This window comes from Eublepharis macularius, chromosome 17, assembly GCF_028583425.1.
Source record: "Eublepharis macularius isolate TG4126 chromosome 17, MPM_Emac_v1.0, whole genome shotgun sequence".
Classification (NCBI taxonomy): Eukaryota; Metazoa; Chordata; class Lepidosauria; order Squamata; family Eublepharidae; genus Eublepharis; species Eublepharis macularius.
Genome location: NC_072806.1, coordinates 16,756,050 through 16,895,910, shown reverse-complemented (window position 1 = coordinate 16,895,910; position 139,861 = coordinate 16,756,050). Strand labels below are relative to the sequence as shown.

General features: G+C 47.3%; 6 protein-coding genes across 8 annotated transcripts in view; 3 read left to right on the top strand and 3 right to left on the bottom strand.

Moving 5' to 3' along the window:
- Nucleotides 1-60,375, top strand: part of DNAJC11 (DnaJ heat shock protein family (Hsp40) member C11) — a 63,375-nt gene extending 3,000 nt beyond the window's left edge. The window contains exons 2-16 of the mRNA XM_055001541.1: nt 10,585-10,714; nt 13,296-13,369; nt 21,948-22,049; nt 45,152-45,280; nt 45,967-46,089; nt 47,963-48,036; nt 49,519-49,708; nt 50,930-51,015; nt 51,685-51,801; nt 52,442-52,597; nt 53,715-53,784; nt 54,796-54,853; nt 55,535-55,677; nt 56,426-56,555; nt 58,593-60,375. Coding sequence (XP_054857516.1) covers nt 10,585-10,714; nt 13,296-13,369; nt 21,948-22,049; nt 45,152-45,280; nt 45,967-46,089; nt 47,963-48,036; nt 49,519-49,708; nt 50,930-51,015; nt 51,685-51,801; nt 52,442-52,597; nt 53,715-53,784; nt 54,796-54,853; nt 55,535-55,677; nt 56,426-56,555; nt 58,593-58,618 — 1,608 coding nt within the window. The 3' untranslated portion in view covers nt 58,619-60,375. The remainder of the gene's footprint in view (nt 1-10,584; nt 10,715-13,295; nt 13,370-21,947; nt 22,050-45,151; nt 45,281-45,966; nt 46,090-47,962; nt 48,037-49,518; nt 49,709-50,929; nt 51,016-51,684; nt 51,802-52,441; nt 52,598-53,714; nt 53,785-54,795; nt 54,854-55,534; nt 55,678-56,425; nt 56,556-58,592) is intronic.
- Nucleotides 60,376-63,668: 3,293 nt separating this feature from the next.
- Nucleotides 63,669-69,843, bottom strand: PHF13 (PHD finger protein 13). Of its 2 annotated transcripts, XM_055000956.1 has the most exons (4): nt 69,753-69,843; nt 69,310-69,411; nt 68,033-68,603; nt 63,669-65,640 (listed from the first exon to the last, which is right to left on the bottom strand). In XM_055000956.1, the coding sequence occupies exons 1-4, from the start codon at nt 69,789-69,791 to the stop codon at nt 65,414-65,416; spliced, it is 939 nt and encodes a 312-aa protein (XP_054856931.1). In that variant the 5' UTR covers nt 69,792-69,843; the 3' UTR covers nt 63,669-65,413. The 2 variants fall into 2 exon arrangements, with proteins under 2 accessions (XP_054856931.1, XP_054856932.1); XM_055000957.1 differs by lacking the exon at nt 69,310-69,411.
- Nucleotides 69,844-76,704: 6,861 nt separating this feature from the next.
- Nucleotides 76,705-87,616, top strand: KLHL21 (kelch like family member 21). The gene is made up of 4 exons (XM_055002052.1): nt 76,705-77,716; nt 79,178-79,583; nt 83,645-83,717; nt 84,703-87,616. The coding sequence occupies exons 1-4, from the start codon at nt 76,705-76,707 to the stop codon at nt 84,994-84,996; spliced, it is 1,785 nt and encodes a 594-aa protein (XP_054858027.1). The 3' UTR covers nt 84,997-87,616.
- Nucleotides 87,617-88,984: 1,368 nt separating this feature from the next.
- ZBTB48 (zinc finger and BTB domain containing 48) lies at nt 88,985-104,172 on the bottom strand. Of its 2 annotated transcripts, none has more exons than XM_055001455.1 (11): nt 104,088-104,172; nt 101,787-102,488; nt 97,303-97,595; nt 96,763-96,874; nt 95,060-95,152; nt 93,920-94,006; nt 93,479-93,633; nt 93,224-93,360; nt 90,955-91,119; nt 89,946-90,034; nt 88,985-89,327 (listed from the first exon to the last, which is right to left on the bottom strand). In XM_055001455.1, exons 2-11 carry the CDS (start codon nt 102,480-102,482, stop codon nt 89,037-89,039), a joined length of 2,118 nt encoding a protein of 705 aa, XP_054857430.1. In that variant the 5' UTR covers nt 102,483-102,488; nt 104,088-104,172; the 3' UTR covers nt 88,985-89,036. The 2 variants fall into 2 exon arrangements, with proteins under 2 accessions (XP_054857430.1, XP_054857431.1); XM_055001456.1 differs by having other exon boundaries at nt 101,799-102,488.
- Nucleotides 104,173-106,280: 2,108 nt separating this feature from the next.
- TAS1R1 (taste 1 receptor member 1) lies at nt 106,281-116,019 on the bottom strand. The gene is made up of 5 exons (XM_055001806.1): nt 115,729-116,019; nt 112,959-113,711; nt 110,364-110,576; nt 109,062-109,182; nt 106,281-107,215 (listed from the first exon to the last, which is right to left on the bottom strand). Exons 1-5 carry the CDS (start codon nt 116,005-116,007, stop codon nt 106,281-106,283), a joined length of 2,301 nt encoding a protein of 766 aa, XP_054857781.1. The 5' UTR covers nt 116,008-116,019.
- Nucleotides 116,020-119,583: 3,564 nt separating this feature from the next.
- On the top strand, nt 119,584-134,991 carry NOL9 (nucleolar protein 9). The gene is made up of 12 exons (XM_055000974.1): nt 119,584-119,942; nt 121,611-121,833; nt 122,692-122,819; nt 123,600-123,738; nt 124,763-124,859; nt 126,425-126,522; nt 126,819-126,980; nt 127,972-128,263; nt 129,205-129,316; nt 130,536-130,713; nt 131,685-131,818; nt 134,720-134,991. The coding sequence occupies exons 1-12, from the start codon at nt 119,655-119,657 to the stop codon at nt 134,834-134,836; spliced, it is 1,968 nt and encodes a 655-aa protein (XP_054856949.1). The 5' UTR covers nt 119,584-119,654; the 3' UTR covers nt 134,837-134,991.
- The last annotated feature ends 4,870 nt before the right edge of the window (nt 134,992-139,861 follow it).

The following is a 139,861-nucleotide window of genomic DNA, read 5'->3' as shown; positions in this document are numbered from 1 at the left end:
AACACTCCCTATGAAACAACATATGGAGATGTTCCTGGATGCCTCACCTTCACTGGAGAGATGGATGGACTGGTATACCACTGCAGCTGCTTCTGCAGAAAGTTGACCCAGCCACCAATACATATGCCTTAATAATATCCTGGTTAGACTTCTGTAATGTACTCCATGTGGCACTATTCCTGAAGACCATATGGAAACTTTAGAGAATGTGGTACACATATTGGTATAATTTTATATTGTGATGATAGTCTAGGGCCTTTTAAAAAAAAATGCAAACACCCTGATGGGCGAAAGGTGGGGGTGGCTGCTTCTGGGAGACTTAAGGGGGGAACAGTGGGAAACTTGTGATATAGAAGCCCCATTGCTGCTGTGCTTTATCAACAGGTGCACCAAGATTGGGAAACCATGCAAAGTTGTCACTGTGTGGAAAGCACCCAGTTTCCCAAGTAGCAGCAGTGGCTCAGTGCATCTTTTATCGACTTCTGTTGCTTCACCAGCTGCACCTTCATGACCTAGCACCTGTTAGTGATGACTGGGTGGCTTCTCAATTAAAGCCAGTTTGGTGTAGTGGTTAAGAGCACGGGACTCTAATCTGGAGAGCCGGGTTTGATTCCCCACTCCTCTGCTTGAAGCCAGCTGGGTGACCTTGGGTCAGTCACAGCTTCTAGGAGCTCTCTCACCCCCACCCACCTCACAGGACATTTTGTTGTGGGGATAATAATGACATACTTTGTAAACCACTCTGAGTGGGCATTAAATTGTCCTGAAGGATGGTATATAAATCAAATGTTGTTATTAGTATTATTATTACCATCTACATAGGGCTCACCTTAAATATAAGTCAGAAACTTCATCTAGTGCATAATGCACCTGTGTGTTACAAGCAGACATGGATGTTTTACACCAACACTGAAACAACTTTGGCCAGGTTTAAGGTGTGGCTGTTGGTGTTTGAAGCCTTAAATGGCCTGTGCCCATGGGACACTCACCCTGGTTACTGAGAGCATCTGAGGAGTCCTTACTGAGGTTTGCATCTTATGGAGTGGCCTCCAAATGTTGCATTCCTTGTAATTGGCTAAGAGCTTTATTCCAGAGGTTGGTCAAGTCTCATCTCTACATGCCTTCCTTCCTTCTGTTTTACCAGGGCTTGTAACTGATACGACTATTCTAACCTGAGTGACTGACCAAGCTTTTGCACCATTTTTATTTTATGCTGTCATTTTATGCTGAACTCATCTTTTAGTTTAAATCCACAGTTCGTTATGCTTTATGAATTTTATCTGCTGTATGCTGCTTTGAAATTTTGAAAATATAGCTAATTTTTTTTTAAGTGGAATGGCCATACTTTAGCTGGCAAATAGAGTGGTGGGCAGAAGTGAGATGTTTTTATCCAGACTTTGTCTAGTTCTCCCCCAGAAGGACAGTAGAGCTGTTTGTTGGGTTGTATGAACAAGTAAGAATCTCCTCCAAGCCAAGAAACTTGAAAATTTGAACAGTTGGTGGTTTTTTGTTGTTGATGTAGTTTTTGATTTTGTTTTACAAATGGCTAATATGCCACTGTATGCTTAGACAGAATGGTAACCAATTTTGCGGGTTAGGACTTTTGGTGGGCATATTGGCTAGACTCATTTTTTATTTCATATTTGTTCTGCACATAATTGTTTCACAACTCAAGTCATTCTGATTACACTTTAATCCATTTATCTAATGTTGGTTGTTGGATCTGGTTTTCTACCGATGCATACTTGTATGGAATTCTCTTGAAGCAAAATGAAATTATTGGCGTTTTTAAAAAGTAATCTATTGCCACCCATAACCAAGCAGCACTGAGAAAACATGTCTGTTGATTTTATAACAGTAGCTATATTAATCTGCTCCTTCACTCCTCCCAAGTCACCTACCTTAAAGGCTGACAAGTTGCTCATGATTTACATGTAATCAGTTGCGCAATGCACCAGAAGTTGTTTTCAGAAAAAGTTGTGGCATGCTTTGAGTTCATAGTTTTGTCTTGATGCCATTCTTGTGCCACGTTGCCTATTTTGCTCTGGCTCCCTTTCTTGGTTGGGTGTTGCCAATTTACGATGGCAGCTGGGAAAAGAAACTCCTTTTTGTTGATAAAGCTATGCTTGGCAGAATATATACTGATGTTTTTTGAAAGCAAGCTTTTTATTTCAATTGTAAACCCACTGAACTTTGAAATTATATATAAAAAACACCTAGAGACCAGCTGTGAGAAACACTTCCTGGAGTTTAGGCCATTCTACTGACTTTCTCATTTCTCTGTTTTTCTTTGCAAAACAGCCTTGTGAGTTGGTCATGGTTATTTCTGTTTTACTGATGAGAAATTGAGAGCAACAGACTTTGCTGGAGACATGTTGAATCTGTGACTAAGATGGGGTTTGGACAGAGGCTCCAACTTTACACAGGAGTTCAGTAGCACATGAAAAACTTATTTCAGCATGAGCTTTTGTGAGTCAGAGCTCACTTCCTCAGATGCCTGGGAGTGGGAGTCTCTCTACACAAGATGCCTCGGCACATGTTGGTCATATGTAGAGAGACTCCATGTTAGCTGGGAAGTGTAGTTTTAAAAGACAGAGCCAGCAGAGATTGCTCCTCAAAGAGTTTGTCAATTTCATCTTTGCCTCCCTAAAGGCTTTGTCAGTTTCACCTCCCCAGTCTGAAAAACTGTGTGGAATCGCAACCAGAGGGCAGCAGAAGAATGAAAATGGGCTGGAGCTACCTTCCAGAGCTGGGCTTGAACTTGGAGAGGTTATAGTGGGCTGAAATTTCCCTTCTGCCATTTCACAGCCTCTTCACACAACTCCAGGGTATAGCAAAGCATTTGCCCTGCTTCCAGCTCTGTCTTTTTAAACTTTGCTTCCCGTCTACCATTGCACCTCTTGACACATGTTCTTCACGTGTTAGATGTTTGTCTAGAGAGATTCTGTATGTTCACTAGGCCTGGTTAAATATCCAGCATCATGATATATATTTATAATGCTTTGTTTTGAATGTTAGCTGCCTTGGTGCCCTGATTGGGCAGTACGGTGATGTACAAATTTTATAAACAGAATAAATAAGTAATGAGGGCATGTGGGATGTGTAACATAAGATCTAATCAAAAGAGAAATCGGTTCACCCTGAGTGGGTGTGAGACGCTTCCAACCAGCAATAGCAGAATAAAATAAACATTGTCTGATGCAGGATGAAATGAGATAGTGGAACAAATTAACATTTGTAAAGGATGGGATATACAAGAGTTAGGAATCCAAGGTCCCTGGAGGCTTCATTCTCTTGAATTTATGAGTGAATTCTAGTCCAGCACTTTTTGTGTTAGATCCTATCTATGAAGTTCTTTTGGAGGAGAATAATAAACTTTAAAGTAGTAACAGTATGTCCTGAAATGTTCCTCTACTGGTTTATGATCATTGTGGTTTTTAATGTCAGATTTGTGTCCATGTATTCTTTTTCATAGGGATTGTTCTGTTTGTCTAACACAGAGTAAAAGGACACAAACACATGGTGGCATATAGTCAGTAATTAATTTGAGCTTTCTGTAATAACATGACTGGACATTGCTGTTTCATTTGGGGCAAATGATGAAAATGATTCCTGTTAAGGAAAAGGACGTGCTTTGTCTTGAGACGTTCTGCTATAGTTTTATGAGAAAAGATGTCAGCTCCCAGAGAGCTATAGTTTCAGTGAGGATACGTAGACAAAATGCTTTGTCAAGGTGATGCTCTTTGTAGATATTAATTTTGGTTCCATTCCGAACACAGGGACCATGTTTATTAAATGGAAAAAGCAATATCGTTGGGGGAGACGTGAGAAAGGGTAGTTTCCATGATTCCCAGAAGACTTGCCAACTGTGATGAAAACTTAAAATATATGTGAATTGAGAAATGGGACTTGTCAGTGTCCTTTCAGAATATAAGAGTGTTATGACAGATCCTTTAATTGGGTAGCTCATAAATCAAGATCAAGCCAATGTGTGGCTTCTGAGCAATTCTAGTCAGGAATGCTGACTTTAAGAACAAGATTTCAGGTGATAATTGCTTCTCCCTTCTCTGAAATACTTTAAAACAATCTCTGCAACCCCAAGTGATTATTTTTTTCGTTAATGCTGAAGCAGTTTTGTAGCCTGATTCAGAAATGGTATACTTCATCAGCCTTCCAGCGCTTTAGTGGCTTGACTGCCTACACGTTGCTGTGTGATTCATTGGTACTCGCTGTCTGGGCCCCGATCCTGGCACTGCACTGTAAGCTGACAAACTGCTGCTGGTGTTGATTGGTATTGCTGAGCTGCTCAGTGTGAAGCTGCTGCAATGCTGTTTGACCACCTCAACTACACAACCGAAGGGAGTTGGCGCCGGCACTGGCAAGGAATCTCCTTTGGCAAGGCCATAGGGGTATGGCTCTTGGTCTGTCAGTCTCCAGGTCTCCCTTGAGAGTGGGATCAGGACTAGAAATGTGTGAGGTCTGCAGCCGGGGAATATTCTCTTGTTGTTTCACTGGCTTATAGGGAAGAAAGGAAAGGCAGACGGCTCCAGGTTCAGTATCTGACAGCATCTCCTGTTAGAAGGAACTCAAGAAGCAGATGTTGAACAAGGCTCTGCCTGAGACTCCGAAGTTGAAACATGGTGGCTTGGGGGAAAACCCCACCAGAACAATTAGGAATTTTTTCCCTGCTGAGGATTTTGTATTAAAACTGAAAAAAAACCCTTACAGCATTGGATAATTTTTGTGTGTACTGTGGACATGTACAGCATAGTTTCAGGGCGTGTGTTTGTTTAAATGTGAATAATTTTGGCAGTAAGCAATATGTTGTAACATGCATCATAATTATTCATGGTTTTCAGTGTTATAAAATTTAACCTGATATCCACATATGCTGGTAGTCCTGTTGTGACTATTTCTGCCCAAATAACACTACGAGTATTCTATATCTTTCTGTTTCGCCTCCAGTTTCTCTTTTTCCTGACATACCACCCCCTGTATTGTCGAAGGCTTTCACGGCCGGAGAACGATGGTTGTTGGGGGTTTTCCGGGCTGTATTGCCGTGGTCTTGGCATAGTAGTTCCTGACGTTTCGCCAGCAGCTGTGGCTGGCATCTTCAGAGGTGTAGCACCAAAAGACAGAGATCTCTCAGACTGAGAGATCTCTGTCTTTTGGTGCTACACCTCTGAAGATGCCAGCCACAGCTGCTGGCGAAACGTCAGGAACTACTATGCCAAGACCACGGCAATACAGCCCGGAAAACCCCCAACAACCATACCACCCCCTGTTTCTCAGGGGGGGAACTCTGTCTCTGTCTCCCCCCCACCCCACTAGAGCTTTTACATCACTCTTCTGGAAAGTCATTGTTGGCCATAGAAGTATTAGACTAGATAGAGCAGTGGACTGAGGGCGCAATTATGAGCGGCGTTACACCCTTCTAAATACATTGAAGTCGAGGGGCTTAGAAAGTTAAAATTTAGTTGAGGATTGCATTGTGATTCAGTATAAGATAGCTTTATTGTCTCAAATTTGAGAGGAGGCATCTTTTATTAGTAGCTTATTGGCACAATGCTGAAGTTCAAGTGCTGGTTCTTTAAGGGTCTGCCCATCTGAACTGAGTAGAAATAGAAACTAGCAAAATGCTTGTTATGATGAAGAGTAAAGCTGAGTAGAGGGAGAACTCGGGTAGTGTGGGCACATTGCGCCTCTGTTTTGGGGGAGCATGTAGGTAAGATACTAGGCTACTCAGGAACTGACCAAATTTTGCTCTATTGCATTGCTGTCACTTTTTGCATCAGCAGAGAAAAAGAGAAGGTACCATCAGAAACACCATGCAGTAGGAAATAAATTTGCTGTGCCCCATCTTGATTATGTCTCAAATGGCAACTGTTTTATTTTCTTACATAATTCAGTGGAAGCTATAGAAATGAGACAGTTCCTGTCTGCACAGCTCCGCCCCTGTCTATATAATCCTGCCCTCGTTTTGTTTTTTGGGTATGCTAAGGTGTTGGCGTGAGGGGATTGGCTTGTGGACATATTATCACTCTTTGCTCCTTCTTCTGGAAGTGATCCATGGGGTCAGCTTGGAGACCCTTTCAGCAGCTGGGGAATTCTAGAGCAAGGTGCACAAATGAATTCTGACCCATAATTAAGTTTGCTTCTGGGCTCAAAACTTGAGGAATTCTGCATCATCCCCAAGTCAGGTTTCCTTGGTCTTTGCTTCCACGTTTTGAGCTTTTGTAGGGCAAACCCAATTATGAAGTACACTGGCTAATTTGAAAATAATAGGTCACTAAACTTTATGGGCCTGGGGAAGAGGAAAAAGACAGTTAACACCAGTCGCTGACAATTTGCTAGTATGTGGCCATTTAATCTGTAATAGATTTACATCCTGTGAAGATGTAACTGGATGATTGAGATATGTAATGAATGTGCTTAATCCCCCAAATAGCATGATGACGCGCCTCTTAATTTTGCCTTGAGTTTGAGTAATAAGAATATAACTTAAAATATCATTATTAGTGACTTATGTATCTCATTACAATTTGAAATGTTGTCAGTATTTTCTGCGGTGGCTGGAGAGAGGTTATCACTCATGAAATATTGAACCAATGACCTTAGTGATTCACTTATGATGAAAGGCCCAATCTAACGTTTTATTGAACATGATATTTGTGAAAAATGGAACTGCTCATTTCTATTACTTAATCAATAGCACATTAAGCCATTTATCATTAATTTGATTAAAGAAGGTCATTGCCAGCTAGTAATTCCACTCCCTTCTCATCTACTTTAATTCTAATAACCAAGCAAGTGGAAAGAGATAGCAAAAAGTTTTTTTAAAAAAAGATTACTCCTTTGCTGGGCTGTGTGTCTTCAGGAAGCAGGGTAGGCAGGTATGCCTGAAGTAGGAACTAAATAAGCTGAAGGAAGCTCGGGATTCCATCGACTCCAGAAATGGCTCAAGTCCTACTTGTGTATTAGTTTTCGCCTTTTATTTTTACTTTTTTGCCAATAAGCTCTGTTTTTGAGGCAGGATTAGCATTATCTTTCTGAGGTAAAGAGCCGAACAAACATCTGCATTGATGAAAAGGAATTAAGGCCCTACCATCCCTCCAGGTTATAGACCTATAAAGTAAATTCTTAGAATGCCTTTGTATAAAAATTGTTCGTGCTTCTGTCTATGTGAGATAATCTCCGTACTTCTTTGTTGCTTTTTTATTGCAGCCTCTGTTTTTCTGATGGTAATGAATCTCAAGGAACCTGGCTAGGGTTCTTGGGCCTGTTTTAATCAAAGGACATTTATTGCAGCTTGAAATGTAGCACGCTTAACCTGTGCCCAGAAGACTGGTTAACTTGGCTTGTGTCTTTCTGGCTAGTAGTAACTTTTCCAGATCTCTGGCTGAGGTCTTTCCCAGCCTTGATTGCATCCCAGCCTTTATCACATCAGTGCTCCCATTGCTGCTATCCATAATTCTTTTAAATGCCTTTGGCATGCGAAGCCAATGCTGTAATGTTGCCTTACGGTTCCTTCCCATGGGGCCACCTTTGTCGTTCTTCAAATCCTTCCCCTATAGTCACCTTTTCTGTGAAGTCTTTGGCTTGACCCCTCAGTCAAGCACAACCAAAATACATGTCACAGCACTTGCTCACCACTCATTCCTTGTCATCTGTGTTCCTCCACCAGTCTAAATTTAGATTGGGCTGACTTATTTTGCTTGCATTTCTCAGTATAACAAAGAGCGCTGCTGCTTCTGTAGAATGGATATCAAATAAGCAAATAACTGCTGCTTTTACACAATTTACAAAATCTTGCTTTCTTGATGCAGAGTTTGGACATCTTTGGCTCGAAATTTGAACCTGTATTCCACAGCCCTGAGTTTGTTCTAATGTTTTACTTGAGTGGTAAGGTCGTTGAGTCCTAGAGTTGGAAGGGGGCTTTATAGGCCATTTAGGCCAACCTTCTGCTCGATGCCAGTGTGGTGAAGGGGACAGAGTGATAGACTAGGATCTGGGAGACCCAGGTTCGAATCCCTGCTCTGCCATGGAAGCTCACTGGGTGATCTTGGGCCACTCACACATTCTCAGCCTATCCCACCTCACAGGGTTTGTGGTATGGGGAAAAAATGAGAGGAGAATGATGTCAGCTGCTTTGGGTTCCCTTTGGAGAGAAAGACCGGGTATAAATGAAGCAATATAAATAAAAAATAAAAATGCAAACAAAAAAAAACCCAAGCCAGAGCCAGACTACTATCTAGCCTGTGCCTGGGTACCTCCAGTAAGGGGTAGCCCCCCCTAATTGTTTTTGTTGACAAACTGTTGTCACTTTCAAATGTACAGAAACTTTGAAGCTATGGGGGGAAATGACTTTTGGGTGGAAAAAATTGGGGGGGATTGACATATGTATGATGCTTATTTTCCCATCTAACTTAAGCTTATTTTACTGTGTCAGCCACCCCAAACAAATTTTGCACTAAACAAATGGAAGTACAGTATCAGGTGGCAGTCTCACATATCCAGAATGGGACTACCACCCAATTTGGATATCAAAATAAAACTTTATGACTTCAAAAACAATGAACCCATCAGACATATTGTAGTGGATTAGTTGTTACCAAAATTATGCATTTAAACAACAGATCCTTGAAAATGCTGTAGATTACATTTAAAAAATCATGCCACATTTTTTCAGGGAGTGAAACCTTGTCTTAGAGACATCTTACTCCTTCCAAAAGAAGAAATATTTCATGGAAAATTTAGGGGAACACTGGGAAAAACTCATTTTTTTTGTTTTTTACTAGAGTTTTTTTTTTTAATCCTGGGGAAGCAGGGAGATGAAAAGGTGTTTTTGCCCAAAATTTCCAGGCCTTCTTATCTTTATTCTCATCATTAGAAGATTTTACCTAATATACAACTGAAACCTACCTTCATAGGTTTCCATTAGAGCTTGTTAGAGCTAGACTTGCCCTCTGGAGTATCAGGAAAATTAGTCTTTGCCTTCTTCATGTAACACCCTTTCAGGTATTTGAAGAATGTGATATTGTGTCCTCCCCCTACCCCAGTCTTTTCCATGCTAGACACACCTAGTTTAATTCACTTTTTTCATATAGCTTGTTTTCTAGACTCCCAGCCATAACCTGGTTTGTTTACATCTCTCTTAAAATGCAGCACCCAATACAGTTCACTGTACTCCAGATGAAGTCTGACTATAGCCCCGAGTGGAGCTGTTCTGTTTAGTAAACAGTGAATGAGGTTAGCCTTGTGGTTCACCTCTGCCCCTCTTGCCCTGTTGTAAGAGATCAGCCTTCATCCCATCACAAAAAAGTCAGAGTATGGAGCAAGATGTTCTCAGTGGATGCCTATTGAGACTTGAGCTTTGAGCGTGCCTCAAACTCTTGTCCAGCGTGGTGTTGGACAGCAAGTCAGCCAGAACAGGAAACGTGGACCAGGCAGTAGGTCCCAGCAGACCCAATGGTACTCCCTAACAGCCATAAAAGCTCTTGAATCAGGCTTGTTACCTGGTCTTAACAGTTGGGGAACTTGTTCTTGCTAGTAATGGGTTGCCTTTGCCTTCCTCCCCCTCTGCTTTTGTCTCAAAGGACCCGAAGAGCTAATTTAGGAGCACCCCAACAACTTGGGTATGTTTAGTCTTAATGCCAGACTCCCCCACCCCCCCCCCCCCACACACACACACACACAGCGCTTCCTCTATTACAGAATATTTTTGAAAGGACTTGGTTTTTTATAAAGCCGTTTTTATGGGATGCTATTTGAGAAATGCAAGACCAAAGCCCCTGTGGGTGCTAGGAGTTTCCGGTGAAATTCTTTGGATCCCACCCTGTGCATTCTTAATCCCTGGTTCTTCCAGATGTTGCAGGACAGAGAGCATTAAAGAAAATTGGTGTGGCAACATTGGTGAGCAAAATAACTAGCACAACAAGGGGTTGCTGCCCATCTTTCTGGACAGGTTGAGCGGACAAATTCTGTTATGCTGAAATGGCAGAATGTGATCTGCGGGCTGTTCCTAGTTCAAATCTTACTGTACTGAATCAGCCTTACAAAGAAGTCTGTGAATGTTGCTGGGCTAGCTTGACCACAGATTCAAAAGCTAATTGTTTTATGCCACCCCCCCACCTGCAAAAAAAAGAAACAGTTGCTCCGGTGAATCTTCCCTAGCTAATCTTAATCGCCTCTGGTGACAGATCATCTGCATGAGGTGGCTTTATGCAAGCTGCTGTTCTCTCCAGTGCCCCCCCCCCTGCAATCTGAGGGTCACTGTTCTGGTTCTTCCTGTGGGGCTCTTGAAAGCACTACGGAGACAATGAACGTGAATTGGTTTGAATGCTAAAATGCTCCATGCAGAAGCTTAATAATAATACTGATGTGCATAACTGATGGTTTTATTACACCATGCTTGGGCAGGGGGCGGGGGGAGCCCAACTAAAACACCGTTTCATTATGCTCCCTGTTTAGTAGCATGAAATGCACTGGAGTGTGTCTGATGGGTTCCTATTTCAGGGCAGATTCTGAAGATGATAGCGACTTAACTGCATTGATCGTGCTATAATTGGATTTCTTTTCTTCTAGGCCTCTCAGGAAGAGCTGAAAGCCGCCTATCGCAGGCTGTGCATGTTGTACCATCCAGACAAGCACAGAGACCCAGAGCTTAAAAGGCAGGCCGAGCAGCTTTTTAACCTTCTTCATCAGGCTTATGAAGGTCAGTGCATGCCATGGATTCGCCAGCGCTGTTTGTCCAGCCACCGATATTAGATTTTCTAGCTGGCACGTCTTTAGAGTCCAGAGCGATGCCCCCCCCCCTTTAGAGTTGACATTTGGGGTTTGGGGGGGGGGTTGCGCTTCTCATTCCAGAGAATCAATACTTGAACTATCAGTATTTGCCAAACGAGTTGAGAACGTGTGTGTTTGGAGACGCTAAGCACATGAAATAATATTCTGATCGGACCATCTCTGATTTTGAATACAGTACAGAGGAGCCTGGGACTTGCCCATCTTGTAAGCTTGCAGAGGCATCCTTCCTGTTGTTAGATTGCCTGTACTGAGAGACCAGAAGTATGGGAAGAGATGTGCTTCTTAGGCAGTACCCACACTAGCCTCCCTTTTGAGGCAGTTCAGCTCAATATTTAGACTTCACTGACCATGCTTGGTTCAGATGGAACTGCTGCTAACTTGTATGCAAGTGAGGCAGAGACAGTCCCTCCATTCGGCAGCACCAAGGCTTCAAAAAACAGTATCAGCAAACCTCCCCATTACCCAAATCTAACATGGGTGTTTGCTGTTTAGTTGGGGAAGGCAAGAATATATGAAAGGAATAAATTCTTTCTCTTGTAGGCCAGCATGAAACATCTCCAAGGAAGGTGAAGTTATGGGCTGAATCGCAGGAACATGTGGAAATAGAATGAGGCAGCCCCTTGGTTCCAGAGTCAGTCTTACAGGACCCCAGAGCTTTTATCTGTTCCAACTGTTCATACATGCTGCCATAAAGGCAGGCTTCTGTTCCCACGCCTGTTTTTGGAGTGCTGGAGCAGTTCCTACAGCTGGAAGATTAGGTCCATGCCTTGGACTCCAGTCAGCAGTTTAGTAATGATGCTAACATTACCTTTACAAGGTTGTTGTAAAGTCAAAGTCAGACACTGTCCACTAGCCATATGGGTTGTTATTGTCACAGTCCTCCATTCTTGGCACTGATTAGATAACGGTAACGTGGATATTGGCAGAATTGCACAGTCAGGTCACTTTTGTAAGTCATTTGCCAAGCACACTCTTCAAAGACCTCCAGACCATTTGCACATACTTAACCACAGAGCCCTTCACTGGCGACATGCTGATGCTGATTCGGCTTGACCATCAACAAAAATAAAATGTAGAAAGGTCTGCTCAGATGGATACGGGGGATCTGCCATGGGCCTTGGCTGAAAATCAAGAGCTCCTGTCTCCTAGTTGTGTGCTGTAAACACAGTAGCATCCTTCCTCCCTAATCCGGAGCCTTATTGTGAATGCCAGGCTCCCTGATGAGGCTTTTTGGCATGGGATGAAGAGATGATGTGTAATCGGAGAACAGGGATGCAGTTTTTGTTCAGTAGCAAGTAGACAGAAGTTCATGATCTATAAAGAAATTTTTTTAAAAATCCAACTGCGTCAGCACTGAAATTGTCATCTGAAGCAGTCGTAACTGTAAGTGTTTCCCATCAAGCCAGTTTTGCTTTCTGTGAAGGATTATAGTTGAGATGAGAATTTCTTCCACCAGAGAAAGCGTGTGCTATAATTCATTCAAGATGCTGTTTGCTAAGCTTTGCATGCAATTCTCCTATAATTAGACTAACTAAGTATCAAGGAAGATGCTCTTCTCCGAAATAAAGACTTTTCCAATCTCCTATAAAAGCTTATCTTGTATCTCAGTTCCCGGTTTTTTTGCCGAAAATTTAGACGTTAATGGCCACTGGAAAACGCGGAGTGTGCCGGGTGATGAATCTGCGTAGCTGAAATAATGTGATCTCGCCAGATTTTAGTTCTGCAGTCGTAGGCAGATGGACTTGAGTACATTTCCACTAAGGATTTGATGGAAACGGTTGCTGTCCTGATTATATTCCGTTATCTGGGTTTGGTTGAATGAATCTTGCATGCATGTGAATTATTGATAGTTTGTTTGCAGCGTTTTTGGAGATTTTGGGAGAAGCAAATGAAACTTAAGCGAATTAGGACTTGGCCAGATTTTTTTTTCTGTAGCAAAAACTGCAGCAGCAGCAGACTTGTCGCCCAGCGGTTTGGCCCAGAGGGGAAGCTTAAAGTGAAATGGTGAATAAATGATTTCTTATTAAATCCCAGAGATTAGCTAAAGAAATTTGGCTGTGGTGTTTTCTGAACGGTCAGCATTTCTTTCCTCCCATTAGGCTTGAACGTGGGTGGAATCGTTTACAGCGTTCTTAATTAGGCCTTGGGATGCACAGGCTTTAAATGGGGGTGAGACAGCTGAGAGAGACCTTGAAATGGGTAAGGGTTGGGGAAGGAGAACTCTTTGCCCTTTCACAAAGCTGCCTTTTGAGAAATGGGCTCTAGAAGTGCACTTGGACCTCACCACACGGTGCTTTCATGCACTGAAGCGTATGCACTCCAAAAGGTAAATTGGTGAATGTGACAGGTGTACAGGTGTACACTTGGCACCAAGCCAGGACTGGCTAGGGATCTTGTTGATCTGGTTTAATGTGAAGTGTGTGTGATTTTTCTTGAACTCTGCCTTGAATACTGCAGGCTCTGAAAGTGTCTTTGTTTTTAATTTTCAGTGCTTAGTGACCCACAAACCAGAGCCATCTATGACATATATGGGAAGAGAGGCCTCGAAATGGAAGGATGGGAGGTAAGGAACATGCTCCTGGAAGGAACCTTCAAGTCATGTTGTGAGGAGCACTCCCCCCACCCTCTTGTGCTGTTCATTTTCTAATATGTCACCGTGCTCAAGAATCCCTGTGCTAGTGAAAGTAATGGGAGAAGGAAGAACCTGTGTTCCCGGACAAGGCAGTGTTTGATAGTCTACTTTACAGACTGCAAAACTCCATCCTGCCCTGTGCCCTCTAACCTGGGCATCAGACAGCTTCAGCTTTAATGAAGAAAATGTCTGCCAAGCAGTGTCTGTTCAGTATATTATATAATAACAACCACCACTGCCACAACAACAACCATAGCAACAATAACATTCGATTTATATACCGCCTTTCAGGAGGACTTAACACCCACTCAGAGTGGTTTACAAAGTATGTCATTATGATCCCCACATCAAACACCTTGTGAGGTGGGTGGGGGTGAGAGAGCTCCTAGAAGCTGTGACGGACCCAAGGTCACCCAGCTGGCTTCAAGCGGAGGAATGGGGAATCAAACTCGGTTCTCCAGATTAGAGTCCCACACTCTTAATCACTACACCAAACTGGCTGTCATATACATATGCTGTGGTCTTATACAGACTCAGACTGTTGGTTTGTCTCAGCATCCTCCTGTGACTGTGTGGCTCTCTAGAGTTACAAACAGAGAAAGGTCTGTCCTGGAGTCTGCTGAGATCATCTTTCTGAAGATGCCAAGGACTGAGTTAACCCGGGACCACCTGCATGCAAAACATATATTCTAGAAAGCAGCCAAAGCCCCTCCCCATGTAACAATAACTTGATCTCTTTTTTAAAAAGGAAAGAAAGCAGTCTCCTGGAGAGATATCCTTTCTTGGTCGTTCTTTTCTTCTAAAGATTTTTGAAGAGATGCTTATTTTAAACTCCTTTGATCTGTGACTGCCATCCTCCTGACACTTGGGTAAATACCCCGGTGGAATACTGTATTGCCACAATGTCTCTTTAAACCATGTTGCCCCATATTTCAGCATCATTCAAGAGGCCTTCGATACTAGGTTTCCTACAGCCTCTTTGAGAGTCAGGATACACAATCTTACTATGTTTTTTGTTCCCAGCCTGTACCACTTCAGACTGCAGGGAGTCAGGAGTACAGGTTTGAAAGGGGAAAAAACAGCTCCTTGAATACAGAACAAAGTTATCTTTTTCAGAGAGGCTAATTTTTTTAATGTACTTGTAGTTTTTAAGATGGGTCAACCTTCAGGTCTTCAGTCCTCTACCTGCAGCCTGAAGTGGAAATCTACTCCCAGAATCACTCCTCCCCCTGCCCCAGCTGCTATATTTTGCTGCTATATAAAGAGATATTTTAACTGTTGCTGCAAAAAAGCATGCTGATGCTCTTACGAGGCAGAGAGGTTTTCATTTTATGCTATTTATGCAACAGGTGTTGTTGTTTTATATTAGTATAATTATGCTGTTGTTGGCATGTCTCCTACTTAAGGGAAGGCAGTGATTTCTGCCAGTTCCCCTCCCACTGCTGACCCTCTGCTGTTCCTGAGGGTCCATTGACAAAACTTTGGGAGGATGCTAAGTGGTATACAGCAGGCAAGGGACCATACGCAGCTACCTTATACAGAGTCAGACCCTTGGTCTCTCAAGGTCAGTATTGTCTAATATGGTTGGCAGAGGCTCTCCAGGGTTTCAGATGATGGGAAAGACCTCTACATGTTGCCTATCTGGGGTTGAACCCGGGGCCTTAGTAGAATATTCCCTTGATCTTTGTCGAAAGGCATTGCAGCAACATGGCTCTGTTAAAGAGTGGAACCAGACCCTGATCCATTCAGGTAAATGGATGCTACAGGACCATTTTGAATGGGTATTCACCAAAGACCTACTCTTGACTTCAGTATTGGAGCTCACCCCTAGGAATCAAAATAAAAGGTAGCTTTTGATGACATCAAGAATAACTCCCTTGCCCCAATGTTTATGTCTTTCATACTCAGTTTATATAGCACCTTTTGGGTGTTCCAGATGTTTTCTTAACTCAGTATCCCCTACAACAGCCCTGTAAGGTAAACCTGTATTATTAGATCTATATTTCTGAGACGGGGGGGGGGGGGCTTGCTGAAGGCCTCCTAATGATTAAAATTTGACTAAAGGACCGTTCTGGCACACAGCACACAATCTTTGCTGCTATCTTACACTAGCTCTGGCTTAAGACTTCCTGGCCACAGTGAGTAGTTTCCAAAGGTGCTTCAGCCCTGGCAAGTTCCACTGTCAAAGTTTAGAATTGTCCACTCTTACATACAAACTTTTTTTTTACTCCAGGCAGTGCTGCCTTCTGTGAGCACTTTTGAATGCACAGGTGGACTGTCATGAAGTTTTAGTTAACCTCTGTGGGAAAACACGCTCTAGGGTGTGAATGAACCATGGGTAGCCCTTGGTCCATCATCTCCAAGTGAAACCATGTTTGCTTTCTTTTCTGTATCCAAAATTTGGCAGTAGTATCAGAATAAGAATCCCCCCTGCGGCCAAATCATCTCCCCCCACCCTTGCTAAATCTTAAGAAGTCAGCTGTTGCTTGTCTAAGGGAAAAGCAGAATGGCAACCTTTAAAAAAAACCCACCACTGCTACAAAATGACATTCCACAGTCAAGAAAATAAAGGGTGCTTCGCAGCTGATAAACGTTCCTTCGAAAGCAAGAATTTTAATAAATTGGATTTGCGGTTTAAGAGGCAGAGCGAGCCAGTCAAGTTCTCCTGGATCAGAGCTGTATCCTGAGTTCAGATGATGATGGAGATAAAGTGCGCAACGAGGCCTTTGCTGAAAGATTAAAAAACTGCCTTTTAGTGTGCGGCATACAAAGCACCTCCCCAGGTATTAACTTGGAGATGTATCGGGATAATGCGCTGTAGATAAAATGAGCCCATTACTTATACTGTGAAGCCAAATCTAACCAGCAGAGCTCATTTTATGGAGCCGCCATCGGCAGCCTTCAAGGAGTGTTCATGCAGCTGCTGGATGAATTGTTTAATATACAATCCCGTCCCACTTCAGTAATAGCTTTCACTCTGGGGAGGCAGTGGGTATTACTTTTAAAACAGCTGCCAGTATTTTAAGTGCTATTAAACCCTCTTGCCCTTTGCTTGCTTCCTGTTAAAATGAGTGTGGTTGCTGGTAAAAGGCAAGCATTGAGGAAGAGGGGGGTGGTCTGTATGCAGCCACGTTGGGTGTGGGTGGGTGGGTTCTTCCCTTCGCGTCCACTGGAGTTGTCAGAGTCTCCTGTGCTCGAGAACCTTTGTGCTGGTCCCAACTGTTTGTGTAATTTTCAGATCAGGCCAAGGCCCGCCTCTTTTCCAACAGTGGCCAGGCAGATACTCAAGAAAGGAAGCATTCTGTTGTTTCTGTTCTCTGTGCTTGACATTCAGGGTATACTGTCCTTGTATTTGAAAGCCCTATTTGGTTGTCATGGTTTGATAGATTTGTTCTCTCTATTTGTTTTAATTTTTATTTTACCTTATTCATACTTTACCTTGTCCCCAAAGAGGCTTACATCATTTGCCTCTCCTCTGTTTTATCCTGTGAAGTAGGTTAGGCTGAGAATGTGTGATGGACCAAGGTCACCCACCAAGCTTCCATGGCAGAGTAGGGATTCGAATCTGAGTCTACCAGATCTTAGTGTAACACGCTAAGTCAGTGATGGTGAACCTTTTTGAGCCCGAGTGCCCAAACTGCAACACAAAACCAACTTATTTATTTCAAAGTGCCAGCACTGCAATTAAATCTGAATACTGAGGTTTTAGTTAAGAAAAAACACTCATACAGTTGTCCCAACTAATTAACATCTCTCTCTCTCACTCACTCAGGAGCCACAAATGAAAGTAAAGAAAGTTAAATCAAAGCAGTTTGCCCTTCTTTAGACCAGCAGCCCTGCTTGCAAGCACTCTCCCTCTCTCTCACACTCACTCAAAAGCCACGACTGAAAGTAAAGCAAGTTAAATCAAAGCAGTTTGCCCTTCTTTAGACCAGCAGCTTGCAAGCTCTCAAGCTCTCTCTCTCTCTCTCTCTCTCTCACTCAAAAGCCACGACTGAAAGTAAAGCAAGTTAAATCAAAGCAGCGTACTCTTCTTTAGAAAGCCAGCTTCAGCAGCCTGGCTGCTGCCTCTGCTTCTTGCTGCTAAAGAGACGGGCAGCAGGGAGGCAGCCTTGAGGAAAAGGAATCACATGGGCAGGGCCAAAACCCATGTGATCTCTGCTCAGAGCTACTGGAACGCCGTTCCAGGCGTTCCCCCTCCAAATGAGCCCTGGACCTAGCGATTGGCAACTTGGCTCGCGTGCCCACAGAGAGGGCTCTCCATGCCAGCTGTGGCACGCATGCCATAGGTTCACCATCGCTGCTCTAAGTACTACTCCATGGTGGCTCTGATATCTTGACCTTCAGTCTTCCCCAGGCAACTAGGGTTTGTTTACAGATGCACACAAACACGCAGACACACACAGAGAGAAATGCACAAAGAGACACACACACACACAGCGTTCTAAAAAAAGAGTGATCCCTTCAGAAATACAGGCTTGTCCACCTTGATGTGATATCAAGTGGATCTCCTTTCAACTATAGGATGAGTTTTGTGTGTCTCCCGGGAAGCATGACTCTTAAAAGCTTATACCCTGGAAATCTTGTTGGTCCTGAAGGTGCTACTGGACTAGAATCTTGCTCTTGTCTTCCTTCTTAAATATTACTTTGACTGCAGCTTTCTTTCTGGAAGATGCATGCATCCTTGATGGTGGCACTCTCCCTGCTTTTTCTTTCTAGGCTGAGATAAGAGAGAGCTTGCTAAAGAAAGTGCCCTCTTCCACAAGCCTCAGTTGATCTCTGAAAGTTATTCATGCTCACTACAATATCATTTGAGAAGCGTTGTTCAGTTTCAGTGTGTATAAAAGGTAGGGACTTAATCAGCGTGAGCTTATGACCCACACGGTTCCATGACTGTGTTTCACTCCAGGGCTAAACACACTTGAAAGGGCACAAAGATATTTGACGGTGGGACATAAGACTATTTCCAGCCTTGTATGTAGGTGGGTTCTCCCAAATTTGATGCTGGCTCCTCGGGGGGGGGGGTGCGGGACAGGAAGGAAGCTAATAAGAGAGCTTCAGAATGTAAAATACTTTCTGTTGATGTCCCTTGTTTGAGAAGCTCTTTCATCCATGGCTGTTGGGGGCGAACCCTTTTGCCTGAAATCATTTTTTAAAACAAATGAAGGCTGAAGTTATCAAGATCCTAGCCAGGTAATTTCTTAATGATCTTGGCAAATTTGTTGTTGCTGCTGCCTTGGAAGGGAAAATCCGCTCCAATTTTTATCAGGGCAACAACATTTAAGACATGGAAAAGGCAAAGCAGCTTGTCCATCTGTGTATAAATGCAGAAGGCCGGCACTTGACAAGACTTTCCCAGAGAAGTTTGGGTTTGGTAAATATCTGCACATCTGTGCCAGTGCTTTGAAGAATTTGCACCATCAGCAATTTCAAATAAATTGATAAGATTTATATTCATGTAGACATTTCATTGATATTATACCTTTCTTGCAGAGACTCAAGGTGGATTACAGATTTTTTTTAAAATACAATACATATGATAAATGTCACAAATACAAGAAAAACATTTCCACAAACATTGAGGCTAAGCTAAGCTAACCACATCTGCTGTAACATCGCAGGCTCATTCACTTGATCATCATCCCATGTTATATATGCCATCAAGTGTCAGCAGTGCCCTTCTATTGTTGGACAGACAGGTCAGTCCTTTCGCAAAAGAACGCATGGGCATAAATCTGATCTCAAAAATCACAACATTCAAAAACCAGCGAAAGAACATTTTAATCTTCCAGGACATTCCATCACTGACATTCCATTGCTGACCTCAGAGTAGCAGTTCTCAAGCACAGAAACCTCAAAGGAAAATTACAATGCGAGATAGATGAAATTGTGTTTATTTGCCAATTTGGAACAACGGACCTTCCCATGGCTTAATGAGATTCTTCTCTCACTGCAGATGCAGATTTTCTGCTTTTCACACCCCAACTCTTTCAAGCTAATTACAGTATTCTTATACTCTACACCCTTACTTTAAAAATCCTCCCACCTTCTGGCTGGTTAAAACCCTGCACACTTCCACTTCTAAATGTATCTGAAAAAGGGAGCTCTTGACTCTCGAACGCTCCTACCCTGGAAATCTCATTGGTCTTTAAGGTGCTACTGGACCTGAATCTTGCTCTTCTACTGCAAACCAGCCCAACTAACCACCTGAAACTACTCAGTTTCCTTCTTAAAGACACTGTCCTGTTACCACTTATTTGCTGCCTGGAATTCAGCATATAAAATGGAGAGAAAGAATGTGACATTGGGTTTGGGTGTGGGAAACCCAGGTCAAGTCCCTGCTTCGCCAGGGACCCTGTTGACTAGCTTTGGGCAAGTTGTAGACTTTCTGGGTGATTACGAGGCTACAATGCCACTCCTTGAAGGAAGGGCAAAGTGCAGCATTTATCACATAGGCACAAAAGGAAAGCCTCTGAGAAATCCCAAATAAAAGTACCAACTTGAACACTAACGATGGATGAAGCTCTTTCTGATCTCCTTGGGATGCAAAGGGGTGTGTGTTCTTAACCTTGCAATTAGCCCTGGTGGATGTGTTTGGAATTTGTAACTTGCTTTATAATCTGATGAGTAGAAATTGAGTGAATTGAGACACCATGGAGTCATTTTTTCTTCTTTCTGCCACAAGGAATGTCAGAGATAAAGTAATTTAAAGTCATTAATTCAGACTTGGAGAGGTTAAGCGGCTTGGATTCTCCACAACAAATCTCACCTTTCCTGGCCTGGCCAGGCCTTGCTGACTTAATCCCCTGGTTTCCATCAAGTAGCTTTAGGATTTGGTATCACATGTGTGCATTTCTTCCCTAGACTCCTGCCTCTTAAGTTTTCTCCTGCCTGCCTGTTTTTGAGTTGGGGAACTTTTGCACTGCACTTGGGGGAAAAATACTTGCATTCAAGAAAGCATTTGGGGGGCTTGTGTGTTTTGTATTTCTCCTGGTGCTCAAGTATGTTTACCTCTTGGTAAGAGAATGCAACAAAGCCATTGTGATGTGGATTTCTACTCTGAGGTGCTCTTGGGTCAGTATGGGTGGAGACTCATTCTTGTGTGTCGACTAAGAGACTGAGCCAGGAGGCCCATGGGGGGGGGGTGCGCTTGCTGAGGCAAGCTGCTAATCTAGCAGTGGCTCTGATGAGATGATAATATTGGCTGGCCTGAGGTGGTTGGAAGGATGACAGAAAGGATGTACATGAAGCACTTCTGAATGCTCTAGAAAGCACAAAGTGTTATCAGTGTTGCAAAAAAATCCAGGCACTTATCATGGTTGAGTTTGACTCCTGGATTGTTGCAAAGATCAGGATATAGATAATGCTGTTCCTAAAACATTATGCACATTTTTAGCACTCTTGAATGTTTCTAAAAACAAAATGACTGTTGTGATGAGGTTTTTGTGGGTGTAAGAAAGACACATTTCCCCCCCTTATTTTCTTAATTTATAAGCCACCTGCCTCCCTTGTGGGACCCAAAGTGGTTCATGTTATTCTCTCCTCCATTTTATCTTCACAACAACCGTGTGAAGTAGGCTGAGAGAATAACTGGCTGAAGGTCACCCAAGGAGTTTTCATGGCAGGGTGAGGATTCAAACCTGAGTCTCCTAGATTCCACTCCCAATACAACACTGGCTCTGAAAAGGACCCTGGGGTCTGCAATACTTCTCTGTGCCCTGGTCATATTTCTTCTTCGCCTCCCTTTTGTTGAGCATTAAGTCACCCAAATATCCGGAGATTTCTCTCACTGGAACACCATCTCCAAGTGCAGTGGTTTACTCTCCCCGAAGAGGGGAAGCAAAGGCAGCCACTCACTTTGACAAGATAAGCTAATTTCAGCCATTGAGGATTGATAACGGAGCCTGCTGTTGTTTGTGAAGCCCTGCCCTTTATCTGCATAACTGTTTCCAAGCCTGAAAGCTCTATGTGTGCATGTGTGTGCACATGTGCTTTTACTGTAACATGCTCCAAGCTTCTGGTGTCTGATGGCCCATAAATCTGAACGTCTCTGAATTAATAATTGTGGTGCCAAGGCTAAGCAGCCCCAGGCAATTGTCCATTTCAGGTAGGGAATAGAGTGTTTGGCCTGTTAGTATGTTAGTATTACGCTTACCTGCTTTTGGTGCTGTTCTGTGTGGGCTGCCTGCTAGGCTGGACAGCCTGGAGCATTCATTTATAATCAGACTGTAGCCTTCTGTAAAAACACACACACACGCACACCAATGGAGGGCAGGAGCCTCAGGTGTACATGTGAATAAAACAATGATAGACTTTGGGACTTGCTTTAGGAGTGAGAATCTTGCAACATGAAGAAATGGGAATGAAAAGCCCTCCTGAGCTTTCTGTGTGCAGAGGCTGAAAAGCCTTTGAGGGCTTCCAGTTGCATCCCTGATCAAATTCTCCATAATTGTCTGCTGGCTGTCCCACTGCTGTTGAATGTCTTGTTCTCAATTTTCTTCTCTCGCAGGTGGTGGAGAGGAGGAGGACGCCTGCCGAGATCCGGGAGGAATTTGAGCGTTTGCAGAGAGAGAGGGAAGAGAGAAGGCTTCAGCAGCGGACTAACCCCAAGGTAATAGCTGGAGAGGCCCCACTTGACTTCGCGGGGTGTGTGTGTGCATGTGTGTGTTTCTAACTACAGAAGGGACCTGCAAATAGATGACGTATAATCACTTCGGGGTGTCTGGCAGGCTTGAATGGGCCATTCACATGGTGGCGCTAAATGACCTTAACATTCCTCCTTCCTTTAAAGGCCCCATATGTCCCCGGAGCTGTGTGCAGCTGAATTTTTTTCCCCTCTGATGCTTTGGGGCAGCACCAGGATTCTTCTTTCAGTCTGACATTGTTATTAAGACATAATAATCATGTAGCACCGTCAGTTTGCCTAGGTGCACTACAGAGAAAATAGATCCTTTCCCAGAGGCAAAAGTTTCAGGTAAGGGAGGTAGAAATGGGATGAATAAGGGACGCATGTGCATCCATTGCAGTTATCATGGCTTCATTTTAGTGAAAGAGGGGAATCTACGGGGTTGTGCAGGTGAGTATCAAGGAAGGATGTATTTATTTATTTTATTAGATTTAGAATGTGCTCTCCCCATAAGCGGGCTCAGAGCAGATAACATCATATAGAAACACCACCATAATAAAGTCACATTTAAAACAACAGTGCAGTACAACAACGACCACTCTGTGTGGCAGCTCATAATGCTCACCCAAACCAATAACATCCCATGGGGTGGGAACTGGCAGACAATATAAGGCGAGTTGGTGGAAAACGGGGGTGAGGGGGTATAGGTCCACCCTCAACAGGAGACCAGCAAAGGAGCCCACCCACGCCCCAATCTCAGCCATATGCCTGAAGAACATCTCTGTCTTACAGGCCCTGCGGAAGGTTAACAAATCCCGCTGGGCCCTAGTTTCAACAGACAGAGAGTTCCACAGGTTGGTGCCAGGACTGAGAAGGCCCTGACCCTGGTCGATTTGAGCCAAGCGAGAAGTGGCATCATCCAGGTGTTGTGCGGGGCAGCTTCCAGCAAAGTGGCACCAAGAGAGAAGGGGGAACATTTTGAAGCAGCTGGAGACCCTCATATGGGTGATGGTGGTAGAACTGGTGGAACAAAGGTCCTAGGAATGTATTGGGATAGGATAGTGGAGAACTGCAAGGACACAAAGGGCTTTGAAAGCAACTGACTGCTGGATGATGGAGTAGCGAATCCAGAGGAGAACAGGAAGGAGGAGGCAGTGAACAGGAACAAGTTCTGGAGAGAGGAGGCAGAAACAAGAACCAAAAGGCTGAGGAAGAGGGGAGGAGAGTGAGTAAGCTGAAAGAGGGACTTTGGCAGAAGTGGATGTCTGAACGCCTTGCTATCAGGAAACGTGGGTTGGTTAAAAATGGTCACCAGCAGGTATCAACCATTGGCACTGCTTTTTAGCAGTTACCTTAGGGAGTTAACAATGTACTAATGGTGCTGCTGGCTCTACCTTTTGTATCACAGCCTTGAGGGTACAGGGAATGCAGTTAGATGCTTGGGTGGGGGTGGATGGCAAGCCATCAAAGGAAGAACCAGCAGAAGTTGCTGGGAAGTGGAGAAAGAGGGAGGATGAGAGAAACAAGGGACCCAGCAGCAGAAGCAAGGCCAGTAGGCTCATGGGAATTCCGTAGCTGGCTGCCAGTAATTGTTTTGTTTATCATTGTTAATAATTTTAGAAGAGGCCAGTCCCCAAAGAAAGCCTCAGCAAAGACTGGGAATGCTATTGCCCCCAAGGAAGCGTGGGATGTTGAAGACAGTTAAACATCAGTTTAGGATGGGAGCGGGACAGTTTTCCTGCTTGAACTGTTAACAGTTTATTGCATCCTGGAGTGAGGGACTGACAGTGAGGTTGAGGGATGTGTGTGCAACCCAATCTCCTCCCCCCCCCTTCAAATCTTCCCATGCGGGATGGGGAAGAAAAAACATCTCTCCATGCAGTGTGCTGCTTAGATGAGCCTTAGGACAATTTTCCCACAGCATTAGACTGTGCAATCTTATGGCTGCTTGAAGATGCTGTTGATTTACTCTGGAGTTTAGCAATCTGATGCTATCACAAATGCATTAATTTTTTTTTAAAAAATGATGACAAGGGCTGAATTTCCCAATCACGTCTATCTCACCTCCCTCCTCTAATGAAGTTCCTTGCAACCGTCTAACTTTGTGTTGTTGTACTCATGCCATCAATGGACACCTAAGGCAAAAAGTAGTTCTCATCCCCAAGGGGCTTACAATCCAGACTTAGAAAGTAGGGGAAACAATGGGGGATGGGAACGAGGATGGGAGAGGTGAAGCTACCAAAACAGGTAAAGGGTGCAAATGGGAATAGGCAAAGGTTGAATTTGAGAAAATGCAGTCACACGTGGTTTAGGGCTTTGGTTGAGGATAATGAGTTTTAACCCAAAGACTTTACTGAAGAGATGTGTGGAGGTGGTGCCTTGAATGTGTTTTCAGGGAGGAGGTTCAGGCCTTGGGGACAGAGAGTAGCAAGAGAGAACGTGTAGAATTGTTGAAGAATAATAGCAGAGATGGAGGGTGTGGGGGGGGGGGACAAGGCCACAGGTGAAAGTTCCCAGGACTCAGAGGACTCAGAGGCTGCAGCAGTGGTCCAGCCAGAGACATCCTTGAAGGCAGAGCAGCATTTTAAAAGAGAGAGAGATGTGCCACAGGAACATTAGAGCAGTCACTCAGAATTGCAAAACAAGTGCAAAAAAACCCCTTTGGAATCCCTCCAGGGGCGCAGCAAGAGTGCCTGTTTTTTGAGAGAACTTCATAATGCTTTCGGGACAATCAATGGTTATTGATGATGCTGTTCCTGGCTCAAGAAGCTATAAACCAGCATGTTTCATATTTGAAGCGTATGTATTTTTAAAGCAGCCGAGTTAACAAACAAAGCTGCAGTTTCGAGAGCCCCTTTCCCTGCAGGGCGAGTGCATGCAGAAAGGGTTTTGAAGCTTCTCTTCAAATCAGCGCCCATGCTCCCATGTTGCATTGCAGGGGGTTACCTATCTTTCCCCAAGAAATATGGTGGAGCACCCCAGTTGTTGTCCATAGTGCCACTACGCAGGCTTGTGTGATGGCTCTGCACATGGTGGGGCACAGATGCATGTTGTTCACCTCACACAGCAGTTGATGTTTTTGAAGCGAGTGCAGGACCAGGTTATGGCTTTGGCTGGCCCAACTCAAATCAATACATGGAGTGCCTTAAGCTCAAGATCTTCGAGATCAGTGGTTTGAGCTGGAGTCTCAAGTGCAACATGTAGTAGGTCCTATTCTGACCATGCACAAAGTTAAGCTCCTGGTACTTATACTCAGCCTGACCAATTGCAGAGCTCTGATTTTCATAACTTCCTGCATCTGAAGTGGTCTCTGAGGCCTGAGTATACACAGCTCACGTGAGGCTCAGTTCATCTTTTTGGTCCTAATGTTCTGCTCCCAACCATACTCACAAGCTAAAGATCTGGGATACAGCGTCTCTGCATAGTAACATATCTACTCTTTCGCCCTGATGTTCACAGGAGCCTTCTGGGGTTGAGGTAACAGTTGCATCAGTGATTCTTCTCCTAAGCCCTCCAAGGTCATGGGCCTAAAGCTCTCTCTCTGTCTTTGGATTAATGTTGGATGCAAATAGTTAGGTGCCTGGATTTCAGAAGATCCAGAGGAGTTAGCCGTGTTAGTCTGCAGTAGCGAAACAGCAAAGAGTCCAGTAGCACCTTTAAGACTAACCAGCTTTATTGTAGCATAAGCTTTCGAGAGCCACAGCTCTCTTCATCAGATGCATCTGACAAAGAGAGCAGTGGCTCTCGAAAGCTTATGCTACAATAAAGTTGGTTAGTCTTAAAGGTGCTACTGGGTTCCAGAAAGGTCACTGTGTGCTTCAGCCTGCTCATGTTGGCGAGGTGCAGAGATGCCCAAGCTCTCCCAGTGGCTGCTTCAGTCTAGAATCCAGCGCCCTCATCTTGGAGACACTGAAATGGGTTTATTTTAAATTTCATATTTGGACCTTGTTTCCAAGTGGGAGTATTTTACAATGACCCAAGAGATAAAGCTTGTATAAAATGCCAAATATTTGCAGAAATAAACTTGCAACAAAAATAAGGCATCACCATTGCAGATCCCTGGTGGCTAGATCATCTGCATAAAAAGTCTTCAAATGAAGCTTTGCTTCTCTCTTCATTATCTGCCCCCTTTCCTCCCAACAGCTGGCGCTTTATATTCATCATCATCATAAGTGCTTCTCTCTTCCGTTATTTCTGTTTTTTACTTTGCTTGTGGCATAGCGAATTCATTATGAACTTTGTGTGGCATTCCTTGTGCGCTGGAACAATACCTGGGACTCTTTCCTTGCTAGGGTGCTCGTAATGTGTCCCAATGTTGCTACTCCCCCCAAACAAGCCTGTGTCTGTGGTTAGAGACCATGCATCCATCTAACAGGTCATGCTGATTCTGGAGCTGCCTGAAAGTCATCTTTTGCTTTTTGATCAGATTACCTGGTAATTAGGAAGCAAATAGGAAAACCTTAGAATTATTCCAGTTCTTTATCACTTTTTCTTTCACATCAACAAATTCCTGGTCTCTACTCCCAATCCTGGTAGTAGAGCTTTTGTATGTCACATGCACGTACAGAACATCTTTTTCTGGCCTGTGTGAATGAAGCCTTCTATCCTACTTTAACATGGGGAATCAGTCAAAAAAGGTTGAGGAACAGATAAAAATCTATTAGCAAAAACCTATACAAGCCTAACAGAACAATTGTCCTGTGAGTGGGTGGGTGGGTAAGTGAGTATGAAGTTCCATCAAGTCACAACTGTCCCAGGCTTTGACCATTAAAATGTCCCATTGATTGTCAAACGATCGGATACCTCAAAGGAATGTTTCATGGGGCACTTAAGAAGAGCCCTGCTGGCTCCGACCAGTGGTTCGTCTAGTCCAGCATCCTGTGTCACACAGTGGCCAACCAGTTGCTATGGAAGGCCAACAACAAGACACAGAGGCCAAGGCCTTCCCCTGAAATTGCCTCCTGGCGATAATATTCAGAAGTTGACTGCCTCTGAATGTGGAGGTTCCCTTTATTCAGCATGGCTGTTAGCCACTGATAGACCCACCCTCCCTGACTCTGTCTAATCCCCTTTTACAGCTGTCTGTGCCTTTGGCCTTCACTACATCCTCTGGCAGTAAGTTCCACATCTTAATCACTCGTGCCCAACTTGGGCTTTCAGATCTTTGGAGGAGGCTTTGCGTGAGGTTGGCTGCCATTGAAGGTGAAGAAAAGAGAGGCCGCACCAATACATGATACATCCGGAGAAAAGAACAAGGTGCTGTAGGAGGATAGTTTTATTGACAATTATAGATCCCAATGCATTTTGCTTAAAGCTTCGTCGGGGCATCTGATACAACAGGTTAGAAATTATTAATGAAGGTTTTAAAAAATCATCTAATTACAATATAAAATATAAGTTAAAAACAGTATGCAACAGACCGGGAATCCTTTTAACGTACAAGTCTGGGCACATTGATTTTTAAACATTAATTAATCATTCTAGCTTGTTTTATCAGATCCCCTGATGAAGCTTTAAGTGAAATGTGTTGGGATCTATGATCATCAATAAAACTATCCTACAGCACCTTGTTCTTTTTTCCACTTGTGCTAGTGAAGGTGAGCAGGGCCTTCTCTGTGGTTGCACCCTACCTATGGAAAATGCCCTTCCTAGGGAAGGCTGCTTTGCTCACAAAATTCTGGTTGGTGGATAGCTTTGGATTAAACAGCTGCTGCTAACATTGAACTGTTTTGAATTGAGTATTGCTTAGCTTGCTTATTATTTTTGATGTACTTTGCATTTTGTTGTTTTAATGTGAGAGCTGTTTGAGTTAACAGACTAGATATAAATTTGAAACATTCCATGCTTGAGAGCCATTGCCAATTAAGTCCAGACACAGCCAGACCAAAAGCTTTCACACTTTCTCTTACGTATAATGGCAGCATAGCCCTCCGTACAGGATAGTAGGGGGCTCCTCACTCTCAGTTCTGATGCTTGGAACGAGAGTGTTGTGTTGCTGTCTCCCAGTCTCTGTGTTTGTGGGTAGCTGAACAATCTCCGTTGCTGTAAATTAAACATTAAGACAACACTTGAAGAGTGGAAGTGGAAATGGGCTTGTATTCAGGTAGTCTTGGGGCTGCCTGTTTGCTGGGCGTTGCAGCTTGGTCATCTGTCAGAATGTAGTTGTTGGGGCTGATCTGCGCAAGTCAACCTTTAACTGAAACAAATATTGTAACCTTCCAGCCCTTCCTCAATGCCTGAGCAAAAACTTCTTTCTCTTCCATTGACACACACATAATTGATAGGCATTGAGAAAGCCCATTTTGAGAATACAAAGGCTTTATCTGTTGCCATCCTTTCTCTGTGTCTCTCTGTCTCTCTCTCACCTGTTTGTTTCCTGCTTGGTCTCTGGAGATGCAAACTATTTTACAGTTTATAATTTTCTTTCTTTCTTTCTTTCTTTCTTTCTTTCTTTCTTTCTTTCTTTCTTTCTTTCTTTCTTTCTTTCTTTCTTTCTTTCTTTCTTTCTTTCTTTCTTTCTTTCTTTCTTTCTTTCTTTCTTTCTTTCTTTCTTTCTTTCTTTCTTTCTTTCTTTCTTTCTTGGCAGCCTTTTCCTCTTCAGCAGTGTTATAGCTGGAAAATTAAATTAAAACTGTTAAGGGAGCAATCCACCAAGCCCTGCTGAGACATGAGAGGCCATTGAAATGAATGGCAAATTGAGCAGCTGTAAAATTTGGTGGGTGGCTCCCCTCATGTTGGGGGTGGTTTGCTATTCACGTCCTGCATCCGAGTTCCTGCTGAGGTTTGGGAGCTGGCCACCGACTTGTCATCTTTGGGACAGCAGGGTGATCTCAATTCCAGCTGCAGTTCTGTTTGGACTGATAAGCAAGAATTCTACTTGTGGAGGCTGAAATTTACAGCATCCCTTCAGGGTTATGTAAATTTGGTATTTATTTATTTTTTATTTTATCGTATTTATATTTCGCCCTCCCTGCAAGCAGGCTCAGGGTGGATAACAGCATTAAAACATTTAATATAAACATTTAAAAGCATTGTACAAAAATAAAAATAGCAGCACTCTTTTTCTTGATGGCGGCAATACCGTTAATTACAAATAGTGCAACAGTGCAGTTGAACATAGCAGCAGCTTAAGAACAGTGGTGGGCAGCTCTCATAGGGAGGGGAGTAGATGTTGTATCCTCCAGCCAGCGGAGGTCCAGCCTCAGCCATAAGCCTGGCGGAACAACTCTGTCTTACAGGCCCGGCGGAAAGATAGTAGATCCTGCCGGGCCCTGGTCTCAGTTGACAGAGCGTTCCACCAGGTAGGAGCCAGGACTGAGAAAGCTCTGGCTCTAGTCAAGGCCAGGCGGGCCTCCTTGGAGCCAGGGACTGGTAATAATTTCTTTTCTCCTGATCAGAGGGTCCTCTGGGGAATATATGGGGAGAGACGGTCCCTCAGGTACGCTGGCCCTAGTCCGCACAGGGCCTTATAGGTCAATACCAAGACCTTGAACCTTATCCGATACTTCACTGGCAACCAATGCAGCTTGCGCAATATTAGTGTAATATGCGCCCTATTGTGGATATGGTCTACTGGTGGCCTTCCAAACATACACAAACACCTCCCCCCCCCCGCCATTACACTATCACAATTTAGTGCATGTGTTGCCCACACCTTATAGGGAAGGGGGAAATGCTTTCATTGTTCAAGGGAGAGTTTCCCACACTTTTAAAAGTTTAAATCTCTGCATGTCAGAATTTACATGCAGCCTGTTAACTATGTGTTTGTGTATAACATGGTGCCTGACTGCATCTACTTCAAATCCATGTAGCCCATGCTATTAGAGGACTCCAACTTTTTTTATGGTGCCCAAGTCTTTGGCTACTTCCTTGCTGTAGGTGCGGTGTGTGTAGGGGAAAGCAAAATGGGGCAGGCAGGTGGTGGTAGGGAAGCCTGGCTCGCTAGTCCTGGCCAAACCCATCTTATTCACTTGAAATGTCTGTGAGTTGCACCGTCAACCTGGCTTGTATGTTGAGATCAAGATCTTAACCTTGGGAATAGATATTATGAGCCCGTTGTTAAAATATTTTTCTGCTGCTTCTTGATGAAACACAAATAAAATCAAAAATAACAAGTAACAGAAAACAGTGAACACAAGTCTAAAGGAGCAATGAAGCAATAGAAAAAAAGTTGTAGCCCCCCTTTCACAGTGAGATTTGAGGCGAATTATAATATTAGGAAACAATGTAACAAAAAAAGTATGCCGTGAAAACTATTACAAAAGGAATCCAGAAATGCAAAAAAACCTGGGAGCAGAAGCTTCCCGGAACAGGATCGGCTTTTCTTACCGTCTGCAGGCCATTTTCAGAGCGGCTAAGCAGGTTTCTCTGGGGAGAAAATGGCTGGATGGTAAGTAACTGCAAGCCCTCTAATTTAGCAGTGACTTATTCCACCAACAGCCACTGACACCAATTAATGTTGAGACGCTCTTCCCCCAGTCATCTTATGCTGTACACTATGTTGATCTCTTTCATGGAGCTAAGAAAAAGAAGCAGCATTGCAGGCCTACATTTTTTGGTATTAAATTGGCTGTGGGGTTCAGTGGACGAAGATAAGATTCTGTCCCTGTGTACCCAGTGTTGACAAATAGGAGTTCAGTGTAATACTGGAAATGCTATCCAGGATTGCATTGGGACTGGGACCATTGTGGTCTGTTTTCCTTCCCAGTGCAGAGCTCAAGCAACTCGCTGCTGCTCTGGTTCTTGGCTCCCCACCCTGCCTACTTCCGTTCATCCCTTCAACATGTATGCAAGCAGCAGCTTACACATGTGAAGCATCAGTACACGTTAAAAGCTAAAAATTCTGCAGCATTCAAAAAAAAATCTCCCAAGTCTGGCAGCATCTTTCTTGTGCATTGGACCCGGGGGGGGGGGGGTGTGCTTTGGGCCAAGAGCTTATCTCTCTGCTCTCTTCCCCTTTGGGGCTTGACGTTTTCAGCACCTCGGCTGCATTTTAGCCGTAACGGCTGAATGTGAAGGAGGAAAAACGCATTGTGAGCTGGTGCCTCTGCATCCGGTGATAAAAATCAGCCATCTGGGTGTTTACAGCGATTGCTTATTGGCATTCTATGGAAATGTCTCTCCAGGCAGCGTTCCTGTGGAATTAGGTAGCGCAGCTGTGATCGTTTCATACAAGAACGCAAGTTATTTTAAAATTTCCAACGGTTTATTAGTTCTATAAAATGGCTCCAAATAAGTAAGCATTTCTAACCAGAAATGGGGAGCAATAACCAGATGCGTGCAGCTTGGCAGGCTTGCAAGTTGTTTGAGCCTGCAAAAAATTTTATTTAGGGCTCTCTACCCGCCCTGCCCCCCTCCATTTTGATATGCTGCACTGGGAGGCTGGAGGAAGTCAATGACCTGCTGTGAGAAGAGTGGTAAATTCCAGATTAGGAAGAAGGTGCATCTGCTTTGCATACTGTAGCACAGTGTGCATCTGAGTGCTGCCTCATGAGTGGTTTCTCCCTTTAACCAGTTCCAGAAACTGGTTCCCTCATTAGGAAAGGGAGCAGACACATCTATGGGACTCGGGCTTTCCACAGCAGTTTACTTGAACCATATGTGGGGCAGAATGTGGCTGCCTCCACAGTGAGGCAGGCAGATTTCGGGTGGTGTTGAAGGCAGTGCTAAAGCTACTTGTGGTGGCATGGCGCCTCGAGCTGGAAACCTTACTTGGCCTTCTCTCCTCCCATCAAGTAAGCAACTTCAGGCACTGCCCTCATGTTTTCTTTCCTTATTCATTTGTTCTTGGATCCTGCAAGGTGACTCATGGGGGGGGGCATTTATGACACCTCCCCATCTTTTTTTTTTTAATTTTGTGAAAAGCAGCCATCACTGAATATCTTGTGAAGTTCTGGAAGCCTGTGGTAGGGCTGCAAAATTGACTCCGTCCACTAAAACCAGCAGTTTCTGTGCAGCTTTGTGGGGTGCCAACAGCAGACCTGCGGATGCCATAATGTCTAGCTTGGCCCTGAGGTTCTCCTCTTCAGTTCTGTACAAACAAAAGGGGACTTGTGATGGTCCAAGCAGAATTATCCGAGAAGATTCTAAAATAAGGTTACAGAGTGCAAGCACAAAGGTTGGCCCAGTAATACGGAAAACACCTCTTTGAGTGTCTCTTCGAAGGAACAGAAAATTGCTCAATGACCTTGTTCGGTATCAGCATTAAAAAAATACATCTTGACTGACCTCTCTCATATCACTTTTGCCACCGCTAGTGGATTTGGTTTAGCAGAAAGATGAGCTTCTCCTGAACTGAGATTCCCAAAGGGGCCGTGCTGGCATTGTTTTGTTGGCTGTGCTCTGTCGGTCTCTGCTCTTGAAATTAATCACGCATGTATGTTTGCAAGCATGTAGTAGTCTTTAATTCTTGCATCTGTGGGTCTGGTTCTGCCGGTGCTGGGGGCTGGTTCAGGTATGTGCCCCCACAACACTTGATTTTTCCCATCAATGGCTCTTAGCCCAAGTGTGAACTGATTCTGCTGCAAAACCACTGGGTTTTTGATACGGTGGGTGGTGATGCGAAAGTCCAGTGTCCCTTAATCTGTGAGGTGCATTCACACAAGCAGACCATCCTTGTAATCTATCAAGTGTCGACCATCAAATGTGAACCAGGCTTTGGCTGGTGAGAATTCTGATACCAGTCAGGGTTGTGGGTTGCTGATGGGTATTGATTTATTGTGTATTGATTTATTGTGTGCGCATGGTGATGGGAGGGAGTGGCATAACCTTCCCTAGAGTCCTAGGGTAGGGCAAGTTAGAAGCCACTGAAGTGATGGTTGCCAACACAACCATAGCTCAATCTGCTAGGGCTCTCAATGGGATTGGGGTGGGAGGGCAAGAGAACCCTTGGCGGCCAGGTGTGGCCAACAGGCAGTCTAGTCTGTTGGCCATCCCTGCCTTCGGTCTACATTTTGCACCAAGGGTTTGATTTATTCTGTTGTCACTTCATCAGTCAACAATCATTACTTTGCTTTTAATCTGTACCAGGCAGATAAACCTGGCATGGAGTCATTCTCTGTTCGAAATGCTGCTGCTGCGTAAGCCAGGCCATTTGATTTTTTTAAAAACACTCCATTTAGAATGATCTTGCTTTTTGGTCTGTGTAGGACAATACCTTTAAATTTAGGCTGGTGCTTTGCTGCTTTGATTTCTCTTCTGCCCAGCCTATCTTTATTATGTGTCTGCGACCTTGGAACAAGGACTGTCCCTCAATTACTGCATTCCAACCCTCGGCAGTCTGATTGTTGCTCAACCTGTGTCCGTGACTAGCCTGATACAGACTGTCTCTTTATCCCTAGAAACGGAAGCTTGCCTAGTCGATCCAGGCACTTGGGGCTTCCAGCAGCATCTAGCGTTCTGCAGAAAAAGGGGCACCATGGTGGGAATCATTTCTTCAGATCTCAAAAGCAAGTTCTTTGTGCAACAGTTAATTAAGAGGAGGGTTTTAAAAAAAACAGAATAGGAATGTCATATTAAAATGGGGGGGGGGCTGTGAAAAGCAGCTTTCTTTGAGATTTCTACTGCCGAAAGAAAGATCACCGCAGACACACAGTTTTTGGATTATGATCTCAACGTTTTAAAAATAGGCTGTCTCAGGACCAGCTTGGTGGTTTTTCTGTTTGGCCAGTCTCTTGCCAAACTACCTAACAAGGTTGTTGGACAAGCCAAGTGGTGATTCCCTGCCCCCGCCCCAGACTGTTCATGTGCTTTCAAACCAGCTGAAGAACTACACAGTAGTGTAGTAGAGTTCAGCTTAAACAATGTCCTTCAACCTGGGGCACAGGAAGAGAATCTATTCCTCCTTCATCCCATCAGCATGCCTCCACACACCAGAACGTACGATGCCCGTCCGTTGCTAGGCTCTTTCCTTCCTTCTTTGGCACTGGCATGGTAAATCGCAACTCTTGGTGTACAAAGGCTGTGAATGTTAATTTTTTTTTTCTTTCAGCCTCTAGCATAGCTAAGAAATCACCAATAACCCAGTGGAATTTAGAGTTCATCTTCGTTCTTCTGTGCCTCCACACATGGGACTGCGCAGGCGCAGGCCAGCCGCCGGAGAATTTTCCATAGCTTCTATAGCTCCGAAGGGGCCGTTCGTCGCGCGCCTCAGCGACCGTTTTCCCGCCCAAACGGTCACGTGCTCCTCCAGCGACCAACGGCCCCTTCCCTCAGTTCTCTTCTTGCCGCCGCTGGGAGAGAACGTTAGCTTCGTTGCTCTGCGCTTATTACTTGTGATTGATCTTCTGGTTTATTTGGACATCGGTTTGGACTTCGGACTTCGCTTTTGGATACTGATTTGGACGGTAATTAACGGACGGTTTCTGACTCGGACTGGTTGACCTCTCTTATTTGCGCGCCCCTGAAGATGGCCTCAAAGGCGCTCTTCAAGCGTTGCCTGAAGTGCCATACTAAAATGGCACAGACCGATGGCCACGACCAGTGCCTTTTTTGTCTGGGGGAGACCCACAATGTGACCGCCTGTAAGATCTGTCAGGGGTTCACGCATAAGGCCCGTCAGGATCGGCAGGCCCGGCTGAATTCCTCCCTCTGGAAAGCGGTCATGTCAACAGCAACACCGCTGCCCTCCCCCAAGGCTGGCCCAAGCCCCTCTGTCGGAGGGCGCTCGAGGGCGGGTTCTGTGTCCTCCGCTCGGTCTGCACGCCCCGCAAGTGCCGCAGCGTCGAAGACAACCTCTCCAGCGCAGGGTTCGGCGAGGCCGCCCCGAAGCGCTTCTTCCACCGCGTCGGATCCGAGAGCTGCCGCCTCGGGACCGAAGATCGTGGTTCCGAGCCCTCGGTCGGAACCGACGACTGGGTCGATTCCGGTGGCTAAGCCGCGCTCGTCATCATCCAGGGCTGCGTCGGTACCGAGATCTTCTTCAGAGCCACCTGCAAAGAAGAAGAAGACCAAACACCGTCATCGCTCTCCACGCTCGGTTCCGACGGAGGAGGTCATCCTGATTCCACGCACTCCGTCTCCTCACCTGGGCTCTCCGGTTCCGGAGGATGTGCCGGACCCGGGCGCGTTCGAGGTTGTACCATCGGCACCTTCCCCAGTAGCTGATCCAGGCCCGCCTCCGAGTCGGCGGGATCGGTCGTCTTCTGGTCACCGCTCACCAGCAGCTGCTTCCAGTCGTGAGCGACGTCGGTCCGAGGAGGGGAGTGTCGGTTCCGGGCGATCGTTGGCCTCCCGTCATCGTCAAGCTTCGGATCTGCCTCCCGCTTTCCATTGCCAATGGGAAGGGGCTCCTGGTTTCGCATACTCGGAACCGAGGCCCTCGACCTCTAGGCAGGCATGGTTCCCTCCGCCGGCCCGGGGAGAGGAATCGCACAGTTCCGAAGGGGAGGACGTCGGCAGCGTCGGAGAGTACGGTTCCGAGTCCTGTTCCGAACCTTCGCCAGACGACAACGTGGCGCCGAGCAGTAGTTCTCCATATGAAGATTTGAGAATCTACGCAGATCAGATGGCTCGGATGGCTCAAGCTTTGGAAATGGATATCTCCTCAGCTGTTCCCCAAACCAAGGACAAGCTGCTCAGGAGGGTCTATGCTGACAATCCTGCAACCGTTGGCTTCCCTATGCTTGAAGGGATAGAGGAAATTGTCGAGAAGGTGTGGAAGGTGCCCTGTGACCAACCTGCCACCTCGAGGAGGATTGAGCAGCTTTATAAGATTAAACAGGGCACCTGGCCATCATTGTTGAAGCACCCTCCGCCTTCATCGCTCGTCACGGAGGAGTTCCAGTCTCGCCGCTCTGGAGCACCCTCAGCACCACCTGACAAGGAGGGGAGGAAGCTAGATGCCCTAGGTAGACGGCAGTATTCCATCGCGTCCCTAGGGTTGAGGATTGCCAACTACCAGACGATTATGGCTGGGTACCAACTCTACCTTTGGGAAAAGTTGGCATCCTATGTTGGCATCCTCCCCCCTGAACAGAAGGCAGTGGTGTCGCTCCTGCAGACAGAAGCTGTCCGCCTGTCGAAACAACAGCTAAATGCAGGGAGCCATGCGGCCGACACGGCAGCTCGTGGGATGACTTCCGCCATCGTCCTCCGACGCCACTCATGGCTGCGGTCTACGGCCCTTTCCCAGGAAGTGAGGTCCCGGGTGGAAGGCTTACCTTTCGAAGGGGAATCACTGTTCTCCGCGTCCACCGATGAGGCCTTAAAGAAAAAGAAAGAGGACAGGCAGACGGCACGGTCCTTGGGCCTAGCTCCCACGGACAAACCCGCCTACAAGCCACGGTACGCTCCCAGGTACGGCCCTTACCACTACCAGGGCAGGTACCAGCAGCAGCGGCCGAGTTACCAACCGTTCCCGGCTTATCAACAGCGGCACTACCCTCCTCAGCAACAGCCCAAGAGGCGTAGGCCGTTCAAACCTCGTTCCTCGCAGCCTCCGTCCCAACAGAAGGAGCAGCAGGGCCCGGGGAGGCAGTACTGACGGGTCAACCCAGCCGTACCACCGAACTTCTCGGACAGACTGAGGCCATTCCTCTCGGAGTGGGAGTCAATAACATCTGACTCATGGGTCTTAACTATTGTTGAGAAGGGGTACGGGCTGGAATTCATTGAACTGCCGAGATGCTGTTCACCGCTGACCGCTGTCAATAACACTATGGCCGAGCTGGACACTGAAATAACATCGCTCTTGGCCAAGGGAGCTATAGAGGAGGTGCCCTATGAAGGCTCTGTGAAGGGGTTCTTCTCCAGGTTCTTCCTAGTCCCCAAAAAGGACGGGGGGTTGCGTCCCATTCTGGACTTGCGAGGCCTTAATGCCTATTTGAGGGTGACTAAATTTAAAATGGTAACGTTGGCAACTGTGCTTGCCCTGCTCAGGAAGGGGGACTGGTTTGCGGTCCTGGATTTGAAGGACGCATATTTTCATGTGGGGATACGTGAGGAACATAGGAAATACCTGAGTTTTGTCTACCGGCAAAGGGTTTTTCGATACAAGGTGCTCCCCTTTGGCCTGTCCACTGCCCCACGGGTGTTCACTAAGTGTGTTGCTCCTGTGGTCTCCTTCCTTCGGGAGCAGGGTTGCTCAATTTTTCCGTACCTTGATGACTGGCTCATCGTGGCTGAGTCTGAGCCCAGATTAGCCCAGGACCTTGATCTGGTGCTTACCACATGCGACCGTTTGGGCCTCGTGGTTAATCTAGAAAAATCTAAATTGGTTCCCAGTCGTACGGTCTCCTACATTGGTGCACTCCTGGACTCTGTGAAGGGTAAGGCTCTGCTCCCCCAGGAGAGGGCTAGGTCCCTAAAGGGTCTTGTGTCCATGTTTAAGAGGAACCGTTTTCAACCGGTACGCACTATCCAGTGCTTGCTGGGCCATATGGCTGCTGCTACTTCTGTAATCCCCCTCGCCAGGCTGCATTTGCGGCCTCTCCAGAACTGGTTTGTACGAAGGTATGATGCTTTTCAGCACCCTCCGTCCCTCAAGCTCTCCGTTCCTAGGAGCATACTGTCCTCGTTGGATTGGTGGCTGTCTGAGGGCAATTTATTTGGAGGTTTCCCTTTCGGTTATCAACATCCTGACATCACGGTGACCACTGATGCCTCTCTGCTGGGATGGGGGGCTTACTGTGGGGATGTCTGTGTCCAGGACGTCTGGACTGAAGGTGAAAAGGCGCTCCATATCAATGTTTTGGAACTAAGAGCCATTCGTTTTGCGCTTGTGTCCCTTACAGCTCTGCTGCGAAATCGTCACGTGTTGGTACAGACAGACAACACCACTGCCATGTACTACGTGAACCGGCAAGGGGGCACAGCGTCCATGACTCTCTGCCGGGAAGCCACGCTCACCTGGCAGTGGGCGGTCAAGAATGGCGTCACTCTGCGAGCCATACATGTGGCTGGGTCAGACAACGCTCGGGCGGACGCCCTGAGCAGGGTTCTGTTGTTAGACCACGAATGGGAGCTCAACGACGGGTGCAGTGGGCTGATCTTCCAGATGTGGGGACACCCGGTTATAGATGTGTTCGCTACGGCGGCGAACGCCAAAGCCCAGACGTTCTGTTCCCGAGCAGGGAGCGATCCGCTCTCTATTGGGGATGCCTTCCTGTTTACGTGGAACCAGGGATTGCATTACATGTTTCCGCCCTTCCCCTTGATAGCCAAGGTCCTGTGCAAAATAGAGGAGGACAGGACAGACTGCATCTTAGTGGCTCCTTTTTGGCCAAGGCAAGTCTGGTTCCCAAGGCTCCTGCAGCTATCTCAGCGGACCTATGTGAGGCTGCCCCCTTGGCAGGATCTTTTGAGGAATGGGGACATTCTTCACCACGACCCCGGGAAGCTGCATCTGGCAGCTTGGCGGATCGTCCCTCCTCATTGAGTTTTTCTACGCAGGTGGAACGGGTCCTCTTGAATGCCCACAAGCCATCTACCCGGCGCTCTTACGAGGCCAAGTGGCGGAGGTTTGAGACCTGGGCACGTGAGAAAGGGGTGGTACCTACGGATAGCTCCCTAGGGCTGATTTTTGACTATTTGTGCCTCCTGAGGGACCAGGGATTAAGGGTTACCTCCCTCAAGGTTCACCTGGCAGCTATCTCTGCTACCCACTCTCGTGTTGATGGTAGCACGGTTTTTTCCCATCCAAAGTCCCGCCAGTTCCTTAAGGGAATGTTCAACCTCTACCCACCAGTGTCGCCTCCTGTACCACAATGGTCACTGTCTTTGGTGCTGGCACGGCTAATGTTGCCTCCCTTCGAGCCTTTGGCGACCTGCCCCTTGGACCTGCTGTCGTACAAGGTGGCATTCCTAGTGGCTATAACCTCTGCCAGGAGGGTCAGTGAGCTCTCTGCGCTACGGTCTGACCCCCCCTTCCTTTTATTCCATCCCAATAGGGTGGTATTGCGTCCCTGCCTGGGCTTCCTACCTAAGGTAGTGTCCACTTTTCATCTGTCGCAGGAGATATCGCTTCCTGCATTCTTTCCTCACCCCTCTTCCAAGGGGGAAAAGGCGCTGCACACTCTGGATTTGAAGAGGGCGCTAGCTTTCTATCTGGACAGGACAAAGGGCTTCAGAAAGTGTCCTCACCTGTTCGTGTGTTTTGGGGCCAAGGACAAGGGCAATAGGGCTTCCTCGCAGACTCTGTCCAGGTGGATTGTGACGGCCATTAGTAAGGCCTATTCCCTGGCTGGGGCGAGTTGCCCGCTGCAGGTTAGGGCCCATTCCACGCGGTCCCAGGCTGCCTCTTCGGCTCTCCTCCGGGGGGTTCCGTTGGCCAGCATCTGTAGGGCAGCCACCTGGTCCACGGCTGACACCTTTGTCAGGCATTATGCTGTAGATGTGGATACAGGGCGAGATGTGGCTGTGGCCAGGGCTGTATTGCATTCCCTTTTTTCCTAAGGGTTCCTGGGATGCTACGCTATCATGCTACAATTTTGTAGTTGTATGTTTTATATGTATATATGCTTATATATATTTATTGAATATATCCTTATACAAGTGTGTATATATGGGAGTATATTGTATATATGTGTTATTTTTGTATGTATATTTGTGTATAGTTATATGTTGTTTACACTTGTTGATGGTTCTTGTGTGATACAATAAAATTGTGTTGGACTTCACCCCACCTTCCTTATTGTGTGAAGCTTGGTACACTCCCATGTGTGGAGGCACAGAAGAACGAAGATGAAAACAGGGTTGACATACCTGTAACTTATGTTCATCGAGTTCTTCTGTGCTGACACACAACCCTCCCTCCTACCCCGCTGTGAATTCCAATGCACAATGCTGTGTGGGCTATAACAAATATTGATGTCTATGCAGGTTGTGGTTATGTGTATTGGTTCAGCGGCGGCAAGGAGAACTGAGGGAAGGGGCCGTTGGTCGCTGGAGGAGCACGTGACCGTTTGGGCGGGAAAACGGTCGCTGAGGCGCGCGACGAACGGCCCCTTCGGAGCTATAGAAGCTATGGAAAATTCTCCGGCGGCTGGCCTGCGCCTGCGCAGTCCCATGTGTGTCAGCACAGAAGAACTCGATGAACATAAGTTACAGGTATGTCAACCCTGTTTTGCCCCACACTTCTGTTGGATATGTTGGATTAGACGGCAAACGAGCAACAGACCGTGGCTGCGTTGAGACAGGATGCAGCATGCTTTGTTATGAGAGCGAGACTTGGAAGCCCTCATGCTTACCTGCTTTCCCCCCCCCTGGGAATTGGAGGCTTCCTGGTCCACGGAAAAAGACCTAATGGTTTGTAGCAAACCAGGAAGTTGTCGGTCGAGGAGCTCCTACAGCTCATTCTCATCAAACCCATGAAAGGGGCTTCCAGGTGATCCTTCCTGCTCTTACCTTGCTCCAAGATGGTACCTTCCCCTTCCTACTGAGTTGCTGCTCTGTGCAGGAGTAACAGCAAGTTGATACACAACATCTCATTCCCCCGGTCTCTCCCCACCACCCCCATTTGCTGCTTTGATGTGCTCTGCTCCGAACAGAAGGGTGAGGGTTAGTGGATGGCAGTTGCAGCTCCCCCCCAACCCCATCAGGTGACAGAAGGGGTGTTCTTCTTCTTTAGGATTATTTTTAACCACCTGCCATCTGTTGTTTTTTCCTGTCCTTGTGGCTTAAGCCAGATTCCCTTACCAGGGCTGATGTAGGCTCCTATGGGTGACTTCACCTGCTAACTCAGTGCCTTAGCATTTGTTGTGCATGCCTGGCCCATATCTGGCAGAATGCATCCTTGTGGAGGAAGTCAAAGAAATAAAGGCGGGGTGTGTGTGTGTCATACTGATTTTCCTACTCATCCCAGAGGAGCTGATCAAGCAAATACTCTTTGGATTTGCATGTGGAGGCATGCATCTTGATTGGCACTGAAGAGTTTGTGACCTCAGTTCCAGTTGTGTCAACAATGGTATGGTGTATGATGCCTCTGTGTGCTTGTACTGAACAAAAAGCTGCATGTTGGAAAGTAACAGGAAGCCTATCTTGGTCGTGGACAATCTGTGTGAGGTACTGCTCAACAATAACGATACATCTATGTGTTGAGTCCAGACGAGTTTGGATAACCTTTTGTAGTACTGACCTGTGGTCATGGGGGAAAATATGGTCTCAAATTAAACACAAAGCACACTGACTTGACAAAAGGTACTGTTTTTCTGCAACTTGGCCCAGAAACTGGAGAAACATCACAAAAGAAAGGCACTGCAGGGTACAGTCTTCAAAACCTCTGTAGCTACTGGCTATTAGAACTCTGTTTGGAGGTAGCCTTCCTAGTTATCGGCTTTGCTGCTGCGGTGGTATGGAATATTTATGAACATTCCAGCTGCTCAGATGTTAAAAAGACTGCGTCAGCACAGGATGCCAAGAGCAGGCTTTGTAAATAGCCTTTTGACTGGAAGCCTGGGGTGAATAAGAATTGATTTCAGGTGAGCAAGCAGGGAAATCTTTGTCAACTGGAAGGGAATTGGGTTCTTTTTCTGTTTGAGGCTATTAATGTGTCACAGACGACTGACATAGGAATGTCTGGGCAAGCAAGCTAAAAAAACTTTGTTGGTAGTAACTTTTTTAGAATTCCTTGACCTAATAACAGATGGGGCTGTGTGCTATTGGTGGGAAGGAATTCAAGAGGGAAGGAAGGTAGGCATTACTTTTGCTAGTATTGAACTGTACAGCTGTTTGCGTGTGAGGTTTTGGCACGAATTGGCACATGAGCCGTAGTTTGTGTCAGACTCTTGCATCTGAGTACTGCACATCTGAATATATTTATGAAGGGTGTGTCAGAGGAAGATTGTGAAGGAGGAACAGACAAATATTTCAAAAAATTGTCATATTGTGTTTAATAAGTGGGTCTAAGGCTAGACACCACACAAAAGTAACACAAGCCACCCTTGAACACTGTTTTGCAACCTTAATGAGATGAGGCTTGCAAGAGTGTAACAGAAAATTGGCATGGCCTAGTAGCTAGAGTGTTGGACTAGGATCTTGGAGAACCAGGTTCAGGTCCCAGCTGAGCCACAGAAAGTTGCTAGGTGTCCTTGAGCCTGTCACACCCTATCAATCTAACCTTCCTTACAGGAGGATGGTTGTGAGGACAGAGTGGAAGAAGGATGAGTTATACAAGCTGCTTTGGGGATGGATGGAATATGAATTTTAAAAATTAAAAGTAATAAGGGAGAGAAACTGAGGTGGTTACCTCACATGAGGGAGCAGTCATCTGGGTAAAGTACAGGGGTCAGGCCAGGCCAGGCCAGGCTACATTCAGGCTACATCTTCCTCTCAAAATTCAGGCTACATCTTCCTCTCAAAAGCAGATCACGTTCAGTGAAGGAAGCCTGGGCCACCGTCACCACCTTGTCGGAGAGAAGCTGGGCTTCCTGCACAAATGGCGATCTTTGCAAAATAAGTGCTGTCAGAGGCTCCATTTGACTGTGGGAATGAAGAGGAGGAGACCCCTGCAGAGGAGAAGACAGGAGAGGATTGGGGGGAAGGGGAGTCCCTAAACAAGCTCAGAGTCTCTCTACATGAGACATCTTATACAAGGACACTCAATTGTAAGGAGAGGCAATGTTAGCCAGGAAGTGTAGTTTAAAAAAACAGAGCCAGAGGCTCTGTCAATTTCACTTCTCTACACAGAGCTGGCAGAGATCTCTCCTCAAAGGGTTTGTTAATTTCATTTTTGCCTCCTGGAAGTGGAGGAGAAATTGACAGAGCCTTCCTCTCTGTCTTTTTAAACTATGCTTCCTGGCTAACATTGCATCTCAAGTGGAGGGAGATGTCCCTCATGATAGATATCTCATATAGAGAGATTGTCAGGCCCCATCCAAGTATGGGCCTCTCTGTTTTCACAGAGAAGCCTTAAATGTCTGTAGCTTGCCTAAAACTCATGAAAAACGGAAAGAGCTTTGCTTGTAAACTTTAAAAAAATGACTTCCCTGCCAGAGCAAGGTCTTGGCCTCTGTCCTTACGAGGGCCAGCAGTCAATGGGGGAGGGGGAGGCACAAAGAACTTGATCTGCCAAGTTTGTGAGCTCTCCCTTTCTTTCCCCCACCCCACCCCTTCTCTAACAGCAGAATGTAAAGATTTTATAAGGCGTTGCATTTTCAGGAAGCAGTTTTCGTTTCTAAAGTGCATAGCTACCTTGACTTGAGAAGAGGGCATTCTCCAGGATCCTGGGCCAAAGCGAAACAGGATTGAGTCTCTGCCAGGAGCTTGAATAGCGGGCAGGTCTGTGGGAGCAGGAGACACGCCTCGTTTGGCAAGCGCCGCAGTTCAATTTATGACATCTCGCTTCACACATTCCCTTGGCAGCAGCTGCAGCTTTCTGCCTTCATTCCCAATCAAAATCCAAGACCGTTTCTGCTTGCTCATTATCGGAGTTGGGGGGGGGGCTCTCTTCTCACCCCCCTCCAAATACTATTAAAGTGTATTCAACAGAAGATGAAAGTGAATTACTGCCCCCAGCGGAAGCGCTCTGCTTAGCTTGGCTGTTCTGGGTAAAAGTAACCAGTTCTGCTAGTGTGATGACCAGGGCGGATCCAGGAAATCCATATTCCATGCAGAGGAAAGCAGAATCCCGGCACACAAGCCACCCTGACTCTCCAGTGTATCTGACGCTGTCCAAGGGGCATACAGTGCTGTATTAAGCCGCTCTGCTAATTCTACTCAGTGGGTCTGGCTCCTGGGTAAGTGTCCTTGTGGGTGCCCTAGCTTAGTCTTAGATAAATTTCTAGGAGGGGAGGGGTTGGATTGTCTGGTTTGGGAATACTGATAATTCCTCCAAAAAACAAACCCACCGAGGGGAGTATCCTTGATAAAAGTTCTGCAGAGCGTGTGAGTGTGCGTTGGGTAGTCTTTTACTTCTGGTGAAGGAGATAGGTGTAGCCTTATCCTGCTGCTGTAGCATAGTGGTTAAGTGGTTGGGTTGCAAATCAGCACTCTGCTGGTTCAAATCCCACTACTGCCATGAGCTCAGCAAGTGGCCTTGGGTAAGCCACTCCTCTCAGCCCCAGCTCCCCAGCTATTGTGGGGGTAATAATAACACGGACTTTGTTCAATGCTCTGAGTGGGCACTGTTCTGTCTAGAAGAATGGTATATAAGCACACTGTTATTAGTCTGTGCCAGGGGCCTCCTCTGCAATGTATAGTGATGCGGCCAGCTCATTCTCTTGCTTGTGTAGCAAATATCATACGCACATTATCCTATAGTGTTTGCAGAGGGGCTTACATTCTGGTCAAGTCTTTACCTCATGGAGCTTACCATCCAGATTTGTCTTGCAGGGGAGATGAGGGTTGAATTTGAGCAGATGCAGTTCCAAGCATCTGAAGCTGCGTTATACTGTCAAACTTTTGGTCTGTCTCACTTAGCAGCGTTTTTTCCTAGATGGCGCAGAAACATGAGGTCTTCCGCAGCTCTGCTTGGTCCAACGGGTTTTGCAGGCTTTTGAGACCAGAGGTGAAAGTGGAATAAAAAGCAATCCCTTGTTGAAACTGCCTTTGTCTCTCTGTTGTTGGTCCTCTGCTTGGAGCTCCAAGCCAGGACACACTCTTCAACCCTCATTTAACCACCCTTTGAACCATTTTGCTGCTTTACTCAATTGGGGGGCAGGGGGGGGCTTCAGAACATGGTTTTCCTCAGAGTACACTCCAAGCTTCAAACTACTTAGAGCCGCTTTGCAGGTGTTCTTTGGTTTCTCACCTTTTGATGGTTCATGACTGAACGTGTGTTACATTTGAGGAGATACGAGGCGTTGTTGACCGCACTGGGCTTTCTGACAGCTTGTTCCATGTGCCCAGATTTCTGCTTGATGTTCCTGTTGTCAAGTGACCTTGGAAGAGGTTATGAAATGGATAGTATGCTTTAATAGCATCTTACGCAGTTCCCATCAGTGCACGCAAACAAAAAAGAAAGACTGAACTCTTCCTGGAGGAGCTGGCAGTCTTAAGTGTCATCAAGAATGGACTTTGTGTGTGTGGGTGTGGGTGTGTGTGGCCAAAGAGGGCAGCGCTCTGTGTTGAGTGAGGGTTTTTGAGAACTGGAGCCTTCACAGTGGCTGAATATGGGGCCCTCTTATAACACTGGGCTGTTTTTGTTTTCCCAGGGGACAATTAGTGTTGGAATAGATGCCACTGACCTCTTTGATCGCTATGATGAAGATTATGAAGATGTGCCCGGGAGCAGTTTTCCCCAGATTGAAATTAACAAAATGCACATATCCCAGTCCATTGAGGTAAGGTATGGATGCCACAACGTGTGAGCAACGTGTGAGCAAGCAGTGGGGTGGGGAGCGGAATTTGGGCCATGCACCAAGAGGATCCCATGCAGGCTCGTCTGCTGGTGTTTGAGCTCTTGATTTCCATGCCATTTTTGAAGGAGGAGGAGAGCTGCTTTCTCTCCATTCTCAGTGAGTCCCCCCCTCCCCCGTGAAGTGGCCATTGAGAATCATATGAAACAGACTCACATCTGCCTGTTGGTCTTTCTAGTGCATCATGGGTTTGCTCAGACTAGCAGCAGCTAGCTACGGTCTTTGACAACAAAGAAGCAATGGCCCTTCTCCTCAGTCAGGCCTGCTCCTGTCCATATGATACCCATCTGCATAAGCCCCATTTTGTATTCCGTTTCTTGACCATACTGGAAAGTTGGCTTCCGTACTCATGGATTTCTTGACACGTTGCTTAGAAATATTCTAGTGCCTCTTCAAGGAGAGAGAAACTCTTTTTCTCCCCTCCTTCAGAATGCTCCTGGAATCAGGTTACAAACCCAGAACGACTCTGAGCTTTGTAGTGGACTGCACAAGCCAGGTTCGCTAAGAATGTGGAGTCAGTCTTGGAGAAATGTGCTAATGTAAGCATCTCTTGGCAAAACATCGTCACCCTTGAAGCTCATATGCACAGTAATGGTCTGTACGTGTTATAGGCTCCGCTTACTGCCATGGACACAGCGGTCCTGTCGGGAAACCTCTCCACGCAGAACGGGAATGGAGGTGGCTCTGTGAACTTGGCTCTTCGGCGGGTGATGTCTGCCAAAGGTTGGGGAGAGGTGAGAAATCCAGTTTCTGTAATTCATCCTGTTTCTGGGAAATAGTATACCCTCTCTGTGCTTTCCAAACAGTTACACTTGTCATGTTTTGCTTCTCCTTCCTTGCTGGCTCTTGTTCCTGTGAGATCCAAGCCCTCCTGTTGCCTGGACCACTTTTTTTTTTCTCAGATTCACTTCCTTGCTTCCTTCATTTTGAATTGTGGCCTTATTTGGCAAACAGCATTTTTGCTGGGTGCTACATCCCTGAACGCCCAACCAAGTCAAAATATAGGGCTGTTCCTCTTGGAGGTCTTGGTGATAGATGGGTCCCATGTAATAGTTTCGGTTTCTTAAACTGGAGCCTGTCGGAGAAGAATCCGCAAATGGTTTCTGGAAGCCCCTCTCCCTGAGAAGCATTTGGCTGTGGAGGCTGAACCAGCCCCAGATTAGAATATGAGAGTTGCCCAGTGCAGAGTGTTTGGCTTCATAGCAGGCAGCTGCTAATGGGGTTTGGCATGAGAAGATCATGAGGACTCTCTTCTAGATGACATTGGCAAGGCCTATGCCAACCTCTGGCTTCAGGATTTTGTTTAACATTTGCACCTTACTGTAATATTCATTTCCTGAGCAGTTGAGGGTAGGATTAGACAGATATAGGGTGAAGGAGCAGAGAGAAAGAGGAAGGCAGTTGGTATTCTTCAAGAGTGGATCTACTTGCTTAGAGCAGCAAGGACCCATGTCCTAAAAACTTTCCTAAGGACCTGGAGTTACCTTCTGACCTGCTCTGGCTTATTGGGGCAAGGAGGCTTCCTTGTCTGGTCTTTATATACATGGGCAGAATTTCTGGATGATATTCCAAGATGGGTAGCCGTGTTCGTCTGTAGCAGTAGAAAAGAGCAAGAGCCCAGTAGCACTTATAAGACTAACAAAATTTGTGGTAGGGTATGGTCTTTTGCGAGTCACAGCTCGTTTCTTCAGATGAAGAAGTTCACACCCGACCACAAATTTTGTTAGTCTTACGGGTGCTACTGGACTCTTGCTCTTTTCTTCTGGGTCACCAGTGCAATTTGTATCTTCACCTTTCTATCCGAGGATCTTCAGCGTGGCATCTTAGCTTTGCAGAAACCAAGGAATGGTTAGGCTGTGAGGGAAGAACGTTCCTGATGATACTGGCGCACTCTCCTGAAAAGAGTGCGGATGAAAAACATGTGGCTAGCCTTAGACAGGAGCAAAACCATGGTACTTCCCTGGCCGGCCTGTTTTACATTGGAAATTCCCTTTATTTACCCTGTGCTCAATCTGTGCCATTCCTTGGAGTTCTGAGGGTGGATTGTCTTTAGAGAGGATCCTGTCCATAAGGCCTTACTATAGAAGTGGGGTGGTGGGTTCTACACAGGCCATGTGGCCTGCACTACAGACTTCCTTCTGTGAGCACCGCAGATGTTCAGGAGGGAAACAAGCAACCTGCCCTTTCCCTGCCTATGTGTTCCTAACCTGGAACATGAATAAACCTCTCTTACAAGTGCCAAACTGTTTGGGGTGTTGTTGTTTTTTGCGGAACTCTGATTCTGTATAGAAGTTCGGCTCCTCAGGCATTGGTGGCGCTGGATTTCAGTGACGGACATTTCTTGTATGGCAGCTGTGCAGCAGTGTGACAGCCTAATTAAGTCACACTGAACTATGCCGTGGGTGTTGCTTTCCTTGTTTTAAAAAAATTAAACGATATAAAATATAACAAAACGGAAACCTAAATTGCAAAATACATTAAAAAGAATAGAAACAGAAAGGAGAAAAAAGAAATATCCAGCTTAAAAAAAAAAGCAGGGAAAAAACCAAACAAGACAACTAAGAAAGCTGTTGCTTTCCTGTTGTTGTTTGTCTTGTGTCTGTGCAGCTGGAGTTTGGAGCTGGAGACCTGCAGGGCCCCGTGTTTGGTCTGAAAGTATTTCGGAATCTCACACAAAGATGGTGAGTACCTTTGAAATAGGCACAGTGTCACTTTCTGGGAAAGAAGATGGACTCCCCTTTGTATTCCTCATTAAACAGACACCCCCACGAGCCTCAAAACATGTCATTGTTTTGACAGATCAGTCCCAAAGTCCATTGATTTCAGCGGTGTGAGGTGCTGTGTGAAGCATCACAATACAGAAGCAATTTCTGGCAGCTGCTGCATAGTGGAGCTGACCTACGAAGCATTCCCTAGTATGAGTTGAACTCGCGGCCTTGAAAAACGTAGCAAATGTTGTAAATGTCTGAGCCTGTGTCTCAACATTTTTGTTCCATCGGGGCTTCCTAGGGCACAGTACTTGGAATCTCTGGGGGCTGTTTGGCAGGAAATCATATTTCACAGAAATGGGTGTTAATTTAGGGTGTAAATGACCTTCTGTCCTCTTGAATCTGCTGCGTGACTCCCATTCAGTCAAGGTTCCAGATAACTGTGTTGCTTCAAAGAAAAATCTTAATACGAAAGCAATCTCATACGTTTCCTTAAGGTCACCAAGATAACGGAAAACAGAACTTTAGTATGGTGTCGTATCTCTCTATGACCAGAAGATGGCATGAATCTTGCCATTGCTAGTATTTTTTCAAAAGCACAGGCCCATCTCCCTTCCTCCGACTAGCTTCTCTTACATAAAAAGCAGGGAATCAGTGCTCAGTAGGAAACAGCAGTGCCCAGCTGGGCTTGTGTGGAACCTGAGCTTTGACAACACACAGCTTTAAACTCAGTTCCCAGTGGAACACACAAGGATGAAGGGCTTGTGTGCCTTCCTGGATGAATTCTAACCCTTGCTGTCCTTTGAGGAGTGAAGGAGAAAATGCTTAGCACATCAGAGATGGCCAAGCAACACAGGTCTGGGTGGAAGTGAAGGAAGAGATCCAGTGAAATGCAGGATTTTGTCCAGGATCAACTCTCAGTTTCCTATATGGGAGGGATTCTTCTCCCCTGTGGACAGGCTGCAATTCCTGGCTGCTGTCCAGGCAAACAAGGAGATGGGATAGACTCTGCTTGAGGTGTCTTGTAGCTTCCAGGCATAAAATGGGCTGCCCTGGAGGATGATACCCATAGTTGAACAAGGCAAGAGAGTCAAGGTTTTCCTATTGAAGAGAAGGGCATTTCCTCTTCACACAGGCATCAGAACCATGTAGAGCAGCCAGAAAATCCAAAATGGCCCCTTTTTATCCCAGGGGGGTGATACCGGAGGCAGGGATACATGTGTATATGGTGTTAGAAGAAGGGAAGGGGGCTGATCGGAGGTGGGGTTGCTTGCCTAGTTTGTTGCACATCCTGAACTCCCCCCCGACCTGAAGACAAACATTCTTTACTCTTTTGAGGGAAGAAGGCAAGAATCCTACCAGCTGTAAGCCAAATAAATAGGAGGAAGAAAAACATTGATTGCAGAAAGAATTTTCATTTGCGGGATCTTCCTGATTTATCCCCTTAATTTACAGCTTCATCACAACAAACTTTGCGCTACAGTTCTCCTCCCGCGGGCTGCGGCCAGGCCTTACAACCGTCTTGGCACGGCACCTGGACAAGAACACTATGGGGTACTTGCAGTGGCGCTGGGGCATCCAGTCAGCAATGAATACAAGTGTTGTCCGGGACACAAAAACCAGCCACTTCACAATGGCATTTCAGGTAAGATCCCTGCCAAAAAGTAACTGATTGCATTGGGAGGGGAGGCATCTTGTTGCATGCTGGGGGCAGAGGTCTGGTGGTCTGTTTGTTTATTTATTTAGAACATTTGTGTGCCACATCTCCAGACCCGCTTGAGGTGGCTCACTGCTAAAACAGTAAAAACAATAAAAGGTACCAATAAGAACAAAACTAATAAAAATATTCATGAAAACCTCCGATAAAAGCAAGCCAGAGCATAAAAGTACTTAATCCAGAGCAGACTAAAATGTTAATAAAATGGTGCATAGGCTAGGAGTTGGCTATAAGACAGCTAAAAGAAGATGAAACCCCTTAGTTAAAAGCCTGGATAAAAGAGAAATGTTTTGGCCTGGCACCTGAAAGAGAATAAGGCAGGTGTCAATCAAGCCTCGAGAGAGCTCGTTCCAGAGAAAAGACATCACTGAAGAAATCCTTTATAAAAAACCTGTGCCTGTAACTCAGTGTCTTCCGCTTTTGTGGATCAAGACGTTTCCTCTTCGGAACTAGAGGCCAGCCCATGACGTTTGGGGAAGGGAAAAAATGGAAAAGGCTTTGTCCTTTATACTTCCATTTTCCATGTCTTTGACTGACCCTAATAATTTTTTTTAAAATCTTTTTTTTGCTTGGGTATATTTTCTGTCCTTATCCTAGGCATATTCTGTGTGGATTTCCAAGTTAATTCCATGCCCATGTTTCTCTTTTTGCCATTGAAACGGAATCTGTGCAAAGAAAGAAGAGCGCAGACGAACTGCTTTACTTGAATCAGGTCCAAGGTCTATTTAGCCCAGCCTTCTCTTTCTCAATAGCAGCCGGCCTAAGATATCTCTGTGAAGTTCATAACCGGGGCATCAAAGGGTAATGTCCCTACATCTGAGCATGGATCTATTTAGCTGTCGTGATTCTTGAGAGGAAGAGAGAAAAATAAATATTTAAATAAAAAGCTCTATACCCCATTTTCTGCTGGGCCCCCTAGGACCCATACGCCATGAATTGGTTCAGTCCTTTTTAAAACCTGTCTAAACAATTGGCTGTTGCTACATTTTGTGGCCGAGAAGTCCACGAGCTCCGTATGCACTGCGGGAGGGAGGCCTTCTAGTCTTTCCGTCCATTAACTTCCTGCCTAAAAAGCCTCTGTTCCTAAGTGGATGTCAGAGAGCAAAGCAGATGTGGTTCGCTTGACCGTTCATTTCTCTGGTGTTGCAGCTGGGCATCCCTCACTCCTTCATGATGGTCAGTTACCAGCATAAGTTTCAGGACGAGGAGCAGACACGGGTGAAAGGATCTCTCAAGTAAGCCTGTGCCAAAGTGTTGTTGTTGAACATGCTGTGAGTCTGCAGCCTTTTATGATTTAAAGAGCCAAATGATGTCAAAATTCAGAGCAAGAAGTAGACCCGGTATAAGAGAGCCCGTTTGCATCAATGAAAAGAAACAATGATAATTGGCCTGTTGCTTAATAATCCATAAAGCTCCTGCAGCCCAAACACCAATGGCTGTGAGTCCTTTATTAGGAAGCGGCACACACAAGATCTCGCAATAACTAATGCAGGAGCAGGCTGCTCAGTTGGCAAGCTATATTTGGATCCCTGCAGGGCCACATTTGGCTCTAGAGCTGTAGGTTGCCTTTCAAGGTGCTTCCATAGAAGTGTCCCAAGCCCTAGACATCTTGCTCTAAAGAAGGCACCATCCTTAATCAGTTGTACCAGGATTACCACATGAGCTTGGCGCTGTTGTGAAGCCCACGTGCCCAGAACCATCTTGGTGATTCTTTCTATGCACTGTCAGAGAGCAAGCACAGTCCAAGAAGGGCGGAGGCGAGGGGGAGGAGGGTCTGAAAACCCGTAGTGTTTTTGAATCTTCTGTGGACAAAAGGTGCGTGCCTCCAGCACTGTGCAAAATCAACAGTATGGCGATATCCCTTGCCCTTCTTCCTTATTAATTCCCAATTTCCCCCACTCCAGGGCTGGCTTCTTTGGGACCATTGTGGAATATGGAGCAGAGCGGAAGATCTCCAGGCACAGTATCCTCGGAGCCACTGTAAGCATTGGCGTCCCCCAGGGAGTGTCTTTGAAAATCAAGTGAGTTGTTGATTCTTGCTTATACATGCTTATATTGTTTGCCTGGGTTCTTAAGTTGCTTGCTAGTACCCATACATGCTGCCAAAAGGATGGGAGGTGAAGAAGCATGTAAGTTTAGGGGAAATGGATAAGTATCTATATGTTGCCTTTGAGAGTATGGTTTACTTTAGCATCCAAGAATACCAGAATCTTTTTATTGGCCCAGCACCTCCGTCTAGTGGAACTTGTATTGCTGTAAAGCTGGGCTGCATGTTTTAGTTTTGCCAGCAGAGGGCACTGGAGACCTTCAGATGGCTCTGAAAAGCAAGATCCCAGTTTGCATCCAGCCCTGTGTCCCACTTTCTCTTGCTTACTCTGACTAAAATTTGTATGTAACTGGCCCAATGAGCATCATTTGCCGGAGCTCAGCCTTGGCCCAAACACAGGGAGCATCCAGGCAGGTGCTGTGTATATCGGTTTGTACCTTCAGTTTGGTCGGCTTGCGCTCTCCGATGTGTCTAGTTAAGTTGACTGGGGCAAGGCAGCCAGAGCAAGCCAGGGGTCTCCCTTACCAGAACTTTGAATGAGGTTGTTAAGTTGTATGTGTGATCGGTCTCCTTCGCTAACTGCCTCTTTTCCCATCTCCTGTGCTGTATTCCAGGCTGAACAGGGCCAGCCAGACTTACTTCTTCCCTATTCACTTGACGGACCAGTTGCTCCCCAGTGCGGTCTTCTATGCCACCGTGGGACCCCTTGTTGTCTACTTTGCCATGCACAGGCTCATCATCAAACCCTATCTCAGGGCTGAGAAGGATAAGTGAGTGGCGAGCAGGTCCTTAAATAACCAACGAGGGTGATGCAGATGTTGAGTGTGCGCACAAAAGCACCAATCCTTGAGTCGTAGCTGGCTGGCCTGCCCCAAGACCTATCATCATCATCATTATTTCTAATCTGCTTTCCCAGCAAATACAACACATATAAAATATATAATACAACATATATAAAGTACATAAAATATTACTTTAAAACCAGATAAAAGCATCAATAAATATGTAAAACAATTTCTAAAAGACAGCAGCACACATATTGCACAACCCAAACGGCAATCTGTGGGGCCGGCTGGCCAACTATTAGATGTTAACAGAAGAGGGGGTAAACACCCCCATGGCAGGAGGCCAGTTTCATGGCCCACCCTCCAGAACCATATGCCTGGCGGAACATCTCTCTCTTACAGGCCCTGCGGAAAAATAACAATTCCTGCTGAGCCCAGGTCTCCAGAGACGAGAGTTCCACCAGGTGGGAGCCAGGGCTGAGAAGGCGCTGCTCCTGGTTGAGGCAAGGTGGATCTCTTTGGGGCCGGGGACCACCAAGAGAGGTTTATCCAATTAAAATGTCGCCTTCCTCTTCCTGTAGGTTGAATAAGGGGCACAACCCACCAGAAATCTTCCTGCACAAGTCTCATTGAAACACACGTCGGCTTGTGCAGGAAAACTTCCTGGGCCTCCTGGGTCTGTTTCGTCTCTGTTCTGCTGTCCTTGGCACCCAAAACGGGAAGAGGCTGTCTTGTTTTTGCCCCTAGAGGGCTTCTCCTGCTGAGTCATAGCCCAACCTTATTCGACCCCTTTGGAAACGGAAGAGAGAGTGTGGGCACCACCATCAACTGAGCAATGACAGACAGGCTCCGCTGCCCAGATGATTGGCACCCACATGAGGTGGAAGGAGCTTTTCCCAGGCAGGGTCTGCTGGGAAAAGTCCTCACCCACCTTCCTTAAACACATGGGTAGGTGCTGGAAAAAGCTGCAGTGGGCACATTGGTGCCTGAGGGTACCACATATGTAATCAGCATTCCAGAAGTGGGCTAGTAGTCTAGTGGAAAGCAGAAATCCCAGGCAGCAGCCTTGAGGTCAGTCTGAACTTGGTCTCCTTTTCATTAGAGAGCTGGAGAAACAACAGGAGAACACTGCCAGCGATATTCAAAAGAAGAAGCAGGAAGCGGAAGCGGCCGTAAGTCTCTCTGTCTCTCCTTCCTTTTCCGCTTTTCCCTCTTCTCCCGGCTGAATCTGCTTTACAATTCAAGGCTTTCCTTCTCTTCCAAATATTGAGCACACATTGTAGATTTGAGTAGAAGTGGTTACTTTGATTTTTCCACCTGCCTCCTTGGCTTTAGAGATGAGCTATCTTTCTGGGCTGTCCTGGTTTGTTTTGGAAAGTATTGGATTGATTTTATTTCTGAATGAAGAAAAACCCCTCTTTAATTGCCCCTGTCTCCTGCTTTATTTGAGAGCTTCTGCTTTTGTGTGTCTTTAACCAGCATCTCTAGATGCGTACCTGGGAGTGTGGTCATAGGATGTTGCTCAGGAGTGTGTGTGTGTGTGTGGTGATACATACCAGGTCCAGGCCTTGGCATCTCTAGTTAAAGAATCTCAAGTACCCAGAGGTTACTGTGGCATCGGCAGTCGTGAAGAACTAATCCCAGCTACAAAAGGACATTTCTCTCCTTGCGGCTAAGCTACTGCAGGGTCCAAACCCGGGAAAGGAGTTGTTTGAACCCTGACTAGTTTTTGTGCAAACCATTGGGAAGACCCCAGAGAGAGAATCCCGTGTGTTTGTGCCACAATCTCATGCAGTCATTCAGTCTTCTTATCTTCCTCTTTAAAAAGAAAGAAAAAGCAATGTTTCTATTCTTTATAGCTGCAGAAAAGCTAAAGTGGCTCCTGTCAAAATGTCAAAAGTTGCTGACTAAGATTTCAGACAGACAGAGCTCTTCACGGTGCTCTTTTGTGACATCCTGTTGCTTTTAATACTAAGATGTCCCAGTGCCCTCTCAGCAAAATGAAAACGTTCCCTCTTGTTTTATATTTGACTCTCTTTCCAGATAAGACTCCTCTGTTCCTCCCTGCACCCCCTTCCCTTTTCTTGGGACTGCTGTCATGGGGTCTCCTATTGCTCATTTTCTGTCTCTCTCGTGTGTCTGAATAAATGAGTTCATTCCATGTTCTCTCTGTGCTGCTTTAGGTGCGGTTGATGCAGGAATCTGTCCGAAGGATAATCGAGGCGGAAGAAGCAAGAATGGGTAAGGGTCTCTGATCTCCTTTCCCTTCCTCTGGGTGCCTGTGAGTGAGGGCTGGCGAGGAGGGGTCTGTAGCTGTCTGGTTTTCTTCTTCAGTGCCACTTTCCATTCTTCAGTGATTCCCTCACAGTGAGAATGGGGAAACACCGAACTGTGCTCTTAATGGTGACGTAAGAGAGTGAAGTTTACTCCAGTTGATTTGCTTGTTATTAGGGCTGTTGTGTGTACTGTGCCAACTTAGCAACTGGTCTTTGCTGTGGAATTCAGTGTCCTGAGAATCTTGTTCTTCTTAAGTTTCTAGCCCCTGTAGGCTGTGAAAATAAGAGAGCCGGAAGGGAAGGACCAGGGAGGATTGCTGATGAGCAAGCAGCAGAGTTTATTTGCCCAGTCTAATAATTACACATAACTTTCCAAACTGCTCTCAGCATAGAGCTTATAATTTTTTTCTCCTCTTTAGCATATAGGCTATTCACAGCCTTGCTGACAAGAGGGAAAGACTGGCTCTTCTAAAGCTGTAATCCCTGTTAGGGAAACCATTTCTTCTGTTAATATGATGTGGATATGGCAAGAGGACATTTCCTTTGTTGAAATGCCCCTCCCCCTCCGAGACACACACAGACTTCTGCCTGATGCTCGCTAACATTGGCCACCTCCTGGCCTTATTTGCCCTCGTGTTTGATGCAGGCCTGATCGTGGTGAATGCGTGGTATGGGAAGTTTGTCAATGACCAGAGCAGGAAGAATGAGAAGGTGAAGGTCATAGATGTGACGGTGCCCTTGCAGTGCCTGGTGAAGGACTCCAAGCTCATCCTCACAGAAGCGTCCAAGGTAGGACACAGGTGAAGCTAACCATTGGGGTGATGGTGTGGCGAGATGTGGAGGGGCACTGTTGTATTGGCCTGCAAAGCCCCTCTCTTCCAGATGGAGTGCCCAATGAGGCTCTTTAGATATGTCAGGGTGCCAGTTCTTTCCACATATTAAAAATAATAATAACATAATAATAATAAGACACAAGATTGGTCTTCCATCACACCATATTAATTTGCTTATTTATTTTAAGCACTTTTAACCCCTTTCTGTCCATTCATTGTGGATTCTAAGTGCTTACTGTCAGTACACATACCCCAACTACAGAAAGCCATCAAATTCTACAACAATTGAAACACAATTTATCTAACAAGAAATCTGCCTGCCATCAACAGAGTAGTTCATGGGGTGGGGAGGGGGGCAGAGCAGGTGGTCAAGAGTTTCCACCCTTGAGGAAAACAGTCTCTGCCCAGGAATATTTAGATATATTAAGCTCCAGTGCATTGTATATTTCAGTTCTACAATTTGGAACATAAAAGCTGGATTTGGTTGTCGTGGTCCCTGCGTTTTCTTTGTTTCTGCGTTGACTTTGGGACGTCCCCCCATTTTTTCTTTCTTTCCAGGAATTAGGGCAAGCAGGCACGCAGAGACATGCCCTTGGCTGATAAATGGGTTTCCATTGTTGAGTTATGGGCACTTAAGCTCTGCTCCACCATAGGCTGTCCATAGCCACCCTTTTGGTGAGCCTGTGGCAATGTTCTTTTTGCAGGCTGGTCTGCCTGGGTTCTACGACCCTTGCGTCGGGGAGGAGAAGAGTCTGAAAGTGCTGTACCAGTTCCGAGGAGTTTTGCACCAAGTGATGTCAGCCGACAACGAGGCCCTTAGGATACCAAAGCAATGTAAGTTGGAACACCTTGGGTGGACGTCTGTTGCTGGCCGCTCCCAAGTCCCGGTCGTGGCAACTGCTGAGTTCCTCATTCAGGAACTGCTTTGAGGTGGGGAGGTAAGGGAGGTACTCTCAACTGGAGATTATCTGAAGGGGTCATTTTGGGGGGCTGTCCACTGCATGCTTGTGTCTCCCGCTTTGCTCTTCTGCACAATGATAGGAGAGGCAAATGTTGTTGAAGCAGGTGGTTGTGGGTAGCATTTGTTTAGATACTGCTCCTCTGCGGTATGAAATCCAGACTCCGAGCAGAGGCTCTGGGGCGTCCTGCAGAAATCCAAGCATCAGACCTCGGTACCCAAAAGAGAGCACAAGTGTCTTGTCCTCATGGTTCTGGGCAATTAGTAGTGTGTGCTAAATTTTCAGAAGGAAGGCCATCAACATATGTATATATGAAACATCAACATATTTGTATGTTAATTTATAGCTAGCCTCCTTTTTACCATGAAACTCTAGGCCTGTTGTATAAGATTCATAGACAGTCTCCCATCCAGGCCCTCCCAGTCTTCTGCATTCTGTAATGTACCAGTTTGGTGTAGTGGTTAAGAGCAGCAGGACTCTAATATGGAGAGCCAGGTTGGATTCACCACTCCTCCACTTGAAATCAGCTGAGTGATCTTGGGTGAGTCACAGCTCTCTCAGAGCTCTCTCAGCCAGCCCCATCCACCTCACAGGGTCACTGTTGTGAGGGTAATAAGAACACACTTTGTAAACCGCTCTAAGTAAGTATTTAGCTGTCCTGAAGGGCGGTATATAAATCAAATTTTGTTAAAATTCCTAGTATAAATTTTAAAAAATTAAGCAATTACCTGCATAGTTAATGTATTTGGATGTTCTGTTCGTTCTCCTCTGATCAGGGCTGTTGGAGCTGGAAAAAAGGATCTTTCTTTGCTATTGAGGGGGTTGCGTTTTGCAGGACGTGTTAATTCATTGAATGTATCATGTCATGTCCTATAAAGTGGCCTCTTACTAAAGTCAGGTACTCTGAGCCCTGCCAACTGCTAGGATTGAACCTAGGGCCTTTATACAAGTATTCAGATCCTTGCATGTTCGGTGGTCTTGTCTATGGAACAGGTGCCTTTACCTCTTACTTATTTTTTTCAAATAAGCGACCCTAACTTTGGTGGGTCTTGCTGCTAGAAAGTAGTCTGCCAGTGCTTTGGGCAAGCCCACCCACTTGGCCAGTGTTACCACCAGCTTCATTTATCCAATCCTACACCCAAAGCACTGCCCAGAGGCCATGAGCCGCCCCCTCCTCCCATGTGCCACTTGAGCAATTAAGAATGGAAAAAGAGCCCTGCTGGATCAGACCTCCAGTCCATTTAGTCCAGCATTCTGTTTAGGGGTGTGCGCTTTGGTTTTCCAATTCGGGAAAAATACCCAAATCGGACCCAATCTGTAAAGATTCGGGATTTACAAATAGGAGTCAGCATGCTGGCCCCAATTCAGAAATCCTGGATCAAAGCTTCTCGAAGCTTTAGGGTTACTTCGGGAAGCTTCAGGACCGGGGCTGTCTTCAGTTGGCAGGCAGGGGGGATCCCCCACCCCGCCTGCCAGCTGAAGTTTAAAGGGCCCTTTAAACTTTGCCCAACCTTCCCCCACCCTCAAACCTGAATCTTTCAGCCATGCACACCCCTCACTGTTTCATGCAGCAGTTGCTCGGGGGGGTGAACAAACCGGGCACAGAAGGCCGAGGCTTCTTGATGTTGCCTTCTGGCACTGGGTTTTAGGGGATGACTGCCTCTGAATGTGGAGGTTCCCTTTAGCCCACCCTGTGTTGCTCAGCACCAAGGGCATTCCCAACCTACATTACTTGCCACTGAAGCCAATGATGAGTTGTTCCCATCCTTGAGATGCTTGCCCGTCAACCCTGCTATAGTATACTAAACTCAACCATCCACCTGCGCCAGCTTCTGCTTGATAAATGGGGCTTTTGTACACTGCCTTAATTGCAGCCCCTCTTAAACATGTTCTTTCCTCCCTCTCCCAACAGCTCACCGGATAGACACGGATGGCTAATTTGGTGGTGAAGCAGGGAAGGTGCCAGATTCTGTTCTGGGGGTCAACAGAAACTGTGCCATCCTTCCTCCCTGGATTTGGCATGTCTTCAGGCCATCGGAGACGCTTCTTATTTTATGATCTTCATAGAAAGGCTGGGTTTTACACCAATTACGTTACGGGACAAATGAGACGAAGCGACTTTTGTACGAGAGCAAAACCTGGGTACTGTGGGGCCGATACAGCCAGCATGCGGCAGTGTTTCCTGTTTTGCCATTCCCCAGGTGCCGGAGGGGGGGGAATGGAGTGTAGGAGCTCCCCACCCCCCCACCAGGACCCTGTTATCTCCAGGCAGGGGAACATTGGGGAAGGAAGGGAGTGGGCGAGGTAGAAATAACAGTTCTTACTTGCAGAGAGCGGGCTTCTTAAAATGAAGAATACGGTGAGGTTTAATGAATAACTGCCTTGGTCCATCTCTTCTCTGCTTCTGGAGGGGAAAACTTGTGTATGCTCAGTGAGGCAAAGACTGTGTGGTTGTTCACATCTCTTCTGAAATCAAAACACACTTTGGATATTCAGCAGTCAAATGTTTAATGGAAACGAGTCCTGACCACACTGTTAACTTTAGCAGTTGATCATGCCAAGTTGGGAGTGCAGGGGACACAGTGGATAAGCACAGCACCCCCGCTACATTGCCTGTGGTCCCAACAGAGTGTTCAAAAGAACTGCCCTTCCTTTGGTTACACCAGCCACACACAGTTTCTTCTTAATTGTCAAGCTAGTAAAAGGGTGGGTGGTGGGGAATGGGAGAGGAGACCAAATGGATACAAACCAGTGTGCCAAATGAGAGCAAACCTCTACGCAACAGGTAGCCAGCCCCCGTGATGCTGGGGTGTGTTGTGTGTGTTAATCTTTCTTCCAGACAGGGGCTGCTGTTGTGCCACTGCAAGCAGCCGCATCGTCTGTTTTTGCAGCCCCTGTGCAAAAGGAACAGCAGCCAGGGCCACTGACATTCAAACTTGCTCTTTGTCAGTCCTTGGAGCACCTGCTTTTATTTTTATGCAAGCTCTCCCAAAGCCGGTGTGTCTAAACTGAAACGAGCATTGTAGCAACTGATCATCCTTGAAGTACACACGCTCATGATACTCTCCTTCTCCTTGCAGTTCTTTCGTGTCATCGCTGATCTCGTTTTTGTGGGCCCACATTCGAATCCCCCCGCCCTGAGTAAGCCATAGCCTTTACCTTGAGCAAAACAGTCAGAGATTCCAAGGAATCCTAGACATGGCCTGCCATGCCCCTGCTTGCTTTGTACTCAAAATCACGTCTGGTTCATATTCTTTTTATGAGAGAAATATCTTCATCTCCTCCATAGCTGGCCTTTATGAAGCCAGAAATGCTGTTCCCTTTCTGTTTTTCTATTTAACTCACAGTCGTGAGAGTTCCCACCCCTCCAATCTACAAGTGGATTGTTCCAATATCTTTTAAAGCTTCTGGAAGAAGAAATAAAATGCATGGTCATAAAAGTAGGAAACCGGCGGAGGAGTAAACGACCATGTTTTTAATCTAACACCTGGCTCGGAAGGGGTTCCTACAGGTACATTGGCTATGCACAAAGAACATTCAGGGACAAATGCCTCTGCAGTGAGCGTCTTCCTTCCTTTCTCCCCCCTCTTCTGTGACTGGGAACTTTGCAATGCGCATGACACAGCTGCTGAGGTTGGAGCCTCTGGTTTCTACTGTAACACATAAGGACAATAAAATCAACCCACTCTGTGGTAGGACTGTGAGTGACTCTGGTTGGAATGCACTTGACGAAGGTTGGTTGCAACCCCTCTAAATTGGTAAGGGGTGTGTTTGTGTGTATTCATTTTCCTGCAAGTAGCAAAGAGCCAAACTCCATCTCCAGGTAGGTCTACCTAACCTGCTGTTTTGGGGAGATTGAATGAAATTGGTCTAGTGCATGTATGTTCTGCTTGGCTTACTAGAAGGGAAACCAGAACAAGAGTCTGGTGCTAGGTTACTGCTTAGATTCTTTCTTCCTTAGGCCATCCACTCCCTCTACGTGTTTCCAGAAGTTAACGACTGCACTAGCAAACGTGTAACTGAGACCTACAGGGGATTCTTGATGCTCTTTAGCGCATCCCCAACACCCCCAACCTCCATCCCTGTACCTTGCTGGTATAAACATGGGTTAGTGGCAAATTGCCATTTGCCATAGGTATGGTAAGTGGTTTGGTGCCAAGCTGTGGGATCTACTTCCACATAAGAGGCCTCACTTGTAAAAGCGACTGCTGTCGGGTTTGCTGATAGTTCCAGAAAGTGATGGCCCGTCTGCATGGTCAGAGTTGTCCATTGCAACTATAGTAAACGTGTCCTTGGAAAAACGATGTGGTAAGGGGAGGGGGGGAGTCTAACTCACTTGTACTGCATAGATCATGTAGTATTTCAAGTGGTATATATTGGTCATTTCATACGGAGCGCTGGAAAGCTTTTAAAAAACCCTCTTGATGCTAGGGCATGAGACAAAAATACCTTTTTGCATCACTTTTTTTTGGATACCTTTGTAACTAAAAAGGTTCCCTGAGGCCACTTTAGAGATACCGCCTTGGGCTTTGTGATAGCCCCCAAACCATTTTGACATTATTTTTGTGGACAGAGGTGCCACGATTCATGAGAAAGCAACTGCAGGAGGATCATTTCGGGGTATTCCAGAAAATGGCTGCTGCAGACTTCTTCCTAACAAAGTATTGGTTAGTCTTAAAGGTGCTACTGGACTCTTTTTGATTAAATTCCTAGGGAGTCCAATAAATTGTGGAGTTATGCTGAAGCAGGGATGTGAAACAAGTGCTCCCTGTTGAAACTGTGCAGCTCTTCCACACTTGGTGCACAAACAATCAAGGCACTTTTTTAAGAATAAAAAGGTAAAACTTGGGAGCTGGAGGATATGGTTCCTGCAAGGAAATGGAAGTGGTGAGCAAAGAGTGTAGGCAACGTATTTTACTAAAATTAGATAGCAGATGTCGAGATCATCCACGAAAGACTGGAACTAAATAGGAATTGGTGTTGGAATGACTCTCTTTTTCCTCCTCCTCTCCCGCTCCCCCTGCCCTATACTGCCAGAGATGGCTGGCTTCCTTTCTAGCAGGGCTGCTGGCTTTTTAAATAAATGCCTTGACCTGAGCAACCTTTCACCAGTGATAGGAAAGCAGCTCGAGTTTCAAGGAGCAGGCGCTGCCTTGTCCTGTAATGCTTGAAAGGGCTCTCGGCCCGAACTCTACTTAGCCTTGGGGGCTGGGGGTGGGTACCGAGCAAATAATGGCCACCCTGTGCACACGTGCTGGCCGTGCGTTAATTCAACAGGTGCAGCTCCCCACTGCTGTAGTGGGGGCGGGTAGAGTCAGAATTGCAAAAGGGTGTGGATGGCTGCAGCTCTTAGAAGTAGAGGAGAGTTCCCCTGTGTTTCACCTCGGTAAGGAGAGCCTTCCCCGGACATGCTGAGATGCAACCGTAGTACTCCAAGCAAGCATCGGGGGCTGGCTTTTCCCTTGTCTGCTCCCAGCAGCTGCCGCCTTCCCGAGTTCTGGCGCTGCTTTCCCGACCGCTTGGTGCTACGGAAGCAAGTCAAAACTAGCGCAGGCCCGGCCAGGACACTCGGATTACATTTGCTTCGTTATGATTGCGGCTCTTTCCCCGCACGTGGAGGGCTCCGCGACGTGCAACTAGGAACCGAGAGCCCGGCATAGAGCTCTGTGCATCTCTGAAAGAGGCAAGGAAAAGACTCGAATTTCCGGTTCGATTTGAACATCGCCATCTGCGGCGATGAATGCAGAGGGCCGCGCGCGGGGCTGCTTCTATGAACGTTTTGCACACATCTTGCATGCCCGGAGGTGTCGGCGGGGGAAATATTCGGCCTTCCAAGGGTTTTGAGCGCTTGGACAAGAGGACAAAAAACGCCCTGGGCAATGCCCTCGATGAAAATGGCAGCTGAGCAGAGCGCCCTTTACCCTGGAAGCGATTCTCTGGTAGTACAGCTGGGCTGGTCTCTCCGACCCTAGGCAGCCCTTTTTGCTCAGAGTTGGCAAGCCGTTCCAGACCCTGGCATTGCTGTATTGACACTCTGCGTTTGTTCAGGCACCCGATTGCCTCAACACAGGGGTACCAGATGCAGCTATTTGTACAGAGGTTACATATTCCTGCGGGGTAGCTGTGTTAGTCTGTTGCAGCAACTAACACAAACGTTCAATGGAATGTATTGGTGTTTTTCTTGGTACTCCCTCCCCCAATTAAAAGCCCCACGCCCTCCTTTATATTTTATGCAGCATCTTGCAACACCAAAGAGCACAATATTGCAAAAGTGCTCAAGCCACAGCACCCTTCTGTGCACAACCATCATGCCAAGTGCCCTGGGGTTGTCAGCTCCTGGTTGGGAAATTCCTGGAGATTTGGGGGTGGAGCCTGGGGAGGGACTTCAGCAGGGTACATTGCCATAGAGTCCTCCTCCTAAAGCAGCCATTTTGTCCACAGGAACTGATCTCTGTAATCTGGAAGTTTTAATTCTGGGAGATCTCCATTCCCTAGCGAGAGGTTGGCAGAGAATGACAGAACAGGGGTTTGGCAGTGGGCAGATTTTACACCCAGAATTCCCCAGAATAGGATAATACCTGCTGGAAATGAGGTTGGGATCCCCCTCCCCCCTGCTCCCCCAAAAAGCTGTTTCAATACAAACGTTCTCCTTGCAATTTCAGCTATACAGGAAGCAGTTGACACTAACAAAGCACTGTTACTCTAGCCTCAAGCTACAGTGCTGTAGTGAGCTCCATAATAAATATGGAGCTCCACTCTTGTGGTTTAGGGCGATTTGGCCTCCACCTCCTCCACAGAGGAACATCCTCTCCTGCTGGCCTGACCCTCTGCTACAGCTACAATAAAGTTGGTCTTAAAGGTGCTACTGGACTCTTTTTGATTCTGCTACAGCGAGATTGAAGGTTTTGTGTGCCAGCCATGTCACAAAAGGCCACCCCCACCGATGATGTGACCCTTTTTTAAAATTAATGACACACAACAAGCCATCTCTGATAAAACATAATTTTAATTTAAAAAAAAAATTAAAGCTCCCAAACTGAAATCATACATGGATGTACTCAGACATGAAAGTGTTTCATCTTCTTTTAAAATCAAATCCTTTGGGGTTATCAGACACCACCCAGTGCAATGAAACAGACAACAGAATGACAACTGAAATTAGATCACAGAGCAGAAACCCTAAAGTCAACCCCAAAATCTCTTGTTCCTCCCCTGCAAGAGACGGGAAAGAATTCCACAGTGATTCTGCAGAAGTACAAACCTGAGACGGAGGCCCAGGCTGCCAATGTGGTTTCTTTTCAATGGGTAAGTGTCCCAGGGGCTTTCGCTGCAGGGAAAAACCACCTTTGCCAAACGGTTTCACCTGAGAGAGCAAATCGGATCCAGTTTTCTGTCTTGGTAAGTCAAGATCTCCTTGACAAGTTTTTCTACCTGGACAGAGTCTCAAGATCTTGGCAGAGGAATATGACCAAAGTGGTTCTACCTATCCTATTGGTAAGTGATGAAGTAGAGGTGGAGGGAAATCCCTGTCACGTCATTTAGTGCTCCTCCGCTCGAGTCTGTGGCACCATAGAGCCTGAGATTTCTCGTGCTGTCTCGCATGAAGTGTCTGCAGGAAATACCTGCAAGGCTGGCTGTTGATGCTCAACCCAAAGCAAGGAGAACAGCGCACCTGGGCACGCTCTATGGAGCAGTCCCACTATTTGATTCCACCGTAAAAGCTCTCCTCTTGCCTCGCTGATGTGACAGTCTTCTTAAAGCGACACTCTCTCATGAACTGGGATTCAATCTGTTCAATGCACAGAATTCTCCTCTCTTTCCCTACCGTGAAGGAAATGCGACATCCTCAACATCAGTTCCCTATTCCAGCTCCTAGGCCAGAATCCACGGAACCCGTGGTTAGACACCTTGGCTTCCATACTCCTCTGACCTCAAAAGTGGCTCACTTGACCCTTCCCACAGACACCTGCCCAGCAGCCAGCTGTTGCCCCCTCCCACATTTTTCGGTATCCTCCCACATTATTCGGTATCCAAAAAAATGTGCGCTTATCCCACTCTCGGAACACCTGGCAAGAAGGGACAGCCTACCAAAGAGGGAGGCAAACCTGAAGCCATGTTTGACCCAGAATCTTTAGAGTTCGCTTCGGAAGCAAAGCACATATAGGAGAAAAGCCAGCCAGGGCTGTAAACCTTCATTTCCACCCTCATCTACAGATGGCTTCCTCTATCAAATGCTCAGCTTGCAACCGTTGCTTTTAGAACTGCCCATTTCAGGAGAGGACTAGCATCCCCTGCTATCAGCAAACCACCAAATGGGGCAGGTTACACTCTCCCCACCACATCCTTTAAGACACAAACCAAGGGAGACAGACCTGATGTTTCTATGTGACAGAAACCGGCGGCTGTGGCCTCCTCCAGTTCCCCAGTGCCCAACCCACTCAGCACCCGCTGGTATGTTTTCATGTTGAGATAAGAGGAGGTAAGAAGCAGAGAGGGAGAGACATGCACAACAGAGGAGCCACCCCTTTGCTATCGTTCCCCCCATCTTTCCCACCTGATTCGGGCACTGGATCAGTCCCGCTTCCAGCAGTGGTTCAGGCATTCAAGGGGCATCACGGTAGCACTATGCCCACTAAGCCCCCGTTTGCTTGCGTAGTTGCTCCTTTCCCCACTCACTGAAGTCTTGCGTTATGTGGGGCGAGTCCATTTGCATCTCAGTGAAGAGTCCGCCTGCTAGTCCAGAAAGTGTCGGCGGGAGCCCATCCGGGAACGGTTGGAGCGGCGGATGTCGAACTTGGAGTCCCGGCACTTCTGGCAGATGTAGACCTCGGGGACATTGGACTTGCGGATTTTGGCGCAGCTGAGGTGGATCCAGGTGTGGCACTCATTGCATTCGATCATGGGCCGTCCGGCAAAGGGCTTCATACAGAAACAGGTCACGAGGTCCCAGGAATCGTCATCTGATGGGGACAGAGGCCAGGGGTTTTAAAATTTATTTCAATCAAATATTTATATCCTAACTTTCCGAGAAGAGGCTTAAGGCAGCTCTCAAACTAGTATGCCTTGCAGCATAAATTATTAAGATGATACAACATTAAAATCCACCAAGGGATGTACGAGCGAGACACTAAAATGTCCAGAGGAAAGGGGATAGGTTCAAGAGAACCAGGCAAGCAGAGTGGACATTTTCAAATACAACCACATAGGGATTCTTCAATAAGAGAAGAGAGCCATCCAGATAGCACCCCCCCACTCCAGGCAGAACCAGATAATATCCCCCATGTATCTGCTGGGCCCTCGGCCAACATGCTGTCGGTAACTAAAGCACATACTGGGAAGACTCAGAGTGGTATAATGCCAAGACTAGGAGGAAGGAGCCCTAGAGTTGTGAAAAGCCAGGAGGAACATTGAAAAACACTCCTGTGAAGTATTTTCTCTTTTGGAATGAGTGAAATACATCAAGAGACAATCAAAATGTGAGGTATGAAAATTCTTATGCAGCTCCTATTAGAGAGGTGGGGGGGGACCCAGAAATATTCAGAATACATTTCATGCTGAGGAAATGAGAAGTTTGGGGCTGAAAAGAACCCTTGAAATGGGCGAGAAATGCTTTTCAAGGCATGGCTGCCCATTCAGAATGTCTTAGCATGAAGATTTTTATGAAAGACAAATCTGCATAATTAATTATCACTCTTGTGTGCATACTGTAGACATATACCACATATCATTGATTGTTTAAATGTGGATTAATTTGGCAAGCATAATATGCTATAACGTGTTTAGTAACATGTTAGGGAGTTTAATGTTTACTGTTTTATAAAGTCTAACTGTGCGTCCAAATATGCTTTTAGCCCTATTAAGATGATATTTATTTGGACAGAACACAGACCCTTACACTTTTTGTGTGTGCTGTAAACATGGTTTTCAAATGTCAACATTTCCCCTGTCTCTCAGGGAGCAAAAAAATTACAATACATGTGCTAAGCTAGCACAAAGTGCGGCGGTTTGCAGCTCTCTCAAGTACTAAGCCTCTTTACAAGCCTAACCTACCTCGTAGGGTTGTTGTGAGGATAAATAGAGGAGATGAGAATAAGGTGAGGTGCTTTGAGTCCCCAGCGGGGAGAAAGGTGGGGTATAAATGAAGTAATGAGTTTTGCTTGTAGAAAACTAAGACATTTACACTCTTGAATTCCACAAAGATAGTGAATGTTATATGCTAACTATGTTATAAATGATACATTTATAAATGATACATTTTATGTTGTAAAAGTAGCAAAATTTTAGGCTTGATAAGAAAATAAGTATTAAATATCATTCATTGTTTCCCCCAAACTTCTGTTTGTTTTTTTTAAAAAGAACTACAATTTCCCCCCATGGCTTTAAACATTTCTTTAATAAATGCACACAGAAAGGTATTCAGTAACAGAGGCCACAAAGAAAAAAAAGAAACAATCCTAAATTATGTATAAACAAATTATTATTAATCACGGGGAATATTCAACATGTGAAGAATTTCCAAATAAATAACACCATAATGCCCAATCATAATTTCATTTGCAGTAAAATTGCAGTACAAATAAACCACACAGCCAATATAAGACTTTAAAGTATAAGAAGAATCAATAAACTTGAAGATATCAAATAAAACAATGGTTGGCCAGCTAATTACACATAATTTAAGATTATTCTTTTTTTTTCTTTGTGGCCTCTGAAACTGAGTACCTTTCTCTGTGTGTTTAAGCATTCCCTGTCATTTTATCCCTCTAAGAAAGCCCTCTAAGAAATTCCAGCCAGCTATGATGCTCATCCTGAGCCTATAATTCTCAGTCCAACAAATCTACCTCACAGGATTGTTGTGAGCATAAAATGCGGGAGGGAGAAACCCGCAGGCTCTTGGAGGAAAGAGGTACTAAATATGAGCTCTGTTCTCCATGCTTTTTAATGGTTTCACCTGGAGTGGAAGGACATTTCCCTAAGCCTCATTCTTCCTGATTTATAACGCACTCTCTCCTTGGCTAAGGAGTGTGAGCTGCTGGAATCCTCTCTTTGGCCTGGCCGTGACCGGCAGGGAACCCCTGTGGTTCCAGGCTTAATCTGGGGGCAGGGCTTAGCCCCAGGCTCAATTTGCAGGAGTAGGATTCATTTCTACAATGACTGGAGTGACGAAGCATTCTGAGCACAGGCAAGCAGCCCTCCCCACCTACATATTAGCTACAGGTCCCCCCCCCAATGCACCCCCCCTGGCTCCTGATGGAGAATATTCCCCCCACCCCCAAACTCGCCCATCCTGCCTACCTAAATCCACCCTGGCAAGTGCCCCTTCCCTCTCCCCTGATTGCCCACCCCGACTACCTGAATCCACCATGATGTCTTCATCGTCCCCGCTGCCATCCTCGTCCCGGAACACCACCTGCTTTCCCTGCCGTATGATGGTGCGCTTGCCCACGGTCTGGATCAGCCCCTGTTCCTCCTTGAGGGCCACTGGAGGGTAAGAGGAGGCGTTGGAGGGGGTATCCGAGTCCCACGCTGAACAGCGGTCCAGGGAGGACTGAGCTTCACCTTCCGAGGAGGGGCTGGTGGGCATCCTGGCCGCGTAGGGCTCCTCCTCCCCTTCCTCTCGCAGCAGTTTTGCCCGGTACTCTTCCCCCACCTCCAGTGCTGCCTGCACCCTCCCAAGCTTCCTCTTCCTCCTCATCTTCTCTGGCTTCTTCCTCTCCACTAAGAAGCCACCACCCGGTTCGTCCCACTGGTACAGGGCGGAGTACGATTTGCTTCGCGTAAGCTGGTGGCTGAAGCTCTTCCGTGACTTCCCCGGCAGGGAGGCGGTGGAGGAGGGGGAGTCCCCATAGTGGGGCTCCCCGCTGTCGCTGTCGATGGTGCCGCCGGTGCTGTTGGGGGGGCTGGGGCTGCTGCGCACAGAGTCCTGCAGAGGATTTGGGGGGGGGGGAGAAAGTCCAGATGTGAGCCTCGGAACGAGGACCGAGACGGGGAGGAGGAGCGCGCGTAGCGGGCACGCTGCCGATGCCTTCCAGACTTCGGGAATCCCTCCCTTTCCCTGGCTCCTGTCCCCAGATCGCGCCCCCCCACCCTTCCCCCGCAGCTGGATTTTCCTTTTAAAAAGGCGAAACCTGCTACCCCAGCCAGCCCCAAACATTTGCCGGGTCCCCAGCAACTCCCCCCACCCGCATGCGATTCCCCTCCTGCCATCGCACCGCCGTCCCTCCCCAGGCTTTTGTCCTCAAATCCTGCCCTCCTTCCCCCGGAGCTGGATTTTCCTTTGGAAAACATCAGTTTAAACATGCAACCCCCCCCCATATGCTTGGTCCCCAGGAACTCTCCCCCCCGCCATGCATTTTCCCTCCAGCCATCACACTATTCTCCCCCCCCCGGCTTCCCAAATCACGGCCCCCCTTCGCCCCCAACTGGAGCTTCCTTGGGGGGGAAAAGCACATTTAAACACACAACCCCCCCCGGAACTCCCCCCCTCCCCATGCAATTCGCCTCCTGCCGTCTCCCCGCCCACCCTCCTCCGGCAGGAGCCATTAGCCCAGGCGGCTCAGCCGCTGCTCCCCCCTTCCCCGCCAGCTCCTGCCCCTCCGATGGGGGGTGGTTTGGGGGGGGGGGCTCACCTCCTGGGGGTAGGGGATGTATCCCGCGTAGGCCAGGACGAAGGTGCAGAACTTGTTGAAGTCCTCCACGGTGCGGCATCTCCGGGAGCCGGGGGCGAAATCCTGCCAAGAGAGATTGGAGGGGGGGGGGTTAGCCCAGGGCGCCCCCAATTCCCATTCTTCCCGGAGGAGGGGTGTCTCTCCACCACTACCACCCATCGCGGGGGGGGGGCCTTGGGGGTTCCTTCCTAAAAACGGTCTTACAATCTTGGGGTGGGGGGAAGGACGGCAGAGACCCTCTCTTGGAGACCCCAACTCTTTGAGGGGAGGGGGCTCTGCAGTGGCTGCTCCTCGCCCCCTGGGCTGGAGGGGTGCGATCCCCCCCTCCGCCCCAGGCGGCCCTCCTCCCCTCGCTGCCCCCTCCTCCCCTCGCTGCCCCCCATCCTTCCTCCTCCAGGGCTCACCTGCGGGGGCGGCGGGGAGGCGCAGGAGTCGGAGTCCATGGCGGGGGCCAACGGCGGAGACACCTCACGGCACCGGCACGGGGGGAGGGGACGGGAGGGGCGGGGGAGGGAAGGGGAGCCCCGCCCCGCCTGAGCGAGAGAGGGAGGGAGGCGGGGCCTCCTGGGGAGGAGGGAGGAGAAGACTCGCCCGCCGAGGCATGCCGGGAGTTGTAGTCTTGGCGCCCAGGAGTGGCGAGGACAGCGCGCGGTGCGTGCCGGGAGGCGCCCTTGTTGCGCCTCCTGAATGCTCCACTAGGTTCCATCCGGCTGGGCTTTCTTTAACAGGGTTGCCAGCTCTAAGAGAGGAAATTCCTGCAGATCTGGGGGGTGAGCTATGGGGAGGGCAGGACTCAGGGGCGGGAGGGGCCTCAGCAAGGTATAATGCCCTAGAGCCCAGCTTCCAAGGCAGCCATTTATTTAGATTTGCCAACCTCTCCAAGTGAGACCTGGAGATTGCAACCGTTCTCCAGAATATAAAGATGAATTCCCCCGAAGAAAGTGGCTGCTCCAGAGGAGTGGATTCTATGACCGTGTTGTAGCACAGTGGTTCAGCTGCAAATCAGCACTCTGCTGGTTCAGATCCCACTACTGCCACGAGTTCTGCAGGTGGCCATTCCTCTCAGCCCCAGCGTCCCCGCTGCATTGTTCACTAACCTGTTCACTGCTCTGGTCTGTCTAGAGGAGTGATATATATCTGTCTAGAAGAGCAGCATTAATCTGTTCAGAAGAGTAGTATATAAGTGCATTATTATTATTATTTATTATACCCTATTGAGTTCTCTTTCCATCCTCCCCAGGCTCCACCCCCAAAATCTCCAGGTATTTCCCAATCCAGAGTTGGCAACCCTACATTTACTCCAGGGGAACTCATCGCTGTAGTCTGAGGGTCAAATTGCAATGCTGGGAAATCTCCAGCCACCACCTGGAGGTTGGTAATCTATCTGGCTGGGCTGTGACTCATAGTTCCCCTCTGCTGTCATGAGGACCAGAATCTTTAAAAGAAGAGGAGGAGGAAGGTCAATGTTCCTGCATGTGTCAGCCTCATTGCACTCTGCAGGTTTTGCATTACATGGCATTGTAAACTAATGTGATGTAGTGGTCAGACTAGAATCTGGGAGATGCAGGTTCGAATCCCTGCCATGCCACGGAAGCTTGCTGGATGACCTTGGTCCAGGCATACACTCTCAGTTTCCCCTACCTCACATGGTTGTTGAAAGGATAAAATTGAGGTAAAGAATGATATGTAACCTGCTTTGCAGGGAAAGAAGGGGTGTAAATAAACTAAATAAATTAGATCAAGATGGGTAGCCATGTTAGTCTGTCTGTAGCAGTGGAAAAGAGCAAGAGTCCAGTAGCACTTATAAGACTAACAAAATTCAGATACGTATCTGAAGAAGTGAGCTGTGGCTCACGAAAACTCATATCCTAAAACTAATTTTGTTAATCTTATAGGTGGTAAATAAGACAAGGAATGTATAAAATCTGGCTGCCTTTCGGTAGGTATGTTGTCGCCCATTTTTACTTAAGCCCTCATTCCAGCAAGAACAATGCCCAATCCATTTCCAGCCCCTCCCCCACCTTGTGGGCCATAATGGGTGTATGCGACTATCTCTGGGGCTAATGACTATGGTAATGTCTAATGATTAAGGTAACAGCTTTGGTGCAATGAGTGGGCGGGAGCGGATTAAAGTGTGAGGGAACCCTGGGCAGCTTGTAATGCCTGGCTTCCAAACTGGAGAAGAAGCAGTTTGTAATGGAGAAGAAACAGCTTGTAATGCCTGGCTTCCAAACTGGAGAAGAAGCAGTTTGTAATGGAGAAGAAGCAGCTTGTAATGCCTGGCTTCCAAACTGGAGAAGAAGCAGTTTGTAATGGAGAAGAAACAGCTTGTAATGCCTGGCTTCCAAACTGGAGAAGAAGCAGTTGCCCAAAGCTCTTGGACCTGTTGCTGTTTGGTGATTTGCACCCTCTGCTTCCACACCATATGATTTCACTGCAAGTTTCTGTTGTGTTGAAACAACTTTTCTTCCTATCCCACATCATTGGTGCTCCCTTGTCCAGGAAGGAGAAAGGAAAATCTTGCAAGTTAATATTTTTTCTCTTGCGACCCAGTCTTGTCTTCTTCCACACATTAGCATAACATCTCATGCTAGGAGGGGGGCATTTCCCTTGGACGTACATGAAAGGAGCCCAGCTGCTTGCTAAAAGCAAAGGACTTCCTCCCTTAAGTGGCATTTTAGCTCCACTATTTCTTGGCAGTGCTGGGAGTTCCCTTTCTGCAATGGCCAGTGGCACAGATCTTTACATTGCTGAGAGCTCTCCTTCGGGAAGTGTTTGTGCAGACATGTTGTTTTTGCACTCCATTAAACACAGCTGTTGCTTGTGAATCATGGCCCCCATACGTCTCCATCCCCGATCAGAAGTTTCTGCCTTTTATGGGGTTCATGTCCTGATAAAGAGAGAGTACTTTTTATAAGGTCTTAAACTCGTCCAGGTAACTGTAGCAAACATTCAGTGGGTTTGCATATGATCAACATTAAAGGTAAAGGTAGTCCCCTGTGCAAGCACCGAGTCATTACTGACCCATGGGGGGACGTTGCATCATGACGTTTTCTTGGCAGACTTTTTACGGGGTGGTTTGCCACTGCCTTCCCCAGTCATCTACACTTTACCCCCAAGAAACTGGGTACTCATTTTACTGACCTCAGAAGGATGGAAGGCTGAGTCAACCTTGAGCCAGCTACCTGAACCTGGCTTCTGCCAGGATCGAACTGAGGTCATGAGCAGAGCTTGGGCTGCAGTACTGCAGCTTACCACTCTGCGCCATGGGGCTCTTGGACATTAGATAGGTGGTTTCCCCGAAGTCAAACATTTGGCAAAATATCCAGCTGATAATATGTTACACCCAGGGGTCATTTTGTAGGAAAAGAGCGGGAGGAACTCATTAGCACAACTCATTAGCATATGCCACGCCTCTTGCCATCACTGGAAGTCTGTCAGTATAACTGATTTGCATATGCCACACCCCCTGACATCACTTATTCTGGCTGTTTTGGACCCAATCCTGGCCATTCAGGGCCGAAATTGGGCCCAAAATGGCAAAAAGGGGCTGAAAATGGCTGAAGAGAGGCCCAAAATGGTCAGGATCGGGCCACTGATGAGCAGGAGAGTGATCCACCACCTGTAAGAGGCCTGATCCGCGCCATTTCAGCCCCATCCAGGCCAAAACGGGCGGCAAATGGCCATGGGTCAGGTGGGCGGGGCCATCTGACATGTGACCTCTTTGGGGAACTGCTGGAACTGCGTTCCTGTGCATTCCCCCTTGAAATGAGCCCTGGTTACACCCTTCACTTCTCTCTGCCCTGGATAGTCTAAAGATCACTTTCATGGCAGTGCATTTGGGATTTCAGAGTACATTGCTGCCTCCTTCACCCCATCACTGGGCATAACCTCTTACTGGTGAAATGTTGCCTGTTGGGGGCAAACACAGGCAAGGCGGCGGGCACAGGGTGAACACTTAAGACGGCAGGATACCAGAAAAATTTCTTCTGTGTCGTGGCTCAAAGACAGTAACATTGAAATCCATCTCTTGCTGCTGTTGGTAAGGAAAGCCCTCTTATACTGAATCAGGCTCTTGCTAATGCTATGTCCTTGTATCTATTTGCCCTATGGCAGTTTATGGAAATGTCCTTGATATTAACTGTACTAATCTCACACTGTGTAATCCGCCTTGGGTCTCAGTGGGAAAGGTGGACGATAAATGACATCATAATCATCATCACCATCAACAATAACAATAATGGTCAGTATTGTCTACTAAGACAGGCAGTGCCTTTCATATTACCAACAAGCTGAACTTTAAAAAAAAAAACTGAAGATGCCAGGGATTAAACTTGGGACCTTTTGTATGCCAAGCAGATGTTCTACCACTGAGCCATAGTCCCTCCTCCATAGATGGAAGCTTTACCTGTAGACAGGAGTGGCCTCTAGTGTCATATACAGTGCACAAAACATGGCCCAGGGGATCTCATGTGGCCCACAAACCCACGTAGTGCAGTGCACAGTTCCTAACCCAGTTTGGTGACTCAGCAGACATTGGTTGCCCAGTGACAGGGCAGTGAGAGGCCAATGTTTGTGGCACCCCAGGAGACGGGTGGCAATTCTTAAGTGACCAACAAACACAGACAACTCGGATTTTTTTCTTTTAAAAAAATGATAGCAGCACAGTAAGGAAGCCAAGTTCTGAACAGTGGAATGGAGGCGCGTTTGGGTAACATCACCACCCCTCCCTGCACTACTATAAGGCAAATTGAGGATGCGCAAGTCTGCACCGTGCAAGTTTTTCTGCATAACATAGTGATCTTTATTCTCATTTCTTTGAGCCATACGTGTTGCCAAATCCCCAACAGCCAAACCCTGCTACTCATGGAGCAAGGGTGGCCCAGTGATGACGTGTGGGCTGGGCATGGTGATGTCATGGACTGATGCTTGGCGATGTCATGCTCCCACAATGCAGCTTGCTTAGTTCCAAGGGAGGTCAATTCTGGCCTGTGTTGATCTGTGTGCCCCTAGAATAGATCTTTCTTAGCTGTCTTGTAGTTTCTGAAGTAGCTGAAAATTGGCTTCCTTGATCTTTCCTGATAGTGCAGGTTATGGATAGAAAACAAAGACGGGGCCAGTTGCCTGCCTGACACAAGCAGTTTAGCAAGTTTGTCTTCCCATGTCCTGTGCAGGGCCCTGCATGTCGTCAAGTCTCAACCAAGCAAACAACTTTGGAACTTGGGAATGCTGGAAGCGTTTCCAGCTTGGCTGACTTTCCTTGTGCTCCTTACGTAAGTAGCTGCTGTGGCATGTGCTGATCAGCAGTTACAGCCGGGTGGGAAGTCATTCCCTACCAGTGAGGAGGAGGGTTTGAGGATCAGCTTGTTTTGCAGAAAACACCCCCTACTCCTCTCTGGAGAGCTTTGGCAGGGTGGTTGGGGAAGGAAGGGAAGCTGCGCCACTAAGCATGTTCCTAGAAAGGACTTTTCAGGGCTTTTTTCTGGGAAAATAGGTGGTGGAACTCAGTGGGTTGCCCTTGGAGAAAATCATCACATGGCTGGTGGCCCTGCCCCCTGATCTCCAGACAGAGGGGAGTGTAGATTGCCCTCGGAGGGCCATCTAAGCTCCCCTCTGTCTGGAGATCAGGGGGCGGGGCCACCAGCCATGTGACCATTTTCAAGAGGTTCCAGAACTCCGTTCCACCGCATTCCTGCTGAAAAAAAGCCCTGAGACTTTTCCTGATAACCAAGGGCAGGCTCATGCCAGCGTACCCTGACATAGGGCTTCTGCAGGACCCAAGGCCACTGTCCCCTGCTCACATGCTTCCTTTGCCACCTATCTGCAGGGTACATGGCAGGGGCAGGAAAGGAGGTGAGAGTGCAATTCCTGGTGTAGGCAGAGAAAGGAAGGCAGGTCTATGGAAACACTCTTTGCCAAGGGCCCCTCCAGATGTGCTGCATGGCATAGATGAGTTTTTTTTCTAAAGGCCATGCCATGAAAAGCTTTAATGACTGATTTCCACATCTTAATCTCTGGGTTTTGGCCAGTCAAGTACCACACCGTCTAATACGAGAAAAGAATTATTTTTTGACGACAGAATTCACAGAATCGTTTTTATTAATAACCATGCTGGCACAAATATGAATGCAAGCTTTTGAGCTCTCTAGAGCACTTCATCAAGCAGGATGTGAAAAGGGGGGAAGGAGAGAGAAAAATGTTTCAGGTCTTTGCAAATGCGCAAAAGCCACCCCCCTGCTGAACCAGGCCCGGAAACCTCAAGACTCATCCAGTCCGGTGCTAGCTTTCTTGGGAGGAAGCCCAACTTCAGGATTTATGCCCAAGAGAGGTGGGGTTAAGACTGCAGCCTTACTCCTGAGTAAGTGTTGCTGACTGCTGATTTACTTACGAGTCAATATATACAGGAAAAGCAGCTGCCAGTGTGTAGGGCAAACTATGCATGCTGAGTGAGAAACCTCTCCCATCTTTGGAGCTGACCCAAAGACAGCCAGTTTGGTAAGTGGTTAAAAGCCGAGGAGCTCTAATCTGGAGAGCAGAGTTCGATTCCCCACTCCTCCACTTGAAGCCAGCTGGGTGACCTTGGGTCAGTCACAGCTCTCTCAGCCCCACCCACCTCACAGGGTGACATTTTTTGGACATTATCTGCAACGATGTTCTCTCTCTCTCTCTCTCTCTCTCTCTCTCTCTCTCTCTCTCTCTCTCTCTCTGTGTGTGTGTGAGAGAGAGAGAGAGAGAGGGAGGGAGAGAGAGAGAGAGAAATGGCATTAAGTCACACTTATGGCAACCCAGCAAGGGGCTTCCAAGGCAAGTGAGGAGCCCTTTTTCAGATACCTTCAGTTGGGGAGATGGGCGACCGTGGCGTTCAGACACACCCCTAATTCCCAGCAAGCCGCGCTGGTCTCTAAGATGCCACTGGACTCAGATCTGATGTTCTGCTGCAGATCAACCCGGCTGGCTAAGCGGGGCTGGTTTGTCAAAATCGCCTCCGCGGAAGCCCGAGAACGAAGCCCAGGAGGGAAACGCGATCCCGCTAAGCTCGGGGGCTACTCGGAGGAGAGGCCAAGGCACGCCTGGACGCAAAGGCCTCCGCGGAGCCCCGCGCGTCCCGCCTCGTCGCAGCGAGCCGCTGGCTGCCGAGGGGACGCGCGTCGCACTCGGAAGGCGTTCCAGGCGGGCGCCGCGCCAGCGCCCCGCAGCCTCCTCCCGGGCTGCTTCCCCGCCAGCCAGCCAGCCAGCCCAGCCAGCCAGGCGATCCGGCGGCCGCCCGCCCGCCGGGCCGTCCTCTCCAGAGGGCGGAGCCGGTCAAGGGGCGGCCGGGCGCGCCTTTGTGCTTGTGCGCGTCCGGCGGCGCAGAGGATGGAGACTGCAGGCGAGGCGGCGCACGGCGCGGCGCTCCTGCGGGGCCTGGCGGCGCTGCGGGCCGAGCGCTGCCTGCTGGACGTGACGCTGGTGGCCGGCAGCGGCGGGCGGGAGTTCGGGGCGCACCGGGCCGTGCTGGCGGCCGCCTCGGGCTACTTCCGCGCCATGTTCGGCGGGGCGCTGCGGGAGGCGCGGGCCGAGCGGGTGCGGCTGCACGGCGTGGAGCCCGAGTGCCTGGCGCTGCTGCTCGACTTCGCCTACACAGGCCGCGTGGCGCGGCTGGGCCCGGAGCTGGCCGAGCGCCTCCTGCGCGCCGCCGACCTGCTGCAGTTCCCGGCCGTCAAGGAGGCGTGCGGCGCCTGGCTGGCGGCGCGCCTGGAGCCGGCCACGGCGCTGGAGATGCAGGACTTCGCCGAGACCTTCGCCTGCGCGCCGCTGGCCGCCGCCGCCCACCGCTGCGTCCTGCGCCACGCCGCCGCCGGCTCCGACGGGCTGGGCGCGCAGCTGGAGCGCCTGCCACTGGCGCGCCTGCTCTCCTACCTGCGCGACGACGCGCTGCGCGTGCCCAAGGAGGAGGCCGCCTTCGCGCTGGCCCTGCGCTGGGTGCGCGCCGAGCCGGCCGCGCGCGCCGCGCTCCTGCCGCAGCTGCTGGCCCACGTCCGCCTGCCCTTCGTGCGCCGCTTCTACCTGCTGGCCCACGTGGAGGGCGAGCCGCTGGTGGCGCGCTCGGCCGCCTGCCTGCGCCTCGTGGCCGAGGCGCGCCTCTTCCAGGCCGGCCGCCTCGACCGGCACGACCGCGGGCCCTGCGCGCGCCTCCGCCCGCGCCCCTCCACCGGCCTGGCCGAGATCCTGGTGGTGGTGGGCGGCTGCGACCGGGACTGCGACGAGCTGGTCACCGTCGACTGCTTCAACCCGCGCACCGGCCACTGGCGCTACCTGGCCGAGTTCCCCGACCACCTGGGCGGCGGCTACAGCCTGGCCGCCCTCGGTAACGACATCTACGTCTCCGGTAAGCCAGGCCGGGGGGACGGGTGGGATTTGCCCCTCGGCTCAGTTCCCCTCGGAGCATCGCCTCCTTGGGAGTAACGATACCGGTTTGCCAAGCTTTCCCGTCGCGCTCCCAAAAGGATTTTGGACAGCCGGGGGAAGAGTGCCTTGGGGTACTAGATCGAAACGGGGAGCCCTGTTAGGCTAACTAGCAGTAGAAAAGAGCAAGAGTCCTGTCGCACCTATAAGACTAACAAAATTTGTGGTAGGTAGGAGCTTTCCTGAGTCACAGCTCACTTCTTCAGATACTTCAAAAGCCCCTACCCTACCACAAATGTTGTTAGCCTAATAGGTGGACTCTTGCTCTTGGGGTACTACAGTTACCAATGTGGGTTTGGAAATTCCTAGTAGTTCTGATTCTTGAAAGCTCATTCCCTTGAATTCTGGTTGGTCATTAAGGCACCACTGGACTTCAGTCTTGCTCTCCTCGAGGTTTGGGTACCGATGCTGGGGAGGGCAGTGTTTGTAGAGGGCAGGGACCTAAGCGGGGTGTAATGCCCTGAAGTCTAACCACCAAAGCACCCATTTTCTCCAGGGGAACTGGTCTGTATTGCCTGGAGGAGAAATGTAATTCCAGGATATTTCCAGGCCTCATCGGGAGGTTGGCAACCCTTTGGGGGACTGGTGTCAGTCGCGAGTTTCCTTGTAGAGCAGGCAGTGGGGAGGCAAGCAGGGAGATGCTGCATTTATGGGGCAGGAACTTTCCATCCACCTGCCTTGAAATGGGACCAGCCTCACCAAGGGCGCCAGCTGTGCCTTTGCGGTCTGGCCTTTGGAAGCACCTCCAAAGGTAAAAGCTGGGGTGGGCAAGAGAACTGACTGCCCCAGTATAACAACCGGAGTGTGTCTGATTTCCAGGTATGTGTGCTTGCTGCAGGGTGGCAGTGCCAGGCAGTCCCAGAGTACAGTTAACCCAGTTTGGCCTTGCCGGTGAGGCCTGCAGCTCATTCTCTCTGCCCTTCCTCCACCCCTTGTAAAGAAAACAAGCGTGCATCATTGGGTGTTTGTATTTGACTAGAGCTTGGCACCAGCCTTAGATGCCTGCAGAGGTATGGGGCCAGCAGGCTCCCAAACAGGGTCATGGGCGTACTTCCTCATATTCTGCTTTCACAGAAATGGTATAACTGTAATGTCATAGGGAAGTGCACGGGTAGCACCCGCGCATGGGGGTCCCAAGTGCCTCCAGTGTGAGAATCTCTGGATGTGGGGCAGGGGCAGACATGCATGCTGCCCTTTCTGGGGTGCCAGACTGTGGAGTATTGCTGCCAGTTTAAGATCTCACCTGCTATCTAGCTCTTATCTTACTGAGTCTGCTCTGAGGAAAGTCTGTTGTCTTGGAGGGGGTCAGCGGGTTGCATTTTTTGCCCGATGGTTTTTTTACAGAAGAAGCCTTACTGGTGGAATATTATGTGCTTCCCCCTAGGAGGATCCGATGGCTCAAGACTCTATGATTGCGTCTGGCGATACAACTCCAGCGTGAACGAGTGGACGGAGGTGTCGCCGATGTTAAAAGCCCGGGAGTACCACAGCTCGGTGGTCTTGGATGGACTCCTGTACGTCGTGGCATCGGACAGCACGGAACGCTATGACCACTCTCTGGACGCCTGGGAGCCGATGCAGCCCATGCTGTACCCCATGGACAACTGCTCCACCACAGCCTGCCGTGGCAAGCTCTATGCCACAGGCTCCTTGGCTGGCAAAGAGTCCATGGTTATGCAGTGCTACGACCCAGAGACAGACCTGTGGTCTCTTGTCAATTGTGGGCAGGTGCCCCCTTGGTCCTTTGCTCCCAAGACTGTCACTCTCAGCGGACTGATGTATTTTGTAAGGTAAGGTCTGCTGCCGTTCCTTTGGGTTGGTGGCACAGAATCCAGGCTTGCTTATGGCTTCGGAGAAAAAGTAACATTTCCCTTTTGGCCCGCTGAACTCGTTAATGCAGTACCAGGCTGGGGACTGGGGGGTGGGGGCAGGTAAAGCTGTTTGTGTGGGTTAGATAGTAAGTCTTGGATCCTGCAGTGTAAACAAAGCTATGCTACGTAAACTCATAACTTTTCCACCTCTCCTTGTTGCTGGAGTCGCGTATCCCCCCCCCCAAATCCTGGGGGCCAGTGTGGAGGGCTGAAGTGCAGTTGGCTTTTGGGGAAAATCGCTGTTCCCCTGAAATGGAGGTGAGGACCCAAGCCTGAGTTGTTGAATGTAGGGGTGGCGTAACAGGCATCATCTAGGAAACTGGTTCCTTTTTTGGGAAAGCTGATGCAGAAGAAAAGCAGCTGAGAAACGGAGCTTGTGACTCCCTTCGAAAAACAACGGTGTGTTTGGCTCTGATTCATATCCAGTACTGTTTTGAAGTAACTGATTTCCTCTTCTAAAAATAGCATTTGCCTTGGGGGGGGGCACACCTAGGGGAGGGGAGGAACTCAGTCAAAACAAGGCAGCCCATGGAGGCTGGGTGCTGCTATCTCCCCTGCTGCCTGGGCACATGTTTTCTGGAAGTGTCAGAATCATGTGCTCCTGGCTTGCTTAAAAAAAAGTACCCCACTGGCTTGGGAGGGGGTGGGAAGGAACTCTTCCTTGCCCCCCTTAAGAAGGCAGGCTCCCCCTCCCTCCGCCGCCTTTGCCAGATTGAGAGGGCGAGGGCTACTGAAGAGCTCAAAGCCGCAGCTGCTTTGCTGCACTTCGCAAAGACGTTCTCGGAAAGGAGCGCTGACCTCGCTGCCCTTCCTTCAACGAGGGATGTGTCGCTTGTTATCTGAATGGAAAGCCTTTGCCAGGCTCTCAAGTCCTTCAACTCGTGACGGGCTGGGCATGTGACCGAGCAGGGGCTGAAAATAGCACCTTGGACTTTATGTTCCAAGTTGACTTTGAACAGAGTCGTTGGGTGTTAACTTGTCATTGAGGTTTGGGCTCCTCCTCAGCAAAATAGCAGTTTCGTCCTCGCTGGTCACAGTACGGCTGATGATGCTGTCTTTACTAGGGACTTGGAATCATTCAAGGAGTGATAAATGCCTAGTGCCTAGTTTATTTAGGAGCTTGTGGATAAGGCTGTGTGTAGCAAGAAGCCTCACAGTGCCTGTAGTACAGCCTCGCAAACCCTATTCCTAACTTATTTCTTAGTGCTTCTTGCTCATCCTCCGTTTAAGAAATATCCCTTTGCTGCGGTGAGTTCACGAAACAGCTGCACAGGGTTGCTAAAGAAAGGCTGAACTGTCTAGGGCATTGCAGGGTTCTGCTACAGCAGTTGCAGCCAGTGGTCAATACAGTCACTTGGATGCTTCTAGCCATTGTGGGGCCTTCTTCATAGGCCATATGGGAACTGTCTTCTCTTTGATGGCTCCTGATCAAAAATGGCATGTCACCATGTGATGGAAATTTCATGTGACCTAGTCAATCAGATGACTGTTGTTGTTGCTCCTCTTAAATTTGCCAGCCAGGAGCCAGACAGCCTGTGGACAGGCCAGTGGGTGTTCCCAGTAAATGGGTTACTGTCTGTTTTTGCAACAGATAATAATACGTAATGCATGCTAATATTTCTTAGTGCTTTTGAGGGTTCGCTGCATTCTTCTCTAATCCTAGATGGAAGGTCAGTGTTGTTATTTTCGTGTCGCAGACAGGGTTGCGGGTTTGTGGCTGCAGGACCTGAAATGAGTGGGGTGTCCCTCCCCCAGCTGTTGCTGTATTTCCCTTGTATGCTGACCAGACTCTGCAAGGTGCTTTTTCTCCTTTGCAATGTCAGTTTCTGCCTCTTCTTTGCCAAGGCGGAATAGAGGGCTCTATTTTAACCTAATTGGGGGCAGGAAAACAGACCCCCTCCAATGTGAGCTGATTCCTGTACGTGCTCCTTTCCTGGAACAGAGTAATGCTTTTGGGAAGGACTCCCCCCCCCCCCCAATCCTCCTCTCTTTCTCATCTGGTTAGCACAAGACTGACAGTGTGGTTCTAAGCAAAGCTGTACCCTTCTTGAGCCTGTTGATATTCATGGACTTCTAAGGGTATAACAGTGCTTCAGATTTTAGCATGGGAGTCTGTCGTTTGAGCATGCGTTGCTCAGCTTGCACAGGATATCCTCAACAGGCGTGTAATAAGAAGCATGGAGTTCCTACTACTTGGATGCCTTTTGGCATGTGGTTTCTCTTCTCCTCCCCTCCCCCTTCCCTGAAATTAGAGGTGGTTCAGCTGTGGGACTGGGTGACTTTGCCCCCTGACCCAATCTGCAATTGCTGAACAGATTTCCAGCAGGGCAGGTGCTGGATCTCTGCAGAGCAGGGCTTGAACAAATATTTCAAATTCCTAACTGAGCCTGGGGGGGTGGGGGGAAAGACTTTCAGCGCCCGGAGCTGCCAAGGCAGTTGTCGCTGGAGATGTTCCAAGGCCTGCTTCCGAGATTCTCTGCCTTTTCCACAGCCCACCGTTTCAGTGACTCCTGTCTCCATTACAAAGCGTTTTAAACTTGAGTTTCCCTTGGGAGAAAAGCTAGGCTTCATTTTAGCTGAGCTCTCTCAGAAGGCCAGCCTGTAGATGAGGTTCACCAGTAATTATCAGTGCTTGGGGTTGGAATGGGGTTTCTTTTTGAGACGGGAGCAAGAACGACAAAGTAGCTCTGGTTTAATTCTCATGGACGCGGCTCTGAGTTTGCCGCAACTTTGCTGGCTTCCATGCCACATTTTGAGATCTGTGAAGTGCATTTCTTTGTTGCCTGCACCTATCACACTTCCTGTTCTGTGAACAGAGCCAGAAGAACAAGCCTTGGGCAGCCGGAGCACTGCTCTGCTTTATTTACCAGATCCATACCTCCACCCTTCCTCTAGGGTAGACATCCTCTCTGGCCTGATTGCATTTTCATACATTTTTATCCTGCCCTTCCTCCGAAAAACCCAGGGCTGCACACACTGTTCACCTTTCCTCCCTGTTATCCTCACAACCACCCTGTGAGGTAAGCAAGGCTGAGAGATAGCAACTGTCCCAAGGTCACCCCACTCCATGGCAGAGTGGGGATTCGAACCGGGGTCTCCCAGATTTTAGTCCAGCAGTCTAACCGCTACACCACACCAGCTCTCATTATTTCCTCCCTGCCAGAGTATGCTAAGCAGAAAGCTGTAGAGAACCCGCAACCTGATCTGAACAGACGTCCTCAAAGAGAGCTTATGAAGCCGCAGAGAAAACTACAAAGCTTAAAACAAAACAACACAAAACAACTGCCCACCTTTACACATGTCAGTATTGTACATATGTTTACGTATGTAAACATTGCATGTTAGTGAGCCCGCTTGCAAGAAGGGTGGAATATAAATCCAATATATAAACAAAATATAAAATAAATTTGTCCGCTAAAAAGGTGAGCGTACGGAGAAGAGGTGAGGTTAACTTTTGTGAAAATTTCCCAGCCTGCTTGCTTATTGGGCAGTACTTCCAAGAAAATTTAAATTCTTTCTAGTCCTCGTTGTGAGTTACGTTTCTTTCTCACTATGTTCTGGACTGGGGGCTGGAAGAGACTTACAGCTGCTAACCGGGCAGCCGTTGCAACCAATCTGTGCCTCTCTCAAACGTAGGTGCTGGCTGGCAGTGGATTGAACACCCATTTCAGCTTCCAAAGCTTCAGGAACTTTGGGAAGAAGGAGTTGCCCATTAGAGCACCAGTGTGGTCTAGTGATTAAAGTGTCAGAGTAGGATCTGAGAAGACCGGGTTTGAATTTCCGAATCTGCTGTGGAAACTTTCCGAGTGACCTTGGGCCGTTCACTATTAGCCTAATCTACGTCACTGGGTGGTGGTTATGAGAATAAAATGGAGAACAGGATAACGGTGTTGTAAACTGCTTTGGGTCCCTGTTGTGGTGGGAAAGTAGGGTATAAATATGTAAATAAGTCAATCCCCTTTTTTCGTTTCCATCCACAGAGATGACTCTGCTGAAGTTGACGTGTACAACCCCGCAAAGAATGAATGGGACAAAATCCCTCCAATGCTGCAGGTAGGTTCGCCTTGGATTGTCTTTTAAAACAATGTTGTTTAAGAACACATACGCACAACCACGGGCAGGGAGAAGAATGAATGGGACAAAATCCCTCCAATGCTGCAGGTAGGTTCGCCTTGGATTGTCTTTTAAAACAATGTTGTTTAAGAACACATACGCACAACCAGGTGGCCTCTTTGCAACACATAAGTACATGGGGAGCATGAGTCTTGCTTCAGTAGATTTAAATTTGTGACCACTTGCCATTTTGCAGTGGCCTCTGTTTATGGGGTCACACTGAAAAGCAGTTGAGCTTTGGCATCCAGAAGATGTTTGGTTACATTGTTATAGCATCCACCACAGTAGCAAAGGACCACATTACCCGTCCACTTAGGGAAACTCTCAGTGCGTGGGTTGGATTTTAACAGACATGACTTGCATTCCACACGTGCGTTTAAGGAGCTGCGTTTTCCTGTCTTCCCTTTTGTGGTTCTAGTCCAGTTCTTTTTATTATAGGTGGCTGTGATTGAATTCGCACAACAGCCACGGTTGGGGGGTTTGAGTAAGTTTAATGAGAAAACTGGAGAGGCGGACAGAACTTCCACTATAGGATAGGGGTTGGAGTACCCAACTAGGATCTGAGACCCGGGTTCAAATCCCCCTTCTCCCATGGAAACTTGTTGGGGGATCTTGGGTTATTGTTAGGATAAAATGGAGGGGACAAGACAATGTCATTAAGCAGTGTTGGGGTCTTACTGGGAATATAAGTCTCTAGATAAATAAGTGTTCTTTTGTAACCCGCCCTGAGCCCATTTGCAGAGAGGGCAGGACAGAAGCCTAATCAATCGGTCTTCTCCAGGGTCTTGGGCACAGAGAGGTTCTTCCTGACCTTGCTCTTTTAGAGTAGAAATGCTTCAGATTGAAAATCGGACCCACTATCTACAGTGCATATACTACTCAGCTCTTGTACACGCTGATCATTATCGCCGCCTCTTATTTCCAGGTGCATGTCGGGGGCAGCTTAGCTGTGCTTGGCGGGAAGCTTTACGTCTCTGGTGGCTACGACAGCACCTTTGAACTTTCAGGCATCGTTGAAGCTTACGATCCCGAAACCCGAACCTGGAGCGTGGTGGGCCAACTCCCAGAGCCGATCTTCTGGCACAGCAGCGTCAGCATTTTCCGCCAGTTCATGCCCGAGACGACCCCAGAGGACGAGGAGCCCCCCTTGGACAACGCCATCAGCCTGAGCCGGCAGCGCCAGAACCTTCACAACCAGAATCTTAATGAGATGCATTAACAGCCAGCCAGCTTGTCTCTGGTGGCCCGAAGCCAATCTGCAGCCCGGAACCAGCGTCACTTCCGGGCAGAGGCAAGCTGGGTTTTGGAGACTGTGGCGTGTACGCTGAAAGGGCGATGGAAAGAGCCATGTGGTCGAGAGGAGAGTTGGGGTCTGCGCATTTTTTATGGGCATCTGCCTCCTTTTTGGCTAGGGAGGGGGCAGCATAACAGGTGAATTCTTGAAAAAAAAATCTTGGGGGGAAGGGGGGGACATGTCGAGTCATTACCTGGTTGGAAGCCGTGAGGGATTGCATTTAAGGAGAATCTTTTCCAAAGGCCTGATAGCACCCCCTTCTCTGCCAGTAGCTTTGTATCTCCCACAAAATCCTCCATTCCTTAAGGGAAAGCCATCGCCCTCCACCTTGAAAGAATAGTCCTGGTAGCAGCCAGTCAGTGAAGCGCTGCTGTATCTGGGCCGCAATCTCTACACCGTAAATGCCGACCCTTCTGCCTAGCGTTCAGCTGTGGGGGACCCTTTCATCTGCCTTTAAAGAAGGATTTCCAAACCAGCTTTCTTTTGGGGGAGAGATCCCACAAGCAGGTGCCAACAAAGGGGAAGGATAATGACATCCGAATGACATCCATTTTATTTATTATTTGCAGGGGGCGGGGGGTACTATTTGCGAAGATAACCAGTTTTTTCTGAACATGGGCAAAGGAAACATGCCAGTGTTCTGGTTAATAATTTTGACATGCAAATAGTGTCGTTACTGTAGCGATGGTGTGTGAGAACGCCACATTCCTCTGATGAACTTGCGCCTTTTATCAGTGTTGGGTGCCTTCTAGGTTTTGGAGTAGAGAGAACTTTTTTTGTAGTCTCTGAACCTTGTTCTTAGAAAATATTCTGGCCTCTTGTGGTTCTTGAAAGTTCTAGTTTTCAAGTGGTGAGTTGGACAGTTTTATTTTTTCTTATTTAATCGGAGCAAGTGCATTTTAAGTGGAGAAGTGTCCCGTCAGTTGTTTGGCATGTCTCGGATGGTGTTTCCTAATGGGGCTTTTCAGTTGCGAAGTGACGGATTGCCATTTGGAAAAGAAACAGAGAATGGCTGTCACCACTGATAATCAAGGTCACATCCCTTCCTTCTTGCCAGTTGCTGCTGCGGAGGTCCCTAAGTAGGACCAGTTTGGGGTGGTTCTTTTGTCTCACTCTTTGGTTCAGGGCACTTTCTCAACGTTTTTTGAAGCCAAATGATGAGCTGGAGCGTGTGGGGGGGAGATCTCTTGTCTAGGCGGCCATTCTTTAAAGGGTTTGAGGTTTTCACCAAAGGTGCCTTAATAGAATGTGGCTTGAAACACACCCCGGGCCTTGTTCACACAGGCAGGAGAAATGAAGGTGGTGGAATGCACCACCGGCTTGCAGATTGGAGGCCTCTGTTTGGAATGCCTCTCTCTGCGTCAGCTCCCACAAATGGAAAACCAGCAGCACAAGCAAAGAGAGAGGGTAGACCTGTTGCAGTCTTCTTGTAGGGTAAAATAGCGAAGCGGCATCTGACGAAGAGAGCTGTGGTTCTCAAAAGCTTATGCTACAATAAAGTTGGTTAGTCTTATAGGTGCTACTGTTTTGCAACTACAGACTAACCCCTGGTTCTTGTAGGGTAGGCCTCTTCTCTTTTCTTGTGCTAGTTTTCTGCACAAAGCAACATTCTGGAGTCTGGAATCCTCTACCAGCTGTCTGAAGTGGCGTGGTACCATTTTACCCCCCACCCCAGGCCATCTCCTATATGTGTGAGCCTGCCCTCTCCCGCAATGCTGCCAAAGGTGGCGGACTGACATTTCAGATCTGTGCTTGAAGAAGGCATCTCCAAGCGGCTGCCGTCACAGACAGCAGCAGTGGCTATTTCTGAGCCATGGGAAGCAGCCTATTGGCTGCTGGTCTGCAGAAAATGTTTAGCAGCTAGTGATGCAAGAGAGGGGCTGTCCTGTCTCTTTGTGGCCAATCTACAAAAGACAGACGGGTGGGAAGGAGATCCTGCGCTAGATTCACTGTCAGAGCATGTGGCTGTACATCGCCAGGCACACGTGTGCATGCATATCGAAGGGTGTTCCGCTTCAGCCTTTTAACTCAGCTTTTAAAAACAAATTGTGAAGGTAGCCTGTTCTCGTCCTTTCTGACTGGTGCCCAGGGAGGCTGATTTATCCCTATATCCCGCAAGAGTGCTGAAGTCCCGAGCCTTTCCTTTTCTCTGAGCTGTTCAAGGGGGAAGCGCTTGCTAGGATGGCAGATCTTTTCAACTCTGCGCCAGCTGTTTACAGACTTTTGAGCTGCTATTGTGCTGCCTATGTCGTTTTGTATTTCTTAAAAGTCAAGTATTGTGTGCTGGCCTATTTAAAGTCTATGAAGATGATACCCCTCCCCTCCAGATGTTCACTGCTGGATTTGTAGCAGCTTGGAAGCTCAAGAGCCAGATGAATAGCTTCGTATTTATTTAACTTTTGTAGATAATTGTGTTTAGCCTTAAGTATTGTACAGCAACACCCAACAGGAGGGGAAATAGAGGAAAGGTATTATATTTTGTAATTTTTTTCTCTTCTAAACTTGAAACTCTAAGGTTAAATAAAAGTGTGTGTTCAGTGTAAGACTTCTGTTCCATCACAGAGACTTTTGCTTCAGAACACTGTTCACAATTCAAGAACTCGACCTAAATCTGTCCTCTGTATGTTCTGTACTTCACAGTAATTCTGTACTACTCTTGGCATCTATTTAATAGCTTTGCATCTCTCCTTTTCACCAGAGCCTCAGACAAGCTGGTTGCAGAACTTGCAGGCTTCATTCCACACTCCTGGTGTAAAATCCCTCTTAGGAGGTCTACTCTGAATCAGCAGCACAAATCTTCATCCAAGTCCATGGTACCTTGTGATAGTGTTTAGCCAAGACTGTGGGCGCAGATTATCTGAAATGATCTCAGGTTGCCATGTTCTTCTGAGGCGTCCTTTATGTCTGTGCTTACAGCAGTAAAGGTCACACTTTCTCTCCCCCCCCCCCCGCACACACACCACATGTAAGCATAAGATTTCTGCATCCCTAAATGGTATTTCACTACCCCTTTTGAACGCAGTCCACTGCTGAAGGGCTGGGTCACTCCTAACCTCGTGGGTAGATCTAGCCAAGCACAGGAAAGAAAGTGTGTGGCTCTTACTACAAGCCAATAGCAGATACCCCTTTACCCCATCCTGCAGAAAGAACCCCTGTGAATGTGTTCCAACCCCCTTGACAAAAAACTTGGCCCCTGTGAATGTGTTCCAACCCCCTTGACAAAAAACTTGGCCCCTGTGAATGTGTTCCAACCCCCTTGACAAAAAACTTGGCCCACCCTGCTTTATGATGTTCCCAAGCTGCATTTTTTATCGCCCAAAAAACTTTTCACAAATGGTCACGCTCAAAAATGAACAGGCTGCCATCTAGTGCTAAGAAGTTTGTGATTCTGGCTCATTTCCCAAACCCAAACAGCTGTCAGCGTTACAGATGGAATAGCTCCTGAAAAATGTGGCTGGCTTTTCCAATGGTACTTTGGGAAACCTTTCTGCGGCCTCTTGATTAAAAAGGGAAATTTAGTGTATAATTCATTCCCACAGCTTCCCACCCACGGCTTTCTTCCCTTGAGACATCCCCCCCACCCCACCCCGGAGCCTCCAAAGCCCACCTTCCACCAATTTACCCCTAGATCTTAGAAGATCTACTGTCATACAGTTTCATTCCGCTGGTGCTTCGAATGGTCCTTAAGACTGATCTTGAGAAATGGAGGCATCTCGGCATGCACAGTACCAGCAGAGACAGGCTGCTGCTTCAGACTGAGAGGAACCAGGAGGACAGCCTCGGAAGGAAAAGCCCTCTTGTACCCCAATCTGACTCCCTGCCTCGAACACACACAAGCAACCTTCGCTTTCTATTTTAAGGACATGAAGAACTGCATTTCACGGCTTGCCCCATCCGAGGCTACAAGAAGAGGCGAGGCCACCCGAACTTTATTAGGGCAAGGGGCTTTACAGAGGCACAACCCGCTACGTTTCACAGTCTTCGGGGATTGTAATGATGAGTGATTGTTCAATAATATCCGTGGGGGCGAAGTTCTCATTGGAACAGAGTCTCTGTACAGGGATCTCCTCTGCCAGGGAGGTTTGGCCGAGCGATTCCACAATCACCTCTGCAGAGCCCACCTCCAGGATGTGGGGGGGCTGCAGGGCGACCACCACGGCCTTCTCGTCCTCGATGATGAGATTGCGCAGCTTCCTCTGGCGAGGGTTGTAGTTCTCAACCCGGTCGTGGATTTCCATGTGGCGCCGCAGATGTGCCTGCCAGAGAACAGGAGAGAGAGAGAGAGGCTGCGGGGGGAACTCAAAAGCAGTATGAGAGAGCAATCAAGGCTCCCCTTGTGAACTTCAGCTGTGAGTTAAGAAGGCCCCCAAATCTCAGCAGGTAAGAGCCAGGGCAGTTAGTGGTTATAGTGTTGGATGTAAGAGATCTGGATTCAAATCCCTGCTTGGCCATGAACGCTCAATGGGTGATCACAGGCCAATCACTCTCCTGCAGCCTAACCACTCTCACAGGGTGAATAAAACGTATTAAGGTACATAAGGCAGCCTTAGGCAATTTACATTACAGGGAGACTTATGCCAACCCATTTTACAAGGCTGTAGAATTCTAGAGAGAAAGGCTAAGCAATTGCTCTGAACGGTTGGAAAGGGTGTCGAAATGCCAAGCACAGAAGTAAAAAATTCACTTCTCCCCAGTGAGGAAACTTCAAAGGAAGAGAGGAAAGAGGAGTCGGACCAACGAAGACTAGAAGGAAAAAGGAAGAGACCCAAAGACCACACACACACACACACACACACACACACACACGCTCAGCACCTCCAATCCACCTTAGTCTTTGTGCAGAGTCGCTCCAAGTCAACACACATGCTGTGTACCTGTCGTGTGAACTTGTAGCCACATTCCGTGCATTCAAATTTCCTCACTCCTTTGTGCCTGCGAACATGGACGCGCAACTGCTCCACAGCTGGGAAAAAACAAAGTGGGGGAGGGGGGAGCTATTACATGGCTGCCCAAAGGAAGCCTTGCCCTTGCTACATTATCGCATAACAAGGCTGGAGCAGATGGCGATACGAAGGATGTATGACGCTGCCTTGCTTTTAAATCAGACTATCGGACCATCTACGGTCTACTCTGATGGGCAGTGGCTCTCCCAAGTTCTCAGTGCCTGAGCCACTGAGAGTCTTGTCTCTTGGGTGTGGTACTGCTTCCAAGCATCCCTCCTGCCCAGTTATGGAGAGGTTTTCCTCTATCATTCCTGGGTACGGAATAGGCCACAGGCCCTCTAGAAAAATGCATTAATCTGCTGCCGTCTGTCTTATTCCCTAGCACGTGCAGGTTGTCTTGCGGCTGGGTTTGTCAAACCCTGGCATGTGGTCTGATCAGTGGCAAGCCAGACCACTTTGCTCAGTTTTCTGCCCCATGGTATGGAAGAAAACAAGCATGGCTTAGGCCCATCACCACCTTTTGGATCCACAGCCTCGTCTGAGGCTTGCCCCACAGGTACGGGCAATGCCACTGAAGCTCAGCTTGCTCCCAGCTTGTCTGCCAAGTACAGTCCTCACCTCCCCCACCCTGTTTTCTTTGCCAGCACCATGCGAACACAGGAAGCTGTCTTACACGGAATCAAACCATTGGTCCATCAAGGTCAGTATTGTCTACTCAGGGGCTCTTGGGTCTCAGGAAGAATTCTTTCACACCACCTACTACCTGCTCCTTTTAACTAAAGATGCTGGGGATTGAACCTGGGACCTTTTGCGTGCCAAACAGATGCTCTACCACTGAGCCATGACCCCTTCCCGTCATGTTCACAGGTTTTTTAGGAACTCGTGCCAGAAAGGCTGCTCACACCTGCCCCCCGCTTGTTGAGCCTTCCCGAGGCATTACCTTTGAAAGTTTTCCCGCAGATTTGACAGAAGTGGGGCCTCCCCTCCTGGTGCCGGCTGGCGATGTGCCTTAGCAGCGGGCCTTTCTCCGTGAACCTCTGGCCGCAAAACTCACAGCTAAAGGGGCGCTCGCCAGTGTGGGTCCGGTTGTGCTTATCCAGGCTTGCTGTTGAGGGAACCCCGAAGAGACAACAGACAGGAGGAAGGGCTTTTCAGGACTGGCCAAAATGTTCTGGTCGGCTTGAATCCATCTCCCCACCTCAGATTCCAGGCCAGTTCCTCATTAGCAGAAGCAGCTGCTGTAAACTCTGTCCCCCAGGTTCAGACATCCCATCAGGAAGGGCCTCCTCAAGCAGCCCGTCTCCCAAGCAATGACTGGGGGGCGGGGGGAGGGGAGGACACTGTTCCTTTAACCCCGACAGTTTGCTCCCATTGGTGCATGGTGGTGACTCGTGGAGGATGGGGCTATTCCTCCACTTGCTTTGGAGGCAGAGCTGCACAGATGGACTTCCGTGCTCAGTCCCTTCCAACAGAAAGTGCCCTTCCACTTTCTGGATGCAGCAAAATAAGAAAACGCATGAACTTCTGGACTTGCAAGACCTAAAAAAAAGGGGGCTCATTTTTTTCCCCCATCTGTAGCCACTGAAGCTCTACAAGAGTGGAGGCCAGGCAGGTTCTACTGCTGCTGCTGGCCTGGGCTGGTGAGAGACGTCTTTCTGAACACACACAGCCTGCTCCTCTCCGAGCTCTTGCGGCCGAGCAACTTCAGAGGGAAGTGCAGGAGGGCATAAAAGAACTAATTAAAGGGAGGGTCTCCTTGACAGCTCCGCTCTGCCATTTCTGAGGGGCCTGGACCTTTCACTGTTACCAGGCACAGCCACTTTGAGCCGTACCCGAATGAGATATTGTCAATGCCCGACCAAATTTAGTAAGGAGTTTCTCCCCCCCACCCCCTCCGCCCTTCACAATATGTTTATGGGAACAGAGCAGCAGTCCAACCCATCATGCTCACACAAGCCAATTTCCTGGCAAAAAAATCTTGTCCCTTGAATAGAGGTTTAACAGGATGTTACTTAGCAGATGATGTTACTGGCCTCCACGCCACGATGAGCTTCACAGGCCCATTTTCACACATTAAGCTTCAATTAAAAGGAAAGAACATTTTCCTCCAGGCCTGTTGGCAACCGCAGATCACACAGAACTGCACAGCCCTGATTCTCAATCCCTCACCCTTGAGATGTCTGGGACAGTTGGCAAGAGGACAGGGGGAAACTTGTTCCGCCTCCAACAGGTCTCCACTTTATGCTTTCTTGCTGGGCAAATGAATTCAGTGGCGTAGCAGTGCTTCAGACCAGCTGACAAACTCTGGGGGCAAGGGCTCACCGACAACTATTCGGGGCAGAGGTTGAGGAGTTCAGACTGTGCTTGCAGAGAGAGCTCCCTGCTTACCCCAGTGCTGGCTCTGCTCCATCATTTTGTACCTCGGCGCTCTGGCTGACTGTAGCCACCCCAAAACGGCCACTCTGTTAAACGGATCTTTCTTACCAGGGTCATACGCAACTAGTAAAGCAGGAGGATGACTTTATCGACTAAACTGCCAAGCAGATAAATGGTTCTTTAATTCCTTTTTCCATCCTGACTGGCTAAATTGAGGAAGAGAGGGAGGGGACGCGAGTGTTCCAGCCAGACCCCTTGCACAACAACACACACAACAGGAATCCACAGCGCTTGGGATTGACAGAAGCCCTGTTGCTTCAAAGCAGGCAGGATTAGATGGGGGCGAGCGGCTGCTACACACTCTCTGGAGGATACCAAGCATAATGTCGTCTGCACAGCCCTGCTTCCAAGGCAAGCGGGAAAAACAACTCGCTTATGTTAACCTCCTTCTCTTTGCCAAACAACCACCCAGGACTCAAACTTGAAAATCAACCAAAACATTTCTGTGGTACTTAAAAATGGAAGCCGTATCCTGAAATTGAACTACAAGAGAGTTTCCTAACATGTTGTCTTGCTGAGGACCGCCCCCACCCCCCTTTAAAAACCTGTTATTTTTTCCTGTTGGCTGCTGCTGGCAACTGCCTCCTTGGTTGGGAAGCTCTTTGGTTGTGGAGGCAACAGCGTCTTCCCAGAAGAACATGAGCTGCCCACACTAAGCCTCACTCCCCCTCTCGGGCTCACCTAAAGCCTCAGTGGTTGGGGAAGAGCTCCAGGCTCTGAGAGCTACCAGCACACCCCTCATCACCTGGCAGAGGGCTGCATGGCGCTTGTACCTTGTGTGCGGAATGTCTTGCCGCAGAGGTGGCACTGGAAGGGTTTCTCTCCAGTGTGGGTTCGAAGGTGCATGTTGAGGTTGGCCTTCTGGGTGAAGGCGTGGTGGCAGAACTCACACACGTAGGGTCGCTCGTTCCTGCAGCCGAGGAGGGAGCAATTGGACGGGAGAAGCCAGAGAGAAAACTGTCACTCCCGAACACATCTGTTAATCACACAGGCACAGAAAGGAGAGGGGTCAGGTGTTCCCTGCATACCTGTGCTTGGCTTTGATGTGCATCTGCAAACCGTTGCGACTTGAGGCCCTGTGACCGCACTCCTCACAGACGAACAATTTCTCCCCACGGTGCTTGAAAGCTTCATGTAGGCGCAACTCTGTCCGAGACAGGAAGCACTTAGAACACGCAGAGCACTGCAGGGCGAGGAGCAAAAGGTGGACTGGAATTAGGGGGAAAGCGCCCTGTGGGTCAGCACCAGTGATTGTTTTTTCATTATAAAGCTGCTTGAAGAATCTGTTGTGGAAGAATGCAATAGGTGCTGTGTATGGGAACCCTCTGGCAACTGCTGCAAATGGGGCATTTCCACAACATTCATAGAGCTCATGGCTCCCTTAAGCACACTCAAGAGAATCCACTTTTCTTTTGGTTCCAGCACTCTAACACCCGCTCTCCCCCACTCCGGGAACCACCAGGGCATACCGCATGGGGCTTGGGGGCTCCGTGCAGCTTGATCAAGTGGCTTTGCAGGTCCTTCTTCTGCATGAACTGCTGGATGCAGGAAGAGCACTGAAACGCACAAGGGTCACGGGTCAGCATCGGCCATTTTGACAGGGCGTCTGTCGGAGTGCTAATGGTCAGGTGCGGTCAGGCCCAGAACTTCTCCGTGCAGACGGTCAGCTGTCTGGTCAAGCAGCTTCTGCACAGCTTCCATTGCTTAAGGCTCCAGAGATACGTTTGAGAACATGCATGGGGGGCGCCTGCTGAAACTTCAAGATGCGGAGAGGGATCAAAAAGAATTGCCATTGGCTAAAGGAGGGGGCGGCAGCTTCCGTGCTAATCCCAGCAATTCAGCAATTTGCTGAACTTGTTCAGGACACACAATTTGGCTTCTCAGTGCCAAACTGTTTTTGTCCTGTGACATCAACACACAGATTGAGAAGCAGATGTTGATTTTTGTTGTCCAATCGCCCAATGAAATGCAGGCATTTTAAAACTCTGATTTTCTTTTTTCTTTTTAATGGGCACACGATCTAGGGAGTCACACGCCCCCCCCCCCCCCAATACTGTAAGTTTTACATCTGGCTGAAAACGACCACATATTACTTTTCTGAATACCTAAAACCCATCTTTCAGTAACACAACAACCCAGAAAGGTAGGCCAGTATTATCCCTATATTGCAGAGGGGGATGCTGAGGCTGAGAGAGTACAGAAGAGGACTTACATTGTGATGAACACATTACTGGTGATTCCCAAAGCTGCTGCTTAATATGCTTTATACTAAATCACTTTTCAGAAAAATGTGAATGTATAAGACATGTTTGTGCTCAGTGACTCCTTCCCCCAAAAAAGGTTTTGCATATGCAGAAACCAAACCTCATTTGCCAAGCTCAAGTTCTACTCAGGACCAGGACGCACGGCCCAGCTGCCCATGTCACTTGCTTCCTAGCTCTAACGGAGAGGGCACCTGGCCCGGCTACACAGAGGAAGTTAAACAAGCAACCCGGGGCCTTTCTTGGCCACCGTCCCTGCACAGTCGCACGTGCTCTTTCCCAAGACCCCCTCACCGCACCCAGGGACAGAGTCACAGCCAAGCATGTTCAAGGGCAGGGCTGGCTAACCTTATAAGGCATCTCTCCCGTATGGGAGACCATGTGCAGCCGCAGCTCCAGCCGCTTCTTAAACACCTCTTGGCAGACGGAACAGGTGAAAACCTGGAGAGAAAGGAAGCTGTGAGTTAAGGGGACAGAAAGGGGTTACTTGAAAGGGCCACTTCATTAAAGAGTTCAGAGAGAAGGGCTGGCATATTCAGAAAAACTATGTAGTACATCCCTTCTGGGATGACACCACTTCAGACAACAGGAGGTGAGGGGGAATCAAAAGCTACCACATATCTTACCCTTCCAAAAATTAGCATTCCAGGAGGAAATATTCTACCTTCATCTTGGTCAGCATGCCCTAGTTTGGTGTAGTAGTTAAGAGCGGCAGGACTGTAATCTGGAAAACCAAGTTTCATTTTCCACTTGTTCACTTGAAGCCAGCTGGGTAACCTTGGGTCAGTCACAGCTCTCTCAGGGCTCTCTCAGCCCCACCCACTTCACAGGGTGATTGTCGTGAGGATAATAACACACTTTGTAAAGCACTCTGAATGGGTGTTAAGTTGTCCTGAAGGGCAGTATATAAACTGAATGTTGTTGTTGTTATTAAATGACGTCGTTCATGGAGGGTATTATTACAGACATATGCATTTTTATTAACACAGAGGTCAGCTCTCTGACCACTCTGAGAAGGTGCTTATTTTGAGCAAGGGCAAACCCTTGCTTGGCCTAGATCAGGGCAGACATTATACTACAACTGCGCATTTCTATGCAAGATACTTTACAACTATTTTAATTGTTTACTTTATTTATACCCTGCCTTCCTCCCCAATGGGGACGCAAAATGGACTGCATCATTCTCATCTGCATTTTATCCTCACAGCAACCCTGTGCAGTAGGTTAGGGCTGAGAGTGAGTGACTGGCCTAAGGTCACCCAGCAAGCTTTCAAGGCAAAGTGGGGATTCGAACCTGGGTCTTCCAGATCCTAGACTGACACTCTAGCCATTATACCACACTGGCTCTCAGCATCCAGAATACTTCACCATTATCTCATTGTCCTTACAGCAACCTTGCAATGCAGTTGAGGCTGGGTAAGATTCCCTGAGATCTCCACCTGTGTGTGTTCATGCCTGTGACGGTGAGCCACTCAAGACGGCATGGTGCAGGGAAATTTAGGCAGAGCTGTCCTAGGTCCTAGAGAGGTCCCCTCCTCCCTCACTTCAGCCTATCATTTTCCTCTCATCCTGGCCCAGCTATAAATCCTTCCAGGTGCAGCCTGGGCTGTTTCCTGAGCTGCAGTTCACTTGACCTCGTCCTGCTTCCCAATTATTTCGCTCCCAACATTGGCTTTTCCTGACTCCGATTCCATTTCTCCTTTGTATTTCTCATCTCAACTGAACTGTTTATCCAGCTCCAGAGTGTGAATCCATCCTGGCCTCTCGGGAAAGGCTGCCCCAAACACCACTGCCTGTTAGAAGCGCCACAATCCCTGGGAGCTTGACCTCCAACCCAGCACCCCACAGGCTGAGACAAAGCCGCTCCCCCAAAGCTATCTTCAGAGCTGTATGTTTAAGAGAGGATTTGAATCTCCTACACGTCAACCCAGCCCTCCACACTGAGTGTCCAGGAATCCCCATCTGTTCAGGTGAGTCTGAGGTTTCAGGGCCACTGCCTTGATTGTTTTGTGAATGCCCTGATCAGTTGCAGCCCCTCCATCCCCAGGTACCTGCTCCGAACGGTTCAAGCAGTTCCTCGCTTCATGCTCCAGCAAGTTCTCCTTCCGGAAATAGCACTTCCCACATTTGGAACATTCAAAGGGCTTCTCTCCAGTGTGTTTCCTGCAGGTAACAGAGAGAAACAAAGCAAAGCTGGTGTGATGCACAGCAGCAAATGTAAGCAGTTCTCAAAGAAGCTGCTACTCTCCAGATACTCAAGGATGCTCACACGGAAAGCCAGTGTTGCCTTCTACAATCTTTTTACCAACTCGTGTAATGTGCGAACCAGACCTCAGGCTGCCTGACCTGTGGCTAAACTCCCAGTTGCCCTCATGTAATATGCGAACCCACCTTTCACATTTCCCAGTCCAGAACCAATACAATCGATCTCAGTTCTGCAATCAACAACAACACTAGCTGCTTTACAGCAAACACCTCTCCCTCCTGGCACTGCTTGGGTTCTAGGAATCCATCCTTTTCTGGGCGCCTCGTCCTGCCCCCTCTCCCCATTCTGAACCCGTCCTTTCAGGGCGAAGGTACAAGAAACCTGCCTGTTGTGCACTTTCAGGTAGTATTTGCTGAGAAACGACTTGTGGCAAGTGGGGCATTCGACGGGCTCAGCAGTGCCCCTGCGGTTTCCCAGCAGCCCGGTCCCCAGCAGGCTGCTGCTCCCTATGGTCTCGGAGGCACTGGGCTTTCTGGCCAAGTGAGATCTCCTTTTGGTCCTGATACTCTTCTTCCCAGGAATGTAGTCCTCGTCTGTTTCCTTGGTTCTCCTGTCTCCTCCTCCTCCATCGTCTTCAGCAGGGAGGTCATTAGGCTCCACAACCACCTGAATTTCCCACTACAATTAAAAAAAAAAAGCCTGGGTTACTATCCCATAAAAGCACAACCTTATGCTACTTCAGTGACAACAGACTCCTCAGTTGTGTTTAACTATGCTCTCAAAATCAGCCAAGCATTTGCTGTAGCAGAGGGACATGCGCTAATTACCATCCTGTTCATGATTATGAAGCAAAGTAAAATGATGAACTAAATGAACTAATGTCTGTATATTTGGTAATTCTTTTCAGCTATAGATATGAGAGAATAAGCCCTTCTTCCTTTTCGTACTAGAACTCACTACAGATTTCATTTGGATATGAAATGGATCGCACACACAGAGCAGCTACAAAAGACTCGTCTGGTTTTGAACATGGTTATGGTTCTAAAGCAAAGCCAGGGAATCGCCTCTCTGAAATGAAATATGCGAGAGCGTACCTACGTCCATGCATATGCTGGGCTGTCTCCCGCTTTATGCAAGGCAAGCTTGGGTCTCCTCTCCCCCCCACAAGTACACGTTGACAATCCAAGTGTACGTTGTGGATGCTGAAAAGATTTGAAAAGCCCCTCAAGTTTCTCCTCCTGCTGGTGTTTAGAAACCAGGCTGGCATTTAGTGTAAGAACCACTGTGTTACACTGAACTAGTCTGATATTTTGCCTGTATGACCCCCCCTCCCACAGCACTAGCTAAAAAGAGATGGTTAACCCGCTCATTTCCTTAGACCAGCAACAACCCCAACCCATCCTCATCCTCTCTGCTCAGCCTTTCATAGAAACTGCTTCTTACAATGAAATCCTAAACAGTTACTCCAATCTAAGCCCATTGATTTCAGTGGGCTTAGACTGGAGTAACTGTGCTTAAGATTTCACTGTTAGTTTAACAACCCACGGCTATACTAGGTTGGCTCAGATTCAGTTCCCTCTCTGCTAATATCCCAGAGCCATTATGAATTCTACTACGGACATTAGCCATTCCGCAAAAGACCATGTTACCTTAGCACCCAGTGGCAGGGCACTTTCTATATATTTTCATCCCACCCTCCAAGGAATTTGGATGCCAAACAAATTGGAGCAAACTGCTTCAGGGGCCTCTTTGATTTTGTAAGCTGTCTGAAGAAAAGCAGATTCTAACCATCTGGAAAATTCTGGAGATAAACCTTTGGTCTCGAGCTGTTTATGACACTGAGGTTTAAGGCTTACTGGAAGGTATCAGTTTGGAAATCTTCCAAAACGAAATCCTCAAGACCATTTTTGGGAACCCAGCAGAGCATGCCAGCAACTCTTTGGAGAACTGAGAAAGATGTAAATACTGTAGGAATCGGCTGTACCTTTACACTTTCTAGTATCAGTTTCTTCTAATGTCAGAAAACAAACTTCGGAAATTAGTTGGAGCAGATATTTCTTTCCTCATTGTGTCAGTAAGTGCCAGAGTGGACTCACATGGGTCTCTCAAAATTATTACCAGCCAAAGGACAGCACTAGGTTGAGGACAGTTTCATTCAGTGTGATACAGATTCAGCCATCAACATATTCACACCGCAACTTGCCACATTTAAATACCAGCATAGTTTGGGAGGCTATTCTACTAAAATTAATTCTAGAGGGGTAGCCATGTTAGCTCGTTGCAGTAAAATGAAAGCGAGCTGCAGTTGTACCTTCATAACATTGATTCCAACATGGGCTTTCATGAATCAGAGCTTATATTATCACACTTATCAGATTCAATCAGATGTCAACAGATTTAGCCACATCCCTTAAGATGCCTGCCTGTGTTCTTGCTGTAGAGAAGAAGCTGAAAATCTTGTACATTAACTTTTTAAATGCTCCATTCACTTGTCAGTTTGAAATAAATTTCTTCCTGCGCTTGCTGAAACGTTAGAAAAACAGGCCCGTGCCACACAGGCCTGATTTTTAACTAGTAAGTGTCAAGGAGGGTTACTTAAGTGAGCAAGCTTTGTTTGGCCACTATTTAAACCCCACACTCCCTTGGTTGAGTATCACATGTCGGGAATTACCATTATTTTAAAAGCAGCTAATTTGGAGTGGCCTGTGCTTAGTGGAATTTGCAAGGTATGGACCTTGCCTTTTAAAAATTCTTTTAACAGGCATTCTCTTATGAACTCTGATTAACAAAGGAATAAAAACTGAACCGATATCCAGAGCTGTGAACACTCCATGCTGTGCTGTTAATAATAGCAGGAATAATGCAACAGGAATCCAAAATCTAAGAATCTCACATCTGCAATGTTTAGTTTATCTCACAGTTTTAAGAGGCAGAATCTAATCTTTGCATATGTTGGGGTTACTAACCCCCATTTGCTTCAGTCACCCCTGGGTAGGTGAAAGATATGGGTGAGGATCTAAAATCATATACTCCACCCATCCAGATTTGTATGACTGCATACAAATTAGTTGAGTTGAATCACCACTGCCTTTCAACTGATGATGGAGATCAACAGCTGCTCTCTGCTGAATACAACAACTTCCAGCTGAGAAGCATGGGAAGTCCTTTTAATAATCTTCCCTTCCTTGCAGCCTGTCTTGTAGCAGAGATAGCCTGCAACAAGATAGACAGAAACAAAACAACAGTACGCCACTGGTGGTCATATACAGCTCTCAGCTCAAACCAGTTCAACACAACATTAAAGACCTGCAGCCTACACTGGACAATGATACTCTTCTCTCACAAGCATTAGGAGGAAACCCTTTTCTTGCCCACAGTATGATGCGCTTTCCAACACTGACACACCCTCTGGGACCAGAGCCTGCAATAAAACCAAGATCCCAACTCTGTACCCATATTCACTCCAACAGCACAGTCACTGGACCTAACAACACCAGTTACACCATCTCAGGTTCATTCACTTCTTTATCTTCCAATGTTATATATGCTAGCAAGTGTCAGCAATGCCCTTCTGCTATCTACACTAGACAAACCGGTAAAAGAATAAATGAACATAAATCTGACATTAAAAATCACAACACTCAAAAACCAGCGGGAGAACATTTTAATCTTCCAGGACACTCCCTTGGTGACCTAAAAGCAGCTGTCCTTGAATAGACAAACTTCAAGGGGAAATTACAACATGAGATTGCTGAAACGGAGTTCATTCAATTCAGAACAAAGGGGCCATCCCTCAGGGCTGAAAAGAAACATAGGGTTCTTATCTCACCACAGAGGCTAATTTCTGCTCTAATCAAGCTGCATTGTCCCATTGTTCCTTTACCCCCTGACATCCTCCTTTGCTACATCCCTCCCATCTAATCAAGCTCCATTGTACCTTTGCATCTTGATGCCCTTCCTTGCAACATCTCACCCACCTTTGGGCTGAGATATATGCCTCAGAGATTTCCGCTCCTCCCTATATCTGAAGAAGGGAGCTCTGTCTGTCTGTCTGTCTACCTCTGCTCATATGGCTATTGCCTTAAGCAGAAATTTAAATGGGAAGAACCTTAATATCATGTCTCCAATGTTTAGTCATCGCCCCTATGTATTTTGAGAAATAGAATCATTTGTATCCGATAATAACCATGTCACCTGCGCTCTCATATTAGGTAGTTCCATATTTTTAAGTAGGATGATTAAGCTAGCCCTCAGCTCATTAAATATGAGACATTCTATAATCATATGTTCAATGGCTTCGGTTTTATCATATGGACATCTGCATGTTCTGTTAGCATAACAGAGCTCTGACTCTCAAAAGCTTATACACTTGAAAAATCTTGTTGGTCTCTAAGGTGCTGCTGGACTAAAATCCTACTGCTCTACTGCAGACTGACACGGCTACCCATCTAAAACGAATTTTCCCTCGCAACGCACACCTTCAGGTTCTTGCTAGGCCATGCTCTCGGTTCAGGTGGAACTCCACAAGGGCCCTATGAGAACTGAGCGCACACCCCAATTCATTATCCAGACTCCTCTGCAGTCTGCTAGTGTTCTGCATGAAATGGAACAATGTGGAAAGGGTTCCCTAAAGACTGAAACAGGATCTCCATTGGACAGACAGTAACCAGTTCCTGTTTCCCCACAAGACCCAACCTACGTGACACGCCATTCTTCCTTCCCCTGCATGCACCCCCCCGCCACCATAAGCAAACTTGTACTGCTACTGCTTCATCTCCAGCAACATCTCCTCTCCACTTTAGGGTGCCTTTATTCTCGATCAGGAACGCTTCTGCAACGGACTAATAAAATCCCTAGTTAGGACCTTACTCCACACGCCACCTCATTACTGGCGCCCGCGTCCTCGGTGGCTCCTCTTTTCAATGGCCTTTTTAGTTCTTTACATTCCGAGATGCCCTTTACTTCACCTGCATTGCTCAATGTGTTTGTTTTGAGAGCCCTTTTCAACCTTCCCCGAAGGACACAGGGGATCTCTCTTTGTCCCTGGGCCACTTTGTCCCCCTGGGGGGAGGGGCTCAGGCTGCTTTCTTGAACGGAGTCACTTTTGGCTGCAGCCTGAAAGGCCAGTTCCCCTTGCACAACTGTCAGTTCCTCAGAGTGATCGCTGAGGTCTTTTTCGCACGGAAACTGGCCATTCTGGTCGCTGCTATCCAAGCATTTGGGCTTGAATTCCTGGCACAGCTTGACAGCTTCTGGGATGCAGAGTTCCTTGGCAGCTGTGAGAAGCTTCTTCCAGTTCTCGGAGGTGATCGCCAAGTGCCCCGTGTAGAAGAAGTCAAGAAGCAGCGCAAAGATCTCCGCAAAGGTCTCTGGCAGGATCACCCGGCTGGAAGCGCCATCGTACATGCTCTGGAAGAATGAGCTGCAGCACGCCAGGACACTCCAATGTGCCTTGAATACCAAGCTGCCCACTGCTAGGGTGGCATCACAGTACCGCCCACTCTCCCGTTGCTTGTTGAGTTCCTGCAGAACACGCACACTATGCTGCACAAAGGAGCCCTCCATGGTCCGCTGCAAGAGAAGAAGAGAGAATAGATGCAGAGGCGGGTGGCTGGAAACAGCATGGAGTTGCTGCTCTTCAAACTCACCACCACTGCCATCAGGGAGGTGACATCCCTGCCACCTCTGCCAGAGGTGAATATGAAGTGGCTGACATGACTCTGGCAAGAAAGAATCAAGAAGAGAATGGGGGCCACCAAACATGGCGGTGGATGCTGAAAGCACATAGAACTTAGGCTGGGTGCATGCAAAAGGAAAGGAATTGTGAGGCTGCTGTTCTCAGTAATCTGGTTGGGGAAGAGAATAAAACAAGGGGCAGATCAGTCGGGTGCAGGAGCTAGAACTGCCTCTTAAACAGAGCCCTCCTTCACCACCAAACTTAAATCGCAAACAGCTTGGATGAAATAAACCTGGGAACAGATATGGACCAACTCACCCACTCTACCAAATCCTTTACATCCTGCATAGAAAACAAAGTCGCAAGAGTTCATTAACAACTTCCAAATAAAAAGAGAACATGGGTGTAAGCAGGAGAAATACACAGGATCAATAGAACCTTTCCTCCTTTTTGCACAGCAGTGGGGGCTGGAAGAGCATTCAAAAAATGAAGGCCGGGGGGCGGGGGGGATCCATCACGCTTATTTATTTTCATTATTTTGAGTCTGCTTTTCTCTTTCTGATACTCAAGGTGGATTACACAGAACAGTCAATTTCAAAGACCTTTCGATAAACAATGTAACAGGATATATAAATGCAAAGTTGCAGAGATTTAAAATCAGTGAAAATCCAATTCAAAGAAATACTGAAACAGAGCATTAGCAACTTTAAAGCGGACATATTAAACAACGTAGAAGCTACCCAGTGGATCATATGTACAGCAACAGACAGTACATAGTAGTAAAGTTTATAGTCCCTATCCTTTTATTGCTGCATCTGTTTGAAATCACTTCTTTACTGTACAGCCCTCCTATCTGGGTAAAAAGCCTTGAATAATTCAGTTTTGCATTGTTTAGAGGATGCAAAATGACCCACGAGCCTTGATGATATTTACTTTAGCTTCATCTAGCACCAAGGCAACCAGTGTGCTGGAGGGGCTGCATTAGAGATGAAGGAAAAGAAGATGGGGAAGGAGCTATGCAATTGTTAGGGATGATCAAAGCAGATGCATCGGAAGGATGCCGCAAGGCTTTAGAACCCACAAACCAGGCTGCAGAACATAAAGCACAAATCCGATGTATGGAAAAAGAAATGAAAGGGCAGGAGGGGGGGTGGGGAGCTAGGTAACGTCTAGGGTTGCCAACCTCCAGGGGGTGGCTGGAGATCTGGAATGACAACTCCAGGTGACAAAGATCAGTTCCCCAGGAGGAAATGGCAACTTCGGGAGGTGGGCTCTATGGCATTATACCCTGTTGAGGCCCCTCCTCAATTCCGCTCTTCAGACTCCACCCTCAAATCTCCCGGAATTTCCCAACCTGGAGTTGGCAACCGGTCTAGCAACACCATCTCTCGGGGGAGAATCTTGGAAGGCTTCCCCAGACCCCTCACTACAGGACAACCGTTTGGAGGGAGGGAGGCGAGTTAGGGAGTCCCTCAGCCCCCCGCCCCATTTACCTCAGCTCTCTGCCGTCACGACCCCCGCCTCTCCCCTACCGAGGCTACAGCCCAGCCTGAGAGGAAGGCCGGACCCACGCCGGAGCCATCTTGGGACGCGTGACGTCATGACGCGAGCAGGGAGGAAGGCGGGGGGGACACGCGCGAGAGCAAGGGCGAGGCCAGAGGCCGGGCGTGGGCGGGGATATGCTAATTAAGCGCCGTTGCTATTGGCCCGCTCAGCTACGCCCGCGACCGTTTGGGAAGAACAGTGCAGAGTTACTCCGGTCTAAGCCTATTGAAGTCAAGGGAGTTGGGATGGTGTAACGCTGCGTAGGATTGCACCGTAAACTAAATAGGGCTCTGCGCCCTGTACAGTCTAGTTTTTAATGCTCCTGGTTGGAGATAAAAATGAGTCGTTCTTGAGTATTACTCTTAATAGTTTTTTAAAAAACCACATTGTTTATCAGTGTTTTGTTGTGATCATTAATGGTAGAGGAAAAGTTACCAATAATGGGATCACTAGGAAAGAGCAAGAGTCCAGTAGCACCTAGAAGACTAACAAAATTTGTGGTAGGGTATCTGAAGAAGTGAGCTCTGAGTCAGGAAAGCTCCTACCCTACCACAAATTTTGTTAGTCTTACAGGCGCTACTGGATTCTTGCTCAATTCCACTGCTACAGACAGAGTAACATGGCTACCCATCTTGATCAATAATTGTATGTTAGGGACACAGTAATAATACGGCTTTTTATTTCCAACTGAGCTGAGATAGAAGCTGTGGGAAGCTCAGTAGGAAGTTGGGGTTCCCTTTGCAGACCATGGGAAGTAAGCATTTAATACAGCCTCTAATGTTGTTATGTTATTGTAAACTTGGAGGAATGGGTTACTGGGAGGGAGTCTGTCCTGTGGGCTTGGCCTAAAATGGCAGGCCTGGGGGGTGATTGTTTCTCAATGACTGTATATCTCCTTAATGGGGTGCAAGTGTTAGGACAGTGTTTCCCCACCAGGGATCTGCGGAACTCTGTCAGGAGGGGTTAATTCCATGAGAAATCGGTCAAAAACTCAACATTCGTGCAAAAATCAGCCCACACATCACACTGAAAGTAAACCTTATGAACTTTATTTTGACGTTCAAGTAAACTTTGTTTGGATTTGATATTTTGATATTTGGGGAAAAAAGATTAGAGAATACAAAAAAGACAGGAGAACACTTCACTTTTTTCTTACAATGTAAGCTGACGTGTGTGCAACTCTTTACAAATAAAGTTTCTTGACAATAATTTGGCAGTAATGGAATTGTACTGCCTGCCATTAACCTTTTCTGGCCTGTGAACATTTTCATAGGTAGGGGATCCTCGGGATTTGATAAATTAATTTAGGGGTTCCTCCATGGAAAAAAACATTGGGAAATACAGTGTTAGGAGTGGACTTTGCCTCCAGGGCTTGAAATAAGTGATACACACAGTCACGTGCATGCACACACACACAAACACACTGAAGCTGAAAAGAAAGGCAAACGGGTTTGTGTCTGAAGAAAGGGCATTCTGAAACAAGCAGACACACATTGCTGGGAGTTGGAGAACGTAGGATATCTGGCTTTCTGAAACTGGTGTGGGTGAGTGGACCCATAGGAGTGTCTCTGTGCCTTCTCTTGGACTCTTCTTCTATCTTTGTAATCAAAGCAAATGTTACAAAAATGTCCTTCTCCCCCAAAGGGAACCAACCCAGCATGTAACAAGATTTACAAATATTCAATATGAAAAATAAAATAAATTTCAATGTTCAGTGATGTGAGATTCTTGCATTTTATATTGTGAGTAGGGAAAGCAGCACAGAATTATTTGGCAAGCAGGTCCTGAAAAAGACAGTAAGTTTAGAAGAAAGACCCAAAAATACACTAACAGTGCTGTTTTACGCAGTTACACCCTTCTAAATCAATTGAAGTATGCTTCAGATGGCACTCCATGTTTAGAAGCAGGTCCCACTTCCAAAAGTTTGAGAACCACTCCTCTAGAGGAGTTTCCTGCTTAGCAGTGGAGCTCTGCTCTACTGTCACCCCATAATAATAATAATAATAATAATAATAATAATAATAATAATAATAATAATAATAATAGATTTATATACTGCCCTTCAGGACAACTTAATGCCTGCTCAGTACCTACAGAATTTGGCCAGCCCTATTCCTGTGGGGGCATCCCCAGTCCCCGCTTCACTTTGACTTATTTTTCCTCTTGGTGTAGCTCTGGATAGACATCTGGAAATGTTCATTGGTGTTGAGCTCTGTTCGGAAGAGGATGATGTAAATCTTGGGGACGAAGTAGCTTCCGAAGATCCCAAAGAGGGTAGTGAGAAGGGAGGTGATATGGATGGCTGACTGGTATTTGCCTCTGTAGACACTGACGGTGGTAAAGTATGAGATGTAGGAGACGAAGTAAATCACCAAGCTGAAGGTGATGCACTTGGCTTCGTTGTAGCTGTTGGGCAGGTCTTTGCCCACATAGCTGACGGCAAAGCAGAAGATACCCAACAAACCGTTAAACGTTAGTCCGAGAATAGGTACCACGGAACTGGGGTCTTTGCACTGCAGGATGATCACTTTGTCGGACACATCGTAATTCTGGTAGGGAAATGGTGGGGAAGCACACAGGTAGACAAGGAACATCAATGCCTGTAGACTCGTGCTGGCTCCGATGAACAGGCTGCATCCGTGATGGTTCTTCCAGGCCTCGTACAGGCCTGGAGCCTTGGTGGCCATCTTGAAGATCAAGACGATCTGGAAAGAGCGGGCAGCCATGCAGGCCAGGCAGACGTTAAAGCTGATGACGTACATCGGTATCCCCAGCAGGCAGGTGTACCTGCCCGGGACCCCGAAGAAGCAATAAATGCTGACATTGGCACAGGCCAGAGAACTCAACATGACAAAACACAGCCAGCCCCCGGCTGACTTCACAACAGGTGTGTGTGCTTTCTGAACAAAGACGGCCATGGTCCCCACAATCAGCAACAGCAACAAGGTGGTGGCAGTCAGCAGAGCCTGAGAGACGTGGTCGCTCCAGTTTAGGAATACAGTGTTGCGGCTGAAGCAGGCCTCACTTCTGGCAGGGGCCCACTGATCTTTCGTACATGGCTGACAAGTATAGAGATCTGGAAGGGGGAGAGGGGAAATCAGTGGAAGGAGACCTCATTCCTTAAAGATTGCATGCATACGCACGCACATATATACACAACAGTTGGATTTCTAATGCTCCACATGTGCTTGCAATGTTGATCTATGGTTGCCAGGTCTCCTTACCTTCCCAGCGGGAGCGGGGGACCTGGCACTCACCTTACTCTTCATGTGTGCAGTCCCGGGCCTGCGCTCCCAGGCAGATTTGGGCCCCAAATGGGCCCGATCGGCCCATTTCGAGCCCAGATTGGCCCACTGCAAAGCACAGGAGTGGTCTTGGGGCAGCGCACCACTCTGGGAGCCCATCTGGGAGACCTGTTCTCCTCCCGCCTTTCCCTCCCTCCGGCCAAGTGAGTGGTGACAGGAGACAGAGTGTTGTGAGTCAACCAGGGCTGAGTGATAGGGATACCGTACCCCCCAATGGGGGCAGGGGATCCCCCACCCCCGCCCCTCACACACCGCCCCCCTACCTGGCCAGCAGGGGGGGGGCTCACCTTATGTGTGCGCTCCCTTTGAGCACCATAGATGGAAGCTGAGAACTGAACTGCAGGCAAGGAGGCAAAGTTCACTCCTCCTGGCCAGGCGCCAGCTGCTTGTTGAGAGCGATGAGGAGTGAGCACAGGATCGCTCCCAAGCAGCTGCCTGCATGCCCAGCCTATCTATAAAAGCCTGCCACAGACAACCAGGGAGCGTGTTAGCAACATGTCAGAATCCTGTTCCTGCTGCGACCACTCTGCTGCACCTTGCCCTGCCCTTGCCTTGCTGTGTGACCTCCGGACTGTGCCTTGACTCTGCTTCTGGATAGCCCTGGCCCTGACTGGTAACTTACCTATGGACCTCTTGACTTGGCTTTCAGATTCTTGACTTCAGACTTGAAACTCTCACCTGGCTTTGAACTCGTGCACCGACCTCGGGCCAGACTCAGATTATCCTGCCTGTGCTGACCCAGCCCATGACACAGAGGCTGGGAGCAGGGAATCCCCTGCCCCTGGGTTTGCCAGCTCCAGGTTGGGAAATTCCTGGAGATTTGGGAGGGTGGAGCCTGGAGAGGGCAGGGTTTGGGGAGGGAAGGCGCCTCAGCTGGGTATAATGCCATAGAGTCCACCCTGCAAAGCAGCCATTTTCTCCAGGCGACCTGATCTCTGTTGGCTGGAGATCAGTTGTAATGCTGGTGAGATCTCCAGCCACCACCTGAGGGCTGGCAACCCTACCTGCCCCCACTTAGGGAACGGCAACCCTGGGAGCTCCCTGCCATGTTGGTAAAGTCATAACACCAGGTTTGGCTCTTCCTCCCACATGCTTATAGCTCATTTGATTCCCATACTGTCATTTGGGAGGCAGAAAGTATCTCCTTGGTCTGGAAAAGTGGAAGACCACTGCTGTAGCGGAGACACAACGTCCTGCTCAGCTGTCTTGGGACAACACAGGCAACTGTGTCCCCACCTCCAGTTTTCCTTCCCTGCACATGAGTGCATAGAATGGGACACTCCATTCACTTGCATGGAAGAGAATAAAACGCATCTGTTAGTGGCTGGGCAGAACCATTTGACTCTCATCCGAGCTCTGGTGACCTCCCCCCCACACACACACACTCCAAGATGCCTGAAGAGGGGGAGTTTCATGAAATTCACCCAGGGCAGCAAAACCGCTGAAGCTCTCCTATTTACATGCCCATGTTACAGGTGGAGACAGGAAGGGGAGTTTTGCATCTTCAAGCTCAGCCACCAGGTGTCCGGGGAAGGCCACGAGGTCGAGGGAAGGGAGGCGGAACAGGGGCAGCCAGCGTCCCTTTCCTCATGGGCTGCCCGCCAATGCTTTACTCACCGCTCTTGTTCAGGAAGGTCCCTGGGGAGCAGGCCACGCAATGGAAACAGCACGGATGAATCCCCTGTTGTACCTTCTGCTCACCTGCTGCACAATCTTGGGAACACACCGAGACAGGAACCTGGTGGGGAGGAGCACAGAACGGCGTGGCCAGTTCACTTTGAGGGATGCCCTTCTGGTGGTCCCAGTGGCTAAACCATGGGAACGTTGGACATGGCAAAAAACATTTCCTTTGTTAAAGCCATTCCAAAGATGGCTTTCAGAGGGCATTAGACAGATATGTAGAGAAGAGGGCATCAGTGGCTGCGATCCATGGATCCATGTTGCAAAGAGGTGCTCTGTTTGATCTAAGACGAGGAGGACCGCCTACTCTTGGAGTTAAATATTTTAAGAGGGAACATTTTTTAAAAATGCAATTATATTGTTTTGATTTTACACCTCACATTACCCTTAGGCAGGGCTTTTTTCCTGGGAAAAGAGGTGGTGGAACTCAGTGGTGGAACTCAGGACTGCACAATGATGTCACTTTGGGTCAGCTGGAAAAAGGGGGGAGTTTTTTAAAGTTTAAATCCCCCTTCGCGAGAATGGTCACATGGCCGGTGGCCCCGCCTCCTGATCTCCAGACAGAGGGGAGTTTAGATTGCCCTCCACGGCAATCTGTCTGGAGATCAGGGAACAGGGCCACTGGTCATGTGACCATTTTCAAGAGGTGCCGGAACTCCGTTCCACTGCGTTCCTGCTGAAAAAAAGCCCTGCCCTTAGGTCTATTATCAGCAAGCTGGAGTACATGTGACCAGGAGCAGCAAAGATGAGGACAGGCAGATAGGTAGAAGTCCTTAGTCCCACTATTGCAAAACTTTGTGGCTAACTACAGCTAGGCCTGAATACAGCCGCAGTTGGGACAGGAAGGGGCTGTGGCTCTGTGGAAGACCATCTGCTTTGCATGCAGGAGAGCCACTCAGGGCTGACAATTCTGACCTTGATAGACAGAAGGTTAGATTCAGTATAAGGCAGCTCTTCAATTAACACATTTTTCCCCCACTTGGTCTTTGCGTAGGACAGCAGCACTGCTTCTAATGCCATACACAAATTTAGTCCTTTAACTCCGCTGTCCGCTGCCACACACCATCAAACCTGTTTTGCAGGCTTTTGAAACTATATAACAACCTGTCGAACCTGTTTGACTAGAGGTAACATCAAGTGCATCCAGTGGAACAGGTCTTCTGCTTTCAAATTGCCTCCATCACTGGAGGGGGCACATCCACCTTTCTGCAGCCTTGAAATTCCCAGGTGACTCCTTACCTGGCTATCCCTGGTGTGCCACTGCACTTTGTCTTTCCGGATGGTCAGGTGGTCTGGATTCCTGCTGAGTGACCCAATCACGTCATAGGACCATTTCTGTCCTGCCCACTTCCACGAGACAAGGTTGTAGCCTATCTGGGGGTCCCCTTTGCTGTCAAAGTAGATCTGCCTACCATGCAGGCTGAAGTTCACCCTTTTAATTTCTCTCAGGAGCTGCAGGAAAGAGAGAGCGAGTGTGCCATGGTGCAAGGGTCTTTCTATACTACAAACCTGTTTTGGTTGTATTCCCGGAAAACTGCCATAGTCGCCCCCCAACACACACACACGCATTCCTTGCCAACACTGGGTGAAGGAGACAACCATGCAAAAACAACAGTTCCCAGAGTTGCCTGGCAAAGAGGAATGACTCTAAAGCCAGTTTAAGTTTGTGGTACAGACGAGAGTCCATCTGGCTGCTGAGAAAGTGGCTTAAATTAAACGGATGTCGTGGTTGCTGTGCAGCTGGTCAGACCAGGTAAAACAGGCAGTTCTACTATCAACCCTCCCCAGCATCATCCATGTTATCCTAAGCAGAATTACACCCATCCAAGTCCTTTGAAGTCCCTGGGCATAGAAAGGTGTGACTGTTTAGGACTGCAGCATAAATCTGGGAACATATTCTGGGTTTGTTTGTTTTTCCCCTCCTCCCTTCTACCACCCAGTATCTCTGAATTCTGAGATTAAAACAATATATTACATGCCATTCAGTACAGGTTTTAAAATCTGTTCTCAGCTGCTCATGGAGCACAAGGTACAGTAACACTGTGGTCCTATGTACCATTTCAATTCTGTACTGTGGTCAGTGGGTCTTATTTTGGAGTAAATGCATACAGGATCAGTTTGTAAAATCCCTGCTCCTCAACAAATATAGTTGTTCTGTCCTTCCGTCTTCTGATGGACTCCTTGCTCATTTATGGTGCAATCTTAAACTGTTTCGGATTGCACTGTCCGAGAGCTGGGATAGCCCAGGGGTTTGCACTCTATAGTTCTAGAGCTACATCTGGTTCAGTCGGAAACCAAATATGGCGCTTTTAAAAAGATAATGCAATCTCTAAGTTAACATATGTTGGAGGAGTTGCTAGAGTAACCAGCGAGTGAAGGGAATGACAGGCAAAGATTTTTTTATGGGATTAAAGGAATTCTAAAAGATGTGAAAGATGAACAATGCCAGTAATCCAAGTGTTAGCTGTGAGCAGATCTATGGCAGTGCACAAAAACAATCATGCATGTTCCTGTGACTTATTGTGAGACCTTATGGATGCCATTTCCTAATAAAGGACTAGGATCAACCAGGGTTTGGACTATGGATATTTTAAAGATTATTAATCCAGATGTCAATGATCAGAAATGTTATTACTGTAGTTATCAGTAATATATTTTCAGTAATACAAATGGGTTTTATTATACTGGTTCTGTTTTGATTTCTTACTCTGAATATTTACGTAGTTTGGCTCTTCAGTTAAAGAAGGGTGCCGCCCCCATAACCATAGTGTTATGGTTTGGTTAAGAGCAGGATCTATGCTGCGCTTGCTGGTCTCACCATCATTTCATTTCTCCATTTTCCTGGGACCTCAGGAAAGCCCAGAGTATTTCTCCCTCGTGGAAACCTGCCCCCCTCCACTCTTTGCCCCAGCCAGGCATGGGCTGATTCCGCACATGTTGGATAATGCACTTCCAATCCTCTTTATAGATAATTTGGAATGGCTTTTTTTGTGTGCAGAACAAAAAATCCACCCAGGGCCGGATCTAGCTTTGCCGACGCCCGGGGCAACCCTTGTTGGGTCTTTCTCGCGCGCACACAGCGTGGCATGATGACGTCATTTTGGTGACGTCATCACACGGGCACTGGAGGCAGCATGCGGGGCTGGGAAGCCGCCCGCACCATTCGCTTCTCCACAGGCAAATGGTGAGGGCGGACTTGTAGCCCCCCGCACTGTCTTTCGCCTGCCCCGTGGGACAGGGGGCGACCAGCTTGCCCCGCGCCCCCTGTCCTGCAAGGCAGGCAAAAGGCAGTGCAGGGAGCTGCGAGGCTGCCCACGCCATACGCCTGCCCCGCAGGACAGGGGGTGGCTGGCTGCCCTCTCTCCTGCGGAGCAAGCAAATGGCGTGGGCGGCCGCGCTGCCCTTTGCCTGCCCTGCAGGACAGGGGGTGCACGGCAAGCCGGCTGCCCCCTGTCCCGCGGGGCAAGCGAAAGGAAGCACGGGAGCCTGTGAGGCTGCCCGCGCCATGCGCCTGCCCCGCAGGACAGGAGCCGCGCTGCCCTTTGCCTGCCCTGCAGGACAGGGGGTGCGCGGCAAGCCGGCCGCCCCCTGTCCCGCGGGGCAAGCAAAAGGCAGCGCGGCTGCCCATGCTGCCACCTGCGCACTCCGGCAGCTGGGAGCTGCTCCCGGCGCCCCCTCCCTGGTGGCACCGGGGGCAGACTACCCCCTGCCCCCCCCTCGATTCAGCCCTGAATCCACCTCAAACGATTGACAAAATGCATTGAAAGTGTATTATCCAACGTGTGCGGAATCAGCCATGGTATTGGACACGCCTGGTGAGAAATGGATGCTCACCTGCCAGGGATAGACAGTATCCTTGCGGCACACACCCGTTTGGCAATCCAGTAAGCGATGGAGGCTGTGTGCCACAGCATACACAGCAGAGTGCACATTAAAAGCAGCGTGGGTGTCGTATGGAGATGGCGTCAATAAACACTGGAGTGCTGGAACAGGCAACTGGGAACAGAGCTGGCTGCAGGTCTCCCTGCAACCTTGGTAACAGGAAGCCTCTAAGCTCTGATTCGCCGAACACTTGGAAACAGCCTCAAACTTCCACGTTCCCGGAGCCTCCATAATCGTCACCCCAATCACTGTACCGATACCACGAATGCCATGAATTCCCAAGATTTCTTGGGACAATGACCAGTCCTCTGTGCCTAGCCACACCTTCCCAGTCATGTTCTGCCTCACAACCTCCTGGAAGAAAATCATGGCACTTTGCTTGTTGGCAAAAACAATGACGACCTTGGCACTGGAAGCCTGCACAGCCAGCACGTTTGCCACCAGTTCCGGGTTGCCAGCTTCCATGGGGATGATCCCTTGATAGGCAAAGCAGATACCTTCTTTGGTGGCCACCTCATGCAATGTCTGTAGGCCCTGGCGCCCGTAGGTATTGTCACTGCCCAGTGTCCCTACCCAGGTCCATTGGAAAGCCTTCAGCAGGCGCACCAAGGCCTCCACTTGCAGGCGGTCGCTGGGGATGGTGCGCAGAAACGAGGGGTGGGTACGCTTTTGGCTTAGCATCGGACTGGTGGCTTCATAGCTGATCTGAAAGAGAGGGGCTGAGTGAGCCAAAACGAGGCAAAAAAGTACATTGGGGATAATGATGGGAAAGGGGTGACTGGCTAAGTAGACTGGGTAAGTAGCCCCGTCACTGGGAAAAGAACATAGGAAGATGTTCTTTTGATGAAGGGGCTGGAAAGGAACTGGTACTCAGTGGAAGCAGCCGGAACAGAAAAACAGAGAACCACAAGAGATTATAAATAGTATTGCCAATATGAAAACAAGCAGTACAGCATGCATGGAAAATTACTAATATTAACAGATTCCACATAAATTCTCATTTCAGGTCTTATCAGGTCTGTAAGATGTTATCAAACAAAAAAAACCCCAATAGTCCAGGTGGGTAGCTGTGTTGGTCTACAGTAGAAAAGCAAGTTTTGAGTGCAGTAGAACCTTAAAAACTGACAAAATTTTCTAGAATTTAAGTTTTTTGAGAGTCATTCTCTTCGTATCTGATGAAAGGAGCTTTGACTCTCAAAAGCTTATACCCCAGAAATCTTGATGGTCTTGAAGGTGCTACTGGACACAAATCTTGATCTAACACAACAGTATGTGGCTGAACAGGATGGGAAGTTGTCCTATGTCATAAACTTTCTGAATAAATAGGTTTATATGCTACCCTAAACCACGAGTATCTCCATTTTTTTAGCCTGTTTTACTAGGATTAGCTGCAGATTCATTCTGTCTGATCTTGGAAGCGGAGATTATGAAAATGCAAGCACCTTTCATCTTGGAAGATGCAAATCTTTTATTCAGATGGTGGGTTATAGGGAGATAAGATGACTTCATGTCCTGTCTGGAATTTTTTTGTTGTTGCCTAAAACCTTCTTCTGCATCTGATGAAAATACGAAACAAGAATGTACTTGGAATGTCATTCTCGATTAATTATCCATGCATTTTGTACTGTTTTGTTTTTCACATTCAAAATTACAAGAATAATTCGTGAAACCTAACTAACAAAACCTTCAATAATACACCAATAAAGAACGTATTTGTAATTTAATCATATACTATTATTACCCTATAAATACAATTCATCATACAATTATAACGTGTGACCCACATTGTTACATCTGATGTTTATGGAGGAGAGTGGTTGACACGTGTATGCGATTATTACAACGTTATGAATGAATTAGAAATGTGTCAACATCTATCTTGATATCTTCTTGCCATCTTTGAAGAAGAATCGAATGACCTGGATCACTCCTTCTTGAATTGTTTCACCGACGGCACTTCTACAACTCATTAGTGGAATTATAGGCGAGGCTTTGTGCTCAAATGAACAATTCTGCCTCAGCACCTTGCACTTTAACAGCATTGTTATAATTATATGATGAATTGTATTTATAGTAAATATTTATTTCTTTACAGCAAGGTTAAGCACACAGCACTTTAAATTATAGCCTCTGAGTATATATTGTATGTAGTTTTGAAGTGGCTGTGGTGACTTTTGTGTGTCTCAATTGTGTATAGTTTGTTCAAAAGAGTTAATTGGGTAATAATAGTATATGATTAAATTACAAATACGTTCTTTATTGGTGTATTATTGAATGTTTTGTTAGTTAGGTTTCACAAATTATTCTTGTAATTTTGGGTTTCATTCCTTCGTGATACTCTCTTGTGTTGTTACAATTGTTTTTCACATTGGCAGCACTCTGGTGGGCCTCTGTTTTGCTTTTTACAGTCAGACTATTGGTCTGTCAGAATTATCTACTGTGTCTGCCTACAGCTTCAGTGGAAAAAGGTCTTTCCCAATACCTGGTACTAGAGATGCTGAGGATCGAACCTGGAACCTTCTGTATGCAAGGCACAGCTTGTAACGCTGAGCCACCACCTCCCCACTCCTTGATCAGTGGGCAGAGCTATCAGGGCAGATGGTGTGTGTTACAAGGAGGCCAGAACCCACAGTACAGCTTATCCTGAACGAACCCTCCTTAAGACAGTAATAGAGAAACTTGATCAGGTCTAACCCATCAATGGCAGTCTTTCCAGGATTACCTCTGGCATAAGAAAGATGCCCAACAGGCTGGCTGTCATCAGAGCATACTCGCTGGTATCAGGTCCAATTACAGCCACAGCTCTGGGCAGGTAGCATGTGTAGTTGTCCGCAATGGGGATATGCCCATGGCTGTGACAGCTCTCGACGCCTTGAGAGAGAAGACTCAGCGTGGCATACAAGTTGGCCACCTGCGAGCAGGTGTCGTAGATTTCGTAGCCCAATGTGACGTTCGGGAGGAGGCTGCTGGAGTTGTTGATTTCCTTGATGCTAAACCGCATGGCCTGGGCGAGGTGGTAGCTATGTCTGCTCCAGTCTCTCACACTGCAGAAGCGAGAAAAGCCACAGAGGAACTTGGGTCCAAAAGATTTGAATGGGGGAGATGATACTTGAGGTCAGGGCTTTTTTTCTGGAAAAGAGGTGGTGGAACTCAGTGGTGGAACTCAGGACTGCACAATGACGTCACTTTGGGTCAATTGGAACAACGGGAGTTTTTTAAAGTTTAAATCGCACTCGGTGAAAATGATCACAGCAGCACAGAGGTCAATCTAAACTCCCCTCTGTCTGGAGATCAGGGGGCAGGGCCACCAGCCATGTGACCATTTTCAAGAGGTGCCAGAACTCCATTCCACCGTGTTCCCACTGAAAAAAAGCCCTGCTTGAAGTAATCGTCTGGCACGTCTCGCCAAAGCAACATACAAAACCGAGGCCAACGGGTAAAATGATCAAAACAAACTCAAGCAACCAGCTGAAAAACCAACAACAAATCTATTCAGCATCTCCTAATCCCTGGAGAGGAGAAACGGGGAAGGAAGGAGCTGTCTCAATTTGGCAACAAACAATACTCAACTAAGGGGCCGTGAAAAGCTACAGAATTTCAGAGGATGTGCACCACCACACAGAAAGCTTTTGTATAAATGCTGGAAAGGCAAGAAGAGCCTTGCTCAGAAAGCTAAGAGAGTGGGGAGGTATACATGCTATCTCACCTATACAAGATCTGGGCCGTTTCAGAGCTTGGACAGCTATGGAGGAAACTTCATATGAAGCTGCTTCATATTAAGTCAGACCCTTGGTCAACCAAGGTCAGTGTTGTCTACTCTTGACTGTCAGTATCTGTCCAGGGTCTGAGACAGAAGTCTTCATCTCACTTCCTACCTAATAGTTTTAACGAGAGAAGCCAGGGATTGAACCTGGGATCTTCAGCACACAAAGCCAATCCTCTACCACTGAGCCATGGCCGCATCCCAGCACAGAGCTTCCATCATCACAACTCAACATGATTTTTATTGCATAGGACGGATTGACCTTCCCTCTCTCTCTTGGTCCTCTATCCTGCAGTATTGCCAATCCACTCACCTCTCACAACTGTCAACCTCCGGTCTGGATTTTGTTTTGTTGAAGTGGCTGCGGTGAATTTGGAACAGCCCTGCAATGGTATAATCTCCATCCTGTCTCAGGGTGGAAGAAAGGTTCTGGGCTATGGAAACATAGCCGAACAGGACCAAGAGTGACAAGTAGAGAAAGGGCGGTAGAGAGCAACCCATCTTGGACGTAAACCGGAGACAATGTACATGTTGCAAAAACTCTTTGCTTTTTAGGGTAGAGAGCTGAGGTCAGTGTTGCCAAATTATCCTGGATCATTTACATAAACCTGCACACCTGGAAACACCGCAGACCTAACTCACAGGAAATAGGATATGGCAAATCTCAGGAGAAGAGAGCCTCTAGGATGCGGTGAGAACATTAAGCAAATCGCGAGCACTTATTTCCCTATTGTATTCCACAGGAGAGTCCAAATAAAATTTGAGTGTAACGTTTTTATGTATTCAGCTTTGGTGGGTTTGTGGACTATTTTTATATTCTGTATGAGATTAATTATGCTGGGTTAATTTTTTAACGAATATAATCATTTGTTAGTTGTGTTTGACCCCTTGGGGGATTGCCAGGTGCCAAGATGAGTAAACATGCCATATGGTGAGACAAGATTCTCTGGAAAAGTCAATAATGTTAGGAAAAGTGGAAGGCAGTAGGAAAAGAGGAAGACCTAAAACAAGATGGCTTGACTCAATAAAAGAAGCCACGCCCTCCAGTTTGCAGGATCTGAGCAAGTCTGTTAATGATAGGATATTTTGGAGGTCTCTCATTCATAGGATCGCAATAGGTCAGAGGTAACTTGATGACACATAACACACACACAAATACAATGTACAAGTTCTGTTGTATTTCAGGGATTTGAAGAGGAAGGGGATCTAGTAACCATTTGCCATAGATATCCCAGTGTGTATTTGAGTTTATATTTAAAATATTGCACTCTGTAGCAATGTCCAGAAACAACTGCCCTAAACATGTTCCTAGTCTTAACCACTACACCAAACTGGCTCCAGTTATTGTGTTACACTGGAGAATCTCCTCTCGGCAATGCAGCATATTGAGTGACCTTGGGCCTGTTACTCCTTCAGCCTAACTTTACTCACAGGGTTGTTGTGAAAATGGCAAAAGCGATATAAGTTACTCTGCAGCTCATAGGAGAAAAGACGGGATAAAAATTTAACACACAACCCTTGTAGGGACAGTAAAAGATTACAGTGACATTCCTCTAGCAATACCCCATTTACACTATTGGCAACCTGTGTAGAACTTTGGTAAAGCCATGTGTGTACAGCATGACCATGTGAGACTAGCTGCAGTAGGCTGTCACAAACTGCTCTGTCCCAGCTGTGCGGGGATAACAACCATCTTATGGGGTTGCCATACCCAGCCCCATCTGAGGCTTACAAAGGGAATGCAAAAGGCTGCCTTGCCCTATAGGGTTGTTGCAAATTGTATTTATTTATAGTCCGCCTTTCTCATTGAGACTCAAGGCAGATTACACAGTGTGAGATTAGTACAATCAGTAGCAAGGACAAGGGTAGGCATTTCCATACAGTGTCAAGAACCTCTCAGTTTCCCCATTCCCACATAGCGAAATGAGCAAAATTTCCTCTTAGCAACAAGCTATCCACAACCTGGGAACAACAAAACTGGGTAAACAATGAACAAGAGTTAACTTGCTGCAAAACAACAGGCAATTTATTTCTCTTTGCCCAATAGAGGACACTTTGATCAGGTCTCCAGGCTCCACCTAGAGACCAGCAACCCCACATACTGCTAGTGCCAGATTATTATGAGTTCCTTCCACTTGCCCCAACTTGCCCCAATACTTCAAAGAGGCTTGCAATGTTTTAAGAAGTAATTAAAAAGCATCCCAGTTAGAAGTGATGAAAACCTGGGTAGAGTTGCCAAGTCCCGTGGCCAAAGTTCCTGGAGATTTGGGGTCCGCAGGGGTGGGCAAATTGCGGCCCACGGGCCACATGCGACCCGCTACAGAGTTTTTTGTGGCCCGCCAAGACAGTCAGTGTGATAGGGTACATTTGTCTCATTAAACTGATTCTAAAATTAAATGTGCTTGCAGCTATAGATGATATGAAATTAGCACAATAAATAAATTGAATAAAACTACCACTATTTTATTTAATTTATATTTATTGATTTTTATGATAAAATTTATACCTTTTCTGAAATGCAAAGTTAACTAACAAATGCAATCATTTTAAAAGGTGCGGCCCTCCGCTAACCTCCGCTCCCACAAAGTGGCCCCCGAGCCAAAACAATTGCCCATCCCTGAACTAAGGCACGATGGGGGGGGGGGGGTCGAATATATCCTGAAGGTTGTTCCGCTCACACAAAAGAACCAGATTCCCTAGGAATTCTCTATCATCCTTTCGAGTTTCCAGAGAGCCCTCAGCAGCGCTCCTTCGCCGTCCCGTTTTATCCTCTCTCTTCCTCTCGCGAGAGGCGCCGCTCTCGAGTCCGTTGCCCCGCGGGGACACGGAGGGCATCTCGCGAGATCGCGCCGCGCCGCCGTCGCTGTGGAGACGAGTTCCCTGGCATGGCGGCCGTGATGCCGCGCCGCCGCGCTACCTTCGCTGCTCCGCTCCGCAAGCGGCGAGGGCCTCAGAAGCGGCCGCGCCGCCTGCCCCCGCCCGTGCTTCGCCGTTGCCGCCCGACCGCCGGGAAAAGCAACGGGGTCGAGGCGGACGGATGGCGCGATTTTGCCGCCTCCTTCGTCGCTGCCGGCCTAGTCAAGCCCACCGAGGTTGAGCAGCCGCCCAAGGAGTCGTTGACGGCGGTGGAGGCCAAGGAAGGCAGCGCGGTGTTGCTATTACCTCAAGGGCAGGTAAGAAGGGGCGGGGCATGCGAACTAGCCGAGGGGCGTGACGGTCTTATATGGCTGCCAGTCTCCAGGTGGCGGCGGCTGGAGATCTCCCGGAATGGCGCCTGATCTCCAGGCCATGAAGATCAGTTTCCCTAGAGAAAACGGCTGCTTTGGAAGGTGGTATTATACCCTGCTGAGGTCTCTTTCCGAAACCCTGCCCTCCCCAAAATCTAGAATTTCACAACCCGGATCTGGCAGCCCTGATTAGATCTGGCGAAACCGTGATCCCAAAGGACCCTGGTTCCAATATCTGTTTTGGAATTTGCTCTACGGTCTTTGGCATTATGTTTTAAGGCTCGTTTCCTTCCAGCCTGCACAGCATGGGGTGATAATATTGGCTTACCTTACCTGGCTCACTTTCCAGGGGTATTGTGAAAAATACAAAAAGATAATGTACACCAAGGGCTTTTGATGTTGAAAGCCCTGTGCTTCTCTTTGTGTTATTTCTGCCTGTCAGGATGGATGGTGTATGTGTCCGTGCATGTGTATGTGCTGGTTGGTTCTCAACCTTATGAATCACAACTCTCCTGTTGTGATTCAGAAAGGGCCACCTTCTCAGACTAACATCAACAAAAAGATATTTTAGAGTAGGTAGCCATGTTGGTGTGCAATATAGAACAGTAGGATTTGAGTTCAGTGGCACCTTGGAGACCAACGAGATTTTCAGGGGTCTGAGCTCTCGAGTCAAAGCTCCCTTCTTCAAATACATCTTCTTCAGGTATCTGAAGAAGGGAACTGACTTTTGAGAGCTTATACCCTGAAGATCTTGTTGGTCTCTAAGGTGCCACCAGAAGGAAGGTCTAAAGAGAGGTGGCGTAGTGGTGTGCATATATGTATGGAGTGCAGTTGCATGCCTTATTTCATTTCAGGGTAAAAGTTAAGGAGTTGCATTAAAAAAATGCATCGGATCGGATGGAGACAGCATGATGGAAGGGCAGGGCTGTGGTGAATAGACCTTGTCCATTCTTTGCAAACAATCCTGAGATGGAAAGACTTTAAAACATTCATATTTGACAGACCGGCACCTCAGTGTTGGCTGTAGGGAAGGGAGATGAGCTCGTTTAGGATTTCAGAATTATAAAGCATGTATGGGAATGGTTAGCAGGACTGTGCTAGGTGGTGGACCTAGCAAAGGACCTAGCAAAGCTTTGCTTTGATTAGAAGTTTCAGAACAACCTTTAAGAGCGGCCATATAAAGAGTGCTGTTTTTGGTATAAGAAAGACTCCTCCATCTAAAGCAGGCTTGTTACTCTTGTCAAAGGGGCATCACATTACAGGCAACTTCTGTGAAATCTATACATACTGGGGTTTGTAGGCTCCTTGACTGCTGTTTGGGTAGTTTGGTCTGGCTCTCTAATATGTTTTTGTAGCCTCTTTCTTACAGGGAGGTCAAGGCAGCATGCACGGTTCTCCATGTGCCACTGTAGTCTCACACCCACTTTTGAGGCAGAATTAAGATTTGAACCAGGAACTCCCACATCTTAGTGCAGCACTCTAACTGTAATGCTCATGAAAAGCTATATTTGTAATTGAACGTTACATGTTGTTGGTGCTTAGACTCTTCAGGTAACTGTTGGAAGTGTGGCCAGCTTTCTTACCCTGCTGCTCTTTGCTTGTCATCTTCCACAGAGCCTGACATTCAATGGGAAGTGTTGCCTGACATGCCTGTATGGGTCCGTGCGAGTGTTTGGATTCAATATTGTTCCAGATCAGCCTCCATACAACCTCTTTTCCCCTCATACGCACTGTGCCCTCTCCATTGAAGCGGTCGCCTATAAGGAGTCAGAAAAATCCAAGAAAGAGATGAAAACAGAGGCTAGGTCCATCCTGAGAGCCCACCTCGTGCCACGAGGTAAGTAGCTGCTGTAGTTGGCTGTTCCAAGAATCCCTGTCTCTGTGGGAGGAAGCAGAAGGCTTGTGGAGAGCTGTAGTGTACTTTTTGAGTGCTTGTGTGAAGAAATGTTGTCTGAACATTTGGCTGCAGTTGGACATAGCTGGGCCCTGGGCCCAAATCAAGTTCTTTCCCCAATTTAAGCCCATTCATTCATTCAAGAGCAGTTAATCTGATGAGGGGTAGTTTATGTTGCCCAATTAAGATACAAGGCTGTTTTCAGACACAGGCATTGGTAAAAAAACTCCTAGCCTTACAGTTGCTAACTTCATGGAGTGGAGTGGGGAGCGTTGCCATGGTTGAGTTTGATGCTTATTGTTTTACTTGGTCATTAAAATCCTGCAGCCTCTCAACTAGAAACTGGTTTGTGAGGCAGTTTACAAATCCCTTTTTTTAAAAAAGACTGAAGATTCATTTAAAATTTGATGTGGCTTGTCATAAGGTACGTGCTTTTGATGTAAGAGGTCTTGGATTTAACAGGTACCTTTCCTTGGAGTATCGGGTGAGAGCCAGTGTGACATAGGGCTGGAGTACTCAGCCATAAAAGTTACAGTGATGAGTCACTGTCTCTCAGCCCAATATATTGCTTTGAGAATGAAGGGTGGCTGTGCTGCCCTAAATTCCTTAAAAATATGGGATATGACTGTGAAGGGTAACAAAGGAGAGGCTACCCTCACTGAGACCCTAGAGGCCAAGATTGCCTACAGTTAGGCTGCTTGGCCTGGAGTGTGAGGGCCCCATGAGAGCTGTGTACTGATACAAAAAATAGCCTCCGTTTTCCACTTGGTTCATAGTTCCATCTATTGTCCTCCTTTTCAGATGCGAGAATCAAGCTGATGAAAAGCTTTGTCCCCCAGTGTTCCATGGTACTGTTGGAGCATCTGGACACTCCAGTGACAAGGTTCATTCTCAGCCACTCGGATTTTTCCCATGTTTTCAGAACAAAGGTGAGTTCTGTCATCTTCCTGATTAGTTGCACTATTGCAGTTTTAAGATGTGAAAACTGTTTGCAAGGCAGCTTTGGATATATCAACAAAAGTAACAGCTGTCTGGGCAGTATATTGTTTCTGTTTTCAAGATGTCCCTTCAGAATTTGAATGGCATGTTTCAGCTAAATCGAGCCCTTTTTATGCCCGGGCCTTCTCCTGTTTCACATCCTTTAGATTTTAATCCAAGTTTCGATACTACTTTGGAGCTGCTCTGCTGATTGCTGGGATCTTTCCCAGATTTATTGGCTTTTTTATAAATTGCCCTATCCTTATGCCAGAACCCTACAATCGCCATTTGATTAACGTTGTTTGACACAAGCACATGTTATACAAGGCTGAGATCCACCGCTTGCTAATTTGCTTCCACATGTAACTCAAGGCAGTGGTATTAACCTATGAAGCCCCCCCCCCCAATGGTCTGGGGCCAACGTTCTCATGGAAATGTCTTCTCCAACTAATCCTCCTTGCATGCTGTGGCCCTTAGACAAGGACCTGGGTTGTGTTCCCTTTCTCTGAGAGTAAAGATCAGTAGCTGTGCAGAGCATTTTCTAATAATGCTCCACCACTATCAGCTGCTCTGGCCTCCTCCTACATGCGAAGCTCTGTGTATTATATTCTCAGTATACTCCTTTTCTTGCTTTCCTGATGGAAACTCAAGACCTCAGAATAGCAGCAGGCATTTTCTTTACTCTTTTTTTTGCTGAAACTTTCCTTAGAGGAATGCTTCTTCATCCCTAGAAACAAAAAGTTCCCTGTTTCATCCCAGAAGATGCAGCCCTCACTTCCACTGGCATTAAGAGGCAGGATCCAGGGTGTGGCCTGCTCATGTCGAAGAGCTCGCTTTCAGCCATTGATGAGTTGGTCAAAGCATGCCAGGGTGAGTAGCTTAAAACATTTAGCTGTAACCTAAATGAAGTGGGATTTGCCTTAAAGTACGTTATATAAAGCTAGCAATGATGCTGGTGTGGGAAAAAATTCAACGGGCTCTAGAAAAGTGATTTGGCGGGCCCCCTCCCAGTGGCGAGCACTTCAGCAGCCTGGAGGCCAGAGCAGGAGGGTGCTGAGGGGAGGCGCAGGGATGAGTGCTCAGCCTGTCGATTCGGCGGGTCTCCTCTCAGCAATGTGCCTGTACCTTCCCTCAGTGCCTTCCTGCTCCGACTTCCAGGCTGCTGCAAAGCACCCGCTTGCCACCGGGAGGAGTGCTCAGGCCGTCAATTTGCCAGCCTGCCTTGCAGTGGCAAGTGAACACTTTGCAGCGACCCCTAGGCCAGAGCAGGAGGGCGCTGAGGGGAGGAGTGCTAAGGCTGTCAATTTGGCATGCCCCCTCCTGGCAGCAAGTGGGCATGTCGCGGCGGCCTTGAGGCCAGACTGCGCCTGCACCAGAATAAAAAGTGAGTCGTTGCCAGTATGGCTTGCTGTGGGTTTTCTGGGCTGTATTGCCGTGGTCTTGGCATTGTAGTTCCTGACGTTTCGCCAGCAGCTGTGGCTGGCATCTTCAGAGGTGAGCAGTTTTGGTGCTACACCTCTGAAGATGCCAGCCACAGCTGCTGGCGAAACGTCAGGAACTACAATGCCAAGACCACGGCACTACAACCCGGAAAACCCACAACAACCATCGTTCTCCAGCCGTGAAAGCCTTCGACAATATGGCTTGCCTTTTATATATAACAATGCTGTGTAGAGGCTTGGATCAACTTTAATTTTTCTGATGTTAAATCTAGAAGGTGTTGATGGCTCTGTTTTATCCTTGTATCGAAGATAATGTAGTAATATTAACCTTTATAAGGTTTCTGTATAAATTGCTGTTCTGTTTGTGTGTACTTAAACCCTTGCTTCCTAAGTAAGGATGAGTTGTGAGCGTAGGGATGATCTAATTTGGCCTATATGTTTTTGCTCTTCAGAGGAAGATGAAGGTTGCCCTGTCATCCTAGTTTGTGGCCCCAAAAGTGTGGGCAAGTCCACTTTTAACAGATACCTGATTAATCTTCTCCTAAACCGGTGAGTGACTAACCTGTAAAGTTCAAACGCTTGTTATGAATATTAATAAGAAGATAAGTGAGTGACTTGTGAAGGATCGCAGGGGAGGACAGATCCCCTCTTTTCTCCCCCCACCATCAAGTTTCTCTGCCCTTGCAGCTGAAATGAAGCCAAATGGCAATCTTTTGCTTTATTAAAGTCTCAGTGGGCAATGGATGCCATCGTGCACATATTCCCTGACCTTGATTTCTACCTCCTACTAAATTTCGTCAAGTGGTGACTCTCCATCTGCAGCTGAAACATGTATTTTGAATGTATTTAATTAAGATCTGGTGTGCTATGATCTTAATTCATCTCTGGTCAGTCTGGGAAGTTTCAACAGGGAAGAATCTCCTGCTGCATCTTTTGCCAGCCTTTCTGATCCTTGGTGTGGTGTGAGATTTCTTGGCACTTTTCTTTCGGCAGAAGGTTTGAGGAGTTTGAGTTCCCTTCCTACCCTGAACAGCCTTCAGGTTCCCTTTAACGTAACCGTTGCAATGTGGAATCAAGACTTGGGCTTGTTGTCCCCACTCGTGCTATGGGTGTCTAGTGGCAGCATAAAGACAGTGTCCATGTAGAGCCTGGGTTTTTTCTGGGAGGTAGGGCATCGGAGAGAGAACAGTTTTTCTGTGTCCCTTAGACTTTCTCCAGGTATACAGAAACCTTCCTCTCTTTTGTGGCTGGCCCTATTTTGGCTGCCAGGCACTTTATTATTAGATGGTACAATTGACTCTTCCTCTCTGACCCTTTCCTGTTTCCCTGAGAGCAGATGTTGTGTTTCTGCCTTTTACGCTTTTCCCTCTGGCATGGTCTTTTAGCTTTCTGGTCTTTGTCCAGTCATTCCTGTTCTTGTTCTGTTCTAGCTTCATGCAAATATTTTTTTCCTTTTCACCGCTTTTCGCTTCTTACGTGCATTTATGTCAGAAAACTGATTTTAAGTTAGCCACAATAATCATGCTTTGATTAGCTGTAGTATCTGAGAAGATTACAGATATTTTCGTACCATCAAGACCTGAAACCTAGTGAATAGTTTCCCTCTGGAGCACAAAGATGAGGATTTGCCATGTCAGGATGCAAACTGCACTCCCTTTCCCTAACTCCAGGCTCTTTTCTTAGGGAACAAGCTTGCTTTTGTTGTCTGTCTGTACCTTCCATGTCTTGTCAGTAACAACTCTGCATGTACTTGCTCGGAGACTAGAAAGCAGAGAGCAAAGGTTAGGCTGAGGACCAACTTTTTTTGCAGCCAAACCATCCTGCATTGGATAGTCAAGAGTTTCTGACCAAGAGAGATCAAGAGGCGTTAGCCGTGTTAGTCTGTAGTAGCAAAATAGTAAAGAGTCCAGTAGCACCTTTAAGACTAATCAACTTTACTGTAGCATAAGCTTTCGAGAACCAGAGTTCTCTTCGTCTTAAAGGTGCTACTGGACTCTTTACTATTTGACCAAGAGAGGCTGCTGATCTGTTGCTTTTGCCTTTCAAATTGTGTTTTCTTTCCTTTGTAGCCCGAGGGATCCTCTTAAAATGTATTCTCTCTTTTTTAAATCTAGCCTTCCCTGCATTGAATTTTTGGAATGCGATCTGGGGCAGACAGAGTTCACGCCCCCTGGCTGTATTTCTCTAATTAATGTGACGGAACCATTTCTGGGTATGTGCTTTGAAGCGGTGTGCAGAAGTGTGTCAAATCTGCAGCCCCTTGTTCTGTTCTGTACAATGAGCAGAGCTGCTCTTTGGAACGTCAGCCTTTCTGAAAAGGATGAAACAAAAACTGGGGGAGGGGGGAGAATTGCTTTGGTTGTACAGGTTTTGTTAGTGGATGAAAGCCAGTTACTGGTTGTACTTGAGGGGCTGGGGATGGTGGTGTATTCTTCTGTATTTGCTCTGTATTTGAATTTAATGAGACTTTTGAGCACTAGCTGTTCTATTCGGTCTAATTTGTTGTAGGTCCGCCGTTCATGCACTTGCGTACACCCCGCAAAATGGTATACTTTGGTGAAACCAATTGTGAACAGGAGACTGAAAGATACCTTGACTCACTGAAGTATGTGTTCAGTGCCTATGAGAGGGATGTGCCTCTGGTCATCAATACCATGGGATGGGTGAAAGGTAAGCTGGAGAGGTACTAGCAATGGGCGTGCACTTTTCTTCCGAAAGGGAGTTCTGCCCTGTATCTCACCTGGCCACGGGGCAGATTGTTCCAGGGTCAACTGGGTCTCAAAACTGTGATCTTACTTTTACTGTTGAAGTGTAAACAACCTTGGAAATGTTTCCCCTTCAGAAAACAATGGAGAGTGGCTAGAGGCACCTTGTTCAAGGGCCCATGGAATTGGACAGCTGGGTCCAGTCTTCTTGAAACTTGGGGGGCTGCAGTGGACAGGAAGGACTAGATTCCTAGCAATTTGGGTGGAGTTTGCTTGAGAAATGGCCCCTCCATCCCCCCCAGATAGTTCTTCCGTAGGGATTAATGGCTGGATATATTCAGGATTCCTGAATAAAATCAAATCTGAATACTAAACTGGACACAAATATCAGGAATACCGACTATTTATGGTATTCCTAATGCATGGAACTGAATAAAACTGGGTTGGGATTTTTTTTGCTGCATACCCCTACTGGGAAGCTTGATGAGGAGCAGAGGAATAAACTGCTCCATCCTGCTGCATGCGATTTCTGGATATTTCCAAATATATCCGGATTATTTAGGAGTGTAAATACTAGTTTATCCGAATATTCCCAAATAAGCCAGATATACCCGAATAATACGGAAGAGATTTTTTTCGGGTATAGTTTTAAACCAGATATACTCAATCACACATCTTTACTTCGAACTCAGAGCAGCGGCAAAATAAGATTTCAGTGGATAGGGTTTCAGTGCTCTGTGTAGCTCTGTGCTTGCACCCCTTCTGCACAGCTAGCAAGTTCAGAATCAGTTTTTCTAAACAATGTTGCGTACACATTTACAAGCTATTTTCAACAGCTATAGAGACTAGAACTGGAATGCTGATATCCTCAGGCTGTCCAATTCTGTATGAGATACCAGATTCTGTCCTTGTGAGGCCTCTTGATGCTTGTCTTTATTTTCCCCCTTTGTTCCAAGGTGCTGGATTGCTCCTTCTGATAGACATAATTCGGTTGTTGTCGCCCAGTCACATCGTTCAGATCAGTGCAGACAACTTCAGAGACATGCCTCAGCTTTCCCCAGAGTATACCTGTAGCTCCACAGGCTTGCATACAAAAGGCAAAGTGCCCCTCAAATGCAAGAGCCTGGCAAGTGGGACAGATGACTCAGAGCTGTGCAGGGGCCAAGGAGACTTCCGCCCACCGCATTCTGGGCATAAGCTGCTGTGTGTACAGCCAGAGTTTCCTGGAGCAGGGGTTGCTGGTGATGGGTAAGTAATTAATTCTGAAGATACGGAGGGTAGGAGGACAGAAAGGGTGGAGGAGAAAAAAGGCTGGGCCCTTTTTTCCCAGTCAGCCCTTATGCGCCTTTATCGCTTTACAGCATAACCAAGGAAAAGGCTAATTTGTTGAAATCTCTGACAAAAACATCTTGGTAATTCTGTTCTTTACCATAGTCAAAACTGAAGGCTGAAAAAGCAAGATTTGGTAATAGGAGAAATGTATTCATCTTATAAATTTCTTGACAATGTTCTTCTCTTGAGGGGATTAATGTTGTTGGCTGTTCATGTGTAGCTTCATAAGAGATTGGCAAAGCTGAGCCTCTCGCCCCCTGTGCCTAGAACTGGGTACCATTCCAACATGATCTCAGCGGTGTGGGGAGGAGCCACCCACGTCAATTAGCTAATGCTGGAAGTCTTCAGACCACGTGGGAGTCTTTGTTGCAGCTCTTTCCAGTGCCAGAGCTGCCCTCCCCTCTGTCTCTTCAGGCTTCAGCCATTACCCTGGTGGTGTGGCTGGGAGCCAGGCTTCAGTGAGCTCCTACATCGCACATATCATGTTGAAAGCCTCCCTGGAGTTGTAAACAGTGGGCAGCAGAATGGAGGCTCTCTTTCAGAATCTAGATATTGACTAATGCAGCCTGGCCTATTGGTACAGAAGAGTTCCTAGCCCACAGCACTGTTTGTAATCTGCCTGTTCATTCAGGCAATTGAAAAAAAGACACAAGCAAACATTCAAACATTGTGGGCAATTCTTACTTGCTGCAGATCAGTCTGGATTAATGTACTGAATCGTAATTGGCATTAAAATACGAAGAGGGCTTTTTTGCCTTGTTCTAAAGGCATATTGCGCACAGTTACGTGCGTCTAAGACCGTGGCGCAGACTATGCTTAGACTTCAGTCTCCGGGATTTATTGTGTTTTTCTTCCAGGCGAACCCACAGTAGCGTTCTCCGAGACATGGCAGTCCTAGGATACTTGGGCCAGTTGCAGCCCTCCAGCATAGAATTGGTGCTACCTTTGCACAGCCTGGTACCCTATCAGGTAAAACACAGTAAGCTAAGAGCTTACTTGAACAGAACTTTGGGGTTGGATTGTAGCAACAGAGGACTTCCTATCCTGTTTACCTGAACAAAGAATTCCAAGGTGTTTCTTGTAAAAATGCTATATACTACGCTATCTAATCTTCCTATTACTCTTGTTGTCCTCTCTCTATGCAGGATCATTTTTGTCCTTTTTATTTACAAAATTGATACCTCCGCCTTTCTGCCCTCATCAAGCCCACCAAGATGACAATAAAAATATAATTGAACAACCATGTAATAACCATTAAAGCCATACCAAAGCACATCATTAAAACCAAACCAAAGCTAAAATACACATAAAAAAACAGCAATTAAAACTTGGACTAGGAAGGAATGATCACTGAAGGAACACTAGATGAGAAACGTCTTCACTTGCTGGCAAAAGTTGCCAACAGAATGGGACAGGCGAATCTTCCTGGGGAGAGAGTGCCAGAGTCTTGGTGCCAAGACTGAGAAGGCCCCCCCTCCTCAGTTTCCACCAGCCTAATCTCAAAAGATGGGGGCACCCAAACAGGACTTCAGAAGATAGCTGGTAGTAAGGGAGTAGTCGGTGGTCCTTCAGATACGCTGGTCCCAAACCCTATAGGGCTTTTAAGGTCAGCACTAGCACCTTGGGAGCCAGTGTAGATGGAACAAGGCTGGAGCAGCATGATCCCTATGACCCACTCTAATCAGCATCCCAGCTGCAGCATTCTGCACCAATTGAAGTTCCAGACACTTTTCAAGAACAGCCCTAGGTAGAGTGCATTGCATTAATCTAATCTATATGTAATAAGGCATGCACCACAGTGGGCAGATCTTTTCCTTCCAGGATAAGTGGTAAACGGTTAACCAGTCAAAGCTGGTAAAATGCACCCTTGGCCACACCTGCCACCTGCTTACACAGCAGTAGACCAGGGTCCAAGAGCCCCCCAAAACTGTGGAGCTGTTCCTTCAGGGGGAGTCTAATCCATTACAGATCCTCTTACCTCATCCTTTCACGAGAAACGGTGGCCTTTTTTTGAATTTATTGCTAACAAAGACCTCTCTCCTCCAGATATTTTATGTCAAACAATTTTTGATAGTTAACTTTTTTGGTTTTAGTAATCAATGTTTAATAATGTTATAGCTGTATTTTAACCTTGTAATTTTTTTTGTAAACTTATTGTTATATATTTATGCATTAATTTTTTTTCTAGGTACCCTTCAGTGCTGTCTCCGTCAAGGTTATCCATACAGATGTGGCTCCTTCCCACATACTGTATTCTGTCAACGCCAGCTGGGTTGGTCTCTGCCAGGTACCAGATGAGGTCCGGTGTAAAGTTGACGGGCCGGTCTTATTAACACAGATTCCAATCTGCGATTGCCTGGGCTTTGGTAAGCAGTGTCGTCTAATCTTACTATGTCACTCACAGTCCATGTTTTGGATTCTAAGTTTCATGTAAAATTAGAGCAATCAATCATACTTTGTTCAGCTAGGAATAGTTCACATTTTAAAACATCACAGGCAAAGGTTTTCACATTTCGATTGGCCTTGGCAGCCAGCAAGTGTGCTGGCCAAAAGTCTTGCTTGTTTCGGAGGGGCTTCTGTCTGTGATGTCATGGAGAGTGCCTCTGAGGCCCAGGGCAGCTCACCTCAAGTAGGGAGGGGCTCCTATTTGCACTGAGCCTGTCGGTAATTAGTTTGAGATCAGGGAAGGCCCTGAGCTTTTTCAGACTCCAGCAAAGAGTGGGGGCTCTCACTAGATTAAAAAATACACCCGCCAATGTTGAGCCTATTTGTGGAGCCCCTGTATCTGGGCTTCTCACCTCTGGACAAGATCACATGGATCTTCGCGTGCTGATGATTGGTTCCTTGGATCTCTTCATTCAGTCTTTTTTTCTTTCATACAGTTCTCTAATCCTTAACCGGACATGCTTGTTGACAGTATGTGAGCCATGTGAGCCGACAAAAGGGTACTTTGAGCTGAGCTCCCAGCGATCAGGAGTCTGGTCTTCTGGGTCTGAGCAGCTTTATCTGATGCATATTGAACTGGGTTTTTCACACTCGTGGAACGAATACCGATTAAGGATAAGAGCATAAATGGAATTGACTACTAACCGTTGGCATTTCTCTGGGTTACATGATACACAGATTATGTTATAGATCTGAATCAAAATAGGTGGATTGTCTGCTGCCCTCTTCCTCTCAGCATTAAGCACATTGCTCTCTCCTGAATCATGATTTCTGTTTAGTCGCAATATATTTCTAGCATTTTAGAAACTTTTCCTAAAAGCTTGTGTACCTTAATACTACTGCCTGGCTGAATAACTTAATAACAATTGAAATATATCCCCCTTTTTTACAGGAATTGTCCGGGGGGTGGATGTGGTCAAGAAACTCTATCACATTCTAACTCCAGTACCTCCAGAGAATTTGCGATTGGTGAATTGTTTACTGATTGGAAATATCCCTGTTCCTAATTGTGTGTTCCTGAACCAAGTAAGAATAAGTTGTTAAACATGTAGTAGCTGAAGATAAGGGGGAGGTCTGGCCATCCTTAATTTAAAGCACGTGGACTTCTTGTGGCAGCAAGAAATGGATCTGCTTTGCACTCTGCAGTGCGGACAGATAATGTCACCCACCCCATCACCAGAGTCATTTTGATTCATGAAAATGACTGGAGTTCCTCCTCCCCTGGCACCCCACTTCGAATCCAAATTGGGCCCTGTGGTGCTTGGGTAAGTTCCCTGCAGTTGTGTGGCCACGGGGAAAGCAAGTTGGGTTTCCCTCAACCTGACTTTTGGCCAAATATATTGTGGCATTTGGCCCCAGGGCTAATGCTAAGTAGAACCGGAGAAGGCATGGAGTTCAGCTTCTAATAAACTAAGATACAAAATCCATTACCCAGAGTACAGCAAGCTTATCCAAGGTGCGTGTCTGAATATAAAAACGCTGAAGATTAGTTTGGGGAGCAAAGGCGGCATGGTATAGCCCGATCCCTTCAGATCTTGGAAGATAAGCAGGGTCAGCACTTGGATGGGCGACCACCAAGGAAGTCTGCAGAGGAAGGCCCTGCAAACCACTTCTGCTTCTCACTTGCCTTGACAGGCCCTTGTTGCAGTCGCCATAAGTCGATTACAACTTGATGGCACACACAAACACACAAGAGTAGCTTGTTGGTTAAAAGACTGAGCTCTGAATCTGGGAGGCCCCAGTTAGAATGTCACCTCTGCCATAAACTCAGTATGTGGCCTTTGGCAAGCCACTCTCTCTTGACCTCATCATGTCATCTGCAGCATGGGAATACTAACACATGCCTTACAGCTTCAGTGTAGGGATTACAACAAAGTATGTGAAATGCTTCAAACATTTGAAAGAGTTGTGCGAATGCATAGTAGTAATGTTAAGTACTGGAGGGCCTAAAATGCGATTATTGCCACAGAAGCTTCCTTGAACTCAAAGTTAGAATAGGATTCTAACAGTGAAATCCTAAGCAGAGTTACTTCAGTCTAAGCCCATTGAAATCAGTGGGCTTAGACTGGAATAACTCTGTTTAGGATTTCACTGTAAATGTGAATTCTAAATGTGGATTTTAGAATGGGATTCTAAGTATGGTAAATCTGAACAGAGCTGTGTGTTGCCACGACTCTGCGGTATCACAGAGAAAAATGCAGAATCTGGTATTGGCTTCCCTTTTTAAAAAGTCTCTAGCCATTATGCCTCCAAGAAATATATGAAAATGCATGGCCTATACCTGCTGCAATCCTAGAATCCAGGGGGTGGCTGAACAAAGCTTCCAGAGGCATCAATGTATTATTTGCCTTATTTCCCATTTTGCATAGACTGGCAAAAACAGAACATGTGATTTCACTTGCCTTGCATAATTTAATGCTGGGGGCAGAATTTAGTTTGTTTCCCCTATTTGAATGGCCTTTGGACAGGAAATGAGCCCCTCTGCCTGCGCAGAATATGCCCAGCCTTGGGTATAAGTAACTGCTGCTTACAATGAGACAAAATGTTGAATCATCCTTTCTAGTACTGACAACCTTCAGGAGTCCTGGGCTGAAATTACTTCCCTAGCCAGGGTGCACAAGATGCCGGGGACTGAATCTGGAATCCCCTTTGTGCTTCTTTATCCTTTTGCCTTTTAGTTGTAACTTTGCACAATTTTCAGTTTGAATTGTATTGAGGCAGCCATAATACAGAGAGTGATTTGGGATGCTATTGTTAATTGCAAGAGAGAGCCTGTTTCATACCCTATATATACAGATCCAGAGGAGTTAGCCATGTTAGTCTGTAGTAGCAAAATCAAAAAGAGTCCAGCAGCACCACCAAGACCATACAATTCCACTGCAGCACAAGCCTTCGATAACCACAGCCCTCCCCGCCAGATGCATCTGACAAAGAGAACTGTGGTCCTCGAAAGCCCACGTCAGGTGCCACTGGACTCTCCCTGAGAGTCCAGGGAGAGCAGTGGCACCTGACGTAGGCTTTCGAGGACCACAGTTCTCTTTGTCAGATGCATCTGGCGGGGAGGGCTGTGGTTATCGAAGGCTTGTGCTGCAGTGGAATTGTATGGTCTTGGTGGTGCTGCTGGACTCTTTTTGATTTTGCTACTACAGACTAACACAGCAAACTCCTTTGAACCTTTACACAAGCAAACTGATCCCCACATCAAAAGGAGCTGTTTGCATCTCCATATCAAAGGAGTTGGTTACATCCCTCCTCTCCTCCTCCCCTCCCCTCTCCTCCCCTATATTTGACCAGTTTCTTTCTGCCCTCCATGCATCTGACGAAGAGAACTGTGATTCTCAAAAGCTTATGGTTAGTCTTAAAGGTGCTGCTGGACTCTTTTTGATTTTACATATACAGAGAAGCTCATAAGCAGGGCATGGAGACAACTGGTCTCTGTAGCTTGTCCACAGCATCTGATAACCAAAGGAATTATTGCCTCTGAGCTCAGGAGGGTTCCATTGGGCTGTCAGGGCTGATAGCCATTGAGAGGCCTCTCTTCAGTGAGGGTTTTTAATCCCCCTGTAAAGCTATCTAAGCAGCAGATTCCATAACCTGATAATGCACTGCATGATGAAGGGCTTCATCGGTCAGTCCCTTGTACCCATTGCATTGGATGCTTGGTTTATCTGTAAGAAAGAGAATAATTTTCCCTTCCCTCATCTTCTCTACACCATTCATTAGAATTCTCAGTATTCTCCCTGTCCCTCACAGTTCTGTCCCATTGCTCAACTTTTAAATTATTGAAAGGACCACTGGCATGCCTGTTTGTGTTTTTGTTTTGAAAATTCACAGTTGATCTTTTGCTGCTATTTGCTCAGGGGTGTGGGTAAGGAGATGTGATATGTCCAGTAATATGGTCCTTTTTCATTGTATTCTCCTTTTCAGGCGGGAATTGAAGGGGAGATACCATACGTCACATCAGAATATAACTATGGCATTTCAGGTGCTGGGAAATTGAAAATGAAAAAGCATCTCAAAAGGAGAGAGCATATTCACCCATGAGCTGTTGGCAGGGACTGGTTTGGAGAACGTGGCCTGTTCTTAGGGGACCTCCCACCAGAAAGAAGTGACAGTATTCACAGCTGATAGTATAATGCTGGTCCACTGAGTCTTTGTTATACTGTGTTCTTTTTTTACGTATATTTTTAAAATTAAATACCTGGTGTAAACTCCTTGGTATTGGACTATTTGAGCTCCTGAGTGCCGAATTTGACCCAAAGGTATCCCATGAGACAACTTCTTATTGAGTCACCACTTCTGGAGTTCTGTGTTTGATCAGTTCCTTTCTGAAAATCCACACTAATTGTTAACATTGACTTTTTTTCTTCCTTCTACTAAATCTAATTTAGATGGTGGGGACAGGAGAGAGAGGCCTTTTTTTTTTTTAAAGCATGGCTTCTGGTTCACATACTTCTTTCCTGTAGGGGGAGCACTCTCCCTTCAGAGATGCCACCAGCTTGGGTCTTTTGGAAGACTTTCCCGCAGATGGAAGTAGCTTAAGAGCTCATGTTTAAAAACCCAGTTAAATGTTTGATAGGGCTTTGCCTGGTTTCTCAAAGAATGTTTTAGCTGCTTTTGCTAGCATCGGGCAATGGCACTGTGCATTGAAAAAGACTAAAATGGAGCTAAGGGTTTTTTCATTAGAACAGTGTTTGCACTGGGCCAGTTGTGCAGCAATGAAAGAGTCTACCCCGAAGAAAACTCAGGCAACTTCAGTCTGCTTTTACATCTGCTTTCAGCATTTACCAGCTTAGTGTTTGTCCTTCAGGCTGGGAGATGGGTTCTTGCTCTGAATCCCTGAACAAATAACACCTCATATTAAAGCTGGACTGACTTCGTGGGCTGGTGGGGCAAGAACTTTGTAATTCTAGGCTGCAGTCAAGACGTGTGTATGCACGCGCACTGGCACATACACTAGTGGCCAAAATTGTGGAAACCTTTTGGAAAAAGTACATTTTTGAGGTTTGATGGCTCATAACACCACTTGTTTTGGAGTAATACCATAAAATTATATATCAATGGAAAGATAATTTAATCAAGAATATAACGCAACAAAGTTTGTTCAATTATCTGTATTCTATCAAATGTTACAGCCAAATAACCAGGAAAAGGAAGCACAACTTGCTTAGGTTGATATGAAGTAGCTTTCCTTCGAACGTAGCCATTCAATGTAATACAATTAAAGAAATGGCACAAAGAGTTGACTGGTCACCCAGAAAGTGATGTAAAATAGTACTATTAAGTGAACAAGGCTACAGTTATGAAGAAATTAGAAGAAAAATTGGTGGAAACCAAAGGTGGCATTTCTAAATTTTTGAGGAGGTATAAGACAACTCGGTCACTACAAAACCAGACTGGTAAAGGCAGGAAAAGGTGCACACAAGCAAGGGATGATAGAAGAATTGAGAGACTGAGCCTAGGTGACAGGAGAAAATCATCGGGGTGTATACAGAACGAAATGGCGCAATTCAATGTGAAGTTGAGCGCAAGGACTGTTTGGCACAGACGAGGAATTTGGTCTTAATGCTAGAATTCCACAAAAAAAGCCATTGTTATCTCTCAAATAAAGGTTGAAAAGATTAAACTGGGCTAAAACCCATGTTAACTGGACAGCGGAACAATGGGACTATGTTATTTGGAATGATGAGACCAAAATCTCCCTGTTTGGTAGTGATGGCATAAAATACCTGAGAAGAAGAATCGGAGAAGATTTGCATCCTGATTGCATTACACCTACCGTGAAACACCCAGTTAGTGTTATGATATGGGGTTGTATGACATCAAAAGGTGTGGGCAGAATTTGCATGATAAATGGCAATATAAATGCCCCAAAATACATAAATGAAATACTTGAGCCCAAACTGAAGCCTTCTACACGTGATCTTTTCCAAGATAATGAAGCATTTATATTTCAACAAGATTCAGCTCCACGTCATGTTGCTGCTGTGTGCAAAAAGTGGTTTCAAGATAATCATATTCCACTGTTGGAATGGCCTGGGAATAGCCCAGACCGTAACCCCATCGAAAATCTATGGAGCCGACTAAAGAAACTGGTTAGTGGGAAGCAACCCAGCAATAAAACGCAATTAATAGAAGCAATAACTCAATCGTGGTTTCACATTATAACAGCTGCAGAACTAAAAAACTTGGTTCACTCCATGGGAAGGCGTTGTAAGGCCGTAATTAAAGCAAAAGGTTACCCAACTAAGTATTAACTGACATGGTGAGAATTGTTGTATAACTCGTTTTTTCTATGTGTTTCAATTTTCTTCTTTATAACTACTGTTCTAAAAAAATTTCCTTCATAAAAGTTATTGCATTACATTCTTGATTAAATTATCTTTCCATTGATACATAATTTTATGGTATTACTCCAAAAAAAAAAGTGGTGTCATGAGCCATCAAACCTCAAAAATACACTTTTTCCAAAAGGTTTCCACAATTTTGGCCACTAGTGTAGCTGGAAGTGGCCAACTCAGTGCATGCCTTTGAGGCAATGGCATCCCTGTAGCGCTCCCTAGGGAGGTATTTGGGGAACCCTCTTTTACCGTCAAGCTCCGCAGCAACGCGCCTGCCGCAGGCGAAGGCACCAGGCACAGAAGCATCGTGTTTTAGTTGCAGCTGTTAAGAATTTTTTTGGAATGGGGAAGCCATCCCGAATAAGGTGTTTTAAATGACAGCCCTTCCACACAATGTTAAAATGTCTTTAAATTAATGCAACAAACATGTCTGTTTACTTTATTTACACACACACCCCTCCCCAGTCTCCCAAGAGCGCAGCTAGAGGGGCATCGTTTTTCTTTTTTCTCAGGCTGAAAGACAGCAATGGCTGGGCTGGCTGAAGGTTGTGTACTGAGCAGAATGGTGTCTTGAGCGGAGGGCTTTCCGGGTTGCAAATACATGCCGCTGTCGGAGCCACGTCCGTGTGGAGCGTGCAATGTGCAAAATAGCCCTTGGTGTCTTTGTTTGATGTGCAATCCTCCTGGCCCGAATGTCCCTTGGGGCTGAACAACAGTTCCAGTTGAGGTTTATGGGCAAAGCAGCTCTTAAGTAATTCAGAACCTCAGGAACACTTTTGTCTGTTTCCTTGGGAAATCTACTTGTTTCCCGTTAACTCTCCATTGTCCGTGGACAGTGACCTAAACGGGAAGCTTGGTTCGGAAGGGTGGGTGGATATTGTTGGGACAGTCTGCTGGATGCTTAACTGGCTGAGGCCTGCATATGTTGTACTACTGCCGCTGGAAGGGTTAAAACTATAGCTTAGTCTGTTCTTAATTCTCCCCATATGGCCAAGTCTGGCAGCACAGAAAAAGCTTTGGCAGACAATCTACCCTGAACAGTGGCTAAAATAAATATGGGGGCCATCTGTGCATTAAGCGGGGGGAACTTCACATGAAGTGTCAGGACAGTCAGAGGAGAAGTCGGAGCCCTGATCACAAAGCCTGGGGGTCAGGAAGCCTGGCCATTTAAATGTACTGGGAAAGTTCTGGAGGGCCGCTGTCCAGTATGATCGAGCCAAGCCCCGGTACCCTTAATGAGGCCACGCGGGCTACTCAGTTTGGACCCAGCCAGGCTTGTCCTTCACCATCACCTCTGCCACCAAGGGTCGAGTGCAAGCCAAATGGTTAGACTGTGGCAGGAAAACCTGCCCCCATCTGCATAACCTCTCAGCTCGCTATTGATTCATTTCCGCTACCCCCACTACTTGGGGGGGGGACTCTCTATGGGGCCCCAGGCTTCCAGAGGCTAAAGGCATCCCCGTGAATGCTGAATAAGTGTTGAATCTGAAGTGGGAAATGTAGATGGGGGGAAACGAAACAAGGGGTGCGGTGATGCTTCCCTAGTTGTTTCTGAACAGCCGGTTGCTGCGGCAACCAATCCTGCTCCCTCAGTGATGCTCAGTGGCCTGTAGTATGAGTTTTTTTAAGGGACTCTGCTTCACTGACTGATTTTTGTATGTGCCTTTCTAGGGCGGTGGAGGACAGACTCATCAGGGAAAAGCAACAGGGCAGGGGGTGGGAGAAACGAGAACGATGAGGTCTTTACCTGATGAGTGCCAAGGCTAGAGAGACGATGGACGGCGGTGACGACTGAGTTCGTCTGGGGGGAAGCAGGTGGCAGGTTGCCAGAAAAGGGGAAGGCCTAGACTGGGGAGCGAGAGCTAATGCTGAGCAGGAATCCAGACTGGGAAGGCACATGAAACGCACAGCCCTAGCAAGCTGGGGCTAAAATATACAACACCCCGGGGAAGGCCTGGATTGGCAAAGACATGACTTGGCAGAGGCTGAGTGGGCCTTCGCTTTTGTTCTGGTACCAGGGTGGAGGTGCCTGAGCCAAGCAAACCGCTCTTGCACCTGGATCGGGCACAGGAGTGGGGTGGAAAGTGGAGTGTCAGTGCCATACTCCTGCTAAAGGGAGCTCGGTCCCGCCAGCCGCTTTCCGTTGCCCCATCAGCTTGGGTTTCGAATGGGGCAAGGCCCTCTGAGGTACCGTAACATCCTCAACTAACCAGACCGCCGCCGCCCCGGGTTGTCTGCTCCACGAGAGGCAAGGCTATGAATCTGTCCCTGACCAAGTACGGGTCGCCCCCTCGCAGCTGGCTCAATGTACGCTTGGGAATGAGTAAGTAAAGCGGGTTCCTCTTGGGCAACGAAGCTTGGGGTGGACGGGTGAGGGGACTGCTGCTTCCTGGCAGTTACTGCAGGGGTCCGTCTTGTGATGCCTAAATCTTTTATCATTTGGAATGTAGATCCGCTTTATCGATGCTTGCGGCACAAGCGAGATGCTTTTTGATGTTAGAGGGGGACATCCAGTTTAGCTCTTTTGCAGATGTTTGGAAATGTGCTGTGCCACACAGCAGCTGCAATCATTTGGTTGCCAATGTGGCAACCACTTAGTGATTATTGAGACGCCGATCCCAGAAGGACTTTGGCAGTGATAACTGTGGATTAAGGCCCTAATGGGGCAAGCCCAGACTCCTTGTAGCGAAGAACAGCTAGATGCTCATGGTGGGAGGCTGTTGTCCTC

What these genes read in the sequence shown, in the direction of transcription:
- PHF13 (XM_055000956.1), bottom strand. Translation starts at nt 69,791, where the DNA reads ATGGACTCCGACTCCTGCGCCTCCCCGCCGCCCCCGCAG. An exon ending in CCTCCCCGCCGCCCCCGCAG is followed by an intron (nt 69,412 to 69,752) that starts GTGAGCCCTGGA and finishes CTCTCTTGGCAG; the next exon opens with GATTTCGCCCCCGGCTCCCG. An exon ending in AGACATCATGGTGGATTCAG is followed by an intron (nt 65,641 to 68,032) that starts GTAGTCGGGGTG and finishes TGTCCCCATCAG; the next exon opens with ATGACGATTCCTGGGACCTC.
- TAS1R1 (XM_055001806.1), bottom strand. Translation starts at nt 116,007, where the DNA reads ATGCGGTTTAGCATCAAGGAAATCAACAACTCCAGCAGCCTCCTCCCG. An exon ending in GCATCTTTCTTATGCCAGAG is followed by an intron (nt 113,712 to 115,728) that starts GTAATCCTGGAA and finishes CCTCTCTTTCAG; the next exon opens with ATCAGCTATGAAGCCACCAG. An exon ending in GGCACACCAGGGATAGCCAG is followed by an intron (nt 109,183 to 110,363) that starts GTAAGGAGTCAC and finishes CCTCCCCACCAG; the next exon opens with GTTCCTGTCTCGGTGTGTTC.
- ZBTB48 (XM_055001455.1), bottom strand. Translation starts at nt 102,482, where the DNA reads ATGGAGGGCTCCTTTGTGCAGCATAGTGTGCGTGTTCTGCAGGAACTC. An exon ending in CTGCGGGAAAACTTTCAAAG is followed by an intron (nt 90,035 to 90,954) that starts GTAATGCCTCGG and finishes GTTTTTTCCCAG; the next exon opens with CTGTGGAGCAGTTGCGCGTC. An exon ending in GCTACAAGTTCACACGACAG is followed by an intron (nt 89,328 to 89,945) that starts GTACACAGCATG and finishes GTTCTCTGGCAG; the next exon opens with GCACATCTGCGGCGCCACAT.
- NOL9 (XM_055000974.1), top strand. Translation starts at nt 119,655, where the DNA reads ATGGCGGCCGTGATGCCGCGCCGCCGCGCTACCTTCGCTGCTCCGCTC. An exon ending in GTTGGTCAAAGCATGCCAGG is followed by an intron (nt 123,739 to 124,762) that starts GTGAGTAGCTTA and finishes TTTGCTCTTCAG; the next exon opens with AGGAAGATGAAGGTTGCCCT. An exon ending in CTGCGATTGCCTGGGCTTTG is followed by an intron (nt 130,714 to 131,684) that starts GTAAGCAGTGTC and finishes CCTTTTTTACAG; the next exon opens with GAATTGTCCGGGGGGTGGAT.
- KLHL21 (XM_055002052.1), top strand. Translation starts at nt 76,705, where the DNA reads ATGGAGACTGCAGGCGAGGCGGCGCACGGCGCGGCGCTCCTGCGGGGC. An exon ending in TAACGACATCTACGTCTCCG is followed by an intron (nt 77,717 to 79,177) that starts GTAAGCCAGGCC and finishes GCTTCCCCCTAG; the next exon opens with GAGGATCCGATGGCTCAAGA. An exon ending in AAATCCCTCCAATGCTGCAG is followed by an intron (nt 83,718 to 84,702) that starts GTAGGTTCGCCT and finishes TCTTATTTCCAG; the next exon opens with GTGCATGTCGGGGGCAGCTT.